At 36.3% G+C, this 144,179-nt stretch overlaps 1 protein-coding gene across 1 annotated transcript; it reads left to right on the top strand.

Moving 5' to 3' along the window:
• Positions 1-44,368: 44,368 nt before the first annotated feature.
• Positions 44,369-92,870, top strand: LURAP1L (leucine rich adaptor protein 1 like). Its single transcript, XM_003804934.6, has 2 exons — positions 44,369-45,429; positions 92,128-92,870. Exons 1-2 carry the CDS (start codon positions 45,118-45,120, stop codon positions 92,500-92,502), a joined length of 687 nt encoding a protein of 228 aa, XP_003804982.2. The 5' UTR covers positions 44,369-45,117; the 3' UTR covers positions 92,503-92,870.
• Positions 92,871-144,179: the final 51,309 nt, after the last annotated feature.

The raw sequence follows: 144,179 nt of genomic DNA, 5'->3' as shown, positions 1-144,179 counted from the left end.
AAGAGACACTGCCTCTTCTAGTGCCCCCAGCAAATGCCCTCTTAATCCTCATATATTCATTTCTGAACCATTTCCTGTGATTGGAGAAAAGCTCTCAATGGGTAAGTGTAGGTCATTGTTTCTCAATAAATGACTGGAGAAAGGGGAATTTCCTAAGGCCAATAAGGCTCAGCTTTAGGACTGGGAGCAGGAAAATGTTAGCCCTGAATCAATATGGGTGACACAAATAAATGAATGTAAATGAAAAATCCTTGGAAAGGAGATAATTGGATAAGCAATCAATGGTTTTCATTACAATAAATAACAATATAACAAACACTATTAGAAAAAGAAAGATGAAGAGACCATGAGGTTGTATACAGTCATTATTACCTTAGGATTTATTCCTAGAAGAAGAATAAATTGCTGGAGTAAAGGAGATATTTTAAAATGTAAAGTTGCGTGTGTTTTGTTTTATTTTGTTTATGCAGTGCCAAATTGTCAACCAGAATTGCTTCACCAATTTATACTTTTTCCAGCAGTCTGAGTTCCAGGAAAGAAAGGTCTATTTGGCTGACACAAAAGTGTAAGTGGTGTAAGTGGTTGATACTTGATAAGACTAGAAACAATCTTGGACTGAACAGTGGATATCCTTAACTGCCATAATGAAGGATTTTGACTTTAGTAAGAATTTAACTATTTAACTATTTTTTTACTTGAAATGCTACCTTTCCTAAAAGGGATTTTAAAGGGCTTAGAGTGAAAGAAATATATATATATAATAAGATTAATTAAATATGAATGTAGGCAAATGAGAAGCCAGATTTGAAAAAATATTTGCAAAAGACATATCTGATAAAGAACTGTTATCCAAAATATTTCAAGAACTCCTAAAACTCAACAATAAAAAATGAACAACCGTATTGAAAAATAGTCAATAGACCTGAACAGACACCTCACCAAAGAGGATGTGCAGAAGGCAAGTAATCGTCATTAGGGAAATGGAAATTAAAACAACAATGAGACGCCACTACACACCTATTAGAATGGCCAGATCCAAAACACTGACAACACCAAATGCTAATGGGATGTGGAACAACAGATACAATCATTCATTGCAAAATGGTACAGCCACTTTGGAAGAGAGTCTGCTGGTTTTTTACGAAGTTAAACATAATCTTACCATACAGTCCTGCGTTTTACTCCTAAGTATTTACCCACTAAAATAAAACTGAGGCTTACACAAAACCTACATGTGGATGTGGATGTTTATAGCAGATTTATTCAAAATTGCCAAAACTTGGAAAAAGTCCTTTAGTAGGTGAATGGATAAACTGCGGTACACCCAAACAAGGGAATATTATTCAGCAATAAAAAGAAATGAGCTATCAAGCCATAAGAAAGATATGGAGGATGCCAGATACAGTGGCACATGCTGCACTAGCTTAGCATCAATAGGGTGACCTCCCTACGGGGAGCACAGGACTATCAAGTTGTCTAAGGAGGGGTGATCTGGACAAGCTCAGAGGCAGAACGGTTCAAACCTCCTATGTTGATCAGTAGTGGGATTGCATCTATGAATGACAGCTTCACTCTAGCCTTGGCAACATAGCAAGACCCCAACTCTGAAAAAAAAATGGTGGAAATTTAAGTGCATATTACTAAGTTAAAGAAGCCAATCTAAAACTACTGTTTTCTGTATTATTCCCACTATATCACATTCAGGAGAACACAAAATTATAAGGACAGTAAAAAGATCAGTGGCTGCAAAGGATATAGGGAACAGAGAGATACACAGACAAAGCACAGAGGATTTTTAGGCAGTGAAACTATTCTGTATGATACTATAATGGTTGATACGTGTCATTACATGTTTGTTGAAACCCATGGAATACACAATGCCAAGAGTTAACCTAATGCAAACTATGAACTTTGGGTGATAATGATGCACCAATGTAGGTTTATTGATTGTAATACATGTACAGTCTGCAGTGGGGAATGTCAGTAGTAGGGAAGTTTGTGCATGTGTGGGGACAGGGAGTATATGGAAGCTCTCTACTTTTCTCTAAATGTTGCTGTAAACCTAAAACTGCTCTAAGAAATAAAGCATATATATATATATGTGTGTGTGTGTGTGTGTGCGCGCGCGCGTGCGTGTGTGTATATATATATACACACATATATATGAGGGTTTTTTTTGAAAAAGGAGTTTACGTGCTTTAGAAAAAGATTAATCCTACATTGTTGTTCAGAAATAACTGAAAGTAAATGAAACTTGCAGAAATGGGTAGAAAGCTACTGTAATTGTCTAGATAAGGATTCACAAAATTTTAAATTAGGATGTCATCAGTAGACTACAATAGAATACCCATGGGAAATAGAAGAAACAATCAGATTTGCCCACTGACTAAATGCTGACCTGTTTGGGGCAAGGTCCCATTGAATGATCATGAAACTTGAGGAAAACCGGATCCAACTCCATAATTCTCGAGTGATGAAGAGTCACTTTAAGCTGATCTTTGTTTACCTTTTCAGTTTCATCTTCTATAACTTCTCAAGCATCTGTTTTTACTCAAGCATCCCTCTAAACAATACCATATTCTTTCATGCCTCTGTACCCTTGCACAATCTTTTCCCCAAGACTGAACAATCTTGCCCTGACAGAGCAGGTTAAAATATCAGCTTGGCCATTTATTGGCTGAATAACCTTGGACAAGTTAATTCCCATTTTGAGTTTCACTTTTTTATTTATAAAATCGAAGCAACAACATAAAAATACACACCTCACAGGTTTCCCAAGGCTATTAATAGAGATAAAATGAAATACCAATCAGAGGGCCAGGAACATAGTCAATGCACAACAATATTATTTTTGCTTTTCCACTCACCTCTAGTAACCTCGTTTACTCTCTATCCAGCTCCCCTTAAATCCTGTTCTCATGAAAAGACCTGATAAAGTGATTTCTACAAATGTGTAAATAACTGGTAACCCACAAAGTGTTTTTTTTTGACTTATTTACCAGGTTGCATAGAATTTAAGTCCCCCAAATTCCATAACTATGGAATTTAAGCGTCAGGTGATGACTGCAGAAGGTACTCTCTCTTGCAGGGATTTCTCGTTCTCCTTGAATTTTCTCTACCCACTGTGTCCTCGTCCTCCAAAACTGACAGAACAAGCAAGCCTCTACTTCCTTACTACCCCCAAGCATCAAGCTCTTGCTATCCTCATGATTGTACTGCACATTGTGTATACCTCCTTTATAGCAGGAATCAAACTATATTTCTGTTGTATGTATCTTCTTCCCCACCAGCCTGTGAGTTACTTGAAGAAAGGACCTAGTTTTCCAAATTTGCAACCTAGGACCTTAAAAGAAACATGGAAAACCATAGATAATAAATAAACATTTATCAAATGAATGATACATAAATTAATGATGGCAAAACAGCAGGTATTTTACTAACTTAATACAAAAGAATTCTGGCCCTTTTTTTTTTGAGGCCATATCTGTGAACATAAATATTTGGGGACTATATTGAGATTGCCACAGATAAGTTCTGAACTATTTCATGGTTACTTGTCAAGAGAAGGCATGGTCCTTTTTCTCTCCCCACCCATATTAGACCTCCACTGTGACCTTGAAATGCAAGGATTAGAGGGTGGTGCAGCTTGCAAAGAACCAAGTGACACCTAACTTTCCCTTTTTTATTATTTTCACTTCTAAAGAAGTACCCTGATAGTGTCAAGTCTCCTTCAGAAAAATGAGCTTTGTTGCACTATGTCACATGAATAGTATAGAAGACTGACAATGGCTCCCAAAGATATATTCCCCCTAATCCCAGGCATCTGTGAATTGTACCTTATTTGGTAAAAGGATTTTCCGAGGTAATTAAGTCAAGGACGTTGAGATGAGAAGAGTATCCTGCATTATCTGGGTAGGCTCTAACTGACATTACAAGTGTCCTTATAAGCAAAAGGCAGCAGGAGACTAGACACATATATACAGAGGAGAAGGCAATGTGAACACAGAGGTAAAGATGTGAGTGACGTGGCCACAAACCAAGGGATGTCTGCAGCCACCACAAGGTGAAAGGCATGGAATGAATTCTGTCCCAGAACCTCCAGAGGGTGCACATCCTGTCAACACCTTGATTTCTGATGCTGGCCTCCTTAATTGTGAGAGAATAAATTTCTCTTGTTTTAAGCTACCAAGTTTGGGATAATTTGTTATAGCAGCCACAGGAAACTAATCCAAATAGGAATTTATCTGAGTCAGGCAAGCCATCAATGATCTGAGTGACTTCAGAAATTACCAGCTTCCCAGTATTTCTCTTTTCCTACCCTTTCTCTGCTCAGTTATCCTTTTTCTCAATATTTTTTTCTCCTCTACTCCCTATAGTTCTCTATCACATCATTTTCACTTACTCTTAGTTGGTGTTACGTCACACTTTTAGCCTGCCATTATTCCTCACGTAATTGATTCCACAGCATGGAATTGCTCTTTTCATTCTTTCTGTGTTGTGCTGCCTCAAGCTGCCAGCTCATTTTATTATTTTCCAGTTCAGAATCCTAAAGAGATGAAAATAATTGGCCCAGCATACAATAAATTACTTTGGATTTGTTTCTCTTGCATCAGATCTACAGCTCCAGTCCAATAAGCTAGAGTTTGAGACTCTTGGTAGCATTATGGCTGCCTATGTCTGGTCCTTTCATAAGAATCCCATGAATGTGTAATTCTCCTTACATATGACCGTAGGTGTGGCCCTGCGTAACAGCCTCTTTCCATGCTTTTTACGTTCAGAAAGTTACAAACAGACTGAGGGGAGAATAAGCCAGCCACTGTCAGCACCATGACTTTACAATACACTGCTGCTAAAGCTAAATGTAAATTTTGTGGACTTATTCTATCATAATGAGGTTTACTTTCCCAGACTTTCGGGCAACAATTTTACATGTGTATCACTGCAGCAATTTTGACTGTAAAATATCATTGCTTTGGCTAATCTGTTCTTAACACATTTGAATGTTCAGGAAAAGAAAACCGACATGTCTAGTCAGTTTACAAATAGACTTAAGTGTGTACACATGAAAGGCTCAAAGTTATTGTGAGAGTGGAATGGTTAAACGTCTGTTGCTAGCTACATTCATCATGGCCTTACATTGTTATGACTGCATGAGGTCATTTTATTAGATGGAACAAGCAGCAAACCAATCTGGGTCAGGACAGGATAAGAGATACTAAGGGTTTTTCCTTTCTCAAGATATTCTAGGTAAAATTGCATTCAGGATGCAGGAAGGTACAAAAATACTTCTAGGGGATTTCCTAAATGCGGTTATTGAGAACCAATTTTAATTTAAAAAGCAGCAGCATTTGGCATACAAGGAGGGGAACAACAGGATATAATGTTGTGCACAAAAGCACATGCACAATGAGTAGTAGCAAACAAGGGCATGAGACAAAGACCATTGTTCCACCTTCCCATCTGCTTGCACTCAGAAGCGTGTATGAAAAGCTTTACATGTGATACCTGTAGGCAAGGAAACAAAGACAATGAAACAAGGATGGAAAATTTAAGATGACTTACAATTTCATTGCCCCAATATCTTGGTCATATTCCCAAATCTTCCCATTTAATCACCAGCTCTTTTGATATTTAGTGACATGTTTTCCTGTGCTGCCTTGTTACTATTTAAATTTTTAATTAAAAAATCATGTTTTAAAAGGACTGCAAGAACTACAGCAAATTATAGTTTTTAATCTTTCAGTGTAAGAATGAATGACAAGAAATTACACCAGATGACCAGGTTATTTTGGTGAACTATTCATGGATTGCTTTCAGAAAAGTACTAACTTTTCCCTTCTATATTTATTCTTTTAAACTAAGATAATACATTATTCAAATTCACTTATTTTGTTTTTCCAGTGTGAGTACGATCTGCATTAGCCTTAGGTAGATGGTCTCATTCCCAGGTTGAATGTTTTACGTGCTGCAGCATAGCTGCATGTCCACGTATAGAGATAAGCTCTGTGCAGCCCTGGAACTTCAGAACTTACAGCAGCTGATCTGATCTCCCAGCCTCCTCGTTAAGGGAATAAAATTATACACCTACCTCCCAAGGAGCTTTCCTCTAGACAAACTGGCACTTTCAAGGTTAAGACTAAGAATTGGAGATTCCTGTAGAACTTCCATTAAAACTCTCCATCTAACATCTGTTTTCCTGTTTTGTTTTGTTTTCTTTTTTTTTTTTTTTAATTTGAGGCAGGGTCTCACTCTGTCACCTAGGCTGGAGTGCAGTGGCACAATCACAACTTACTGAAGTCTTGACATCCCAAGGTCTAGCGATCCTCCTGCCTCAGCCTCCAGAATAGCTGAGTCTATAGGTGCCACCACAGCTGGCTAATTTTTGAATTTTTTTGTAGAGAAAGGGTTTCACCATGTTCTCCAGGCTGGTCTTGAACTCCTGGTCTCAAGTGATTCCCTCACTTTGGCCACCCAAAGTGCTGGAATTTCAGACTTGAACCAGGGCACCCGGCCTCACATCTGTTTTCTTATCTAAAAAAAATCGCTCCTACCTGGTGACTGGTTCAGCAATGCCCTCACTCAGGTGAGTGCTGATACTTTCATATATCAAATTATGATTCAGGTACCTTATAATTACAGCTTAGATTAGTACACTAATGGTTTCACTCATCTGGGTGACAAGGCACCTAGAAGTCATAGATATTTTAGCAAATATCCCCGGAAGATTTATATATGTTTAAATAACAAACACATTGCTTTATTCTAAATGAGTAGTAATCTCCCACTGGATATGTGGTGACAGATAGAAAAACTTTCAAAAAAAACTTACAGAATAAAAATTCAAAGTTAAGGAAAATCTATCCATTTAATATGTTATTTCCCTGAGAATAAGAAAAGGCTATCATCATGGAATTTTATTTCAGGCATGGAACCCATATATTGCATCCAAACACAGTTTGTGAGTGACTACAAGCCAATAAATATAGCATCGCACAAGGAGTAACAAGGGCAGAAAGTGTGGTGTCTGTGAGATTAACTGAGAAATTACAGAAGAGAGAGTTGTCCTTTGTCTGTAAGGATACTGACTTTAGGAATACGTGCTGTCTTATAAGACAGTTGTTTCTCAGCCTCAAAGTTAGACCAACAATCTATTATCCACCAGGGAGCCTAGTTCTGTTTAGTTTTAGCAAAATCAGGCTCGCAGCCATTACACAATGGTATCAATGCAGAAAACGTGTAATTTGAAGTTCACAGAAACTTTTATGTCTAAAGACACAAAGTCCCTTCAGTTGGGCTCATCTTCAGCCTTAGAGCTTGACTGGATTTTGAAGGAAACAAATCAGTTTGATAATTCTGATCATGCATTTCTAGAATTGGCTTCATATTCATGTGATGAAGTGCTTTACTCTCCATTAATGAGCTCGCTTCTTAATGAGTCTAGCCTCCCTTTCCCTCAGAGCTCCTCTAGGAATCTTAGCCATGTGGTTAAGCAGCAACATCTGCTACCCATTTTTAGATCCTCTTAATGGGACTTTTTCAGCCCTTAACAATAGAATAAGATCATTTCATATGCAGCCTCAGTCTTCCAAAGATTGTTTAAGGGTATTTTTGAACTATTTATTTGTTAAAAAAAAAAAAAGTTGTAGTTTTTCCTCAAATTTAGATATGGGATGAATGGGGAATGCTGTGAATCAAATTTGGGATAATTTTATCTTCTTGTCAGGGAATAGCTTCATGTTTTATCTTCTCACAAAATCTATAATGAGAGAGCTGTTTAGTTCAAGTCTGGTATAGGTCATTAATTATTACTATCACAGGAAGGATTTTTTCATCCAAGTCCAACTTGTTGGAAAACTTTTTTTCACAGGTCACTGCCCTGACTCTGGCCTCCCTGGACTCATACACGCCTGGATATGGAGAGCCTGTGCTCCACGTGATGTCTGCTACTGGGCTTGCAATGTTTCCTCCAAGTATGGTGTGCAGACATCTGCATCAGAATCACTTGTGAGTGTCTGTTATAAAGTATTGGATTGCAACCCAATTCTACTGAATTATAGTCTTACAGGTAATGCCCAAGAGTCTGCATTTTACAAATTCTCCAAGTAAATCTTGTAAGCATTTCTTTGGAAACAACTGAGGAAGAAGTAGAATAATGATATTACAACCCAGAGATAATATCAGTTATCTAAATGTGGTATCTACCTGTCCTTAGGAAACCAACTTGCTCTGAACATAAATTAAAAGGGAGAGGGTTTTATATTTCTTTCTGTTGATTTAGAAACCCTCTAACTTAATGAAAACCACTTCTTCATAGTAGATTTAAACCATAGCAGATGTATAGTGGTTCATCTGGGTTTTAGGATTTTTATATTCCCACTTAAAATTGACTTCAATTTGACTTTGCAGCAAAAAATCTATGAAACAATTTAATGTCCAGCTACATCATTAAATCTGTTGTGTAACAGAATAGCCAATAGGAACATCTGGGAACCAAACTTAATTACCAGTCAAGCTTTAAGCTTGTTGCCATTGGCACCAAGGAACCAGTTTTATGCTGCTCCAGGAGACTACAAGAAAAATGTTAAGTAGAAGGGATGCCTTAGTGGTGACATATACATCTGTGCATGTTTTATAGCTCTCAGTACAATTACTTGATTACTTGTGGGGAGTTTCACCACCTTTGCTTAACAATCATTTTTCTTGTGTGGTCATTTTCATGTTAATATGCAGATGGTTAAATATTTCTTTAAGTACCAGTAAAAAATAAATACTTAATGCAGCCAGATTATAGCCTGGATAAATGCAGAGAGAGAGGGTGGGAGGGAGTGAGAAACAGAATGAATGAACTAGACCACTCACTTGACACTAGGCTTAGGAATCTGGTCTCTGATTCCATTTTCAACAGGATAGTAACTGAGGGAAACAAAAAGTGCACTGGACTATAAGTTAATTCTGCTCTCCTACTATTTATGTGATTGTATGAATATTTTACATTTCAAACCTCTTCTTTCCTTTTCTATAATATAAAGGAATTAAACTAAAGGGGCCCCCAAATGTATTTAATTTCTTAATACTAGTTTGAAATATAGAAAATGTTATCCAATTTAATTTTAAAGTAAAATATATCATAAGTTAATTAATTTAAATTTATTTGCTAAAATATGGATAAGTGGTTCAGACTTTTATGGATGAGAACATATTAAATAAAACATGAATCATGAGATAATATTTTAATTTTTACTATCTATTGATTTTTCCAAAAATCAAAATTTATTAGAAATTCAGAAACACACGAATTTTTATTTTATTAATCATAGCAGTATCTACACTATCTTGAAAAATAGCATCTATGAACATAAAATAGAACTAATTCAATGTAAAAGCAATTCTTAGTTTGTATAAAGATTCTTGGATTCTTTGCAATAACTTCAAAAACAACTCCAAAATATTTGGGAACTACCAAAAATAAAGAATGAAGAGATAAACTTGAGCATCCTCTAAGTGGCAGCTAGATTTTATTCATCTACACAAGATATAAAAAAGTGAGAAACAGCTTAAACCTGACAGTCAAGGAAGTCTTCTTGAGGATGTGATATTTTATCCTGAAACCTAAAAGAACAGAAAGAACTTGGTATACAAAGCTGGAGGAAAGAACATTCCAGAGAGACAGTATGTCATGTAAGTCTCTACAGGTAGACTACGCTGTCTTTGTAGCTGCAGGAGTGAGAGGGGATGACTTTAGAGAGATAGGCAAGAGCTGTAAGGCAAAGTCTTACAATTTGTCACCAAGAGTGTGGATTAAAACAAAGCACAAGGAGAAAATTGTGAACGATTTTAAACCAGCCATATAATGCAGCTACATTTTGAGAAAAATCACCTTTGCTGCTGTATAGGTAATGGATTGGGATGGGGAAAGGCAGGGTAAATAAAAAGACCAGTAAAGAGACTCCTGCAGTATTCCAAGTAAAACATGACGATGGTCTGAACTAAAGGTGAAGACAACAGAGATAAAAAAGAAATGGAAGAATGTGATAACTTTTGGATTTAACAAGGCTTGATGATGGTTTGAATTCTTAAACAAATTGGGCAACCAGAAATTACTCTATTTTTCTGGTTTGTTTTCCTGGGTGGCTGATACCTCTTCTGAAATGTGGAAGATTGTGGATGAGGCAACAATTGGGGTGAGGGAAAACCCACTAATTATACTTTATGATTTTCAGGTTTAAGGCATTCTAAAGATCTGTAAGTTCCTATTAATTTGGGCATGTCAGTCATTTAGTGAAAACCTTATTCCCACAGTTTGTCAGCGAAACCTTCAACCTTAACTATTCATACTTGCCTGATTCTTATCCTTCCACTTGCAGCTTATATTTCCAGTGGGGACTTGTGTCAGCCCTGGCCCTTGAGGCAGTGTGCTGGAATGAGGAGTGGCAAGAGCCTGCTTATTAACTAGTCATGACAATATCCACCCACGCTGTGACTTCATTTCTGCTTCCTTGGAAGGGATGGTGAGTGGGTGGGTATGGCTCTAGGGCTGTCTGCCTAAGAAATGTAAAGCTAAACTATTATTCTAGACCTGAAAAATGCAGGAGGTAGTATTTTTCATATTTTATTATGAAAATGTTCAATATACAACAAAGTTGAATCATCTTCTTTACACACCACCTAGATGCTATCACTAATATTTTAGCAAAGTTTTTTTTTCTTTATTTCTTCTAAAAAAACAAAAACAAAAAATCGGAATACATATGCAGAACGTGCAGGTTTGTTACATAGGTATATGTGTGCCATGGCGGTTTGCTGTACCTATTGATGCATCCTCTAATTTCCTGCCCCTCATCCCCCAACCCTCAACAGGTCCTGGTGTGTGTTGCTCTCCTCGTTGTGTCCATGAGTTAGTTCTCAATGTTCAGCTCCCACTTATGAGTGAGAACATGCAATGTTTGGTTTTCTCTTCCTGTGTTAGTTTGCTGAGGATGATGGCTTCCAGCTTCATTGATGTCCCTGCAAAGAGCATGATCTTATTCCTTTTTATGGCTGCATAGTATTCCAGGGTGTATATGTACCACATCTTCTTTACCCAGTCTATCATTGATGGGCATTTGGGTTGGTTCCATGTATATGCTATTTTAAATAGTGTTGCAATAAACATAAATGTGTATATGTCTTTATAGTAGAATGATTTCTATTCCTTTGGGTATATACCCAGTAATGGGATTGCTGGGTCAAATAGTATTTCCAGTTCTAGATCCTTGAGGAATTGCCACACTGTCTACCACAATGGTTGAACTAATTTACATTCTCACCAACACTGTAAAAGCGTTCCCTTTTCTCCACAGCTTCGCCAGCATCTATTGTTTCCTGACTTTTTAATAATCACCATTCTGACTGGTGTGAGATGGTATCTCACTGTGGTTTTGATTTGCATTTCTCTGATGATCAATGATGTTGAGCTTTTTTTCATATGTTTGTTGGCCAGTAAATGGCTTCATTTGAGAAGTGTCTGTTCATATCCTTTGCCCGCTTTTTGATAGGGTTGTTTGTTTTTTTCTTGTAAATATGTTTAAGTTCCTTTTATTAGATATTAGACCTTTGTCAGATGGGTAGACTGCAAAAATTTTCTCCCACTCTGTAGGTTGCCTGTTCACTCTGATAGTAGTTTCTTTTGCTGTGCAGAAGCTCTTTAGTTTAATTAGATGTCATTTATCAATTTTGGCTTTTGTTGCAATTGCTTTTGCCATTTTTGTCATGAAGTCATTGCCCATGCTTATGTCCTGAGTAGTATTGCCTAGGTTTTCTTCTAGGGTTTTTATGGTTTTGGGTTTTACATTTAAGTCTTTAATCCATCTTGAGTTAATTTTTGTATAAGATGTAAGGAAGGGGTCCAGTTTCAGATTTCTGCATATGGCTAGCCAGTTTTCCCAGCACCATTTACTGAATAGGAGATCATTTCCCCATTGCTTGTTTTTGTCAGGTTTGTCAAAGATGAGATGGTTGTAGATGTGTGGTATTATTTATGAGGTCTCTGTTCTGCTCTGTTGGTCTATATGTCTGTTTTGGTACCAGTACCATGCTGTTTTGGTTACTGTAGCCCTGTAGTGTAGTTTCAAGTCAGGTAGCATGATGCCTCCAGCTTTCTTCTTTTTTGCTTAGGATTGTCTTCTTCTTTGATTCCATATGAAATTTAAAATAGTTTTTTTCTAATTCTGTGAAAAATGTCAATGATAGCTTGATGGGAATAGCACTGAATCTATAAATTACTTTGGGAAGTATGGCCATTTTCATGATATTAATTCTTCCTATCCATGAGCATGGAATGTTTTTCCATTTGTTTGTGTCCTCTCTCATTTCCTTGAGCAGTGGTTTATAGTTCTCCTTGAAGACGTCCTTCACATCCCTTGTTAGCTGTATTCCTAGATATTTTATTCTCTTTGTAGCAATTTTGAATGGGAGTTCACTCATGATTTGGCTCTCTGCTTGCCTATTGTCAGTGTAAAGGAATGCTTGTGATTATTGCACATCGATTTTGTATCCCAACACTTTGCTGAAGTTGCTTATCAGTTCGAGAAAATTTTTGGCTGAAATGATGGAATTTTCTAAATATAAAATCATGTCGTCTGCAAAAAGAGACAACTGGGCTTCCTCTCTTCCTATTTGAATACTCTTTATTTCTTTCTCTTGCCTGATTACCCTCGCCAGAACTTCCAATACTATGTTGAATAGAAGTGGTGAGAGAGGAGGACATCCTTGTCTTGTACCGGTTTTCAAAGGGAATGCTTCCAACTTTTTTGCCTATTCAATATGATATTGGCTGTGGATTTGTCAGAAATAGCTTATTATTTTGAGATATGTTCTATCAATATCTAGTTTATTGAGAGTTTTTAACATGAAGAGATGTTGAATTTTATCAAAGGCCTTTTCTGCATCTATTGAGATAATCATGTGGGTTTTGTCTTTGGTTCTGTTTATGCGATTGATTACATTTATTGATTTGCGTATGTTGAAACAGCCTTGCATCCCAGAGATTAATCTGATTTGATCATGGTGGATCAGTTTTTTGATGTGCTGCTGGATTCAGTTTGCCAGTATTTTATTGAGGACTTTCACATCAATGTTCATCAGGGATGTTGGCCTGAAGTTTTCTTTTTTTGTTGTGTCTCTTCCCAGTTTTTTGGTACAGGATGATGCTGGCTTCATAAAATGAGTTAGGGAGGAGTCCCTCCTTTTCAGTTGTTTGGAGTAGTTTCAGAAGGAAAGGTAGAAGCTCCTCTCTGTATTTCTGGTAGAATTTGGCTGTGAATCCATCTGGTAATGGGCTGTTTTGGGTTGTTAGGCTATTAATTACTGCCTCAATTTCAGAGCTTGTTATTGGTCTATTCAGGGATTTGACTGCTCTCTGGTTTAGTCTTGGTAGGGTGTATGCATCCAGGAATTCATCCATTTCTTCTTGATTTTCTAGTTTATTTACTTAGAGGTGTTTATAGTGTTCTCTGATGATAGTTTGTATCTCTGTGGGGTCAGTGGTGGTATCCCTTTTATCATTTTTTATTGTGTCTATTTGATTCTTCTCTTTCTTCTTCTTTAATAGTCTAGCTAACAGTCTATTTTGTTAAGTTTTTCAAACAAACATCTCCTGGTTTGTTGATTTTTTTGGAGGGCTTTTCATGTCTCTATCTCCTTCAATTCTTCTCTGATCTTGTCTGTGGATTGCATAAACAGAACCAAAGACAAAAACCACATGATTATCTCAATAGATGCAGAAAAGGCCTTTGACAAAATTCAACATCTCGTCATGTTAAAAACTCTCAATAAACTGGTATATATAGAACATATCTCAAAATAATAAGCTATTTCTGACAAATCCACAGCCAAGCTATTTCTTGTCTTCTGATAGCTTTTGGATTACTTTGCTCTTGCCCCTCTCTCTCTCTCTTTTTTTTTTCTTTTTATTGAGAAAGAGTCTCTGTTGACCAGGCTGAAGTGCAGTGGCATGATCTTGGCTCACTGAAACCTCTGCCTCCCAACTTCCACACCTGATTACTTTTGTATTTTTAGTACAGATGGGGTTTCACCATGTTGGCTACGGTGGTCTCAAACTCCTGACCTCAGGTGATCCACCTGCCTCAGCTTCCCAAAAGTGCTTGGATTACAGGCATGAGCCACTGCGCCCGGCCTCTCTAGCTCTTTTATTTGTGATGTTAGGGTGTCGATTTGAGATCTTTCTAGCTTTCTAATGTGGGCATTTAGTGTTATAAATTTCCCTCTTAACACTGTTTCAGCTGTGTCCGCAAAATTCTGGTATGTTGTCTATTTGTTATTGGTTTCAAAGAATTTGTTGATTTCTGCTTTAATTTCATTATTTACCCAGGAGTCATTCAGGAGCAAGTTGTTCAATTTCCATGAAATTGTGTGGTTTTGAGTGAGCTTCTTAATCTTGAGTTTTAATTTGATTGCACTGTGGTCTGAGACTGTTTGTTATGATTTCAGTTTTTTTGCATTTGCTGAGGAGTGTTTTACTTCCAATTATGTGATTGATTTTAGAATAAGTGCCATGTCGCACTGAGAAGAATGTATATTCTGTTGATCTGAGGTTGAGAGTTCTGTAGATGTCTACTAGGTCCACTTGATCCAGAACTGAGTTCAATTCCTGAATATCCTTGTTAATTTTCTGTCTTGTTGATCTGTCTAATACTGACTGTGGGATGCTAAAGTCTCCCACTATTATTGTGTGGGAGTCTAAGTCTTGTTTTAGTTCTCTAAGAACTTCTTTGACGAATCTGGATGCATATATATTGAATCTGATGTATTGGGTGCATATATATTCAGAATAGTTAGCTCTTCTTGTTGAATTGTTCCTTTTACCATTCTGTAATGCCCTACTTTCTCTTTTTTGATCTTTGTTGGTTTAAAGTCTGTTTTGTCAAAGACTAGCATTTCAACCCCTGCTTTTTTTTTTTTTTTTTTTTTTTGCTTTCCATTTGCTTGGTAAGTTTTCCTCCATCCCTTTATTTTGAGCCTGTGTGTCTTTGCATGTAAGATGGGTCTCCTGTATACAGCACACAGATGGGTCTTGACTCCTTATCCAATTTGCCAGTCTGTGTCTTTTAATTGAGGCATTTAACCCATTTACATATAAGGAGAGTATTGTTATATGTGAATTTGATTCTGTCATCATGATGCTATTTTATTATTTTGCACACTACTTGATGCAGTTTCTTCATAGTGTCATTGGTCTTTATATTTTGATGTGTTTTTGCAGTGGCTAGTACTGATTTTTCCTTTCCATATTTAGTGCTTCTTTCAGGAGCTCTTGCGGGGCAGGCCTGGTGGTTACAAAATCCCTCAGCATTTGCTTTTCTGGTAAGGATTTTATTTATCCTTCACTTATGAAGCTTAGTTTGGCTGGATATGAAATTCTGGGTTGAAAATCCTTTTCCTTAAGACTATTGAATATTAGCCCCCTATATCTTCTGGCTTGTAGAGTTTCTGCTGAGAGGCTTGCTGTTAATCTGATGGACTTCCCTTTGTATGTGACCTGGCCTTTCTCTATGGCTGCCCTTAACAGTTTTTCCTTCATTTCGACCTTGGAGAATCTGATGATTATGTGTCTTGAGGTTGATTTTCTCATGAAGTATCTCAATGGTATTCTCTGTATTTCCTGAATTTGCATGTTAGCCTCTCTTGCTATGTTGGGGAAGTTCTGCTGGATAATATCCTGAAGTATGTTTTCCAGTTTGTTTCCATTTTCCCCGTCTCCTTCTGGTACACCAATCATTTGTAGGTTCAGTCTTTTTATGAAGTCCCATATTTCTTGGCGGCTTTGTTCATTCCTTTTCATTCTTTCATCTCTATTTTTGTCTGTATGTCTTATTTCAGTAAGGTGGTCTTCAAACTCTGATATGCTTTCTTTGACTTGGTCAATTCAGCATTCATACTTATGTATGCTTCATGAAGTTCCTGTGCTGTGTTTTTCAGTTCCATCGGGTCATTTATGTTCCTCTCTAAACTGTTTATTCTAGTTAGCAATTCTTCTAGCCTTTTATCAAGTTTCTTTGCTTCTTTGCATTTGGGTATACATGCTTCTTTGCATTGGGGTAGACATGCTCCCTTAGCTTAGTGTAGTTTTTATTACCCATCTTCTGAAGCCTACTTCTGTCAATTTGTCCATCTGATTCTCTGACCAGTTCTGCACCCTTGAAGGAGAGACATTGCAATCATTTGGAGGAGACAAGGCACTCTGGGCCTTTTGAGTTTTTGGCATTTTTTTGACGATTCTTTCTCATCTTCATGAGTTTGTCTAGTTTTGGTCTTTGAGGCTGCTGACCCTTCGATGGGATTTTTGTGGGGGCCTTTTTGTTGTTGTGGCTGTTGTTACTTTCTGTTTGTTTTTCTTTCAGTAGTTAAGTCTCTCTTTTGTAGGGCTGCTGCAGTTTGCTGAGGGTTCACTTCAGGCCCTATTCATCTGATTTTTCTCCTGTGCCCAGAGATGTCACTCAAGGCGGTGCCTCCCTTCGCTGGGGGAAGGGGGTTTCCCTTCCCCATGTGGCTCTCAGGTGGGCCTTCTCTTCATGAGTCACGCCAGCCTTCTAGTCAATTTTGACGAGAGAACCTGGATACCGCGGTCGCTGGTGAAGGATTCACATGCTTATTATGTTTTTTTGGTTTTTTTTTTCCAGTGGGAGCCTCCAAACGTCGCTGCTTCTAGTCGGCCCTCTTCGGGAGGTGTTTTATGTGTATATCCATTTATTTATTCCTCCGTCCATCCAGTAATTCATCTTCTTTGATGCATTTTAAAGTAAATTGTGGACTTCAGCATACTTCCTACTAGAGACTTCAGCATGCATAACATTAAATAAAACGAATATCTGTCCATCTTTTTTCTTTTGATGAAAAAATTATTTTCATAATATAAAATTCTTATGTGTACATTCACTGAATGCTGACAAATGTATACATCTGTGTAACTCAAATCTCTGTCAAAATATAGACTATTAACATTACTGCAGAAATATTCCTCATACTCTCTCCCATTCAATCTCTACTTTCACCTTCCCAGAGGCAACCACCATTCAGATTTTTTCCATTCTAGAACTTCATGTAATTGAATTCATACAATTTGTACACTTATGTGACTGATTTCTTTAGCTCTTTATGGTTATTGCTTTTTATGATACAAGTAATCTTTGATTACCACCGAATCAAAAAAATCCCTCCAAGTTTTCCTCTAAAAGCTCTATAATTTTAGCTATAGAATCATATATATATAGTTCATTTTGAATTAATTTTTGTGTATGAAGCAAAAGTCAAGGTTCTTTTCTGTAATATGAATATCCAGTTATGCAGTATCATTTGTTGAAAAGATTTCTCCTTTTCAAGCGAGCAACTAACCTTTCCACTATGTATTGCTTACCTTGAATTGTACTACTTAAAAATACCTTTTATTCATTTGCATATTTTATATCCTTATTTATTTTTAAGAGAATTGTAAAATGAGCAGCTTTTTAGTTAGTCAGTTCTATAAAACCTGCCTTATCCTCTCCAGCAGAAGCCAGTCATAATTGACCAGTTGAATCTGGCCTATGTTGTCATTTCCCTATAATGGACAAAGGATGTTTATTACACAGAATACAACAGCATTATACACTCTGATGAGTCAGAGATCCAGGAAAATTATGATTTAGTGTTAATTCACATGATACTTTCTTTAGTGCTGCTTACTAGCTGTAGTTTATGGCTCAATTCTTACCACTCCCTGAAAGTTACTTTGCCCTCAACAATTCTGAAGAACTTATTCCCAGAAAAGCAGATTTCTCTCACCTCCAGATATTTGTACATGCTCTTATCTTTGCCCGTAATGCCTCTATCCTGATTTCAGAGCAATTCCTTTTACACCAAAGGAAACCTTTCTCAATCCCCCATCAGTGTTAAATAGTCCCCCCTAGCTTCCCCTATGGCTTCTTGGCATTAGATATATTTATCCATATTCCTCGAATTATTCTTCCTACGTTTCTCTCTCCTCCCCACACATAGCCTCCTTAACATAAGCCTGAAAAGCATAAATCTATTCTATCTTTCTTTGCACCCCTGTAAATTATGACAACCACAACAAGAGTAGATTTGCTGGATGAAAGAATTTGAATTTTCTGAGGTAGTTTAAATTTCAAGTCTCTTCTACCTTATCAATTAGTATATTTATATTTACAAGATCGCACAGATTGATCACTTAGTCTGGGAATTTTAGGCATCTTTTTATACCATAAACTGGGGAAAAACATCTCCCTTAAAAGAATTTTAAAAAGACATTTGTAAATGTACCTAGTGCATATTCTCATGTTTCCTTATACATGGATATCGAACTAATGATTGTAGAAACACATTTCAAGTACATATTCTCAAAGAACTGTGTTAAATGTAGCCTATTCTTTTCCAAATGTTGTTTTCTCCTGGTATACTATTTGAGATTCTGAAGATAAAACATACAAATAAGTAGATGGAGTCCCAATTTTGCTATTTATCAGCTGTGTGAAAGTATCAGTGAGGACAGTTGGGGTGATGTTGCAATAACAGAGAAGCTGAAAAATCACAGTGGTCTCGCTCCCACAACAAGACTAATCATAAGTCAGCTGCAACCCTATTTCTTGTTGCCATCACTCTGGGAATCAGGCTAGTGAAGAAGCCTGTATTTAAAATATTGCCGGTCATCAAGACAAAGGGAAAAGAGACATGGAGAACCACACTGTTAACTCTTGAAGCTTCTTCCTGGGAATGCTGCATGTCACTTCTATTCACATTTCTAATAGCCACCTCTGAGTTCATCAGGGCAGGATACATAATCCTCATGCAGAGAAGGAAGTTGAAATAGTGTGTTTCACAAAAGCAATTTAGTCTACCAAATAAATAATCTTGGGGAAAACATGTATTCTGTTAGTTTCCTCATCGATAAAATGACAATAATGCAATGATGATAGTAACTACTTCATAAGGTTATGTGGATTAGCAGAGATAATGAATTCAAAACACTTAGTATAGTACCTGACATGTAATTATTACTCAGTAAGTGTTAGTTTAAAAAATAAAAGGGGAGGAATCTCAGTTTCTGTATCTGTCAAATAAGTAATAGACTAATTGATACCCATAATATCTGGGACTTCAGCCAGATGGTTAGAACAACTAGAGATTACTAGAATGGCTCAATTGTGGACATAGGTCTTGAATCTCTATTTTTCTCCATGTGGAGTCTTTTGGGGTTGAAAATATCCAAAACGACTCCCTCACTCACAAGTTCATTCCCTGAGCTGGGATAGCTGTAACTTCTGGGGGCTGGCCAACATGGCTCTCTAGCCAGCTACACATGGTGGGCCCAAGGTAGCCATACTTCTTTTATAGCAGCTGGCTACACTCAGAACAGACATTTCAAGAGAGAGTATTCTAAAAGGCCTAGAAAGATGTTATAAGGCTTCTTAAGACATAGCCTGAGTTCCAGAACCTCAGTCTCACTGCATACCATTAGTCAAGCATATCACTAAGGCCGTTAGGGTTCTTATCTCTTTACTAAAGTTGAGTGAAGAACTTGAGTGGGTGTTGTTAGGAGAATACATATTGTAGTAACTGTGTGGTGGTTTGTTTATTTTTTGTTTATTTATTTTGTATTCCTTGTGCTTACTTTTCATCTATATATCTTCTTTAGTGAAGTGTCCGTTCAGATTTCTGGCCCATTGTTGAACTGAGCTGTTTGTTTTCTTATTTTGAGTTTTGAGACGTTTTAAAATGTATAGTTTAAATAGAAGTCCTTTGTCAAGTATATGATTTACAATTATTTTTTCCAGTGTGTAGTTATCTTTTCACTCTCTTTGCAGCACTTTTGTAGAGCAAAAGTTTTTACTATTGATAAAGTCCAGTTTGCCAAGATATGTTTTCTTTTTCTAGATCATGGTTTGGCATTATATCTAAGAAAATTACTTAACTCGAGGTCACAAAGATTTTCTGCTATGTTTTCTTCTAAACGTTTTGAAGATACATTTTAAAGTTAGCTCTCTAAACCATTTTGAGTTAATTTTTGCATAAAGTGTGAGACAGAGGTTATGCTTCCTTTTTTTTTTTTTTTTTCTGTATAGGATGTCCAATTGTTCCATACTATTTGTTGACAAGACTATCCATTTTTCCATTGAATTGCCTTCATGCCTTTGTCAAAAATCAATTGCCCATATTGGGTATATTTTTGGACTCTAATCTATTCATTGATTTATATGTCTATCTCTTTCCTAATGTCACACTATTTTTATTACTGTAGCTTTATAGTAAGTTTTAAAATAAGATAGTTTGGATTCTCTAACTTTGTTTTTCTTTTACAAAATGGTTTTGGCCATTCTAATTCTTTTTGCCTTTCCTTATAAATTTTAGAATCAGTTATTTAAATATGCAAATATTATGTTGGTATTTTGATTTGAATTGCAACTAATCTATAAATCTACCTGGGAAGAATTGGTAGCTTAACTGTGTTGAGTATTCCAATCCATGAGCCCTGTATATCTCTCCATCTATTCAGGTGTTTTTTGTTTCTTTTTTTAAGTCAGAATTTTGTACTTTTTTGTGTACAGATCCTGTACATTCTATTAGATTTATACTTAAGTATTTCACTTTTTGGTGCTACCATAAAAGATATTTTATTGCAGCTGTTCATTGTTTATTGCAAGTAAAAAGAAATATGATTGATTTTTATATACTGACCTTGTATAACAGGAACTTTTTAGACTCACTTATTAGTTCTAAAAGTTTTTGTGTAGATTCCTTTGGATTTTCTAGGGAGACCATCATGTCATCTGGAAATAGGAATAATTTCATTTTTCCCTTTCTTATGTGTAAATTTCTGATTTTTTCTTGCCATATTGTACTGTCCAAGACTTCTGGTTGAATAAACATGAAGAGAGTGGATATCCTTCCTTGTTCACAGTCTTAGGAGTAAAGAGTTTGGCCTTTCATCATTAAGTATAATGTTGATTAAAGGTAGATGCTATTTATCAGTTTAAGAAAGTCCTCTTCATTTTCCTGGTTTCTTCAGAGATTTTACCATAAATACATAATAAATTTTATCAAGTACTATTTCTGCATGAATAGTTATAATCATCTGGTTTACCTTTTTAATCCATTATGATGACAACTTTTATGAATAGTTTTTTAAGGCTTATTAGTTTAAGTAGAGACAAGGTCTCGCTATGTTCCCCAGGCTGGTGTCGAACTCCTGGGCTCAAGGGAGGCTCCAGCCTCAGCCTCCCAAAGTGCTGGGATTGCAGGCATGAGCCACCATGCCCAGCCTGTTTTTTAAATGCTGAACTATCTTGCATCTCAAGATAAATTTCACTTGGTTGTTATGTATTGTTCTTTTTATATAAGTCTAGATTTGATTTGCTAATATTTTGTTGAGGATTTTTGTGTCTATGTCCATGAGGGAAACTGGTCTCTAGATTTCTTTCCCTGTACTGCCTTTTTACATAAAGGTAATTCTGCCCTCATAAAATAAATTTGGAAGTACTGTTTCTTTAATTTCCTGGAAGATATTATATAGAATTGGTGTGATTTCTTCTTTTAAAATATTCAATACAATTCACCAGTGAAATCATTTGAGATTAGAGATATCTGTTTTGGAAGATGTTAAACTATTAATTCAACTTCTATAATAGACATAGATCTATAAAGTGAGAGTGAGTTTGGTATCTTGTGGCTTTCAAGAAAATGATCAAATTTATGTTGTTGATTTTATATACTTAGAGTTCTTCTTGGTTTTCCTTTATTAGCCTTTTAATGTCTGTAGTGATACATCATCTTTCACTGTTGATAGTAATAATTTTGTCTTTTCTCTTTTTTTACCTGGTCATTCCAGCTGTATGTTTATCAACTTTATTAGTCTCTTCTAGAAAAAAAAGCTTTTGATTTCATTGATTCTTTTCTCTATTTTGTTATTTTTTCTATTTAATTGATTTTGGACCTTATGTTTTTTTCTGATTTTTTTGGGTTAGTGTTGCTTTTCATCTGCTAGTTTCTTAAGCAGATACTTACATTGTTGATTTAAAACTTTTCTTCTTTTCTAATGTAATCATTTAATGCTATAAATGTCCCTCTGAATGTTGCTTTAGCTCCATTCCATTCAGTTTTATATGTTATATTTACATTTTAGTTCAGGTCAAAATATTTCCTAATTTTCTTTGAGGCTGTCTCTTGGATCTCATGGATTACTTAGAAGAATATTTTAACTTACACTTATTTGAGAATTTTGCAGATAGCTTTTTGTTATTGATTTCCAGTTTAATTATATTAGTGTCAAGAGACTATATTTCATATGAATTCAATTTTTAAACATTTGTTAGGTTTTATTTTTTGACCCAGATCTGGCCTATCTTGGTTAGTGTTTCACGGTCACCCAACAGGAAATTAAAATGTACAGTTGTTTGGCAGAGCGTCCTATTAATGTCATTACATCCAACTGGCTGCTGGTTTTATTCAGTTCTTTATACTGGCTTTCCTTCTGTCAGCATGTTTCATCAATTACTAAGAGAAAAGTATTGAAGTCTTCATAGCCATAATTGTAGATTTGCTTATTTCTTGTTTCAGTTCTCAGTTTTAGCTTCATGTGCTTTGAAGTTTTGTTGTTAAGAACATACACATTCAAAATCATTAGGTGTTTTTTGTGAATTAACTTTTATTGTTATGTAATGCCCTTTTTTATTCTTGAAAATTTTCCTTGCCCTGAAGCCTACCTTTTCTTATATGAATATACTCTTCCAGCTTTCTTTTGATTAGAGTTTGAGTTGCATATCTCTCTTCAACCATTTATTTTATTTGTTTTTTTGAGACAGCTTCTTACTCTGTTACCCAGGCTGGAGTGCAGTGACATGATCTCGGCTCATTCTAGCTTTGCTCTCTCATGTTCAGGTGATCCTGCGACCTCAGCCTCCCAAGTAGTTGGAACTACAGGCGCACACCACCATGCCTGACTAATTTTTGTATTTTCTGTGGAGATGGGGTCTCGCCATGTTGCCCAGACTGGTTTCTAATTCCTAGGCTCAAGCGATCCACCCACCTTGGTCTCCCAGAGTGCTGGGATTGCAGGCATGAGCTAAGGCGCTCAGCATCCTTTTATATTTTAAGCCTAGGTAAAGCCTGTTTAAATCTAACAGAGATAATTGATTTGTTGTTGTTGTTTTAGCAGGCTGATTAGATTCTCCACATATTTTTGATTCACATTCTGTGGACTATGATTCCAATGTTAGTTCACTATCCAAAGTGTTTGCAATACAATTTACATCTTTCTTGTGTGCCTGCCTCCCAGTGACCAGTCTGGGACCTAGACTGTAGTCTACCCCAAAGTTCAGTTGTCAAAGCTTTTGATGCGCTGTTTAGCATCAGACCCACCCTGGCTCTTGGATGAGCCCAGGAATTCACACACATTTCATGAGATTGTTTCCTCAAGCTGCTTCTCTTCTGGATCTCTCCAGCACTCCCCAGCACTCAGGGGCCCTCTTTTCTGGCCTTCTGGCTAGACAGCCTAGGCTTTCATTGTTCTGCTGTACTGAACACTTCCCATGACTCAATTGGCCTGCAGGGCCAAATGGCAAGAGGATAAAGAGGGGAAAAAAGTAACAGTTTCTCCGCGTTCTTTTTGGATCATAGGTCCTCTGGTCAGAGAGAAGAATCCCCCTCCCTTAGAGCTTTATGCATTTGCTCACAGCTGACACCATCATTGCCCCATACAACCCCAAATGGTTCAAAAATCAGAGCTCAGCAACTGGTGCTTGTTTGGAGGCAGGGGTGGGATAAAAAGAAAAGAACAAAATGAAATGAAACCAAAAACACAATGTTTTATTCCCCAGTCTCTCTGTCCTTAGGAGCTCCTTTTTTCATTTCTTAGACAATAAAAAGAGGTTTCTTTGGAACATTTAGGGCTTTTACCTAGTACACAGTTCCCGATTTGGGCTTCGTTTAAAGTTCAAACAAGAAATATTGAAAAACAAAATTAAGCAAACAAGACAAAATAAGGAACTAACCATGAGATCATTTATACGGTGTATTATTTTCTTTCCTAATCTGCCTATTACCACCTGGGTCTGAGTTCTCAGAAGCATTCTGTTTAGGTTTTCAGTTGTATGTAGTGGGAAAGATGAAGTTAAATATGCTTGCTCTATCTTATCTTGACCTGCAGAATATCAAATCAAAAACAATTTGAAAGTGTAAAGTTTTGTTGCTCCTTGCAGGTTTGCATATATTTTGTTTTGACATGACATTAATTCCAAATATGAAACTGCTCGAGTTGCATAAATACAAAATAAATATATATTTCTTATTATTTTGATAAAATGTATCTCAACATTTATTTAACAAATAGGATTCCTAACTCTACTTATTTGAATCTATGTTTAACTATTTGGATTTAACATACATATTTATATTGGAAGGAGGGGAGAAGACTGAGCTCATTATCAAGATTATGATTACTTTATATATTTTAGAGACTAGATTTATGTTTCTGAAAATCATATTCACCTAAATTTTAACAGCATTTAAAGTCAACTCATGTGCCTAATTTGGATTAGAATACACATATTTACTCAGCTGGATGAGTATAATATCAGCACTGGCAGTTTAGGATTAGGGATAACAGATTAACTTTAGTCTGTTTATCACAAAGCACAAGGGTTGTGTATCTAGACAGTATTCCCTCTTTGTAACAGCTACTTATACACAAGCAAAGACATAACTAATGAATTATGTAGATCATATGAAGCTCAATTCATGACGCCTGAAGTAAAACATTATATACAATTCAGAGTTTATAAAAGAATCTCAAATTGGTTCCAAAAACAGGAGAAAATATTCAACAAACTCCATAGCAGAATTTTGGGAGAAGTGTTAAACCTCTCTCCCTATAGGCTCAAATGAGTTTTTCAGATTTTGTGGAAACATTTTATTGAATGTTTTTATAAGAAAGTTAAACGTATTACATACAGTCTTTATTGTGTGTCTGAAAGAATACTAGCTAAGCACTCTTCAACAATTAGAAATGAAATCAACAAATTACATTTTCCATGGCATTTATCTATTCTGAACCTCTTTTTTTTAGCCTGGGTCCTTAAAAAACTAGAGTAGTCACTGATAAGCTTTGGCAGTTATACATCTATGGAAATTTTAGGCCCAATTTTGTACAATTTTAAAAAGTTTGATAACGGGTTGATAGGTGCAGCAAATCACCATGGCACACATATATCTAGGTAACAAACCTGCATGTTCTGCACATGTATTCTGGAACTTAAAATAAAATTAATTTTTAAAAAACTGTTCATGTTGTACCATTTTTAATTTTTTTGTTAATGAGGGTTCCCTAGAATTATCAAGTTCATATAACAGACATCCAAAGAATATTAAGAACTTCCTATCCAGAGACAACATAGAATGGAAGCATGAACACAAACAAGGAGTCTTCATTTATTTTCCTGCTTCCATCTATTCATGTAGCTTTGGACAAGTTACTTTCGTAGGTTTTCATTTTTTTTTTGGAATCCCTGAAAATTTCATAATATGGGTTCTGTAACTTTAACTATATTCAGTGTCCTCTTTCCAAACTGGGACCTATAGCCTACCCTTTCAACCTAACTTTCAGCAATACTTTCAATTTCTTTGTTTATTTTTCTTTTGAATCCTACCAAAGTAACAAAACATCAACCTAACCATCCTTGCTCTTCATTTCAACTTCAGTTCTACTGAGGCTGTTAGGAAGTCACCAAAGTTTTATATCTGTGCTTCATGATTTCCCACTAAATTCCACTATGGTGATTAATACCGAGTGTCAACTTGATTGGATTGAAGGATGCAAAGTACTGATCCTGGGTGTGTCTGCGAAGGTGTTGCCAAAGGAGATTAACATTTGAGTCAGTGGGCTGAGAAAGGAAGACCCCCCCTCAATCTGGATGGGCACCATCTAATCAGCTGCAGGCGTAGCCAGTATATAAAGCAGGCAGAAAAATGTGAAAAGCCTAGACCGGCATAGCCTCCCAGCTTACATCTCTCTCCCGAGCTGGATGCTTCCTGCCCTTGAACATTGGACCCCAAGTTCTTCACCTTTGGACTCAGACTGGCTTCCTTGGTCCTCAGCTTGCAGACGGCCTATTGTGGGGCCTTGTGATCACGTGAGTTAATACTACTTAGTAAACTCCTATATATATATATATATATATATATATATATATACCCGCTAATACATCTACCCTCAAGGCCTCTTAGGGATGTATTGAGTGCTTCCCTAGTCAGCTCCCTTTTCCTTTCCTCATGATGAAACTCTTTCCCTTTCCTCATGATGAAACTCTTTCCCTTTCCTCATGATGAAACTCTCCAACATCTCCAATAGAACAGACTGGAGACTTCTAGTGACTTTTGCCTGACAATGCCTTATTCTCTCTTTCCGAAATCCAGTTCATGAGAGGAAATGTAAGTGGACATCCCATTGGCTAATCTCTCACCTTTTTCATAGCCATGAACTATGTTATTTTTCATGCACACTATACCTAAAAACCCATCAACTGAATATCAGAACGGGTCCTAAATTGGATGCTTCAGTGGGAGATTTGTCTTCAGTTGCCTGCTATACTCACATTCCACTTGCAGCACCTTTTTCTGTCCTCTCGGCACTTTGCTCAAACTATTTAACTAGCCAGAATCCCTAGGCTTCCCAGTTCTCTTCTATAAGACAAGAAATTAATTTAGGACAAATGAAAGCATACTCAACTGCTAAAGTCACCCTCTTCAGGGAGCATTTGCATTTTGAAATAAGCTTGACAAAACAGGTTTCTTCTGTGTTAGAGAATGAGTCCTCTACTTGGATTTTCTAGTATACTGACTTACAAAAAGAGGGATAAGTATGAGGTAGAGGCACCCCTAAAATAAAAAAGCACCTCTTCTTCTAATGTAAAGGATCAAAAGTGAGAATATGTTGTTTCGTTTGATTTTGTGGGGGTTAGATTTTGTGTGATTGTATGAGAAGGATAATTTGTATATTTTGTTGTCCACCATATTCTAAGATTTAAAATACTTATAAAATCAGATGGAGAAATGAGTAACAGGAAATTATATTATCTAAATGCATCTCTGATTTACTTACTAAACCGCATAAAAACTCATCACATGCAGTGCACAGTAATAATACAGTATAATAATGATCTGTAGTGATTCACCAAACACTTTCTATTCCTCAGTCATGAATAGTCTTAAAAGTACAGAGAAAAATCCATTTCATCCCCAATAGCTATTATAACTAACTACATATTAGTGTTATGTGTTTTTACTTAAACTGTAGAAAATTATTATACAACATATTTTATATAGAACAATAACCTCACAAAAATTTCTAAGAAAAAGGGATTTCGTGGCTATATAAGTTTAGGAAGAGCTGTAAACTATATACCCTCTTGGAGATTTAAAATGCACTTGACCCTATAAAAGGCTCTGAGTTGCTCTACAGTAAAGAAATCTAACTTTTTTGGTAAAACTTTCCCCAAATTGATTAGACCGCTGAACTCTCCATTTCACATAATGCCCCTTAACATTCTGAGCCAGTATACTTCATAACATATTTTGGGAAACATTCTGGTAGACTCTTGTCCATTGGGAGGGATATATTCTGGAGCTCTCATAAATCCCCAAATTCATGAATATCACTGTAGCATATAATTTCTGTCATAAAATACAAAAATGTTGATCCTTATTGCAACAGTCACTGAAACACTTTGCTGAATTGTTTTCCCTGTCTCTGTGAGCAGTACATGGTAGATTCATTCATGTCATAAAGTCCAAATACCTTCACTGAATTAGGCACTAAACTCTTCATTTACCCCAAACTTCATTGGTTAAAACCTGCTATTTCCTTGACTTCTTTATTTTTCCTTTACTTGTACTACAAGGATTAGCAAAGGAGAGTTCTGAGGACAATTTCTCTCTCTTTCTCTCTCTCTCATAAACACAGGCATGCACACACCACACGCACACATGCAAACACACACACACACAGAGTTTTGTTTTGTTGTTTTTGTTTTGCATGTATTCTTTGGGGCAAGAGGGTAAATTGTGATGCAAGCTCTCAAGGCACTACACGTATATAAGTGGAAATAATATATAAACATGTATATATTATGTACATATATGCACACACATATATAACATATATACATACATATGAAATCAAACTTTCTGTTTAACCCATAATGATATACCAATAAAACAGGAATTTTGGGAAATGCTGGTGTCATATTGGAAAAGATTTTAGAGTCAAAAGAACTGGGTGTACTCTAGGCACCTTAAGCAAGTTACTTTATCTCTTTAGGATATATTGTCCTCAGCTGCTAAACAGGATTACAATAGTTTGACAACTAGCCGAGATAAGGTATGTAAAGTGTCTGGCACCTAGGAAAATATCAAAAGGTAGTAATAATTATATAAGGAACAGCATCATATCTGAAATGAAGTCTATAAAGATTTCATGCATGCCCACCTGTATAGACATCAAGGCTAATAGCATGTTTGATTTTATCAACACCGTTTGCGAGCTAGTTCAGATTTAAGTAGTATGAAAAATTCAATAAACATCTCTTCCAGCCCTAAATAAAGAGGATGATACTCCGTAACCCAAATTCTGAAAGTAAATAGAGAATAACATCTTAGAACCAGTGCTCTTCTCAGTGTAGAGGCCAACAGCACACTAATTTTACATGCTTCTCCGTATCGTGCGTCATCTTCTGGAATTAGCAATCTTTTTCTTTGAAAACATAGCTGGATGCCAACTTTCTACTTATTCCTATTTAGGTCAGTGCTCGGTAAGTATTTTTTTAGTAAAGAAATTAACATTAGATGAAATTATTGATAGTCCAAAGAGCAGAGATTTATAGCACTGACAACAGACAAAAGAAATGATAGTCATCTGCTTATTTTTCCACATAGAAGTTATTCTTTTTTTCTTCTCATATCCTCTATTTGACTGCTCAAATACTCTCCATCTTGCTTGAAACAAAAAAAGATGTGAATATAACATAATAGTAGAAAACTTTCATGTTCGATCCCCCTTTGTTCTACTTCCCTGTGTTGTGGCAGTGAAATTGGACAGAATCTCTATGAGGCAATGTGTCACAAATGGCAGGAATACAATACTTAATACACCATCATCTCTCTCTGACTTATAGACACAAACACACACACACACACACACACACACACAAAGAAACCCATAGTATAGTAGATAGTGTTTCATGTGACTGATATCAAACAAAACACAAACAATGACTGGATTATTGCGACAACAGAGTCCATGCCATGGTTTCTGGGAAACTTTGGCAGCTATCTGCAATTTTAAGTGCTTGTTTTGCTAACTTTATGTTAGCAGGACTGTGAGCTTCAAGATGTGTGCCTTGTCCATTTAAAGAAGTTCCACTCATTCTGTGTGCTTCTCACCACATGAAAATAAAGCCAGAGCAAACAAATAATGCTCAGGGCTGAGTCACTTCACAAACCTCACTCGAAAAGAGTCTAGAAGGTCTTCTCACTTTCCCTGTATGGTATGGTAAAACCATAATATTAAGCTTGTGCAGGTCACCCTTTTTAAGATTAATTATTGTAGAAATCCTAATTTTGGAGGGGTATAGGGTAGGTTTTATTTGCTGTCATCTTGTCTGTTATAGATAAAACATTGATATGAAAGAAGAAGTCATCTTTCTTAAACAAGGTTAGGTAAAATTAATTCGTCCCTCCTAACAATCCTGTGATATAGATAGTATTAGCTTTCTAACATAGAAAATGAAAATTTGATCCAGCAGTTAAGCAACATGTGCCAAACCCTCAGGAGAACCTAGATTGTAGAGCAGGTACTCTAAAACCCAACTTAAATCTTCCTAATTTACACCTTTGTATGCCTTTTACTGCATTCATGAGCATGGTTCAGAAAATGTTTAGGAAACACCTTTGCCTAAGAAATATTTAATGAGGGCAAACAGTACAACTAAGAATAGTGTTATTGCTGGCAGCTTCCACTAAATCTATGCGTACAGTATAAGAAGGTAAAAAAATCAGTGAACATTTTTGAAGGATGATAGTTGTATTTAAAAAGCAAATCATAATCTTCTCTCACAAACACCTCCAAAGGTGCTTAATGAAAAATGAGAAGGTGTGAATGTTATGATCTCGGCTCACACTGAGGATTCTTGTAACTATAATGAAAAATCCTTGATAGATTATTTAATCTATTTAAGTATTGGTTTTCTAATACAAAATCAGAATTGTACAAATTGGGTGACTGGTAAAAAGAATGAGTAACTCGGTGGTGATACACTTAAGTTCACAATATTATTGCCTGTAAATTTCCTGTGAATACACAATCAACTGACAATCCTTTATTGCCCATATCAGTTCTAGATGTGGTAAGAGATCAAAACAAACATATGACACACGTCATCCTGGAGGAGCCTACAGGAATTTGGTGAGACAGAATTTACAGACATAAAGAATTAAAATGCACTAGAAGATAATAAATAATCAAATTTTATGAAAACATCTTGCTCTATCTAACCACTATTGTTATCCACATTTTTCCCCAAAAAAACAACTAAAGTTTACCCTGTGAAGCCTTTTTTTGAATTTTCTAGCTTATAGATTCCTCTCTTAGGCACTTTCTATTTAAATCACATCTTTATCAATTAGCATATATCTTTGCCTTTTTAATTAAAAAAAATATACAACCTACTTCTCCAATTAGATTATAAGTCTCCTGCTCAAGGTCCATATATTATTCCTTCTCTTATCTTCAAAGCCAGATGCTTTGTTTTGCACAATGAAGGCACTACTCATTTTTTCCAGATTATCATAAAAATGACAATTGTTAATGAAGTATGAATTCACAGAACAAAGCAGAACAAAGCAACCACAAACAGCTGGTACCACTGAATTCGCTTTACTGTGAGATCCAGCAGCGTGATAATTATGTCATTTTCATGTTTTATCTCTTGTTTTTGTCCTAACATGATGCCTGACACATATTAGATATGTCAATTTTTGACAAAGGAAGAAGAGTAGAAAGGGAGAGAGAATTGAAGGAAGGGAGAAATGAATCTGGGTATTAACAAATGGACTGGAATATAAGACAAGGTGCGAATTTTGGGCAAGAGGAACATTATCAACAAAGTACAGGTGGTTGATATTGACAGTGTGTGAGTATGTATGTGTTTGTGATGTTATGTGGAGGCCATTCCAACTGGAGGAAAAAATTTATTTTATTATGGACATTATGTTGAACAGGTGAGACATGCTTTATGCTGTGGAAGCCATACTGTGAAAATTAGAATAAATAATTCAAAATTGGAGCTAGAGGCAACAAAGCCATTACAGATTCTTAAGATGATGAAAAGTATTTGTTTTAAATTACTTAGAAAGAGCATCTTGCAAGTTAGGTGAGAAAACTACATTCAGATCAAAATGTGATCATGGAGTGATAAACTAGAACTACAGCAGGATTGCCAAAATAGAAAAAAAACTACTGAAGGAAAATCAGTGGGGTTTGATGATTAACTGAATGTAATAGTAAAAGAGATAGAGACATCCTAAATATTAGCAAACCTCTAGATGGTGGGAGAGGTGGAACTCACAAATTGTGGGGCCCATACATTAAAATAAGGAAGTATGAAAAATAGTTGGTTTGAGGAAAGTTATAAATTTAATTTTGGATGTGGTGATTTTATAGAGTGGTGCATAATTCAAAGGGATATACTGTGGATTTTAAAAATAAAGGGATAGACAGAATGAAAAGCCAGGGAATTGGGAGTCACATGAGGTAGTAGAAAGGACCCCATATTAGAGACAAAATTACAAAGCCACAAGTTCTGTTCAGAGCAATGGAGAAGGTGTTTAGGGCTTGAATTATTATTTTCTTTAAGTCACTTAACATCTCTGAGTATTTATGTTTCTTTTTTTTTTTAAATTTTTTTTTTTTTTTTTTTTGAGACAGAATCTTGCTCTGTTGCCCAGGCTGGAGTACGGTGGTGCGATCTCCACTCACTGCCACCTCTGCCTCCTGGGTTCACGCCATTCTTCTGCCTCAGCCTCTTGAGTAGCTGGGACCACAGGCACATGCCACCACACCCGGCTAGTTTTTTTGTATTTTTAGTAGAGACAGGGTTTCACCGTGTTAGCCAGGATGGTCTTGATCTCCTGACCTCATGATCCGCCTGCCTTGGCCTCCCAAAGTGCTGGGATTACAGGCGTGAGCCACCGCACCTGGCCTGAGTATTTATGTTTCTTAAAATATTAAAAGATCACATTAGTTTCTGCTATAATTATCACATTATGAGGATAAAATAAAATGGTGATTATTAGAATTCTTGGAAATTGTCAAATCTTATGTGAGTCAAATTTAGAGATCAGAGGCAGAGGTATGATCTATATAGAGGTGGATTATTTGCTTTTCCTAGTATCTTACAGAGGAATATTACTCTCCCACATCTGGTATGAAAGCAATAGAAGATAGCAAAACTATGGAAAACAAAGAAATTATTTTCCAAAAAAACAAATCCTAGGACTGGTTGAGTTTTCTTCTGTCAAGCAAACACTTTTATTTTCTTAATTATAAAATAAAAACAATACACCCCTCCTCACTTATTGAATTTGTTTTACAGGCTTCAGCAAAGGGACCTGAACAGGTACAAAAACAGAGACCCTGAGTAGGTAGAAGAGAGAGGCAGTGGTGCTGGTGACAAGGCTATATGGCCCTCTGAAAGCACCGGTCTATAAAGAACTAAACCACATAGAGACTTGATCACTGGGGATTTTGACTAAGAAAGGGGAGAAAGCATTTAATAATTATTAAGCACATGAACTGTGGATTCAGGCAGAGGGGTGTTTATCCTCAGATAAACCACAACTTCTAGCTGTGTAGCAATGGGATATTTACTGGTGAGCTAAGGCACTAATTATAATATGGAGACATAAGACAACCTACCTCCTGGTGGTGTTGTGAAGATATGAGATACAGAGTAAGTACTCAATATGCACTAGTTGACATTATTATAAGGAAATAGAATTAAATCTGCATTGACCAGCATGATGAGGACATCACTCTTTTCTACTTGAAGTTGTTAAATATAAGAATAAAGAAAGGGATAAGAGAGAAAAGGGCAAGAAAGGAAGAAAGGAAGAGAGAGAATGCAGCAAGGATGGGTAAATAAAGAAGGGGAAATGGGATAAAAATGAGAAAGAACGAAGAGGCAAATAATGGAAAAGTTTGAAAAGAGCGATGGTAAAAGAAAACAGGGAAATAATGATTTAAATTAATACTTATAGTTTTAGATTTCTATATATTTTTCCTTGGCCATTATAATAGAAGCAGGACAAAATAAAATATAACTGGGAATGAAATTGGATACAAATTTTACTGGAAAATTCATGGGAAGCAGAAGGAAAAGGGAGAAAAGAGCCTTGGTGTTGGACCTAAGAGAATTGATTGCAAGTGTAAAATATGACTTCATCTAGTTCTTTTCAGGGCCTTCTTTTTTCATATCTCTATCACTATTTAAAAATATTTCTTAAATAATGTACAATGCAAGCCTTCTTAGTCAAATATGCCTCGGCCTTTATACACTACTTTAAACAAAGTACACTTACATAATTAGGAACGGTGCTATAATACAAAGCAAAGGTATTATATTACACCAGGAAACTTCAGTTCTATAAAACAGAGGTTATATTTTAGCAAACTGGCAAATCTTTTTTTAATCCCTATTCATACACAATTCAGAATGATGTAATGCCAGGTTATACATCAACTAAACTATTCTTTTAAGGCATCTCTGACCCAAATGCCTGTGGAATCTGTCTGGAGTTGATAGCATGCTGAAGAAATGAATAAACTCTGTGCTTGATCTTCTATAGATTACCACAGTTCTCATACAAGAACCAAAAATAACTCAATATAAGATACTCACATTATGCTTAGAAAATGAATATTAGTAAATGATGCAAGCTCATTGAGTTAGGACTTAATGCAGTTTTCTTGTGAATTGAGGTATCCTTCATATAGTCGGAGATTTACAGATTTGGTAACCAAGAGACTTTTTTTTTTTTTTTTTTTTTAGAGACAAGAGCATTTTTTTCAGAGACAAGGGCTTGCTATGTTGCCTATGCTGAAGTGTCCTGCTATTCACAGGAGGCGTGATCCCACTACTTATCAGCACAGGAGGTTCGACCTCTTCCATTCCCCACCTGGTCCAGTGTACCGCCCTTTGGGCAACCTGGTGGTTTTCTGCTCCCAGAAGGTCACATTATTGATGCCAAACTTAGTGCAGACACCAGATCAGCATAGCACACTACAGCTCAGAACTCCTGGACTCAAACAATCCTCCTACCTCAGCCTCCCCAGTAGTTTGGACTATAGGCAGACACCTGCCTTTGCAAACTTTCAATGTGTAAGATGTGTACATTTAAGGTTGGCCACAGACAAAATTGTATAGTACCTGCAGTTGTATTCCATGGCTCATTACATCTCAAGCTCCTCTCCTGCTCACACACCCAGACATACATACACTAGAACTCTATCTCCTTCTACTCAGGACTCCCAATCAAGTCCCTACTCTATAGTTTTGGTTTTGGCCCTTCCCATGATACTATCTTCTATCTCATTCTCCCTCCAGCCAGTGATTTGCTAACTAAGATGGCATGACACAAACCAGGCAAAGAGTTCCTGAATATTCATGAATTGAATTTCTTTCTAGTTACCATATTTGCAATTGAAGGGGAAAGTTAACAAAAACAAAGTGCAATGGTAATACTGTGGGGGAGATAATATTGCTAGATTATTTATTAAAAATACAGAGTTTTCATTATTTAATAAAAGTAACATGTACTCTACTTTTGATTATTTTAGTCCACATAGTTATACTATGCATTTGGCAATCATCTTGCACAATTCCTAGAGTTACCCTTTGTTCTCTATTTAAGTTATTCCGAAATCAAATAATGTGCCAGAACAGGTAGCTCAATTAACTATGGGAGAGATATAAAGCAGATTTGTCTTGAAGTACCCAGAGAACGACCATATTATGGGTACTTTATAGAGTTAGGTATTTTATATTTAGTATACAATTAATATTAACAAAGGGTATATAGAAAACTCTTTATAATTATGATACAGAGTTGTTGGGTAATGATATTTTTACTTGTTAAACACTCAGGATTCCCCTTCAAAAATACACTAGTTAATTTCTTTCTTCAAGGTTAGAAAAAAAAACCCACACCTGTTAAAAAGTCACATATAAGCATTAAACAATAAAGACTTTCCTTTATCGCAAAGGAGTTATAACAATCTATTTACAAATAATACACATTTGTCTTTTCAGCATTCTATTATTCTCCTAAATCATCTCTAGCACAAAACCAAAACTTAGAGAGAGACAGATGTGTGTTTCTGCTCCAATTTATACACAGCTGTCAAATGAGATGGGTTACCATTGTAACAGAGTGATCATTTCTGTATGCATAAAACTGACAGATGTTTACCTCTATCAGAAAGTCTCTCTCTCTCTCTCTCTCTCTGTCTGCCCCCCACCGTCTCTTCCCCACTCCCTCCCCTTTTATTCCCTCCCTCTCTCTGAGACCATATCTTTTGCTACAGCACCTTAGATACTTATTGCCATATCTTCTGAAATGACCCTTTAAGATCCAGTCTTGACTCATAAACTCAAAACAAATATGAAGTGCTTTCTACTAGAGCATAATGAAATTTAAATAGAACTTAGCATGTTCTTAAAACAAGCTTTGAAGTATTTGAACAACCAAAGCCAAAGTTTATTATAGAATTGAGGGTCAGCCACTGCAAAATCAGCTACAGCACATGGTTGAGTATAGGAAAATCACCAAAGACAGAAGGAGTTGAGCAATTGCACTTTCAGCTGCCTTTTGTCTTCCAGAATGGCAGGGTGTCTAGGACTCCAGCCCTCCCCTGTGAATTTGCCATGTCCTTGGCATTTGCCACATGAGACTGACAAGGAGCAGTCTCTGTGATCAAAAGGTCATAAACCCCTCTTTCCAGCTGCTTTTTGCACAAACTTTCATACAGCACCCTTTCATGCATGTGTTGCCTTCCCATCTTCACCTTTATTTTGGAGCCATGACCTTGTGAACCAAAGAATGAATTCCCACATCTTTTCAGTCTGGGCTCCACCAAATGGCAGAATCAGTCTCAAATATAGGTCCTGTTTTAGAGGAAGGTGTGATAGTTCATACAAAATCAAAGACGGAGAATGGGAATAGCCTTCTAGAACATACTAATGTCCTCTAATGAGTAATTGTAAATGAATTTTCCAAGAAAACATGTATCTCCTTTTTTCTTTTTTTCCTTTTTTTCATCTATCTTTGACCTCTACCACACTTGGAATATGAATTATCCCAAATCATCATCAGTAGTAACACGATTTTGGCCTCTCAACAATGCAGTCATGTGCTGCATAACATTTCATTCAAGAACAAACCATATATAGTATGTTGGGCCCATAAAATTACAATGGAAGGGCCAGGCACGGTGGCTCATGCCTGTAATCCCAGCACTTTGGGAGGCCGAGGCAGGCAGATCACCCAAGGAGTTTCAGACCAGCCTGATCCACATGGAGAAGCCCTATCTCTATTAAAAATACAAAATTAGCCAGGCTTGGTGGTGCATGCCTGTAATCCCAGCTACTGGGGAGGCTGAGGCAGGAGAATCGCTTGAGCCCAGAAGGCACAGGTTGTGGTGAGCCGAGATCGCACCATTGCACTCCAGCGTGGGCAACAAGAGCGAAACTCCGTCTGAAAAAATATATATATATATAATGGAAGGTGAAAAATTCCTATCACCTAGTGACATTGTAGCTATCCTAATGAAGTGGCACAATGCATTACTTTTTCTATATTTAGATATGTTTAGATACAAACATATCTTTATGTTGTACGTATCTGTATGTTTTATGTTGTAATTGTATGCAGTGATGTAAAGTAGCCTGTCATTTTTAATACGTTTTTTGTGATTAAGTAAGTTTGTATTTATTCTTTGCAGTGACTTTAAGTGTTCTTGGCTGTTCTTGGCTGTAAATATACAAACATATATTTAGATATGTTTAGATACATTGTTTTACAGTTGCCGACAGTATTCAGTATAGGAACATGATGTACAGTTTTGTAGCCTAGGAGCAATAGGCCATCTCACATACCCTAAGTGTGCAGTAGGCTATCCAATCTATGTATGCGTAAGTACACTCTATGATGTTTGCACAGCAACTAAATCACCTGATGATGCATTTGTCAGAATATATTCCTGCCGTTAAGCGAAATGTGACTATCTATGTTCAGAAGTAGAACTCTTAATAGTTTTGAAAGAGGACTAATGCCGATTTGTGGGTAATAGAAAAAACGTGGGTTTGCAAATAAAATATATTTATTTTATTTTATTTTGTAGAGATGAGGGTTCTCACTATGTTGCCTAGGCTGGTCTCAAACTCGTGGGCTCAAATGATTCTTCGGCCTCAGCCTCCCAAAATGCTGGGATTACAGGTGTGAGCCAGCATGCCCAGCAGAGAATAAAATATAATTTAGAACAAATCTCAGCTTTCTCACTTGACACCAGTGGAACATTGTATGAGTGATTTCACCTCTTGGAACTTCAGAGGCAACTTATTAGAGAGTTTCATCACATTCATTTTCCTGGGTTGTTATGAGAATTAAGCAGTACAAAATAGTGCTCAATACAACCTTTCATAAAATTGTGCTCAGTACATAGCAGCTTCCCTTGTAGCCAGTACTTTTTCAGTTTCTCCCACATTATTTTATCATAGTGATTTATGCTACTCTGATGTGAAAGTGTTTTCTGATTATAAAAAGGCCCCTGTTGATTTATCAAGTGAATATGACCAGTAACTATCTTCCTTAATATTTTCAGGACCTAATTACAGTATTTATCTTTTATATAAGATGCATATACTCAATATGTCTCATGATCACAAAGTATTCTCATTGAATCATGCATACTTCTGAAAGAAAATCACATACATACACAAACGCAGAGAACGAGGCTAGTTAATAGCTTAAGAAGGCTAATTTTCAAATGTAGAGTAATGCTCTTAAGCTGTAAGACTAGGATCTACAGTTCTAATATGGAGGGTTCTTGAGTTTTAACTACCAAATAATGTCAGCTAATTCATGTATGTCTTTGCATAGAATTTTTGTGTTCTTTTTAAAATGGAAAAATGCATAAAAATTTTTATTCCTCGTTCTCCTTCTTCCAGGCCTTCTGAAAAGAAGTTCTACTCATCCTTCCAAGCCTATGGAACCAAGGATAAGGAGAAGCTAGGAGCCTAAAATATAGAAAAGAAATGATATATTCACAAGACGCTGTCAGAAAAGCATACTGATCACAAAATCATGACATTCGAGAGGGAATTTTATAGCATGTGTCGAATCCTGAGGTCAAAACCATAGTGGAATAACATAGCTCCCTCTAAACCTCTTAGACACCATCCTCTGTGTGAGTAGTCCTCACTGCTTTTTTTCTACATTCAATAGGGTTACAGTTTCAATTGCATAGCCTCTGTGTTACATTTACGATAACAATACTTCAAAAAAATCTGTTACATCCTTTTAAAATCAAAGTTCAGAGGATTGCTTCTAAGCTAGGACATAGAAATGGAGTATTTCTTTAGGACTTTTTATCTTTACTTTACTGATTATACTATAATTGTGGGTGCCATCTCAAATACAATTTTAAACATCATCAATGTATTTGGTGAAAGATATCAAAGGTGGGTTGTAAGAATTATGTCTATGATTATGCCACTGGATGGCAAAATACGGATGTATCTGTCATTAGTTTTCTAGCCCATAAAATCATACTTTTTAAAAAAGGCTAACAGCGGTTAGTACCTAATTTATAAGTAATCGTATGGAGTGATGTAAAGTAGCCTGTCGTTTTTAATACTTTTTTTGTGATTAAGTAAGTTTGCATCTATTCTTTGCAGTGACTTTAAGTGTTCTTGGCTGGTTTTTTGTTGTTGTTGTTGTTGTTGTTGTTTTTAATGGAGTCTTGCTCTGTCACCAGGCTGGAGTGCAGTGGCACGATCTTGCCTCACTGCAAGCTCCGCCTCCCGGGTTCAAGCAATTCTCCTGCCTCAGCCTCCCGAGTAGCCGGGACTACAGGTGTGTGCCACCACGCCCAGCTGATTTTTGTATTTTTAGTAGAGACGGGGTTTCACCATGTTGGTCAGGATGGTCTCGATCTCTTGACTTTGTGATCAGCCTGCCTCAGCCTCTTAAAGTGCTGGGATTACAGGCCTGAGTCACCGCACCTGGTCTTTGGCCAACTTTATACCTCTGCCAAATAAAAAGAAAAGTATGAAACAAAAAGAAGATTCCAGTTATCTCATATTATTCACAGCCTCATGTCTAAACTACACCTCCAAGACCCCACATCACTCTACAGTGTTATGATTTGAAGTCTGTCTCCCACAAAAGATATCCTGAAATCCTGACCCTATGGTACCTCAGAATGTAACCTTATATGGGGAATGGGGTTGTTGCAGTTATAATTTGCTAAATTACTTCAATATGGTGGGTGTGCGTGTAAGAAGACAGAAATTTAGACACAGACACAGAGGTAAAATAGCCATGTAAAGACAGAGGCAGCGATTGGAGATATGCGAGCACAAGCCAAGGAATGCTGGTCCTCCCAGAAGCTGGAAGAGGCAAGGAGGAATCCTTCCCTAGAGGCTTTGGAGGGAGCATGGACCTGCCCACATCTTGATTTTGGACTTCTAACCTACAGAACTATAAGACACTAAATTGCTGTTGCATGGTACTTTGTTATGGCAACCCTAGGAAACTAACATACACGTTTCACAAGTTCACTAGTCTTCCTGCTTTCTGACCTCGGGACTCATATTCCTAATTATGGCTTTGCCTAACCCTTAGACTTAAAACTGCACTACGTTTTCTGGCTTTGTGTTTTTATTTTCTTTCTTAACTATAATTAATGATCGCCCTCCAATGATTTTATGAAACACAGGTGTCCTGGTGCCAACCAATCCCAGTTTGCAGGAGACAATTGTTAAATTTTTGAGAATTTTGCAAGCTGGTTGCTAAACACAGCCATTTTTAAAAAAATTACATTGTATAAGTTTTAATATAGGAAAACAAAAACAAAGGTAATAAATGATTAAAACTCATCACTTCCTAATTACTTAAATACATTTTACTACTCTCTGTGCTTACTACTCTTGATGCTTTTGAGGTTATTTACATGTGTTTTACCTGTATAGTGGAAACATTATGTAATGATGAACTAATTCCCATCCTTTCCCAACTCACATCTCACATTGGTAGCTTGATATCAGCCATAATGAGAGTATTTACACCATGAATGTTGCTAAAAGCTACAAATCACTTATTTTTATATTTTCAGAGAGTTGGTTATAAACATAAACCAGCACAGCATTGAAATGCTATAAAGTCCATTCTATAGGCCAAATTGGGATGGCTGTAGAAGAACAGAAAAAAGTTAGCTGGAGAGATCTCTTTTCTTGGCCCTGCATTGTACCTTTCAGCAGGAAGTTAGAGCTCAGGATAGCAAGAAAAAGCAAATAAAGGATGCTATTACAAATAATGAAGGCAGAGAGATTTGACCGGGATTGTGAAGAGGGGATAAGGAAGACTTAGATCCTGGTGACCTACTTTTAGTATTGTCTGCTAAATCCTCAGGGAAGTGTTTAGCTCTGATTATAAATATTAATTAGATTTCAATCAGAGATTATTTAAAGGGTCTGTACACCTTAGAGAGAGACATTTCAGATAGATTGATTGTTAGAAATATATAGAGATATAGTAATATATATAGCATTTTCATGTACAAGTGGTTCAAGTTGGTAATAAGTAGATGATTTCACATAGTAAAACAGACCCAAGCCAGCTACAAAATTATAGGTAAATTAAATGACTCTATAAATAAGCATGATAAAACCTTAGTAACTTTAGCAGATATATAATTCCACTGTATATGGATAGGGTCAACATTCTTTAGCTTTGCTATAACATCTTCCTTGTTATGCATATAAACTGAACAAAAATATTTGTAGAAGCAGCAGCTCTACACATTTAAAAACAAACAATGAAAGAACCTGATACTTATTAAATAGTGACTTCCTAAAATTCTTAGGCATAATTTGAGGCTGTTGGCTGCTTGATATTATTCTGCACTGTGGGGAGTGGAGTCTCAGGTAAGAGACCCTGTTCTAGGCCTTGAGCTCTGTGACAGCAAGAGTTGGGAATGCTGCAAACTTGCAATCAGTGCCAGAAAGAAGGTGGAAGGTGTTTCTTCTTTTAACCACAATGCCAGCAACAGATTAAGGAGTGGTGTTACCCACACTACATGAAGCGTTGTTGAGTCTACTCTTGCTGTGAGTATCGTGTCTCAAATCAGGAAATGTTCTAAGTGTGGAATGGGTGAAGCGTGCATCACATCAGTCTGTTGTGACTGAGGCATTCTTTCAAAACCTGTCATCTGAGTCCAACAACGTTCCTATTTAATTAGCCACTAGTTTTTCTTTCTTTTTAATGATAAATAAGAGGCTCCCTTTCCTTTTCCGTGTATGCAACATAACTAGGGAAGAAACTCAGTCTCTTAAAGTCCTGCATAGTTTAACATTCATTCTTAGATTCTTTATGCATTTTGAATAGAAAAAAAAGGCAAATCCAGCTCATACATATGGTGGTCTTAAAAGGAAGCATATAATGAAGTATAAAAAATTACATCACAAATAAAAACAATACAATAACCATTTTTACAATTTTACTCTGCAATGTATTATTAGACTTGGAGAAACACTGTGAGTTTAGGTGGTTGTTGGCATGGCAAATGCTACTAATGAAAGAAACAGAGGTAGTTGGAGATGGACCAGAAAAGTAGGAGCAGTGAGGGAGTGCTACTAAGAGTGATATGACTCAAGAATTTTTCCCTCTATCTTTCTTAGTTCTCCCTATGTTCCCTCTCCCAGTTGTTGCTGAATTCACTGCTACCCCCAGCCCCCATCCTGGACTCATTACTGAAAAGTCTTCTCAACTGATTCCCCAACTCAAGATGTAATTAACTTCTCAGGCTAAGAGCAATTGGTAAAACATCTCACACATTTTTGTCCTTGTTGTTTGTGGGCATTTTTGTATGTTTATTGTTTTTATTTTTGTTTTTGTTTTTTGAGGCAGTTTCTCACTCTGTCTCAAAGACTAAAGGGCAGTGGCTTGATAATAGCTTACTGCAACCCCGAACCCCTGGACTCAAGCAATCTTCTGGCCTCACTCCCTCACCCCTAACCCCTTAGCTAAGACTACAAGTGCATGCCACCATGCTTGGCTAATTTTTAAATTTTTTGAAGAGGTGGGGTCTCGCTATATTGCCCAGGCTGACTCAGTTTCTTGAGAATCTTGAAAACAAACAAACAAAAAACATGCTCAAGAACCAAAGTAAAAAAAAAAAAGTTTTCAAATAGTTTGAGTAAGAAATGTCCTCAGATTAAACCACATAAAGCAGTTATGGTAGCATTAACAACAATCTATTATAGATCCATAAACATTCAATGATTTTAATATATTCTGAAAACTAGCTAAAGCATCATTCAAAATGTCTTCATTTTAAACTAAAATGTCAATAGGCATTTAACCGAAAAAAAATTTAAAGCTTCATATACTAAGCTTTCCTTCAAAAGTTTACATTTTTTTATATTTCACTGGAACAAAGTTACTTTGCATATATACATCACACTTTTACTCTCAGAGGACTTTCTCCTGCAGACTTCTTTAAAAAACTATATACATATATACATACATATACATATATATTAAATTATCCTCAGCCTCAAATACTGATTTTGCAGTCTGTGATTCATAGCAGAAGAGGTGTCCCATTTTTCTATATTGACACACGATAATTTGACATTTGTTTTTTACTGACCAATTTCTAGCTAGATATTTCATCTATAAACTGCACTTAGCCAGCCTTATGCTGAACTTTGTAAGGGTTTTGTAATAATAAACTGTTCTTGACTGAAACACAAGCCTTTCATAATTACATGCCACAGTGCAATTCTTATGCAACGAGCTTGTGTTTTTCCAAATTTAGGACCAAGCATGTAGTTTTATCAGTTAGCTGAGATTTGGTCTTGTTTTCCCTTGATTCTGTAAGTGGTAGTTCTAACTTTGAAATGGGTCATCTAACTTATAACTATTTTCTTCATTTCTTTTTAAAAGGGAGAAATAGCATGCAAATTTCTGGCATGTTGATAGAAAGTTCAGCATGTTTTCCCTGACATGAAATATTTCATTTAGAATGCGTATATTTCCTCTATGTATAAGGTTTCCTAGAGTCAGATATGATAAAAACAAACTCTGAGATGTATATACCTATGTTCCTACAAGTGTAAAACCTGAATGATGTCTCTGGAAATGGAGCCTCGGAGTGACCAGGAACACAAATACTTATATGTCACAGAAATAGAGGGGCACATACTTTGAAATATTTCAATGGAAATCAAAAATTGTAGTTTACTGGATTGAAATTAGTATCCTCTACTTAAACATTTTTGACACAAACTCAATGCTGATTCAGATCTGTAATCCATGTAGCTCATAATAACTTACTTGGTAGAAGTATTTCAGATTAATGAATTGTACAATTGTACAAATTAATGAATTGTACAATTGTTCAACTATACAATTAATTGTACAATTTGTATAGTTGAAAAAAATCTATAAATTAATTTATAGATAAATTATCAAAGAAGACAACATTTTAAATAGTTATTCCCAATATTTTTTCTTCCGTAATTAAAATAAAAGTAAGTATCTCAGCAATTGCTTGTTCTTAAAATTTCACTGCTATCTCAGCAGTCATGTAAGTTATTCTGGCTATTTAATTTTTCACTTTTGTTTGCATACTGTAACAGTTGGTAGGATAATTAATTTTGATTGTACATTTCCATTGAACTTTTGATGAAATTGTTTCACTCTTTTTATTAGAATAAAATTATTAGGAAAGTCTTCTAAAGAGAGGTTTTCTGTTTGTTTTTCCTTTGAGGAAGGTAGAGAGATGGGAAACGAAGACACGAAATATAAAGTCATTCCTCTATCTCTCATTTTAAAACCTGTTTTAAAGGTTGTAGCTAGTCAGGAAAACTGAAAAATCAACTGGTATTCCTAACTAAAGCAGGGCTTTGAAACTCTGCTACTAGCGACAGGGTTGGGAAAATTCCGGTTGCTCTTCTTGTCTGTGATATACGGTAGAAGGGTTGGTCCTGGTTTGGTCCACCTGCCAGCGGAGTTTAAAGTTTCCGAGGCTCAGAGGAACACAATGACTTGGATCAAACAGCCTAAATGGGAAGAAGGACATTTTTGCTGCATCAAGGAAGCCGTTAAACTCCTGCTAAGCTAACTAGCTCTTTTTTATGGGTCCATGCACACGACCGAACTCCTCTTTCACTGACCAGAGATTATTTCTGACAATCCAGGATATCCCGAAAGCTTGGAGGCATATGGCTGAAAAATGAAACGACCCAGGACATCGTTTCTGGCTGCATCATTATTTTGTGTCGCGTAGTCCCAGATGGGCAGTCAGTGAGCGGCGCAGGGATGTGAACGGACGGTTTTATAATGTGAAAATTTTCCCTTGGTCAAGCTAAAACAGATTTAATTTCCCTCTCTTTTCTTTCACTACTTCCCCCTCTTTATTCCCCCTCTGTCTGCAATATCAGTGAACTCAACTTTGCAGTGAGGTGGCCAAAAAGAGAGAGAATGAGGAGATCTTGATCATCTTAGTGTCGGAGGAGTCGCAGCGGACTGGGAACTGCAGCTGCGACCCCCCGCGTCCTGTGCGGATTTCAGGGCTGATACCGCGTAGGCGGTTATGGAAAGGACGGTACACCGGAGCGGCGGAGGATAGAGACCCTGGCCGCCGGAGAGGTCTGCTGATTTCGCAGCAGCCTTCGAAGCCGTGGCTGCCTCTCATCTGCTGCGTTTTATTACTATTATCGCCGTTCCGGAAAAGTCATGGAAGACAGCCCGCTGCCAGACCTCAGAGACATCGAGCTGAAGCTGGGGCGCAAAGTACCCGAGAGTCTAGTGCGCTCTCTCCGTGGGGAGGAGCCGGTTCCCAGGGAAAGGGACAGGGACCCCTGCGGGGGGAGCGGTGGTGGTGGCGGCGGCGGCGGCGGCTGCAGTAGCAGCAGCAGCTACTGCAGCTTCCCTCCCTCCTTGTCGTCCTCCTCTGCGTCCTCCCCAACCTCTGGCTCCCCACGAGGTAGCCACTCTAGCGCCCTGGAGAGGCTAGAAACCAAGCTTCACCTCCTCAGGCAAGAGATGGTGAGTGTGGTGCGCCAGCCGCGGGGGCTGGGACCTGGGCTGGGCCAAAAGATGGGGCGATCTGAGAATGGGGCTGGGAGAGAGGACGGCAGCGGCTGCAGAGCGGAGCGCTGGGCGCGTGGGAAATGCTGGGTGGAGGAATGAGCAGGGGGCGCTCATCCGGAGGCAGCTGCTGCGAGGCTTGTTTACCTCGGACTTTGCTCGGTCACGGTTTGCAAAGACAGCACAGTCGGCTGGCTCCACTCTTGTGTACTTTCGGACAACGCCGACTCACCGCGCCGGGCTCTATTTAGCTGCCAGCCCGTAGCCTCTTAGGCACCAGCCCGTTGAGAGTTTGCAGTTATTGCACCCATCTAAGGCCTGCTGTGCGCTGTTAACACTTCGGGTAGGTTCAAAAGGTGGCTCAGTCCAATGCACTTACTGCAAAAATACTTCCTGTTTTGCCGGGAGGTGGCGTGGCAGGGTCCTTGCAGCCTTTCCTCCTAGCTCACCCTTCCACCAGTACCGCTCCGCCCTCCTGCCCTCCCTTCTTGGTGCAGCAGCCGCAGCTGTTCCAAGGCCACTGTCGAGCAGATTCTCCACAGCTGGTTCTGAAAACAATGGCCCACTCGTCCTTGATGTACTTATGAATAGCTTGTTTCACTATTTTGATCCCAGGGAGCAGGTGATCCCCAGGCCCAGGGATCTGCTAAGGACCATCTCCCACCCTTCTCCCTCAAGTCTCAATCTGCAGTTGTTTTCCCTGCTGTTTGCAAACGTTTGCCTGAGCATAGGACAATGAGATAAGTACAAGGTCTAGGAATACTCATTCTGCATGTATTTAGACTAAGACACTATATACTTGCCATGAGCTCTTGGGCACGTCACTTCACTTCTGTAGACCTCTGTGAATTTGATGAGCTGGTTAGAGAAAATGATCCCTCCCTAAGTCCTTTGAAAAAAACGACCACAAAGCAACAGCATTTTCTACTAGCTTGGAGATAAGGAAAGTTGCAACAGTGGGCCTCAAAAAGAGAAAATAATTTCATTAAATTAACTTCCAAGTTGCTTTTGATTTGCTTCAAAGTAGGCTAGGAGATTTCTATCACTCCGACAGGAATGCTGGAAATCATTTCTATCATTCTATCGTTTAGTTATTATAGAGTTCTATCATTTAGTGATTGTTATTTTTTAGGTTGGACAAAAATTTAAGGACAACCCTTAGGTACATAATGGAGAAGCTGGAAAGTGGAAGTCATCTTGATGAGTTTGCAAAATAGATGAAAAGATAAAATGGAAAAGATGACAAACCAACAGGTCAGGGGATGCCTGATACCGTATCACAAAGATCAGACATACGTGTGGAGACTAACAGGTAAAACTATTTTCCACAAGAAAATTTCTTGTACAAGGAATTAAGAATGTTGCTAACTCTGCAAATTAAGGACTTAATATGAGGGACGAAGACATCAAGGAGATGAGGAAATTTTATTCCTAACCATGTCTTCTGTAATTTTGCCCATGGAATGTTAATATATTCACTTAATCTAATAAATAAATCTTGTTGAAACACATTTTCTTTCTCAGTAGCTCACTGATAGCACATCAGAGATAATACTGTCATTTTGCTGGACACTCAGACACAATTTAGAGTATTTATATATAACTTGAAAACAGTAACATTTCCAAAACCCGATGAACCCCACCCTGTCCCAAGGAATGATTGGTATGTATGTGAAGATCATTTTCTGACAAAAATAATTACTTTCCACTTAGGATGCACAACCATGCTGTCCTGCAGAGAAGTCACAAGTTTTGTGAGAATTTTTAAACTGATGATGTTTATTCCCATGGTAACATGAGTATATATTTTACCTTCTATTGTAGTGATGAATCACAATTAGTCTTTTTTTATAGGTTGGTGGAAAAGTAATTGCTGTTTTGCCATTGCTTTTAATGGCAACCACAACTACTTTTGCACCAACCTAATATTTATTAAGACTTTACTTTTTTGAGACACAATTTCTGAAACTGGGATTCATGTTGAGAGTCTCTAAGGTCCCTGATAATTTGTCGCATTTGTTGTTGTTTTTTGGAGAATATTTCATCACTACTCAAATGATGGTCCTCTGGTCTGGTGGAAGCGTCGTAAGCTTTGAAGCCAGATAAACCAGGGTTTCAGACAAGTCTAGAGCAAGTCAGGATATCAATAAGACCCAATAGGATGTAGGGCTGCCTGTCTAGGGAGACATTTAGCTTATCTTCCCCGGCAAAAATGCTTGTCCCGCTCTCTGTGGCCCTCATTCTAGTCATGGCTTTTTCACTCACTAGTGTGTGGCACTGAACAAATTATAGAACCACTTTGAGACTCAGCTTTCTTGTTAACATAGGAATAAGAGCATCTCCATTAAGGCATTTTAAGAATTCAGTGAAATAATATAAGAAAAACAACTATTACATAGATATTCAAAAACAGTAAGGATGCTGGCAGTAATGAGCATTACATCAATGACATGGGTTCCGTTGATCTTACAAAAGCAGCCCTACATGGATAATGTGGATTTGGGACTGATGAAGGCCTAGATATCTTCTCCACCAGACTGACTCTATCATGGCGTCTCCCATGTCATCGGATACCCTCTGTAGAGACGATGTTTCCAAACAAACTAACACACAAAATATGTGTAGGTTTCCCTAGCTTCAGTTCAACTGGAAATCTTGATTTTTATTTTAAATTTAACTTTTATTAAACACATGCTATGTGCTAAGCATGCTGCTTATTGAAGTAGCATGTATGAAAGAATTGTAGAGCCTAATGTCAGGTAGTCCAGGAAATCTGAGGAACTTAAACCAATACAGTAGCCCACCTTATCCATGGGAGATATGTTCCAAGACCTCCAATGGATGCTTGAAACTGTGGATAGTACCAAAGCCTATATAGACTGTTTAGTCCTATGCGTACGTACCTATTATAAAGTTTAATTTATAAATCAGTCACAGTAAGAGATTAACAATAATAACTAACAATAAAATAAAACAGTGTATTGCTATGTGAATGTCTCTCTCTCTCTTTCTCTCTCATTCTCTCTCTCTCAAAATACTATAATATTTTCAGACTGCAGTTGACTGTAGGTATCTAAAAGCAAAGCCATAGATAAGGGTGTACTACTATATTTGGTTACTTTGGTGAGACTTTACTATGTGTAAGACACTGTGCTAGTTAAACATTTTATATGTATTATCCCGTTGAAATCTTATAATCCTTTTTTTTTTTTTTTTTTTTTTTTTGAGAAGGAGTCTCGCCCTGTCGCCCAGACTGGAATGCAGTGGAGAGATCTCGGCTCACTGCAAGCTCCGCCTCCCAGGTTCAGGCCATTCTCCTGCCTCAGCCTCCCAAGTAGCTGGGACTACAGGCACCTGCAACCACGCCCGGCTAATTTTTTGTATTTTTAGTAGAGAAGGGGTTTCACCGTGTTAGCCAGGATGGTCTCTATCTCCTGACCTCGTGATCCACCATGGCCTCCCAAAGTGCTGGGATTACAGGCGTGAGCCACCGTGTCCGGCCGAAACTTTATAATCTTTTAACTAAATGTAATTGTCACCATAATCTTATAGACAAAGCATTGAGGTTTATTGAGCTAATGCTGAAGGTAGTAAGTGGAGGAGACAGGATGAGGTCAGAATCTGAGATTTTAACCATGCCTATGCTGTCACTTCTTACACTTTAGAATACCTCCATGCTCATGTGGACACCTAGGAACAAATGAATATTTCTATTCTTCTCCCAGAATTTCAAAACATTAAACATGATAAACTGTATTTTTGTTTACCATAAGCCTTCCCAGGAGGAACAAGCACTAAACACAGTCTCTGGCTTAGGATTTGGATGAACATATTCAAAAGCCATCTGCTTCCCAGCAATCATAATCATACCCTTTCCTTTTGGCCACTATCACCAAGATCCCCAGTAGTAGTTCCTCTCAGTCCACAAGAACTGCCATGAGCAGTTAAAGGTTCTCCTGACACGACCAGTTCAAGTTTTAGAGCTCAATAATATTCATGATGTAGGAGTATCAAGAGCTTTTCATTGGTAGCATTTTAGTTCCCCAAGAGATTCTGTTCAGGATAAAACTTAGACCTTAGGTAACTCCCTAGAAAGAACTAGAAACTTGGAATCCTGACACCATCTTGTGTTCATTTAAGCAGTACTTTCAAATTGCTGTTCTTCCAACAGGAACTCAGTTATCCTCTTCTTCTCAAATGATATCAGTTGCACAGCACTGTGTGGTGACTTGCCAGGTGTGTGGTTGAAAACACATCCATCTGAATTGTGCTCATGTAAACTGCACTCATAGAATTCACAAGGAAAAAAACGAGGTTATATTTTCAGGTGTACATTTCAAAAGTCTCGATCTTAGACCTCTAAATTAAACCTGAATTATTCATTTTCTTAAAAAGGGGCTAAACACTGTGGTGGATGTTGAGATATAACTAGGACAGTATTATTTCATTTTACAGATAAGGAAACTATGGCTTACAGAGATTAATTAACTATGATTCCCAGCCTGTTATTCAAACAAGAACCACTGTGAGCCTGGCTATCTGCTTGATCCAAAGTAATCCCAAACTATACTATATCGATGCACTACGAAATGTGCCCATTTACAGTGAACGAACATTTTTATAGTAATTTCATCACATATCTACCAATGGATCTTTTGGCATTCCTTTAAAAATATTGTTTCTTTTTTTAAAAAAAATAAATGTTTCTCATTGTAAAACTTCCAATAATACAGTAATAAATTGTATAAATAAGAAGAAAAGTTCACTTAATCTTACTCCTCCCCATTTTACTCTATACTCCAGAGGAAATACTTCTGACATTTTGTTTGTTTGTTTAATCCATGAGCTCAGCCATTTATCATATCTTTGTGTTACAAACATTCCAAATATACTCTTTTAGTTATTATTATTATTATTAGTTTTATTATTTGAGATGGAGTTTCGCTCTTGTTGCCCAAGCTGGAGTGCAATGGCTCAATCCCAGCTCACCGCAACCTCTGCCTCCTAGGTTCAAGCGATTCTCCTGCCTCAGCCTCCCGAGTAGCTGGGATTACAGGCATGTGCCACTACGCCCGGCTAATTTTGTATTTTTAGTAGAAATGGGGTTTCTCCATGTTGGTCAGGCTGGTCTGGAACTCCTAACCTCAGGTGATCTGCCTGCCTCGGCCTCCTAAAGTGCTGGGATTACAGGTGTGAGCCACTGTGCCCGGCCCCTTTTAGTTATTTTTAAATGTACAATAAATTATTGTTGACTGTAGTCACCCTGTTGTACTATCAAACGTTAGCTCTTATTAATTCTTTCTAACTATATTGATGTATCCATTAACCATTCCACTTCCCCCCAGCTCGCTACCCCTTCACAGCCTCTGGTAACCATCATTCTACTTCCTAGCTCCATGAGTTCAACTGTTTTCATTTTTAGCTCCCACAAATAAGTGAGACCACGCCAAGTTTGTCTTTCTGTGCCTGACTTATTTCACTTCTCACGAAATCCTCCACTTCCATCCATGTTGTTGCAAATGACAGATTCTAATTCTTTTCTTCTGGCTGATTAGTACTCTATTGTGCGTACGTACAACATTTTCTTTATCCGTTTGTCTCTTGATGGACACAGGTTGCTTGTAAATCTTAGCTATTGTGAATAGTGCTGCAATAGACACAGGAGTAAAGATATCTATTTGATATATTGATTTCTTTCTCCTGAGTATATACCTAGTAGTGGGATTGCTGGATTATATATTAGTTCTAATTTTATTTTTTTAAGGAATCTCGAAACTGTTCTCCATAGTGGCTATGCTAATGTACATTCCCACCAACAGTGTACAAGGGTTCCCTTTTGTTCATATCCTCACCGGCATTAAGTATTGTTTGTTGTTTGGATAAAAGCCATTATAACTGGGGTGAGATAATATTTCATTGTAGTTTTGATTTGCATTTCTCTGGTGATCAATTATGTTGAGCACTTTTGAATATACCTGATTGTCATTTGGATGTCTTTTGAGAAATGTCTATTCAGACCTTTTGTCTATTTTTTAATCAGATTATTAGATATTTTTCCTACTGAGTTGTTTGAGCTACTTATGTATTCTGCCAATTAATTCCTTGTCAGATGGGTAGTTTGCAAATATTTTCTCCCATTTCATGGGTTGTCTCTCCACTTTGTTGGTTGTTTCCTTTGCTGTGCAGAAGTTTTTAACTTGATGTGATCCCATTTTTCCATTTTTGCTTCGGTTGCCTATGCTTATGGGATATTCCTCAAGAAGTCCTTGTCCAGAGCAATGTTATAGAGAGTTTCCCCAATGTCTTCTTTTGGTACTTTTATGTTTTAGATGTAAGTCTTTGATTAGATTTTGTATATGGCAAGAGATAGGGGTCTAGTTTCATTCTTCTGCATATGGATATGTAGTTTTGCCACTACCATTTATTGAAGACACTATCTTTTCTCCAGTGTATGTTCTTGGCATCTTTGTGAAAAATGAGTTCACTGTAGGTATGTGAATTTGTTTGTCAGTTCTCCATTTTGTTCCATTGCTCAGTGTGTCTGTTTTTATGCCAGTATCATGCTGTTTTGGTTACTATAACTCTGTAGTATAATTTGAAGTCAGTTTTGTTCTTTTTGCTCTGGATGACTTTGGCTATTCAGGTTCTTTTCTGATCCCATATAAATTTTAGGATTTTTTTTCTATTTCTGTGAGGAATGTTACTGGTATTTTGATAAGGATTACATTGAATCTGTAGATTGCTTTGAGTAGTATGAACATTTAAAAAATGTTGACCTTCCAATCCATGAACATGGAATATCTTTTCATCTTTTTGTGTCTTATTCAATTTCTTGCATCAGTATTTTATAGTATTCATTGTAGAGATCTTTTACTTCTTTAGTTAAATCCTAGGTATTTAATTTTATTTGCAGTTATTTTAAATGGGATTACTTCTTGATTGCTTTTTCAGATTGTTTGCCTTTGGCATATAGAAATGCTACTGATTTTTATGTTAATTTTGTATCCTACAACTTTACTCAACTTATCAGTTCTAATGATTTCTTGGTGGAGTCTTCAGGTTTTTCCATATGTAAGATTATATCATTTGCAAATAAGAATAATTTGACTTTTTTTCTTCCCAATTTGGATGCCCTTTATTTCTTTTTCTTGTCTGATTGCTCTATCTAGGACTTCCAGTACTATGCTGATAAACAGTGATGAAGTGGGCATCCTCATTATTTCCAGACCTTAGAAGAAAGCCTTTCAGTTTTTCCTCTTTCAGTATGATACCAGCTGTAGGTCTGTTTATACAGCTTTTATTGTGCAGTGGTAGATTCTTTCTATACCCAGTTTTTTGAGTTTTTATCATAAAGAGATGCCAAATTTTATCAAATGCTTTTCCAGTATCAACTGAAATTATCATATGGTTTATTCCTTCATTCTATTGATATGATGTATCACATTGGTGGATTTGCATATGTTGAACAGTCCTTGCATCCCTGGGATAAATTCCACTTGGTCATGATGAATGATTATCTTAATGTGTTGTTGAATTAGGTTCACTATTATTTTGTTTTGGATTTTTGCATCAATGTTTATCAGTGATATTGGCCTATACTTTCTCTTTTTTTGATACGTCTTTGTTTGATTTTGATATCAGGGTAATACTGGCCTAATAGAATGAGTTTACAAGTATTCCCTCCTCTGCTTTTTGGAATAGTTTGGGTAGGATTGTTCTTCTTTAAATGTTTGGTAAAATTCAGCAATGAAGCTATGAGGTCCTGGGCTTTTTTTTTTTTTTTAATAATTTTGCATGCTTCATTCTTTTCTATTCTTTTATTTTGTCTCCCTCACTGTATATTTTCAATTAGCATGTCTTCAAGCTAATTCTTTCTTCTCCTTGATCAGTTCTGTTGAGAGACTCGAATGCATTCTTCAGTATGTCAATTCAATTGTTTAGCTCCAGAATTTCAGCTTGATTTTTAAAAATTATTTCAATCTAATTTACATTTCATTTTACATTTTCATTATGGATAGGATTCTGAATTCTTTCTCTCTGTTATCTTGATTTGTTTAGCTTCCCAAACCAGCTATTTTGAGTTATCTGTCTGAAAGGTCACATATCTCTGTCACTCTGGGATTGGTTACTGGTGCCCTTATTTAGTTCATTTGGTGAGGTCATGTTTTCCTAAATGATCTTGATGCTTTTGAGTGTTCATCAATGTCTGGGTGTTGACAAGTGAGGTATTTATTGTAGTCTTCATAGTCTGGGCTTGCTTGTACCTGCCCTTCTTGGGAAGGCTTTAAAGAAGTATTTAAAGAAAATTGAGTGTTCAGGTCTAAGTATTTGCCTATTGCAGCCATATCTGCCCAAGCCCAATAATAGTATGACTCTTGCAGACTAACAGAGGTAGCACTTTGGTGGTGTGGGGTACTATATGACAGAATTCCCTGGATTACCAAATAGAGACTCTTGTTCTCTTACTTTACCCCAAACAAACAAGTTTCTCTCTGTGCTGAGCTTCCTAGAATTGGAGGAGGGGTGACACGAGCACCTCTATGGCCACCACTACTGCAACTGTGCTGAGTCAGACCTAAAGCCAACACAGTACTTGATGTCACCCAAGGCCTGTGGCAACTATTGCCTGGTCACCACTGATGTTTATTTAAGGCCCAAGGGCTCTTTAGTCAGCAGGTGGTGAATCATTCTAAATTGTATTTTTCCCTTCAAGGTGGTGAGTTCCCTTCTGGCCCAGGGTGGGTGTAGAAATGCGGTCTGGGAGGGAGGGTCTGGAGTCAGGAACTTTAGGAATCTAGAATCTATTTGGTGCTTTATTTTACTGTAGCTGAGCTGATACCCAAATTCTGAGTCAAAGTCTTTTTTACTCTCCTCTCTTATTTCCTCAAGCAGAAGGAGTTTCTCCTCATGGCCACCACTGCCCTAGGCCCATGGCAAGTACTGCCTGGCTACCACTGATGTTTACTCAAGGCCCAAAGGCTCTTTTTCACCTTATGGTGAATCTTGCCAGGCCTGGTTATCTCCGTTCAGGGCAGCGGGTTCCCTTCTGGCCCAGGGTGTGTCTAGAAACGTCTGTTGTCCGGGAGCTAGGGCCTGGCATGGGGGCTTCAGGACTCTGCTTGGTGTTTTAGTTTACTGTGGTTGAGCTAGTATTTAAGTTACAAGACAAAGTCCTCTTTACTCTCCCCTCTTTTCAAACAGAAGGTGTCTCTGCCAAAACTGCTAGCTGCACTGTCTGGGGCTGGGGGAGGGGGTGACACAAGCACTCCCTCGGCTGGCCCAGCTGATGTCTCACTAGGTCCTGTACACCCTAAGTCTACTGGCTCTGAGCCCAGCACAGTACCAGAACTTGCCTGGGAACTTTCCTCCTTGAAAGGCCTAGGCTACCTTTCAAGTTTATTTATGACCCCAGAGCACTTTAGCCTGCAGTGTTGATGCTAGTCAGAACTCAAATTCTGACTTCTGGCGTAGAAAATTCCCCTCTAGCTAGGTCCAATCTGAATGCTTCCAGTGTGGGAGCTAGCTGAATTCTGCCCTGTATTGCTTTGCACTGTGACAGTTAGCACTGAGTTCCAATGCAAAGTCCCATAATCACTGTATTCTCCCTCCCTCAAGCACACAGATATTCTCTCTCTGCAGTGCTGCACTGCTAGGAGATGGAGGAGGGGCTGTGTAAGCAATACAAGAGTCTTTTCTGCCCTCTTCAGTGCCTTCTTCCTTGATATGATGTTAAAACCGGGTACTATGATTGTTCACCTGATACTTGGTTCTTATGAAGGTACTTTCTTGTTTAGATAGTTGTTCAACTTGATGTTTCTGTGGGGGTGACAATTGCTGGAGGGTTCTATTCAGCCGTCTTGCTCCACTTCTCTCAGATCTTTTTTCATGTCTTTGCCTGCATATATTTGCATTTTATATACAGACATAATGTTGATATGTTTGGATATCATTTTTCTTATTTTACATAATATTTTTATATTACCTGGCATTTATTAGATGATTACAATATGACACACAGTATTTCAAACACTTTTCAAGTATTATGTCATTTCATTCTCATGCCTCACCCACTTATGAGGTAGACACTATGGAGTGTTAGATAATATAAGCAAATTACTGACAGAGCTTAAGAAATTCTTATCTAGTCAAATTTTATCTTATTCTGTCACTTCTCCTATACAAACCCCAACTAGTTGCTAATTATATAGAAAAGGTAATTACTTCATTTTTTATAAGTGATTATTCAAACACTTAATAGTTCTTTTCTAAAGCAGATTCTGTTTACAGAGATCTGACTTAATCAGAACATTGCATTCTTCAATATAAAAAAATTAAAAGCCTTCAAACTGGACTGAACTTCAATTACACATCATTTTTAATGTAATTCAGTGATTGTTTTTCTGAGAATAATATTAATGAACCCTCTAAAATTAGATTAAATGGCTAACATGTGTGTGTGTATATATATATATATATATATATATATATATATATATATAAACCCTTGTGCCTTAAGTCTGTATAGCTCAAAATCATCTTAGATTTACTTATGATAAAAATCTTCTTAGATTTGCTCATCTGGGATGCTCATGATAACAAAACAGATTCTGTTCTTAGAGATCAGACATCATCAGAATATTTGATTCCTCAACTGAAGACATAACATCTCTCAAATAGGCTCTTATGAAAGAGTGATGTGTAAAACTAGAACTATAATATATAACTAATGTGACCTCTCTTTGCTGGCCCACAACATGGAAAGTTAAATGATTGGAAAAGCATAGAATCAGGGCAAGAGTGAGATAAGAATTTACTTGTCTCCTGATACAATTGGACCCATCATTTCATTTGGCAGTTTCAGATTTTTCTCTATTTTTGGTGAGCAGAATAAAGTTGTTATGTTTATACCCACCTTAGTAAATTCACAAAAAGATTTTGACACAAGCATCTGTAACAGTGAACTGTTACATCTCATTATTAAAATGATACATATTATTACTAAAACATGCAAAGAGTACAAAAGTATTTAAAGTAGAGGATAAAAGTTCTTCACATTCCTCTTTCCAATTCCTATTCCCTAGAGATGATTCTATGATGTCTTGTGTACCTTCCTGGAAATGTTCTAAATGCATACAACCATACCTAGTTTTATCTATACCTTAGCTGTAATGATAGACATATAATTGTGTAGGTTTAAATTTTAAAATTGAAATTCTGAGAAGTTCATGACACAGCCATTTGTATAGGTATATATGTATATGTATATATATGCACTTGGCTTCAAAGCACAACTTAAAATGCTGTGACTTTGAATAGATTGTTGGCAAAGGACACCATTCAGAGAGAGTTAGTCTATTAGTATAAAAAAATTGCAGCTGATGAGGCAAAAAGACAGAGTCAGTAATCTCCAGAAACAGGCAAGAGCATCATAGGACCATAGCATAGAAAGAAACTTGAGAGGTTATCCAGACAAATTCTCTACTCTCATCCTAGCCAGTTGATCATCAACCTTTGGTTGAACTTCTTCATCAATGAGCACTTCTCTGGCTCCCAAGGCACACCATTTCATTTTCAGATGCATCTATTCAGTATATTTGTTAATTGGCATTCCAGTTGTTCCTCAAAAGACAATTCCATAATCATTCACCATGGGACAAAAAATACTTCACTGTGTGTGCCTGAAAGTCATACGTTCATAATTTATGATGGAAGCTTTGTCGAGTATTAAAAACATAGAAAGCTCAGCCAGACGCAGTGGTTCACGCCTGTAATCCCAGCACTTTGGGGGTTGAGGCAGGTAGATTCACTAGAAGTCAGGAATTCAAGACCAACCTGGCCAACATGGTGAAACCCCGTCTCTGCTAAAAATACAAAAATTAGCCAGGTGTGGTGGTAGGTGCCTGTAATCTCAGCTGCTCAGGAGGCTGAAGCAGGAGAATTGCATGAACCCAGGAGGCAGAGGTTGCAATGAACCAACGTGGCACCAATGCTTTCCAGCCTTGGTGACAGAGCAAAACAAAAAAGAAAGAAGGAAGGAAGGAAGGAAAGAAAGAAAAAGAAGAAGAAAGAAAGAAAGAAAGAAAGAAAAGAAAAGAAAAGAAAAGCTCAATGTGTTTCTCATAGGTTTGTATGTATATGACTAAAATAAAAGACTTTCAAGTGTTTGTTGCAAAATGAAAAAAGAATGATGATGCCTTGCCTTGGCAAGGATGGAGATAAATGGGCACTCTTCTGCACTACTGCTAGAAGTATACATTCAAAAACACCTTTAAAGTTAAACTGACACTATATTTTTAAAAAAAGAAAAATAGAAAATATACTCCTTAATTTGGCAATTCTGGTGCCAGTAACAATGTAGAAATTTATCCTATAGAACTAATAATAAATCGGTACAAAAATGTAGTTAGTGTATACATTCGGTATAATGTATAATTAAGAAAACTGCAATGACCTAAATGGCCAATAATGGCAAATATGTTGTTTATGTGAATATGATAGAAATTTATGTAGCTATTAAAATTATGTTGTAAATTTATTTATGGAACAGAGAGAATGGTTATTATGGATGTATAAAGCATAGAACAAAAAGCTCGAATGAAATACCCTATAATGTTAACAGTGATATCATTGAACGATAAGGTTAGGGTTATAGGTTACTTTCTTTTTCTTAAGCTCCTTTATTTTGTCCAGTTTCTCTATACTAATTACATATTACAGTTTGGTAAGAAAAACTATTTTGAGGTCAGGAGTTCAAGACCAGCCTGGGCAACAAAGTGAGACCCTATATCTATCTATCTATATATATTTTTTTAATAAGCTGAGTGCAGTGGCATTTGCCTTAGTCCCAGCTTCTCAGGAGGCAGGGTCAGGAGGATCTCTGGAGCCCAGTAGTCCAAGATGACAGTGAGCCATGATCGCACCACTGCATTCCAGGTTAGATGCCGACAGAGTGAGAGTGAGATCCTGCCTCCCCCAGCAACCCCCCCCAAAAAAAGAAAAGAAAAGAAAAAATATTGATAGATAAATAGATACAATAAAAATTAAAATGTTGGGCTTTGGAATAAGGTAGAGTATAATTCAAGGAACCACAACTCTGTGTTTTTCTCGAGATGTGCTTTTAAGCACTTAATTTAAATAATGAGATGATATGCGTAAAGTAGCTGAGATTCTGTCTGCTAAATAGTAACTTATTAAGCATTAGTGTTTTTGCTCTTCACGTTTGATTAGTGGTTTATCTCTTTGGCTCAGGAAAAGATGAGACCAGAATTTTTTCTACCCTTTCTCTTTCTTCCTTTTATCCTATTTCATAGAAGGGTGAATGACAATATACAAATAACTTGTTTTCCTGAACATGCTACATCGGAGTCCCTAAATTTGGTATTGAGCGCCCCTGCACAGACGCAGCACCTGGAGTGATTAGTGCCCAAGTAAGATTTAGCCATTTAAGGTTCAGAATGTCCTCTCTTTATAGAATCAGGTGAATTAATAACCAATTGACTCTATGATTTTAGTCATATTGGCTAATGCTATATGGACAGGTCTATCATAGGAAGGCAAGGGAGTTGACAACTACTTTAAGAAATATTTACAAACCATTCTACAGTTTCTTCATAGGGCATATGGGAGCCTGATGCTTCTTACCAGAAATAGGTGAATAAAATAGGACTCAGATAGATGTTCATATAGGTTTTTAGAAAAGAAATAGTCTTTGCCCAGAGAGCAGAAAAGATTACAAATAAATTAAGACTACAGATAAAGCCGTTCTTAGGATTATGCAGGAACCACGGACAAGAATCTGAGACCATACTTTAGTCTTATACAATTTGTTAATGTGACGCAAAATTGTATTTCAAATAAATAATAATACACAACACAGACCTGAGAAAAACAAGCAATGGGGAAAGGATTCCCTATTTAATAAATGGTGCTGGGAAAACTGGCTAGCCATATGGAGAAAGCTGAAACTGGATCCCTTCCTTACCCCTTATACAAAAATCAATTCAAGATGGATTAAAGATTTAAAAGTTAGACCTAAAACCATGAAAACCCTAGAAGAAAACCTAGGCATTACCATTCAGGACATAGGCATGGGCAAGGACTTCATGTCTAAAACACCAAAAGCAATGGCACCAAAAGACAAAATTGACAAATGGGATCTAATTAAACTAAAGAGCTTCTGCACAGCAAAAGAAACTACCATCAGAGTGAACAGGCAACCTACAAAATGGGAGAAAATTTTCACAACCTACTCATCTGACAAAGGGCTAATATCCAGAATCTACAATGAACTCCAACAAATTTACAAGAAAAAAACAAACAACCCCATCAAAAAGTGGGCGAAGGACATGAACAGACACTTCTCAAAAGAAGACATTTATGCAGCCAAAAAACACATGAAAAAATGCTCATCATCACTGGCCATCAGAGAAATGCAAATCAAAACCACAATGAGATACCATCTCACACCAGTCAGAATGGCAATCATTAAAAAGTCAGGAAACAACAGGTGCTGGAGAGGATGTGGAGAAATAGGAACACTTTTACACTGTTGGTGGGACTGTAAACTAGTTCAACCATTGTGGAAGTCAGTGTGGCGATTCCTCAGGGATCTAGAACTAGAAATACCATTTGACCCAGCCATCCCATTACTGGGTATATACCCAAATGACTATAAATCATGCTGCTATAAAGACACATGCACACGTATGTTTATTGCGGCATTATTCACAATAGCAAAGACTTGGAACCAACCCAAATGTCCAACAATGATAGTCTGGATTAAGAAAATGTGGCACATATACACCATGGAATACTATGCAGCCATAAAAAATGATGAGTTCGTGTCCTTTGTAGGGACATGGATGAAATTGGAAATCATCATTCTCAGTAAACTATCGCAAGAACAAAAAACCAAACACTGCATATTCTCACTCATAGGTGGGAAGTGAACAATGAGATCACATGGACACAGGAAGGGGAATATCACACTCTGGGGACTGTGGTGGGGTGGGGGGAGGGGGGAGGGATAGCACTGGGAGATATACCTAATGCTAGATGACGAGTTAGTGGGTGCAGCGCACCAGCATGGCACATGTATACATATGTAGCTAACCTGCACAATGTGCACATGTACCCTAAAACTTAAAGTATAAAAAAAAAAAAAGAAATATAGCTAGAATCAAAAGAAAAAAAAAATACACAAGAAGCCACCAAGTATAACTTAATTTTATCACTTAGATTGGTGATTTTAGTCACACTGTAAAACTTAATGACTTATGGTAAAGTAAATTTTATGCATTGACAAAAATCTTTCTGCAGTTAAGTCATGTTATTTTAAAAAAATATTTTTAAGTCTCTGGGGCTAAAGATTTCCAAAGAGTGAAAGTCTGTGGACAAAATTCTCTATACATGACTTCATCTGTCACTTTCCTATTGTGCCAAATTTTAGGCTCCCTCTCTTATCTTGGTTAATAATATTGCTCACTATCTTTTTCTCCTGCACCATAATCACCTTAGGACAGAGCTGTGACTAATCAATGCTTATATGTCCTTAATGCCTGGCCAATTATTGAGGGACTAAGCATTTATTTAATTACTGAATTAAAGTATTCCTTAATCCTGCTTCTATTTTTTTGTGTTTGGACTACACTAGCAACATTTGCTTTTTTGTAGTGGATCATACAAACCCAATGCCTCCTCTGCATCTCACCAGCCAAACTCAGTCATCTGGAACTTAGGTTCCTGGTTAAAGAAAGACTAAAATATATTTCCCCTGTCTATTACTGTAGCGATTCACTAAAAAGAAAAAAATAAAGAAAATAAAAGAAAAGGAGATTTACTACCTGCTTTGAAATGCTGCAGGAGAATTTCTCGTTGGTTGCAGGACCTGCTCTTTCCTCAGATATTGTCACTCTCAGGAACCATTGTTCTCGGCGTTGTCGGAAGAGTAGAGAAATGAAAGGCAGTAGTTTTTTTTTTTTTCATCCCTAAGTGCACAAAGAATATGTACATGTTAGTTTTTGGCATCTTCTTTTACTATTCTAAATGAGGTTTTGAAGTTTTAGGATTAGAAGAAAGAACTTACAAGAAAAAAAAAACATTATTTGTAGCATTGTATATTACACATATTGACAAATGGTAAAGTCTGTGTGGTTTTAACTGAAAATAAATAGACGTTTAATTTGGTAGCCTAATTTATTACCTAAGTAGCACTAATCACTAGGGCATTAATTCCCTGACTATCCTTGGTACAGCCCTCAGTATAGACTTGGCAACTTCTGATTGAAATGTGACTTGGGCACATTGTACCTGAGGTGTCTGAAGCAGTTGTTAGCAAGCTTATAGTGAACATCATATCAGCAGTGTTCACATAAGTAAGATGGATGAATGGAATGAGGAAGAGTAGGTTTCTTGAGTGTTCATTATAGGATTCCAGAATTATAATGAATTTTAAGGAATCGACCTGTTTTTCTCTTTGTGATTTGAAAACAGATCCAAAATATGAAAAATGGCTACCACATATTCTAGTTTTGCAACAGAACCAGCAGCTGTGTGGGTTTCCCCCTAAAATTTTTTGTCTCTACGTGAACCTTTTAAATACCCATTTTCCCAAAGGCATCCATTTTACCACCTTGCAAGAAGCTACAGTACATACAATATTGTTGGTTTAATCTCAGTATTTTTTATTTATATCATCCAGAGGAGGATTTCCTACTAAGTGGCAGGCATTTTAAAATTTTTGTTTTGAAATAATTCCAGACTTTACGTAAAAATTGCAAAAGAGTACCAAAAGTCGCTATATATCCCTTATCCAGATTCCCCCAAATGTAAACATTTTCTATTGACCTTTCTCATTCTCCCCCTCCCTCCTCTCTCTCTCCTTCTCTCTCTCTCCTGCCCTCCTCCCTTCTTTTTACACACACAGACACACACATACACACACACACACACACACACACTTTTTCTTAAACATTTTTCAACTGTCTTAAGAAATTTGCACATGATATCACTGTTCCTCAAAATAATTCAGTGGTCATTCCCCTCCTCCAAAAGAATAGTTGTGGGGCATAAATGTTGTCCTTCGTCCATCGTGTGTACACTGTTGTCACACAATGCCACAATTAATGACTTATGTCACTTTATTTCTGCTGACTTCAGACCTGTCCTAGGAATATTTTTCAACAGAGCTCTGCAAGTGGTCACCTCCCTTAAATCAGAAACATACCTGAGGCCAGTATTCAGGTAGATAATACAAGTGGGTCTGCCTAAAGCATAGGAGGGTTGATTAGAAGAACATGCCTTTAATTTCTCACCTTTCTATTGGATTAATGCCAGAAATTCAGTTCTCACAAATCATCTTTTCAGCCAGAGCTTCTGACCCATATGAAAATATAAAATAGTAGCTGAGAGGTTTGTGACTATACATGGTATTTAGTAAATATATTTTGAATGTTAGATGAAGTAACAAAACAATTGCCTTGCAATAGCTGTATGGAAGCAAGAATTCTGAGAACCAGTTTTATTAGAAGAGGAAAGTGAGAATGAAAGACACAGGAAAAATAAATAACTTCTTAGCACTTTTGTCTAAAAAAAAAGATTTCTCCTGTGAGACATTATTTTGCATTGTACATATTTTGCATAGTGTACAAAGCACTTTGATGTGTGCCACATCTTCTCTCCTCAGTCCTGAAGTTATGAGGGTACAATGATTAAATAATGAATGTAACATTTGCAACATACATTTAAATATAATATTTGCAGCATATATTTGCTAGGATAGAGTATTTGTCAAGTAAATGTGTCTATTAATAATGGCCTTCTCCCTGATGTTATAGTTGCTTTGTCAAGGAAGTGAAGAATCAAACTATGCTATCACTATTACCATAAACTACATTAGATTTACTTTTTTAAAATTCATACAAACTCTTTTTGGGGATTATATTTAGTAGTGAAATCCACATATTAAATTGACTCTTGAAAAATATCCACTTGCTTTTTCTTGAATCTGGATATGATTCATGTTTTTCAGGAATCCTGACCCTGACAACTCTGAGAAATGAAACAGAATTTTACCATTTATATTTGTGCTTCTTTTTAAATTTGATTTTGTGTTTGCTTTGTAATGTAGTACTAGTTCCAATTATTCCTTATTTGGAAGTTTCTAAAAATTAGTTTGAAGATGCCGGAATAATTATGTGAGAAGAAACTTAGAATAACTAAGAGATTTATGGTCTTCTCTATATATGTGTTTTTGTCAGTCTGGAAAAACGAACTAGAATATAAGAAGGACGATTTTGGTAGTCACTGGGCCCATGCTGATTAACCCAGATTGCATGTCACCTTAGTAGGGGTCAAACTTATAATGATTTAGAAGTAGATCTTGAAATTTCCCCTACTCTGTCTCGTCCCCCTCCCTCCAATTATCATCCTTCAGTAGCCTGAGAAATTATAAAATAAAGTTACCACCCCATCTACCAATGTGCATTCTGCTTCAGGGCAATCTTATACCACAGAGAAATGAAATCTAGATTTTCTATACCAATATGTTTAATATAAAACAACTATTTTCTTAGATGTCTGTTTTGATATGATTTAGGTTATCACTTAATGAAGGTGATACTTATCAGTGTACTTATATTTGTTGTCCATGACTTAACCTTATAGAATTAGACCGATGCATGCCCTGTCTTTCCTGCTAGGCATTTTTTGGACTTGTTTGGTTACTCAACAGCCGTGTTTCTTTTATTGCCCTCCTTTCCAACAATGTTACCATTTACATATACAAGTGGGATTATAAGAGACTAATTTTGTAAAAGGTGGAACACATATTCAGTGAAGCAATTGACTATTTCCACTCGAAGTTGAAATCTTATGGGGATTCATACATGATATGATCAAAAATTTTGAGAAGATCTTAATGACCATTGTGCATTATGATAAAGACAGTGAAAAGCTGCTTCAAATGGTATCCCATCTAGTCATAGTACAAAGAAATCTCTTTATTGAACGGTAGCTTTACTTAGTACCAAAGACGGAAAACCACCATGCTTTAAAGAGTGGTGCCTGCACAAAATGGAACTGCTCAAACATTTTGATTTAATTAATAAATAAAATGAGCTCAAAATATGGCCATTAGTAGTCAATAAATACATAACAAGGCTTAATTCAAAAAATGGATGCCGCTTTCTGTGTTAGAGGCTTTTAAATAATTATAGCACAAACTTGTTATTGGCATTAATAAACAAGTCTGTTGAAATGATTATTGTTAGAGTCAAAACCATTAACCATTAATTAAGCCTCCTAGGAGTAATATCAGATGTCCACATTGTTGAGTTTAAAATGGAGATACAGAGACTGAGTGACTCACAGTGGACAAAAACAAAGCCAGCTTTCCCCCTTCCTAAACTGGTTGTTCCGAGTGCCATGCAGCAGCCAATATAAACAGAGAAAATGTATTTCCATGTATACTTTAATTCCAAAAGTCCAAACATCATTACTGAGATGCTCAGTAATTTCATAACATTAAATGTTGGGTCATTTTTGTTTGCTTTCAGTCTTAAGACAAATGGATTCTATTTGGATTGCACCCAATTCTGTTACTTTTTTTTAATATCATTAAGTTGATTTTGTGTCAACAAGATCAAATAACTTGAAAAACTTACCCTCTACATGAAAAATCCCCAATGTCCTTTTGTAAACAAAACTTGGAGTTACTCAAGTGCATTAACTCTTCTGAGAACAAATAAAATGAGTTAAGTATATGCTGAGAATGTCAGATTGGTTCATACACTTGGAAATGAATTTAACAAGAATCATTTGCCATCTCTATGACCATACACACGAAATTAATTTTGCCGCAGCCAAAAATCTTGTTTGCTACAATTAAACACTGATGATGCAAATCTATAGTAAACATACATATTTCCAAATCCTCACTCTTTGTTGAGCAACTGAGACAGATGGAAACTCTCAGCTGCACACCATTAAACAACATAAGTGTCCACACTTTGGACATTACTCCCCATCTCTGCTTGTAGAAGTGTTTGTGTGAGAGGCATCAAGTGACTAAAGATATATTTTTAGGCATCAACTATATTCAATTCTTGTGATAAGCCCCCGAAGTAATACAGATGATGTGGAAGATATGTATTTCACGTTACTTACTAATCATCAGGTAAATAAAGTATGAGGTTGCTACTAAAAGAATTTAACCTCCATGGTATAGAAAACTCTTGTTTAATCTCAGAGGTCCCATGGTCTGTAATAAAATATAATTTTGATATGAAAGAAATTATATCATAGTCATTTAATGCTATGCTGGGGAAGCTAGTCAATTGCTTATCAATTTACAACCCAAGCCCCATGTCAGTTTCTCAGACTTGCCCTGTGCATTCTTGCCCCTTAACATTTGTAGATGATGTTGCTTTTGCCTGGATCTTTCTTCCTGTCCCACCCCTATTTCCTACACTTTTTGTAGTTAACTCTAACTTGTTATCCTTCAGGTCACACCACTGATTATTGTATATATCTTAGTAGACTATCAGTTCTTTCGTGGCTAGAACCAGGTCCAGTTCATTCCATCTTTAATGTTTAGCCAAGTGTAAGAGGTCAGTATTGGAGGAATAAATTAATAATGTATTAATAATAAATTAATTATCTAGAAGTTTCCTTCTTCAAGAAATTCCTTCTAGAAAAATCTTCCTTCGAGAAAGTGATTAGAGAAATAGGATAGCTGTAGGTAGTGGTAATAAGGTAGTGATAAGCATGGATTGCCTAGGAAACCACAGCGAGATTGATTGAGACAGTTGTGATGGTTATGTTGGAGTTAATGAAAACAAGACTGAAAAGGTAAAATCAGCCTAATTCATAAAGAATACTGAATGCCAAGCTAAGAAGTTTGAACACGATTTGAAAGGCAACATGACCACTTGTAGTTGTTATGTTAGGGAAGTGATACAATGAAAGTCGTCTTGTATTTTGGCACACTTACTCTATTTTTTTCTTACAATTGTCTTCTTGGGTACCAAACGGTCTCCATGTGTTTTTTATATCATGGGATCATTAAGGGATGTTGTACTTTTGGAATAGTCATAAACAAGAAAGCACACTGTTGATTACTGAGGAATGAACATACACAATAAAATTAAAAATGACAAAAATATTTTTGGAACAAGAATAGGAAGAAAGTGAGAAGATTCTACTAGTATAAGATAAATAAATATTTTTAAAAGTTTGTTTTCTTCCTATCAGGTATAATTCTACAATTACACAGATTTTTATGGTTTCATAGTATCCTCTCAATAAATTAATCATGAATGCTTGTGACCTTTATTACTGTATTGATGTTTCCTAAACAAAGATTTAAATGTTTTAATCATCCAAATAACATTTATCTATGATTTCCCATTTATATAATTCTGTATGTTCATAATGGTTTCATTTTATAATTAAAGATCTTTTCTGTTGAAACGTAATGTACACTCCTGATAAATATTTTAAAGTACATAAAATATAAAGAAGAGTGACCAAAAAAACACCATTGCATTATCCAGAGGCCATTTTTGTTACCATTTTTTAAAAATTTTATTCAAGCATTTATCTTCTGTAATTTTTTGCATTGTTGAAATTATAATTTATAACTTGTATCTTTTTTGTAGTGCCTCCTTCTTTGCTTAACATTGTGTTATAAACCCTTTCCTGTGTTATTTTTCTAAACTTCATTTGTATTTCCTGGAAAATATTCTATTTTATGTGCATTTCTCTAATATTGGATATTTAACTTGTTTCTTATACTTTTGTTGTGATATGCTTTTCCACATTTCAGGTTATTTCTGTGATAATTTATAAGCTGGAGGAATATACCTCATTCCTTTTATGATAAAATTTTGCAATTCTTGATTTATTTTTCTTTTGTCAACTGAATATTCTAATAGTTTTTTTTAAAAGAGTGCATAAATGCTGTATTTACTGAGCTCTCACATAGAGGCAAAGAAGCAGGTTAAGCATGTGAACTTCAGAGCCAAGTAAATCTAGGCCTGAATCCCAGCCCCTTCACTTTCTAGTTGTATGACTTGAGTAAGTTACTTGAGTAACTTGCTTGGGTAAGTTATTTTCAAATTGCAGTTTGAAGATAATCATTTCTACCATTTAAGGTTTGAGTAAGATTAGGTGGGGGTGGGGGGAAGTATTTAAAGTACCTGTCATTGTACCTGGCACTTGTGCTTTATTAAAGGCTAGAAGTTATTGTTTATGCTATTATTATCATTGGGGTTCTTTCTTGTCACTATGAAAGTCAACATGGGTTAAAAATTTCTGCATGGGATTACCAAACAAAAGCAATAAGAAAAACAACATACACATTGTCAACAACCAAAACCCCCACTACCTCTGAAATTCATTGTTACCAGGACTCTTCCTATTTCTGTGATCCACCAAGAGCTTTACTTACGGAAACTATACTTATTTCCTAGAATGCAATACATTACCACCCACTGCTCCTTACCCTACTTCCTGAGCAGGGAACTCTCATAACTACAAAACCAGTCTAGAAAGATACTACTGCTATGGTTGAAGAGTGACAATAGGAATCACACTGCGATTACTTTATAAAAGCAGCACATACAAAATGTTAGGAGGTACCAATGCCAAGTTTTAGCTGTCTAAAAACTTATATTTCTGAGTCAGATGATAGACACTGGAGAAGAAAAAAACAGACCTTTTTACAACTTTGGGTGTGGGATAGGTATTATACAATATGGATTGTATTTTTAAACCTATATCTACCAGGATTTTCATTATTAGCAGAAAATTATCTCAAATTCTAGTAATAGTTTGAGCAAAAGTTTGAGCTTTTATTATTGTAACTTTGTTTTTTTATCTGTATTATAACTTAGGAAAAGCTTTTGGATTTTATTTTAACTTCAGAAAGTTCTCTAAGGATTTTATTTAAGAATTACATATTTGCTTTAATAGAGAAATATCAAATAAACCCAACAGAGCTTTTTTAACAAATTCATACCCAAGGGAAAACGTATAATTTGACATTATCTTTGCTAATTATAGGGCAAACAGTTATATCCAATAAAATCCAGCTATTATTTAGTTTCACGTGTATTTGAACATAAATTCTTTTTGTTTGTTTTCTTTTTTGTCTTCTGAGTTTATGAATTATATTTATGGAACCAACTTCAAATAGATAATGAAATATTCCCTAAAAATGAACGGTAATTTAGATGCTAGTTCATGGGGCAAGCATTTGATCTTAAGATATCTCTGCAGTGTTTTATGGGTATTGAATCAAAGTTTTAACATAAGCATCATTTTTATTTCTAGTTTACAATAGAAGCATGCATAATTTAGTATAAAATTGTAAATGCTTCATAGGTAAAATTTTAAGTGTAATATTAGGATAGGGCAGCATCTGAGCAAGAATAATAAAACTTGGTATTATAAAGCTGGGCGTCTGGACATGTCCTGATGAGCTCATCATGTGCCATCTGCTTCAATAATTCTGGCCACCAGCAAACATATTTTGCCAGTGAATATTGTACAATCCTACCTATAGTTGGTTGACTCCTTTTTTATGAATATTTCTACCTGGCTATGGACAACACTGTGACATGAAACATACTAGCAAACTACAAATTGTATATTTTAATAGGACATTTTAAAACTGAAGGACAATTAGGAGTCAATTAAGTCTGCATTGCCTAGATTGTTTCCTTCTTCATTCTTTTCACCTTTTGTAGTAAGAACTGAGAAAAGTAAACCAAGCTATTCCCAGTAGCTTTCCTTAAATGTGGTGACCCATCTGTTGCCATATGCTAGGCATCTGCTTTTATCACCCTCATTTGTGGTCCTTCAAAGCTAGAAGTGATGAATTAACATCAAATTTATGCTAATTTGTGGTAGGGGAGAACAGCTATTTGCAAACTATTTAATCTGGCCATAGTCATTATCAGATAAAAGGAATACAGGACAATAGGAATAGAAATCAGAAATTTTTTTTTGAATTAGTGCATGACTTTTAGGTAACTGTAGCACCTCTGTGGTTGTATTTCTGTATCAGCAAAATGTGCAAGTGACCCTTGCTTGCAAATATTTGTTGATTTTACACCCAAGTGACTACAATATCAAATATAAGAGGGTAGAATCATTCATGGATGCTCATGCAGGTCAGTGCCTGTTTAACTTCAGTTGTAGAATTGCTTCTTTCTTGAAAGATTATTCTTTTTTTAATCCAGTCCTAAACTGTCATCAGAAAATGTTCATAGAATATGAAAGGCCAATACTACACTGACCAGACCATAATAAAAATATTTTTCTATTATTTAGTATTGTGGAAAAAAGGGAATTAGAATCAGAAGATCAAGATATTTGTCCCATTTCTAGCACTAAGTGGTGATACAATTTTGGCCAAGTCATCAAGCTTGTGTCCACATATGTATCATAGAACGCAGTACTCTGACTCCAAAATTAACTATGGTTTCTTTTAGCACTAGAAATCTCTGATTCCCCTGTCTGTCTTTAGGGTATATTTTCACTGTGGCTTGGAAATCATAACTTATGCATTTATCCACCCAGTTTTCAATGCACATATGTAATTTTTCAGAGTAATACATATAATATCAGTGATATTTAGATTGAAATAACTTTAAATAAAAATTAGGTAATGTGTATTGGGCAGGTTTTGTATGCTAAAACCATATATAAATAATCATTTTGAACAAGAGAACAACCAGATCATTACTGAAAACAAATTGTCAGTTTAATTAACCTACTTAATTACATTATATTTCAACATCCTTGAATGTGGAAGACATTTTAAAAAATTAGGCCGGGTGTGGTGGCTCACGCCTGTAATCCCAGCACTTTGGCAGGCCGAGGTGGATGGATCATGAGGTCAGGAGATCGAGACCACTGTGGCTAACGTGGTGAAACCTCATCTCTACTAAAAATACAAAAATTAGCCAGGTGTCAGGCGTCTGTAGCCCCAGCTACTTGGGAGGCTGAGGCAGGAGAATGGCGTGAACCTGGGAGGCGGAGCTTGCAGTGAGCTGAGATCGTGCCACTGCACTCCAGCCTGGGCGACAGAGCGAGACTCCGTCTCAAAAAAAAAAAAAAATGCCATTTTATGATATATATTCTATGTATTTATTTACACAGCATAATGTTTTGATATACATAGGGAAATGGTTACTGGTTACTACAGTCAGATGAATTAACATATATATTATCTCACATAGTTAACTTTTACATTCTCTTTTTGGGGTAGTAGCACCTAAAACCTACTCTCAGTAAATTTTCAGAATGCAATACAATATTATTAACTATGGTCCTCATGCTGTGCATTAGATTCCTAGAACTATTTATCCAACAGAGCTGCAACTTTGTACCCTTTGACCTATTTATGTCAATTTAAAAGTAGAGGAGATAACTAAATTTTATTAAGCACTGTCTAGTGAAGCTTTATGCTACATGCATATGTTATCTTATTCAGTTTTCCCAACTGCATCGCCTTGTCATGTACATAATATATACCACTTTTTGGATTAGAAAATTGGTATAGAGAAAATGTTAAGTAACATATCCAACTGACAAAAATCCAAGAGTTAATTAGGAGAAGAATAACATATCAACCCCAGTCATCTGAGGTCCAAAATCCAAATCATGTCTTTTTATAGGGTGTCCAACTGACTGGGATACCATTTACTACACTGTCTTCATTATATCAGGAAGTTCATAGGGGTTTAGCAAAACAACAAAACAAAACAAAACAAAAAACATATTGAATCAAAAAGAAAAAATCTCTTACTCATTTGTTGAATTTAAATTTCTGAGCAAGAATCATTCAAGAATATCTGAATATTTGAAAATCTAGTAATTTCCACAATAGAAAAGAAATAATGTCTGTATGATAGTATCTCTTAATAAGCTCAAATCATCACCTTCTGCCGTGATTCTAAGTTTCCTGAGGCCTCCTCAGAAGCTGAGCAGATGCCAGCATCATGCTTCCTTATAGCCTTCAGAACCATGAGCTGAACAAAACTCTTTTAAATAAATTACCCCGTCTCAGGTATTTCTTTATAGTAATGTGAGAACAGACTAATACACTTAGTAACCGGCAGCACAGCAGTGAGTTAAAGCTCCTGTCAAGTGCTTCTGTTTAGGATAATGTGGCGAGTTTTTTATGGAATGAACTGTCACAGCATTTCTCAGGGTTATACTTGCTCAACTGAAAGATCTATTTAATTTTGACTAGGCATAATGTTAATTATGATACCTAGGTATAAAAGCAATTGAAAATATTTAGGGCTTTTACATAAGGATAAAGATAAAAATTATTACCTTTGGTGCAAAAATAATTTCCCAGTGAGTTGTATAAGCAGAGAATGTGGCCTCTTAATTGTAGCAATTATATTGCAATTTCACATGGCACCATTCATCCAAGAACATCCAACCACTCCACAAGCTATAACTAATGGAGCCTAGCCGCATATCTCCAAAGAAGCCTAGCATTAGGATATTATGTTAAATGTGGTTAAGTATATTAAAGATGGCTAAAGCTGTTAAGAAACTCGCTCATGGTGAAGTTGTGAATGAGGAATTAGAGAAGTACATCTTAGGAATCCATACCCCAGTTCCTTATTATGGAGCTCCAGGCTATGTATATATGTAGTATGTACATATATGCACGTATGTGTGTATTTTCTAAAGGGAAACATGATTCTCAAACCATCTATTACTTTAATAAGTTTTTATTAGATCAATTTCATTAAACTGCTGTAAGACTACAATTTAAAAAGAAAATATTGCTTTAAAAGCATTTTTAAATGGACAAATGGATAAATTTAAAACAGTATGTTTAGGAATTAAACTTGGGAATGAGTTTTATTGCATCCGAAAGTCATGTGACAAACTTCTTTCATATTCATTCTTTTTAAAGGGCATAAACACAGACTTCAGGGAAATTTAAGAATGTTCCAAAAAGGGAGAATAACTCAAAACACAGGAGGAAGAACATATTTGTCATGGGAATTTTAACAACTGTAATACTGGGTTTATAGGGAGGAAATAGGAGATCAAGCCCTCTGAGTTTTTCTAGGTCATATATTTGAAAAGCACTTCATTTCCTCTGATTGAAAAATGGAAAGCATCCATGATTCACATATACAAATTAACTCTTTCTGAATTCCCAGTCCATTTCCTTCTGAGAGTGAATCTGTCACTCTGGATTCAGGAGAATGAAATGGTTGTTTGAGTACTAGAAGAGTTAGCCTCCATTCCAGAAGGAGACATACATAATAAAGTTGGCCTGGCGTCAGTCTAAGCTGTAGTTTTATCTAATTTCCCTACACAGCCCAAATTAATTTTTCTGTAACTTCCTTTGTCGTTATTAGTACATTTTACCCACACTAAAGAATAGGCCTGAGATGCTAATAAAGCCTCTAAGCTATTTTGAGGGCAGCTCAAAGTCAGTGATATGGTTTGGATCTGTGTCCCCACCCAAGTCTCATGTTCTGTATTCATCCCCAGTGATGGAGGTTGGGCCTGGTGGGAGGGGATAGAATCATGGTGGTGATTCCTCATGGTTTCACATCACTCTCCTTGATGCTGTCATTGGATTAGTGAGTTCTCCTGAGATCTGGTCTTTAAAAGTATGTGACACATCCCCCACCCTCTTCCTTCTGCTCTGGCCACGTGAAATGCTAGCTCTCCTTTTGCCTTCCTCCATGACAGAAAGTTTCTTGAGGCCTCTCCAGAAGCTGAGCAGATACCAGCTTCAGCTTCCTGTGCAGCCTTCGGAACCATGATCCAATTAAACCACTTTTCTTTACAAATTACCCAGTCCCCGGAATTTCTTTATAGCAACATGAGAGCAGACTAATGCACTCAGTAACCTGCAGCACAGAAGTGGGTTAAAACTCCTGTCAAGTGCCTCTGTTTAGGATAATGTGTTGAGCTTGTCTATGGAATGAACTGTCATAGCATCTCTCGGGGTTATCTTTGCTCAAAATTCCAGATCCTCCATGAATGCCTCCAAATTACCTTTCCGCTTTTCCTCTACCACCACCTGCTCCCCTGGTTGTCTTGTCACTTTATTAGCACAAAATGAACATTTTCATCTCTGAGCCTTTGCTTATTTCTCTCATTCCAGATTCAAAGTGAAATGTCCTTCTTGGCATGGATCACCCACACCCATCTGATTGACAGATGTCTTCTTTTCCTAAGAAAAATTAATCCATACTTACTCTCTGCTGCATTACCACATACTGTCTGTACCTGTTCTTCCTCTCTCATCGATTTCTTCATTCAGCATATGTTTATTGCTTTTCCATGTGCCACTTTAGAAACTAGGATTATTGGGTAGGATAGAACCACTGCACTGGAAGTGTTCATGCTCACCACCTCTTTGTCACTTGTCTTTATATTTCATTGTCACTAATGTGTTTGTTTTTCCTATATCTTGAACAATTTCCTATCACTTCTAACATGCTGTATCAGAGAACCAAGACATTTTCAGGCTGAAAGGAATTTTGAAGATGATCCTCAATATTCTTATCTAACAGACAGGAGAATGGGGACATGGGAAGATTAGATACTTGTTATAGTACAGGTTAAGTTACTGCTGGAACCAAGACTAAAACCAAAGTTTTAGCTTTCTTCGCTATTCCCACTAAATGATACTGCCAATGGGTAGTTAAGTCACAGGACATCATAGGTGTAAATAAATACAAAACACCTGTTATCTCTGTTTTAAATGTCTTTGTAAGTTATTTCTGCTGGAAAAGGATCAGTGTACATATAAACATGATAAATTACACCACATTCAAAGGAGAGCAAACTCTCACATGTCCAGGTAAAATTGTCTACATTAATCAGAGTAAAATTCTAGGAGAATACTAAATTAGAAAAGGAAATTGATATTTTAGGCAAGTGTGTTTTAATAAATGTAACATCATTTAAACTAGATCAAACAATTTAATTGTTCAAAACAGTAGCATGCCAAAGGACAACTTAAACACTTTAATTTCTACAGACTAGAGATAAAACATAAAAATTTAGTCACTGATATCCTGTGGTGCCAGAGATATCATTAAGGTATTTGTGGAAAATAAAATGTAAACAGCTACATGAAATTATTAGCCCTGCATCATCACAATATTCTATACTTGGTATATGCTGAATTGCATACCATCTGAGACAGAAACCTATTAAAAATAAAGAGCAAATCTATTATTTCCTCATAGAATTCATTGTGATTCACACTGAAAAGACAAAGCTTATTTAATCATATTTGCATTAAATTATGTATTTAATAAATTCAGTGTATGATTTTTTTCCTGTGCAATAGGGTGGCTTTTATTCTAATTAATCAGTGACAAGAAGTGGATAAATAATGACTAAAAAGGAGTTGAAGGCTTAGGGACACATATTTGATGGAAACTTTTGTCACAGCAGAATCATAGTTTTAAGTTCTTTTGTATCATCTGCATAGTCTATACCGTATTGGCCCCATCTACATTTGCATCAGTTCTAATAAGATTTTTGTATGTGGCTCTGTTATTCTGTTATCTGATTTTTTTTTTTTTTTTTTTTTTTGAGACAAAGTCTCGCTGTGTCACCCAGGCTGGAGTGCAGTGGCATGGTCTCGGCTCACTGCAACCTCTGCCTCCCAGGTTCGTGATTCTCTTACCTAAGCCTTCCCAGTAGGTGGGATTACAGGTATGCACCACCACTCCTGGCTAATTTCTGTATTTTTAGTCGAAACAGAGTTTCACTATGTTGGCCAGGCTGGTCTCGAATTCCTGACCTGAGGTGATCCGCTTGCCTCGGCCTCCAAAAGTATTGGGATTACAGGTGTGAGCCACCATGCCTGGTCCTCTGTTATTTGATTCTATCAAAATTGTTTTTTTTTTAAATAGTAAAAATATAGAAATATAAAACAAGCATATGCTTAACGTTTATTTGGCTCAATGAAGGAAATCATCAGGATGAAAAGATGGTTAAAGGAAGAAACAGAAGTCAAATAATTCATTAGGAAAGGTAGTCCGAGTTAAATTAACCAGGAAGTACCTTTTTTTCTTTTTTAATACTTGTCAGGTTGGGACTCTGGCGACTCACTACCTAAATCCAGCCCACCTGTTTTTGTAAATACTTTTATTGGAACACAAACATGCTCATTCATTTACCGTGACCACCCATATAAGCCATAAGCTGTAACCAAATTTAAGATTAACTAATGTCTTCATTAGAAAAGAAATATAAATTATAAAAATTAAGTTAAATGATGTTTATTTTTCATAATGACAAAACAAGGAAAATTTTGTAAACTAAAATTACCAAACCAATATATATCTAAAGATTCATCTTGATTCTTACATACTAACGATGCTTCTGAGGCAGCATTTTTATCTGGAAATTTATTTTTCCTTAAAAGACTAGAACATTCATTATATTAGAGTTCAGTTTTATTTTATGAGAATTCTGGGACTATTAAATTTGTACAAGTATTTAATAGACTCTAATATTAGAAAAAGCTGTTTTTACTGAAGACACATTGTAATTTAACTTATTGGTATATCCTAGAAGAAAAGACTTCATATTCTTATTATGATAAATAGTTATATGCATATATGAATACTAAATATGGTAAATAGTGGTGAAAGGTTTTTTTCTCAGTTAAATACACAACCACCTACAGGACTTGAAATTCAGTTCCACAACCTCAAGCAAAAGACACACAGTCTCAATGGTTATTCTCCTTTTCAGTGAAAAATGAATGTTTTCTTTATGGATTTAAGCAGACAAATAGACACACGAAAAATATAGAACAACTAACCATATTATCTGTCTTCTACCACTCAACAAAGAATATATTCTCATCATCCTAATATAGGTTACCAAGTGATCTTGTCATAAAACCAGATTGCTAATTATTGTCATCCCAAAGGGGGAAGATTTTATAGATTATGTGACCTCTACTCGCCTAGTTATTCAGTACCTACTAGTCTCTGGAATTGGCTGTTTTATACACCTGTTTTATACATGAGGGTTCTCTTGATTACATAATTAAGCCCAACCTTGTGGTCCAGTAGCAGTTGTGAAAATGGACATAATCCTAGACAATAAGTTAAACAAATGTGGAAATTCCTGGCCAAGATCAGGAGTGACAATGAAACAAACCAGAAAAAAACAAAAGAAAAGAAAAACAGAATCAGAAGACAAATCTGACAGTCCGAAAGGGAAAATTCTATTGCTGTTTGTGATTCACCCCAGGAGTTTCTTGGGCAACTCTGCTTAACTAGCTCTAGCAGGTGAACACACTATGCACCTTTAGGGCAACCTTCAAATCTGTCAAAATATAATTTTTTTTAAAAGTTGAAAACATGACTCTTACACAAATATAGAGGGAACATTTGTCAAAGATTGATTTCGCTTATTTAATGAGAGAACCAGCAAGATGGTACAGCTGGTTCAAGAGAATTAGATGAGTAGGTTGTATAGGTTGTATATTTTCTCAGGAAAATCATATGAATTCGTTTTCTAGTATACATATTAAATTATGAAACATCCAGTAGGAAAATAAAACTATAACCTTTGAGATTATCTTTTTTTTTTTTTTCTTTTCTGGATAGAAGCAATTTGCATTTCTTCAAGACACAAATCTACCAGTCAATTTACAGCTTCATAATGCTGGGTCAATTCAGTAGTAAACAGTAGGTCACACAAAACTATAACCGCATAGATAATTAAATAATGCTTTGATGGCTTCTTGGGCTATGCTCCATTTTATCATGGAAGAGACATTCAAACTTTGCTTTATTTTCAAATGTTGGATAATTGTCTAAAACAATTTTATGTTTTACTTTTAGAAGTCTATAAATATTCTCAAGGAATTTTGAAAATTTTGAAAATTTTTGGTAAAAGTGGATTATACTAATTTACTTTTTTATTTTTTCTAGTAGGCCTAGAAAAAAATAAGGTGTTGAGATTTCCACTTCTAGATTGTAATGTTCTTCATTTGAGGTCACAGTGTTGTCTCTATGCTCTACCAGGGTCTAGGAGAATGTCATGTACATACAATCTCTCAATAACTGTTAATAGCCTCTTTTTGCCCCTCAATTAGTTCTTCTGCCACTATTCAACTATATCACTCTACTCTTCTGAACAACTAAAGTCTTTTAAAAATGAGTCTAAACCATCGCGCCACTGCACTCCAGCCTGGGCGACAGAGCCAGACTCCGTCTCAAAAAAAAAAAAAAAAAAGAGACTAAACCATCTTGGCTAACACGGCGAAGCCCTGTCTCTACTAAAATATATATATATATATATATATATATATATATATATATATATATATATATATATATATATATATATATATATTAGCCAGGTGTGGTGGCAGGCGCCTGTAGTCCCAGCTACTCGGGAGCTGAAGCAGGAGAATGGCATGAACCCGGGAGGCGCAACTTGCAGTGAGCTGAGATCGTGCCACTGCACTCCAGCCTGGGCGACAGAGCGAGACTCCATCTCAAAAACTAACTAACTGACTAACTAACTAACTAACTAAATAAATAAATAAAATGAGACTGAAAAAGAGAATTGGCCAGGGTAATCTGATGTATTACGAGTAAGCTTTGGAAGAGATCATCTGTTTCTCACAGCATGAAATATAAAGACCCTTTCCAGGCAACACAGTTTGAAGGAGAGACTAGAGACTATGTAGTTAACTAAACTTCAGTCTGATTCTGGCTCTGCCACTTAAAATCTGCAAGAATATGATGCCTTAGTCCTCTGAGTCTCATTTTCCTTCACCTGCAAAATGAAATTAATCTGTGACTTTATATTTAAGGTGGGTTTCTAGTAGACAAGTTATAATTGGGTCTTGTTTGTTTATCCACTTTGACAGTCTTTGTCTTTTAATTGATGTATTTAGACTATTCACATTTAAAGTGATTGATATAGTTGGATTAATAGCGATCATATTTGTACATATTTTCTATTTCTTTCCTTTGTTTGCTCATTCATTCTTACTTTTTTCTTTCTCTCTTTTCTTTGCTTTTTTGTCTTCCACTTCTCTGGTTTTAATTAGGCAATTTATATGATTATACTTTTTCTTCTCTTGGCATATTAATTATACTTCTTTTTTAAGTACGATTTTTAGTGGTTGCCCTAGAGTTTTTAGAATATGTTTACAACCAATCTAAGTGCACTTTTAAGTAATATTATACCACATCATGGTAGTACAAGTACTATATAAAACAGTATTCCCAATTCTTCTCTCTTGTCTCTTATAAAATGACTATCATTCATTTCATTCACAAATAAGCTATAATCGCTGAATGCATCGTCATTGTTATTTTGAACAAACTGTTCTGTTAGATCAATAAATAATAAGAAAAATTTAATATTTTACCTTCTTTTTTTTCTTTCCTAATGCTCTTCCATTTTTTAAAATACAGATCTGAGTTTCTGCCGATATATTTTTCTTCTCTCTGAAGAACTTTTTAAAATATTACTTGCAAGGCAAGTCTACTGGTGACAAATTTTCTCCATTTTTGTTGGTCTCAGAAAGTCTTTAGTATTTACTACTTCACTTTAAAAAATTGTGGCAAAATATATATAACATAAAAGATACTATTTTAACCACTTTTAAGTGTATAGTTCAGTGGCATTAAGTACATCCACATTGTTGTACCACTATCACCACCATCCACCCCCAGAACTTTTTAATTTTTCCCAAACTTCTTCATTTTTGAAGGATAATTCTGTTGGATACAGAATTTTAGGTTAGTAGTCTTTTTTTTTTAAGACGGGATAAATATTTTACTCCACGCTCTTCTTGCTTATATGGTTTCTGAGTATAAGTTTGGTGTAAATCTTATACTTGTGCAACTGTAGGTAAGGTGTTCTTTTTCCTCTAGCTTTTAAAAAAGATTTTCTATAATTCGAATATAATATGCCTAGATATAGGTTTTTTGGTATTATTCCTCCTAGATGTTCTCTGAGTTTTGCAGATCTATAGCTTTGTGTCTGTCATTCATTTTGGGACATTCTCAGTAATTGTTGCTTTAAATGTTGCTTCTGTTCCTTTTTCTCTCCTCCTTCCAGTATTCCCATTATACATGTGTTATTCTGTGTCAGTCCATTTGCATTGCTATAAAGGAACACCTGAGACTGGTTAATGTATAAAGAAAACAGATTCATTTTGGCCCATGGTTCTGCAGGCTGTACAGGAAGCATGGTGCCACCATCTACTTCTGGTTAGGTCCTCAGGAAGCTTACAATCATGGCAGAAGGAAAGGGCAGCTAGCATATCACATGCTGAGAGAGGGAAAGTGACGAGATGCCACATTCTTTTAAACAACCAGGACTCACATGAACGTAGAATGATAACTCATTCATTATCATGAGGAGGGCACTAAGCCATCCCTGATGCATCTTCCCCCATGACCCAAACACCTCCTACCAGGCCCCACCTCTAGCACTGGGGATCACATTTCAACATGAAATTTGGAGGGGGCAGAACATCTAAACTGTATCATATACCTTTTCTAATAGCCCACAGTTCTTAGATACTCTGTTCTGACTTTTTATTTCTTTTTTCTTTTTGCATTTCAGTTTGGGGAGTTTCTGTGGACTCATCTTTAAGCTCACTGATTCCTTCCTCAGCTATGTCCAATCTACTTATGAGCCCATCAAAGGCATTATTTATGTTACAGTGTTTTTGATTTCTTGCATTTTCATTTGTTTCCTTCTTTGCACTTTCATCTCTCTGCTTTTATTACTCACTTGTTCTTGCACTGTCCACTTTTTCCATTAGAACCATTGGCATATTAATCATAGTTGTTTTAAATTCCTTGTCTGATAGTTCTCAAATCTGTGCCACACTTGAGTGTGGTTCTGATGCTTGCTTTGTCTCTTCAGACTTTGTTTTTGCCTTTTAGAGTGGCTTGTAATTCTTTGTTGAAGGCTGGATATGATATAAAAGGAACTGTGATAGATAGGTCTTTAGTGCAAGGTTTTATATTTATGTGACTAGGAGTTAGATTCTGCTTACTATTTGCTGTAGCGATAGTGTCAGAGACTAAAATTTCCTCTAGTATCCTTGCTTTTGTCTACTCTATTGTCTTTGGGTTTCCTTTGGCACTCTTTAAATACGGTCAGAGGCCTGCAGTTCTTTTTGCTGTAATCCCCTGTTATTATACAATAGCCTTATTGATGTGGTCGCAAGGTGTGGGAGAAGAGGAAGTGTTCTCCTGTCCATAATTAAGTCTCAGTCTTTTAGCGAGCCTGAGTTGGATATTTTGTTGATCAGGCTTTGGTAAAACTCCAGCCTGTTAGGTTCTGGTAAAATAGATTCCCTTAGGGACAAGCTTTTTTAAGGAGATCAGAGAGGTCTGGATGTATTTCAGAGCTTTCCTCTTCCTGCCAGAAGCACAGGGGATATTGAGAACCTGGTAGGTTTCCTGGAGGTAAAACTCATGAAAGTGCGGGGTGCCCCTGAGACTGGGTCCCTTTGGATTTTTTAACTCACAAGCTAGTCCACACTAACCTTCCAGCAATTCACCAATGACAGTTAGTGTTCCTACAGAAAGCTAAGGCCTTCTGCTTCCAGTTTTCTGTTCCTGTTAAGCTATGATTCTCTGTATCCATGTGTCTGTCTTCCAGGGCTGCAATTTAGCCAATGACCTCAGTTTTCTGATGAACCTAAGCATAGTTGTTGATTTCCAGTTTGTTCAGCTTTTTTTCTTGTTATGAAGATGGGAGTGATGACTTCTTAGCCCTTCACATATCAGACTGGAACCATAATGAGAATAATAATCAGCTTATTCACCGATTTGTTTTAAGAATGGCACTATATTTATTAGATAAATTAATATTTAAGGCATCTAGCTAAGTACAGGGTACATAGGAAGCATTTGATAAATGGCAGATACTATTATTAATATTCCTAAAGCCATTTTAAACAGCTGAGAATGAATAAATCACTAGATTGGAAAGTTAATGTATTATCAGTGAATGTTGGAATACGTCAGGTGTCTCTTATTGGATGCTCTTCAGATCACCACTTACAGCTAGTGAAACTCTCCCATCTGGAGAGTCCCACCCAAAAGTTTCCAAATGAAAATATTTAGTCAGTGTTTAGACACCACATAAAAAACAAAACAAAACAAAACTGATCTTAAGCATCATAAAGTATTTCAAATATTACCAAATTATCATTAGCAGGTGAAAATAAATATTTGCAGCAAAATATCTGAGTCTTCATTATATTTCCTATGCAAAAGGCCATTGTACAGGTCTTTTATAAAAAAAATGTTAACCTGTGAAAAAGAATTAACTCCTAGAAGGAAACTCAATAAACCTAACTAACTTTTATTACCATCCTAATCACCTCCTCTTTTTCTCCTACTGAGGCCAACTCAAAGCACATTTTGAAATTAAATGAGGAATTCTGAAAAGCAAGATTGCAACTTAATAAAGTTGTCAATATTGAAAATTTAGTAGTTTCAGTTTAGTTAATCTCGCTGCATTTTAAACTCTTTAAATTATATCTGAATGTTATTATCTAAGTTTAGTCTATTATCTTATCAATGTATACCCTACTTTCATGACCCTCAGATTATAGGGGATATAATTTATAAGTGAAATATATTGAAAGCATCATTTTTGTCATTAATTATCAAACATAAATCATCTGTCATTTCTCCTTCAGCGTAAGAAATCAATTTCTCTTAGGGGAAAGAAAAGCTGTCCTCCTGTAGATGCGAATGGCTCTTTCAATAATGACCTTCAGTTTCCTTGAACATTTTTTGTTTTTGTTAACAAGTATTTAACTACTTACTCTATTTGTTCCTTTTATTCAAACTACAAAGCAACGTACTGGTAAAGTATCATTCCACAGACAGTGATTCAGCATCTATCAACAAAATTATCCACAAGTGGAAAGATCTCTAGGACCTTGCTAAAGTGTGGTCTATATACCAACAGCATTGGTGTATTAGTTATTCAAGCTGCATAACAAATATCCCAAATCTTAACAACTTAAAACAGCAAACATGTATTATCTCACAGTTCTATATTAGGGAGTCTGGGCACAGATTAAGTGAAGGCCCCTGGATCGGGGTCTCTCACAAATCTGCCATCAAGGTGCCTTGATGAGGCTGCAGTCATCTCAAGGCTCGATCCAGGGAGGATCCACTTCCCAGCTCAATCACATGGCCAGTAGCAGTCGACAGGTCTATGTCCTTGCTAGCTGTTGTCCAGAGATCTCAGTTCCTTACTTTATGCATCTCACAAGGGGCAGTTCACAGCATGGTAGATGGCTTCATTCAGAGCAAGCATTTCAGAGAGTGTGCCCAAGGCAGAAGCCACAATCTTTTTGTAACCTTTTCTCAGAAATGACACCTCATCATTTTTGCCATAGTCTATTATTTAGAAATAAGTCAATAGGCCCATCCGATACCAGGATAGGGAACTACGTAAGGATGTAGATACCAGAAGAGGGTGGTTATTGGGAGATATCTTTAAGACTGCCTGCGACAATTGGTAACAACTGGGAACTTGTTAGAAGTATAGAATCATAAAACTGGTGAGCAAAATTTAAATTTTAACAAGATTTGATCCATAGGTACATTCAAGGTTGAAGATCTCTGCTCTAGGAGCAGGGCCCATCCATTTTATTCTGTTGCAGAGATTGCTTCCTCACTTATTTTTATTCACTCTCTGTTGCCTTTGTAAGAAATACAGAGATCACTTTTCTTTTCAAGTCAGTTCTCCCCTACAAAAAATTTTACAAAGTAAGTTTACTAAAGCACTATTGGGCTGCACATAGCGTGTAGGAAATAGAATTGGGAGAATGAAGAAGAAATATGGGGCATAAGATCCACGGCAAACAGATTTAATTATAGTATCAAGAAATTACTAAAAGAGAAGATAAAGCATTTGAGTAGAAAAGATGTCAGGAATCATGTAAAAATAGAGATTACAGTCCTATCTCCTCAACAATCTTCAAATGCATTGCTGAACAACTCTGCATTATAAAGCCTACTGTTTATAACAGTGGCCTCTTATTTTAGAAATATAGCCATCAAAAATTATTATAATACAAAAGCATAAATGTTCAACTGAGTTTAGATACCTGGCTTATTCCCTTTTTCAGTATATTTCATGTCTCAACAATGCTGAGTCATTTATATTCAGTTTTTGAAATCTTTCCAGAAAAGACACTAAAAACTTTGGTATAAATATTTTACATCTATCTCAAATTTTATTCAATGGAAAAGATAAGATTACCTTCAGATTTTAATTATGTCTAGAAAAATAAAAGCCCTAAGGGGTAAAATGCAAGTCTCTAATCAGCTTATTACAAAATGCAATCAATTAAGTAAAGCCTTCATTCCGTACCTTCTCAATGGTACACTGAAGCTAATATCTACTGAGATGTGTGAGCTTTTTGTTGAATTTTCAGGAGTTTTGTGAACTAGTTGCCAATCACAGACATTATTAAAATTTAAAGTATTTATATAAACCTACTAGCTAAGTATTTATATAAACCTATAGTTTAAAACAAAGGTAATAAATACTCAAAATTCATGGCATCCTAATTATTTTACTACATTTTACTTTCATGATTTTTTGAGGTTATTTAAAACATCTATTTTATTCACAGGGTGAAAATACCGTATATGCTGTAGTACCGAGTATCTCTTATCAATCCCATGTTTATGTTTAAGGACATTCTATAGACAGATTCAAATTGGCCATGTAGGAGTATTTATGCTACAGAAATTTAAAAACACTATAAAGCAGAACTTGATTTTTATTTTATTGATTGTCTAGACTTAAGTGATAGAGAAAATTTTAATACTGCAGATTGAAATTGAAATTTGTGGTATGTCCCTAGTTATTACATTTCCAATAGTGCCAAAAAAAGGAAATATTCTCCATGTATTTGAAAACTGTTATTCAATTCAGTGAAGAAATTGCTGACATCATTGATGAACCAGTAAAATTCCAACATAACCCATGCTGAGGCTGAAACAAATTTCAGTTTAATTAATATATTTTTCACTAAGTGAAAAATAATTTAACAGTGGATCACATATCAGGTGTAACAATAACAATTATTGAGGAATGAATTATCAATTGAGATTAACTGTATTTGTGACATTTTGTTTGAACTGTGTCCATAGTTTGCTATACATACAACAGTTCAGCAAGAATAAATAAAACATTCTCTGAAATCAGTTGGTTATATGGAATTGACAATAAAAAGTGCTGTATATTTTATTATTATCTGTCAAGTGTGTGTTATACATCTTCCATATCAGCACAATTTGTATTATATTTTGTAGTATATACACATGCATGTGTGTGTGTGCATGTTTATTTTTCCCAGGAAGCTGCTTGTTAAACATTTGCTGGCACACTACCCTGTGTCCTTCCCTTACAATATAACTGTGGCCACTACAGATCACGGAGGAGCACATTAACATGCCCTGGTCTACCATGTGAAAAGAACATTTTAAGTTCTAAATTGAAAAGACACACATGCACAATACTTACTATAAATTAGTGGAAACACTTCTCTGGTCTGTGTTCAATGTGAAAAACTTCTCTGCTGTGAATATGGGGAGTCCATGTTTTCATTAGATCATTCTAAATGAATCTCGGCTCAGGTGATTTATAGCCGATTGCATCAGCCTAAATTACACTTTGCACATTCATGTTGAAAATATTCAGGGAAACAGTTTTCACTGTATTAGATTATGGAAAAGGAATTGACATCACAGGCATCTAAGTATCAATTGGACCTAGAATCTGATGAAATCATACTGAAAAGCTGCATGTATTACTTTGGCAATCAGATGACTCACCAGCAGAAACTGTACAGATCTCACGAGCAGGTCTGGTGGCCGGAATTTATGCTTATGATTCACGGGAGTCACATGTGCTCCTTTCAAATACACCAGATACAGCTTTCTACTTTATCAAAACAACATCAATCAGTCCACTGTGCTGATGACAGTATTTTTATGTATGTAATTTAGTCCTTGGGGAAATTACTTTTCTATAAGGTTCTGGGAAAAGAGTGAACTGTTTCAGTTATTGTTCAGTTCCACATATAAACAACAAAAATGGAGGAAGACAAAGCTGACTGATGTGAAAGGGAATCCTCTGTTGCCCAGTTAGAAACAAATTTTGTTGTAAATTTTGAACTGACTGAGAAAGTGAAAGAAAGCTTTGATGGAAGGAACAGCACTGACTTTTGCATAATTGCAGGCTTTTCACCTGAAGCATTCCAAACCAAAAACAGTGAGTGGAAATGTTGTACAGTGTCTTCTCAGACTGCAAAAAGATGATAATATTTTTATGGATCTTCTGAGAAAACAGAGGAGCGATTTATAAGTATAGATATTGAAAACACTGCTGGAAATTTTAAGGATGGGTAGGCAGAAAATCTTCTGTGATCATCAAATTGAGGATGTCCTGAATTTGGAGAGAGGGCAAATTTGAACACAAGGAGCTTATGCAAAAGGAAGAAGCAAACAAACTGGAATAAATTGCTAGAAAAACAATACTCCAAGTGCTTTTAAACAGCTCTTCAGTTTATATAGACTTTTAAAAATATATTCTAAAATAAATGTGGATAGAAAAGAGGCCCTGACAGAACTAAACTCTCTTCCACCAACTACAAATCAGAGAGAATGATGATTAGTTTCTCCTAATGAGAAACTAGGGTTAGAACATCACATTAAAAAGCAAGTCTAACCTTTCTTCCTTCAATGTATGTGACTATGGACTTGCAAAGAAGTCCTTCTTCCTTCTAATTCATATTACAGCTTGCAGGATGGTTGGGATTTACATCTTAAATATTGTGGATTTTACCATACAAATGCATAACTAGGAGGTGGCCTGCTTTTATCTGACTAGTTGACATTCATAAATAAAAGGGTAACAATAATGGAGGAGGGCTTTATGAGAAACCTGAGTATATGATGCTATCCAAGGCTCTAGAAAGGCAAAAAATGTCCCTATTTGGAAGATACATTCAGCAGCTCATGTGCACACTTCAGTTAATATATAGACGTATTAAAGATGATATGCACGTTTGTCTTGGAGTGGAATACAAAAATGATTTTTATTCAAACCCAAATGGTGAGAGCAACAATTATTATGACAAACTTTCTGATAAAGTACCTAAAATTAACATCAAACCCAAACTTCGAGCCTTAGCCATGAGTTTTTACCAGCTACATCTTTTGCTGGAGTTATTGAGCAGCAGAATTGATTCTTCTGTCTCCTCTAGCGCCTGCATAATTTTCTCATAACATAAACAATTTCATAATCAAATGGCCACAGGAATGGCAAAATATCAGAGAATATGTCAAAATGGAAGGAAATCCTGAGATTATCTGATCTGTAGACTCTTCCTATTAAATTAAACATTAAATGCCTGAAATGTTATAAGACATTATTAAATATCTGAAATGAAATCTCAGTAAGAAAAGCAGATATGTTAGGTGGATGCCTCAGTTGAATTCAGTCTTCTTATTGGGTAAGATTAGTCTTTGTTCACAGAACTACTTTACCACCTTCACTGAGTCCCATGGTTCACTGCAGCTCGGAATGAAATCTCCTGATTTTTCTTCATGTATAAGGAAACTGAGGTCCTGTATGCCAAGCCACTTTCCCCAAAGGTCAAATGGGAAGATAGTGGCAGTGGCAGATTGGAGTCAGTACCATGTTCCTCATACAACACCACAAAGAAGTCAACTTGGTTAGCAACCAAAAATCCGACTGCATTTTTTTCTTAGATTCCATTGTGCCAATGCATAACCTTTGTATTCTTTCAATTTTTAAATGGCACTCTAGAAGAAAAAAAGATATCTGGGAAAGTTTGCTGTTAAGAATATTTTCTCCTTCAAGATTCCTCATTTCAAGTTCTACCATAGACTCAGTTCATCACCTGTCAAAAAAATGACATGAAATCTCAACATTCTCCCTAAAATACAGAGACCTGTGACATCATAATCCTGAAGCCTGAGAGACTAAGTAGGAAGCTGAACCATATGACATAAACTGTAAGGACCAGAGTAGAGGAGGGGAAGTGAAGAGGAAAAGAGGAAAGGACATCCACATCTCTTTGGACCTTTGGACCGATCAGTCTAAACCTTATTTTTGTTGTTGTTGTTTTTTGGTACATGTCCTGGTTGTTTGTTCCCTTTGTTCAGTTCATTTTGCCAAGTGTTTACAGAACACCCATGCTGTGCTAGTACCGGTTATCACCTCTGAACAAACAGAATAATGTTTGGAGTGTGACTCACACCTTGAAGTCCACTTCCTTTTAGAGATACTATCTCATATTCTGTAAATTTAAGCTAGGAATAACCTCACACCAGTTACTCGGTGTTTGAATCTGGAGAAGGAATAGAAGGGATTATCTGCTGAGAATGCTTCAATATTGAAATGTTCTTTCCCGAAGCTACTTTTTTTTCCCTCTCAAGTCACATATTACTGACCCACAGCAAAACCCGAGATTCCAACAGACAATCCAATCTGAAGCAAAGTTTCTTATTCAGATGTTGGACAGGTACTAATTCAGCACCTACTTGTGTGAGATACTCTTCCAGGTTTTGGCATAGAGTGGTGACCAGGAAAGATCAAGACCCAAGCACTCTGTGGTGCTTCCATGCTCATGGGGGGAAGAGAAAATAATAAGTAAATCCATTAGAAAGATTATGATTTCAACTAGTCATAAATATGAAGAAGGAAATATACATGGAAATGTAATATTAATCTAGGCATGGGTATTGCATTTTATGATTGATCAGGAATCAGGTTCTCCTAGGAGGTGACATTTAAACTCAGACCTTTAGGAGATCTCAACTCTCAGTATCCTCAGAGTCAAGTTGAGGGACCTTATAAGACTCCAACAGAAGGAACCACAGTTTCATGCTGCAAGGGCAAGGCTACTCTGTTTTTAATTGATGGCTAGACTTCATTAAGACTGAAATGAATAACAGTGAGGAAAGGCGGGGCAGGTACTAGAGACAGAAGAGTCATTGTGATTTAGTTGTTTGGTGAATTGCTCATACTTGCAAGGGTCATCGGTAGCATAACTGCACCTTGGTGCTTGGAGAAAGCAGAGTGCAGCAGCTGGGCCAGCCCAGGACTCTCTGTGCCTGGAGCTCCTGGTAATGGACCTGCCAGCGTGTGAACTGACGTGCCCAGCGCTCCCACGGTGGGAAGCTGTTTACTCTCTCCCGGGAGGACACAGGGTTAGACATAGTTGAATCTATAATCATTATCAACCAGATCAACACGTTCTAACTAACTTGCTTGTGTCGTTTTTTTCCCCAACAGTAGTTCAATGGCCTGTGAATGTTTTGCTTCCAGTAAAAAAAAAAAAAAAGATTTTCTTATTTAAATAAGTCATTTCATGGTCAAAGGAAGCTTTTGTTACTTCATAGTCCACTCCTCTTTTCTTCTTATTGCTTAATAAAACTGAAAAACTTGTACTTGATGCAGCCACTGTGTAAGTCAGACAAAAATTGCTGACAAAAAATTTATTCTAAGTATGTTTTAACCCCTGGTGGCATAGTTGTTAGGAACGTGTATTACTACTGTCTTAAGAGCTAAACTTTCACAATTCCTAAAATTATGGCTATTTCCCAAAATCAACCAATTATGACTATTTCCAAAAATCAAGCAATGCTTAGGACAGACCTTAACATATGGAAGAAATGTGAGACATGGCTTCTTTCTTTAAGGAGCTCACAGCCTAGTTGAAATTGCTAAAAGACAATCATTGGCAGTATATGACAGTACAAAGTTAAGCTATGTTAGGAGATAAGCTAACAGGACGGTAGTGGTGAAGCAGGCCAGCAGAGGAGGCTGGAGCCCTCAAGTAGTGCTTGATGAGAGAAGTATGACTTGAAGAATGGGGAGTATTTGGAGAGGAAGAGAGTGAAGTTTTTCAAGAATGGGGAATGACAGAGGAGCATGCCCAGAGCTGGGAATGGGCTGGAACATTTTCATGGGAGAGGGTGGAGATGTGAATAAATGCAGCCGTGATTTATCTGGGTGGCTATTGGGAAATGGTCAGATTGATATTCTGCCATGGCTTATAAGGGGCCAGCATGTTTTATCAGCTACAGATGCCTGCTGAATGATTTTGCAAAAGTTTGACTGATATTGATTTTTCTGGGCTGCTCAGTGGACCTAGGCAAATTGTTGGTGATTTATAAATATTTGTTATATTACTTGTAACTTGACCATTGTCTTCCTGGCTCATAGGGTGTGCGGAGGAATTTAAACATAAAGACTGTCAGAAACCTCCTTCCTCAACATAAAGTCATTGCAAGGTTATTGAGACACCCCAACAAACAGAGGGGCATCTCAAGGCTAAGTTCACATCCTTCTGTTCATGAACGTCTCAGTGAAAAGTAATTTTCTTTGTTACTTCCTGTGCAATTTATTTTTAGTGCTTTGTTCAGAGAAGATGAAGTGACTCAAGTCACTTCAATATTCCAGCAAAATTAAGGGATTTTAAATTGTACTTTATGTTTTTTGTATTCATAGATATATTTTTATTCTTTCGAAACCTGTACAATCTTGCATCTCTTGCAGTTATTAATGGAAATTCCATCTCTCCTAATGTTTGTTCATCATGTTCCCTCAATCCAAAGTTCCTCTTCAGTTATGGATTAACTCCTCATACAGAAATATTTTTACAATACAAATGAATACTTTTGAGGACAATTCGCTCTTTTCTTCCTTACAGTTTGAGTCATCCAAGAATGAATGTCTGATAATTCCAGAAACGGACATAAATCTGAATTAGCTCTGGATCCTAAAGAAAGAATTAGCATGACCCAGACTTTTGGGTTAGTAACCCAACTGGAGGGACAGAAATCGGTTTTTAAACCATAGAGAAGGCCGGACGTGGTGGCTCATGCTTGTAATCTCAGCACTTTGGGAGGCTGAGGAGGGCAGATCACGAGGTCAGGAGTTCAAGACCAGCCTGGCCAGCATGGTGAAACCCCGTCTCCACTAAAAATACTAAAAATTAGCTGGACATGGTGTTGCGTGCCTGTAATCCCAGCTACTCAGGAGGCTGAGGCAGGAGAATAATTTGAACCCAGGAGGCGGAGGTTGCAGTGAGCCAAGATTGAGCCACTGCACTTCAGCCTGGGCAATAGAGTGAGACTGTCTCAAAAAACAAGCAAACAAACCACAGAGAATGTGACTAGGACCTCTAGTGGCCAAACATGGTCCTGCCAGGCTCTGTACTCGAGCCATATCTCTTCTGTTCCAACAGAACAATCATGGGAGTTCTTACAGCACCACCTCCCCAGACACCACCTCTTGATATTAGCAAATGTTTACAGTAAACTGTGGGACCTGCAAAGAGACCCTGCTTTGTGGCTGTGGAGATAGATATCCCTGAAGTAACTTAGAGCTATCAGAAGGACCACACACCTGCCGGGAGCAGTGGCTCACGCCTGTAATCCCAGCACTTTGGGAGGCGGAGGCGGGCGGAACACGCGGTCAAGAGTTTGAGACCATCCTGGCCAACATGGTGAAACCCCATCTCTACTAAAAATACAAAAATTAGCCGGGCGTGGTGGCGGGCGCCTGTAGTCCCAGCTACTCGGGAGGCTGAGGCAGGAGAATGGCGTGAACTCAGGAGGCGGAGCTTGCAGTGAGCCGAGATTCCGCCACTGCACTCCAGCCTGGGCGACAGAGCGAGACTCCGTCCCCCCACCCCACCCCCCCAAAAAAAGGACCACACACCTAGAAGGCACATAAGGGAATTCTCAGACCTTCCCAACATCTGGTATCCCACTTTTGATTGGGGTGCCCCTGATATATCTGAAACAAATAGTCAGATATACAGAAATATTTGTACACTTCGTCTCATAAATTGGATCAGCCCAGTGTATCACCCATCCTTTGCATTCAGGGAATATTAGAGCAATTTTGTTCTTAAAAGCAAAAACATTATTCAGCACTGTCTATGTTGATATAGTCACAAAGAATACAGGTCTTTTTTGTACTCTTAACTCTTTTCTATAGATTTATTTTTCTTCATGTGTAAAATGAAGACAAAAATAATAATACCTGTCATACAGTGTTATTAGATTTTGCTAATGAATGCTGAACTTTTATGATGGTGCTTGGCACATTATCACTCTATAATCAGAGGCTTTTAGAGGCTTCTACGATGCTGAGGATGACTCCTTAATTTGTTCACCTTCCTTTTCTCCCCACCCCTCAGGACCCACGTATATAAGCCAACGTAAACATTAATAAACTTAATCTGGCCAAAGAGAAAATAAATTTTGTAGTAGAGAACCTGCCATTCAGTATGATATGTTCAGGCCACTTGGTTAGGGTCAGGGATGCAGCAGGGATTTTATTGTGCCTTTTGGAGCCTGATGCATCTGGCACGAAGTGAGTTTTTTTTTATTATAACTCCTACCTTCAGTCAGCAATTATCAAAAAGTTCCTGAGAACCAGTCCACTTATATTTTATTCTGTGAATTTAAAATTCTGAACTGCAGCAGACAGTCCCCAAATGAATTTGAGGCCTTTCGAGAGTGTAAAATGACTGGAATATCTTTCTTCTCTCTTTGTCCATAGGTTAACCTCAGAGCCACAGACGTCAGGCTCATGCGCCAGTTGCTTGTAATCAATGAGAGCATTGAGTCCATCAAGTGGATGATCGAAGAAAAAGCCACCATTACCAGCAGAGGCAGCAGCCTCAGTGGCAGCCTGTGCAGTTTGTTGGAGAGTCAGAGCACCTCCTTACGTGGCAGCTACAACAGCCTACACGATGGCAGTGATGGGCTGGATGGCATTTCCGTGGGAAGTTATCTGGACACGTTGGCGGATGATGTCCCAGGCCATCAGACCCCTTCAGACTTGGACCAATTCAGTGACAGCTCCCTAATAGAGGACTCACAGGCACTACACAAGCGTCCTAAATTGGATTCTGAATACTACTGCTTTGGCTAGTGACACAGTTTTTTGCATGGGACTGGTGTGCAATTAACTTGTATTTATCCTTCTTCTCCGCTGCTATATTTTTGGTGTGATTTTTATTTTAATAAGATGACCTTTTTAAAAGAAGCTGATTTTGAAACTGCTTAATGGTATTTCTGTTGCTCCTAATACTTCTCATCTGAGCTGATTTATTTTTCTCTGTTACATCTCTATTTTTTATTTATTACAATGATTTTCTCCCTTCTTTTACAGTAGCACAAACAAAGTAGGGGGAAAAGAATAAGCAATAATTATGTTTTTGCTTTTGTTTTCAGAGCAATGGGTCAGGGATTACAAGAAAAACTTTGCTAAATTTTACAATAAACCAAAGTCTGATAACAGTTAATGTTGCTGCTTGTGTCCTTAAATGACTTAAGGTTTCATCTTCCAGAAGATATTGAGATATATTACTGTTTGCATATCAGGTTGAACAAAATGCTTGGAACAAAATTAGGCATTATTTCTAGGCCACAACATTCTAGTGTATAATCAACCATACTGTTAGTCACACACGCCCACATGACAATCATCTGAAAGTCCCCAACTATACACATTCTGTTCAACCAACTCACCCTTGTGTCGGTACTTTAGATTAACGTTTTGTCATCAGTGATTCTAACTCAAATCGTATGTTTGTTTGTGTAATAAAATGTATTATTCTCCCAAATTTCAAAGAATAATTGAGATTAAGTATGGAGGCCATTCAAGGCAAAAATGTCCTAAATTTAATTGCATTTTGAGATTTTGTTGGCATTTACTTGTATGTATTTTGTGATTCTGATAGGATGTATAAATACTTAGATGCATACAAGCCGATGGATAGAAAGACAGATAAATATCCTGATAGCCTACTATCAGCAGCCTACTACTGCTTCCCTAAAGCAGAATTGTTATTCATTTAAGAAGTCTAATATGATACACATTCATCCTAGTATAAATAAATAATCTCTAAGTTTTCTGAAATGGAATATTTAACGCACATAGACAGTGGATATTTACTTTAAATATAATGTTATTAATCCTCTGCATTTCTTTTATCTTGATAACTCCTAGTGAGGGAATCTAATTAAGATTTCATGCTGTTCTTTGTAATGATAAATGTTTCCGGACTAAACACTCTATAATACAAATCAAGAAATCTTCCTTCTTATAACTGAGAAATGTTTCACCCAAATTTCCTTTGTTATTATATATTTACTACACATGTTGAATTTATTATTGTTTATTTCCAAGGCATGTATTATTCAATTTCTAATTAAAATATATCAGGGCTTATATTTTGCACTGATCTTTTCCCATAAGTCGCTTGATATAATCCTCATCACAACAATCTCATAATGTGAGGACTGTCATCATCCTATGTTTGAGGAAATTGAGGCACATAGAAGGCAGGCCACTGAGACAAGTCTCCCAGTAAGTGTCAAAGCTAGGATTTAAACTTGCATCTGTCTTATTCCTAACAATAACACTCAATAACCTCTTTGGTAATTATTGATGTTACATAATAAAATGGGAATGAGAAAGCAAATGTAAGCTCATAACAAAAATTAAAAATGTAACCAACCAATTTCAAACAGAAGATAATGAAATATGTAACCATATGTCCACAACCTTGCAAGGAGAATATCCTCAACTACAAAGAAGTGGCAGGCTGCAAGAGTGTGAGGCATCAAAGGCAAATTCTAACTTCTTTAAAACCTACCCTTTGCCTTGAACAAGCCATGCACATGAAAGGCCATTTCTGTTCTCAGATCAGTTTCAGATCGTGAATACAATCTGGTAAATTTCTGTTACATTCTTCTCGTGCAACCCGCTTCCCCTGCTATATGGCCACCCCATGCCCTCTATAAATTTTCCCTCTGGAGAAAGGAAAGCAAAAAGCACAAGAGTATAACGTGGGAGAAGTGTCTGGAATAGTTTTCATTTATATACTGTATTTTAAGGAAACTATAATGAACATTGGCAGAACACTTGAGAATGTTTTTGGCTTTATGAGTTTCAATATTTTATATGCTTTACATTAATTCCAATATTTTTTGCAAGATAGCAAATAAAGATTCCACCATTTAGATAATATGGAATCACATCTAAGCCAACAATTTTTTAATAATTGATTTTACTAAAAGGAAGGCAATAAACATTTAAGCAACACTAACTGTTAACATATTCATTGGTCTCAAGAGAGTGAGTGCATAGGAGTGCCTCATTTTTAACTGAAGAATCCCCATAACTAATCTCTGACCTGGACCATTTGATATTTGATCTCTGTCAGCACCAGAAGGAAAAGGGGTAAAAAGTTATAGTATTTTTTAAACTATTCTGCCTACACTGAGTTGTGTTTTCCCAGAGAAGATGGAATTTTCCTGAGTTACATTAATCTCTCAATTTTTATGGACTTGTTAGTCTTTTAATGGATGGAAAATAATTAGATGTAAGGAATTTAGACAAGTTAAAACTAGTACATTTTTGGAGTTTTGCAAATAAAGGAACTCTGGAAGACCAACCTAGGAGTCTTAACTAAACTTCAAGGAAACAATGTTTATACTACCAGCCAGCCCCAAAGTACATAGTGTAAAGTTTTAAGTATTCATCAATGTTTGGAAATGCAAAAAACATTATTTACTGTGGGTGGACTATAAAGGTACTTGGAGCCCACAAATAATTGCATCCAGGCATTTGTTTCCACAACTTCATAAAAACACATACACTTTGGGAGGCCGAGGTGGGCGGATCACAAGGTCAGGAGATCAAGACCATCCTGGCTAACACAGTGAAACCCCGTCTCTACAAAAAATACAAAAAAAATTAGCCAGGCGTGGTGGCAGGCTCCTGTAGTCCCAGCTACTTGGGAGGCTGAGGCAGGAGAATGGTGTGAACCCGGGAGGTGGAGCTTGCAGTGAGCCGAGATCAGGCCACTGCACTCCAGCCTGGGCAACAGAGTGAGACTCCCTCTCAAAAAAAAAAAAAAAACACAAAAAAAAAAGAAACACAATCACCTCCATGATGACAAAATAAATATTTTTTTATTTTGTTTTGTTTTGTTGAGACAAGGTATCGCTGTGTCACCAGGAAGAATACAGTGGCACCATCATGGCTCACTACAGCCTCCAACTCCAGGGTTCAAGCAATCCTTCGGCCTCAGCCTCTAGAGTAGCTGGGACCACAAGCATGCACCAACATACCTGGTTAATTTTTTATTTTTTGTAAAGATGGGGTTTCACTACGTTGTGAGGCTGGTCTCAAACTCCTGGACTCAAGTAATCCTTCCACCTCTGCCTCCCAAACTGCTGGGATTACAGGCATGAGCCATCCTGACAACCAACAAATGATTATTAAGCCTAGCATAGTGGCACATGCCTGTTTTCTCAGCTACTCAGGAAGCTGAGATGGAAGGATTACTTGGGCCCAGGAGTCTGAGACCACCCTGAGCAACAAAGCAAGACCCTGTCTCTAATAAAAATAAATACACATTAAATAAAGGAAAACAAAATAAATGATTATTTCAAGCTCCTCATCTTACTGATCTCACAGCAGTTGACATATTTGATCACTCCTTTTAGAAAGAATGTCTTCATTTTTCTTCCAAGACAAGACTTTCCCTTCATTCCCCAATGCCTGCATGTTTGCAGACTCCACTGCTGGTTTCTCTTCATTTTTTCTGACCTCCAAAGGCAAGAGTGTACTTGGGCTCAATTCTCTTCCAAAATTTCTCCCCTGGGGAATCTATTCGGTTTCACAGTTTTGAATGCCATCTATGTGCTGAGATTTCTAAATGTATGTGTCTAGCCCCAATCTGTCCCCTGCACTCCAGCCTCCCATGTCCATCTGCCCCTGCAGCATCTCTATTTGATGTCTGACAAGCATCTCAATCCTAACATATCCAAAATGGAAATTTTGCTCATTTTGAAATCCTTGCCAGTGTAGTAAATGGTGCCTCCACTCATCAATTTTTCAGTTCAAAACCTTGAAGTCATTCTTAACTATTCTCTTTCCATTACACAACATCCGTATCATATGAGTTACATGTTAGAAATATATTCAGAATGCGACTGTTGTGGGGTGGGGGGAGGCGGGAGGGATAGCATCGGGAGATATACCTAATGCTAGATGACGAGTTAGTGGGTGCAGCGCAGCAGCATGGCACATGTATACATATGTAACTAACCTGCACAATATGCACATGTACCCTAAAACTTAAAGTATAATAAAAAAAAAGAAATATATCCAGAATGCTACAGATTCTCACCATCAACACCAATGCTATCACTCCAATTCAAGCACCATCGCTTCTCCCTGAAACTACTGCAATAGCCTTGTCTTGTTTCCTTCCTCCCATCCCTACCTTCCTACCGTCCGTGTTCAACACAGCAGAGTAATCTTCTAAGACACAAGTCAGATTTTACCAGCCCCTATTCAGCCCCGTAATGAATTTCCATCCTCTTCAGGGTTTAGTCCAAATGTTGACTGTGCAATACCAAACCCTGTGCAATCTGTCATCCTTCTGCCTGACCTCATCTAGTACAACTCCCCTCCTTTCTCACTGTGAAGCCTCATTTGCCTGCTTGTTAGTTCTTACAAATCTCAAAATCCAAGCATGTTCCTACCTCAGAATCTTTGCATTTCTCATTTCCTCTTTCTGAAATATTCTCCTAAATACGTGTAAGTCTTGATACCCTAGCTCTTTGTGTTCTCCAATCAAGTGGCCGCTTGTCTGAGAGGACTTCTCCCAGAGTCTCCTGGCACTGTTTATCTTCCTTAGTCTGGCTTATTTTTCTTCCTAACCCTTATCAGCACCTAACATTTTGGGGTGCACTCTCTGCCTCCCCACACTAGAATGAAAGGTCTGTGAGAGAAATAACTTTATTTTGTTCACCGCCATATCCCTCAGAACCCAGAAGAGTATCTGTCACATAGTAGATACCAAGTAAATCTTTTTTGACTAAAACAATTATTACACATATTAAAGCAATTATTACACATTTGCTGAGTGCCTTTTAGGTGCCAGGCAATAACTGTGCTAGGTCCTGGTGTTAGGAAGATGAGGAACGTATGAAACCTGTCCTCTGAGAGCTCATCTGTTTAGTATGTTTCTCTGATTGGAAGAATAATGGTCTCCACTCTCACCCCAAATATGTCCATTTCCTAATCTCTTGAACCTGTTAAATGGCAAAAGGGACATTGCAGATGTGATTGAGTTAAGGATCTTGAGATGGAAAGATGACCCTGGATTATCTGGGTGGGCCTTATGAGAGAGAAGTAGGAGAGTCAGAGTAAAAAAGTGAGAGAGAATGGAAGAGAAGTGAAGAAGTGCAAAATGATATATTGCTGGCTATGAGGGTAGAAGAAGAGGCCAGAGCCAAGGAATGCAAGCAGGGAAGTTTCTATTTCTCAGCATGAACTGCTATATCAATCTTATGCTGTTTCTGTGTAATCACTGCTATCATTGTTCAAATATTTAGCAGAGAATTCCTATTAAACACTAAAACTCAAATATTCTCACCTATCATTGAGGATTATTTTTATGTAACCCAAGGCCTGGTTGGGTCAAATCAGAGCTCTGGGACTGTTTCACATCTACCTGTATTTGTTTGCTAGTTACATTCCAAATATTGTCCAAGTTTGCATTCTTTCAAGTCATTAACACTGTCTGCAGGGTCTGTTTTCCAATATGGGAGGAAAAACTGTCAGAGGCTGCATTATTTCATTCTTTATTAATGAAGGATCCTGTACCAATAGGGAAATGTATGCTTTCCTGAAGTTTTAGATTATTCTCAGAGTAATTTACTACAATTGTTTTGACATCAGCCAAATCCACCTATAAATCAAATATACTTCTAGCTAGCAACTCCGCATTTTTTCACTCTCATGCAAAGGAAGATTCCTTACTCTTTTATTGCTGATGTATTCCAGCTTCTTGTCACTTGGCCTTCTGCTAAAAGCAAATTTTTTGTGATTTTTATGCAAAAGTATTAGTGAAGACTCCCTCAATCAATCTCCGAAAATTTTGCTCATTACAAAATAATGGACTGGGATGATTATATATGTATATTCTGCTAAACCCTCAAAATTCTAGTTTTTTGTTTTAAATTCAAAGATTACATGCTGTTAGGTGTGGAAGGGCTGCTAGAGGACACGTGGAATAGTACAAATAAGGGAAATGAGGCATTCTTGGGCAACTTGTACCTTTGATAGACAATATGGCCACATTGTGTGTCTAAATTAAGCTTCAGTAAATTAAGCTTCTGAAAGTCATCAGATCCACACTTGCATTATAGAATGAGTGGCTCAAGATGTTTTCATGCAAAACAAAAATAATTTATTTTAGTTTAAATACAAGTGATGCAATATAAAAGGGAAAAGAACAACATTTAAGAAGTAAAATGGCATAATCATTAACTTGCAATTAAGGAATAATATAAACCATCAAGGCTTAGGGTTCAGGGTATCTCTGTTTTACCACTCATGACTGTGTTTGAGTTAAGTAACTTTGGAATAAGTAACTTTGCTTCTTTGTGCCTCAGTTTTCTCATTTGTAAAATGGACACAATGAAATCTGCCTCATAAAATTGATGGAGAATTAATTAATATTTAGAAAGTGCTTAAAATATAACCTAGCACACAGAAACACTTAATACATTATGTTATTATCATTATAATAAATAATCAAGTAATCTGTTTTATAGCTAAGAAGGAAGAAATTAAGACTAGCTCATCATAGTGCATATAATTTAAGTATATATACTATGGTGTGACCAATCCAATAACTTGTCAATCTCTCTGGAAAATATCTTCCATAAAGTCTGCAGAAATAAAATAGTTACATTCGTAGCCCCCTAGTTGCTAGCCATGGCCATAGGACAAAGTTTTGGCCAATAAACTATAAGCAGAAATCTGAGAGAGGTTTCTGGAAAACCTTTGCTGACTTTGAGCTGTCTATATAAACCATTCTTAAACAATATTTTGAGATTTTCACATCCGTATTTCCTATGGCAGTTGTAAACTCTTGCAGGAAGAAAATGTTTAAAGTGCAACTTGCATTTTAATACTGTTAACACACAGTGCTAGCAGTGAATTAAACAAACGAAATACAGTTGTTTCTATTCCATCCTCAGTGTTACCTTAATACAGCTAATTGATATGGAGACGTTTTTTAAAAAGCAAAACAAGTTTTCACCTTTACAGTACATGCTTTAGAATAACAGGTCTTCAGAATGATGACACGATGCTAAATTCAGGTTCTTTTCTTTAATTTACTTTCTGGAAACCTACGAAGGTGCATAGAGAATTCTTTAGACATGGAGACTTTGTAAAGCATTGTTAATTTGCCCTCTCAAATTTCACTTGGAGCTATGTTTTAAAAAGAGGAAATAAATATTTATGTAATGTGTCACTTTCTTCTTTTAGATCACTTACAAATATAACAGCAGTTAAATGATAATGTCTTATTTGATAGATTTATTATGAATACAAAAACAAAGCCAATATTATTAGGAATAGAGTTTAAAATGGAGCTGTACCTGACCTACTTTTTCCTACTAGGTTTGTCAAATCAATCAGTGAGAAAATAATAGGTGACAAAATGATGGCTGGAGATACTATTTATAGCATATGTATCATTTATCATAGAGATTATTTTGATTGAATAGATGTTCAAAATAATTTATCAAAAATCTGTCATGATTCTATCTTATTCCAAATTTGTACTACTGATAGAACTTTAAAATACTAAAATCCTTGCAGATTTCATTGGCATGGTTCTAGGCAAAAATATCTGCCAGCATTCAGAGTGAAAGTCCTCATCAAATTGAGGGCTAAGTCTCCCACTTGAGTTCATGGCAGGCACAATGTGAATACTCCCAAATCTCAAGACCAGTAGATCTATGAAAATGGCTGAAATCTCATGTAGTGTGTTCCAAGATGGCTGACTAATTAGAAAAAGTGAAAAGCTTGAGCCTTTCAGAGAATTTGCAAAGTTAGACAAGTTGGGTCCATTAAACACTATTTTGAAAAAATGAAAATATTACAGTAAAAATGTTATTCTTTTTCTATTTGAGTTTTCTATTTTGTTGAGGAACATATATGAACTCACAGGTCTTGAAGGTCTTAAGAATTCAAGTTTGAGGTTTTGCTCTGGAACGGGGACCAGAAAAACGAACGACATGCAGTTTTCACCACAAGTTTTTTATAATTTTTACCATTACATCTGATATGTGACCCACTGTTATCTTAGGAGTGCTATGAAGAAATCCAAATTGCCAATTGCTGGTGTTGCCATTATTTGGTAGCTTGGAATTATTTGGTTTCATTTAAAGTTGAACAATTCAATTTTATATTAACACTGTGATCCATTCTTTCTTTTAGTGATGCAAATATTTCCACATTCTTCCATTCCAGCTTTGTGTTTCTAATTTTGAAAGTCTACTCTACTTCATATTTCACATATTAGGTTAGTGCAAAAGTAATTGTGTTCTCCGGATGTGAATTTGAAATCATTATCATAACTAGGCTCAAACACATATTTATTAATCAAAATAGGAACCATTACAATCAACAGATTTTTGCCAATGAGAAATAAGTTTGTTTATTTCTGTAGCATAAAAATCCATGCTTTGAGATTCGACGAACTCTTGGAAAGCATTTTCTGCATCCTGCTGGTTGTGGAAGCATTTTCCCTGCAAAAAGTTATCGAGATGTTTGAGAAGTGGTAGTCGGTTGGTGAGAGGTCTGGTATGTATGGTGGATGAGGCAAAATTCATAGCTCAATTCGTTCCACTTTTGAAGGGTTGGTTGTGTGACTTGTGATCGGGTGTTGTCATTAAGAAGAATCAGGGCCCTTTTTCTTGACCCATGCCAGCTGCAGGTGTTGCAGTTTTTGGTGAATCTCATTGATTTGCTGAGCATACATCTCAGATGTAATGGTTTCACCAGGATTCAGAAAGCTGTAGTGGATCAGACTGGCAGCAGACCACCAAACAGTTACCATGACCTTTTTTGGGTGCAAATTTGGCTTTGGGAAGTGCTTTGGAGCTTCTTTTCAGTCCAACCACTGAGCTGGTCATTGCTGGTTGTTGTATAAAATCTATTAAAATCATTGCATGTCACAATCAGATCAAGAAATAATTCGTCCTTGTTGCATAGAATAAGAGAAGGCATTTCAAAACAATGATTTTTTGGATTTTCACTCAGCTCATGAAGCACCCACTTATCGAGTTTTTTCACCTTTCCAATTCACTTCAAATGCCACGTGACCATAGAATGGTCGACGTTGAGTTCTTTGGCAACTTCTCATGTAGTTGTAAGAGGATCAGCTTCGATGAATGCTTTCAATGAGTCATTGTCAATTTCCGATGGCCGGTCACTGTGCTCCTCATCTTCAAGGCCCTCGTCTCCTTTGTGAAACTTCTTGAACCACCACTGCACTGTATGTTCGTTAGCAGTTTCTGGGCCAAATGCGTTGTTGATGTTGCAAGTTGTCTCTGCTGCTTTATGACCCATTTTGAACTCAAATAAGAAAATTGCTCTAATTTGCTTTTTGTCTAACATAATTTCCATAGTTTAAAATAAACAGCAAGTAATAAGTAATTAGCAAAACAAACATAAACTGAGAAATGCCCGTTAAAATTATGTATAACATAATCACATTTATTTAAGAATGTATTCCAATATCAAACAGCAAATTCCAACAATGTAAAAACAGCAATTACCTTTGCACTCACCTAATAGATTCATTTGGAAGCAAGGACTACAAAATATTTTTAATGTAAAATGTTTATTTAGTCACACTTATTCTGTAGTTCTATACTCTAACGTAATCCCTTTAAGGACTTTCTATTGCAGAATCATCTTCTTACCTTAGAGGTCAAGCCTAAAACTTTATCTGCCCAGTATCAGCTTTTTGCAATGTAAGATCACTCTTACTTCTCAGTGAGAGGGGCAAAAAGACTAGAAATGTCATAAAGATTTAAGAAATGAACCAGATAACCAAATCTTTACTAAAGATTCTATTAGTAACAAACATTAATAATAAAGGCAATGGTACAAAAAGTTATGCAAAACCACAAATCATGCTCAACAGCCAGTAACCAGAGGCCAGAAAGATCATCAGAAAAAGGTCACATTGGTGAGGACATGAGGATACAAAGATAAAAGTGTGTAACCTTGATAAAGGAACACAGGGAAAGAAGTCTAAGTTCAAATGGAGAAAAAGAGTAAACTCTTATCTACTAACGTCAGGCAGTTCTAAAGACCAGCAGAGGTATGGCTCATGAGCAGGTCAAGCTAGATTAATGAGCCAGGGAAAGGCAAATAGCCACTGTTGCCACCATGAACGTTAATCTCCCTATTTTCTGAGTATGCTCTGAGAATACTATATTAATATCATCACTTTTTCTTCTCCATGCTCAAGAATGTCTTTCTCTCAGTTCTCTATCATCCAAATCCATTTATCTTTGAAGATGTATCTTCTCCAGATAGCAGTCAGCTTTTCTCTAAACCTATAATATTCATTGATTGTACTATATGCTTTGGTACTTAAGAATTTACTCTTAGATGATGTGAGGATGTGTGTGTGAGTTTACTCTCAAATTGCTTATAAATAAGTTTTAGTTTCTCATTGCCTGTAATATGATATATCTCATAATATTCACTGTCAGTATATGCCCAACAGATATTTCTAGAATTAAATTAATTGAATTTATTTTTTAAGACCTACCAAAAAATAAAAGTAACTTCCCTGCCATCAAAAACAATAAAGTATTCATACCATATGATTATTGTTATTTATTTATTACTATTTTTAAATTGTATTATAATATATAACCATTATTTAAAATGTTTAAGTTAGCATAAAAACTATTATTTAAATTGCTTTTGCTATATGTAAAAAATATGAGAGCAAAAATAAAAGGTAGCAAACAAAAACATTAGTAAGTTATATATTATTTTGACTAGAAAAGCCAACTACCAAATTAAAATGTTTAATAAAAGCATTAATAAAATGAATAAATAGATGAATATTTTTAAAAATCTGTAGTTTCATTATATGCCATCATCATTTGAGAGACGTGACAGGATCCCATTCACAATAAGATACAAATACAGAAAATATTTAAGAGTAATTGCAACAATAAATGATTTTTACCTACCTGAAAAAAACAATAGACCTTTCAGAAATATATAATATAAAATTTGGAAAAAATCAAATATATTGTAAGAAGTTAAATTTTTCTCATTAATTTATATTTAAGGAAAGTAAATAAGAAAGTAAAATAGATTGTTGTAGAAGAAAAAAGGAATAAATAAATCAATTTTGAATTTCATCTGGCTAGAAGACCAAGCAAAAATATGACAGTATCTATTCAGCAAAGGAAGAATAAAGAAAAATTTCCTATCTGATAATAAATGCTTTTAGAGCTATAATAATTAAAACAATGTGTTGCTGGAACAAAAATAGATCTCTTAGAATAGAATAGATTATATTTTTTATATATTATATATAAAGGTTATATATAATATATAAATATTTAATGTTTAAGAAGTATCTGAAAACAATAAGGAAAATAGTTTTTTCAACAGTATTGAGATAATGTGTTAGAAATTTAAAGACGAAATCTATTTTTGTTGTTGTTGTTGTTTGTTTGTTTGTTTTTTGATGGAGTCTTGCTCTGTCACCAGGCTGGAGTGCAGTGGTGCAATCTCAGCTCACTGCCACCTCCGCCTCCCAGGTTCAAGCAATTCTCCTGCCTCAGCCTCCTGAGTAGCTGGGACTACAGGCACACGCCACCACGCCCAGATAATTTTTGTATTTTTAGTAGAGACGGGGTTTCACCATGTTGGCCAGGATGGACTCAATCTCTTGACCTTGTGATTTGCCCACCTTGGCCTCCCTAAGTGTTGGGATTACAGGCGTGAGCCACCAAGCCCAGCCAAAAATCTGTTTTAGACTCACAATTTACGTGATAAACCAAAATAAATCCCATGTGTATTAAATTGTTAGTTTTTTAAATAACTAAAGAAAACTAGAGAAGACATTTAGTTTTAAATATACTGAGATAAAAATCAGTTATTAACACAATGAAAATGTTTATATGTAAAAAAGTTAAAACTATGAAATTTAGTAAAAAAGACAAGTATGTTGAGGAAAATAATTGCAGCAAATAGAATAATATAATGAATGTAATTGGTAAAAAATAATCGTAAGTGCTGGGATTACAGGGATGAGCCACTGTGCCTGGCTAACGAAGTCTGTTTTACAATCAAGTATTGAATATCTCATGTAACTTATTAAATACTGTACTGAAAGTGAAAGACAGAATGGGTACTAGATACATGCTTTCAACTGAATGTGCATCACTTTCACATCATCACAAACTCAAAACTAATGTCAAACTATTGTAAGTTGGGTATTGTCTGTACGTTATTTAATTGTATTTTTATGGATTGGATTTGATGGATTAAGTTTTAGATTGTTTATTATTGGAAATATCAGATTTCCCTTATTATAAGTGTGAAGTTCATATGCTGTATTGAGAATTTCTTTAGACTCATAGTCTACTGTACTGGGTTTAAATCTGAAGATTCCAATTATGAGCTATATGATTATCTGCCAACATGTTTTCTCATGCATCGAGCTGAAAATTTATCTTTCAAGGCTGTGTGAGCGGTACATCAGACAACATTACTATAAAACGTTCCACAAATATTAGGGAACATATCTCCTGCCTTACTTATGAAATGGTTCTGCAGTCCTCCCCAGAAGGCAGCTTTACAGGGAAGCGCTTATCAATTACGTATTATTGTTTCATGATGGTGATTTTTTTCAGGATTCATCCGAAAGACTTGCAAATGAAATATTCCATAAAGCAAGACAACCTTGAAAATGCCATAGTTCCAGAAAAGCTGGATAAGATAATTAGCTGTTACTGAAACTAAGCTTGATGTGATTTGGTATCATGCTCTGAGCTTGTCACTAAGAATATCTGATCTCTACCCATAAACAAACTGTTTAAAAACTAGTTAAAAGCTATCAGCACTAACAACGATTGAATTTATTTAACTTAGTGCTGAATATACTGTAGATACTAAACAAGTACGTACTATACAACCAATACCGGAAAAATATTCCACTAACTAGTCATTTTCTAGAAAACCTTTCAATGTTGTTTGACTAGTTTTAAATCAAATTCATAATTTGATTTTGTATAACTTGATTTTGGAATAATGCTTTTTGCTTCTCAGACTTGCCCAATTACTTTTTGATTTGCGCATTATCCATGTGTAGCTCCGCTTGTTTTTATAAATAAACTCTGAGTAAAATGGCTCTCACTGAAATTGCACTCATTTGAGAATGCGTATGTCTATGTGTTTATGGATACTGGCTTTCTTCTCTTAGCTTGACTTACCAAATTAACTGCCACTTGTTATTTATGTTAGAATTTAATCTCAATTAAATTCTCACAAAAGAAATAAAAACCTCATTTTAACATGAAGAGTTTGGTAGAATCCCTTGAATAAGGAAGAGAAAAATATGTTTATATACAGATAAATGAGGCTGTAGGTGGTTTTATGAAATGGTGTGGTTTTATGAATTAAAATGGTACCCTATTTTAAGATTTCTGACAAAACATGGGATCTATAATTATTCACTCAACAAACATATTTATGATGAGCTCTAACAGAGGTGGGTGCTTTGTTGGAGTTAAAGTTTTAAAAAGAAAAATGGCAGAATCTGATTTAAAATTTTTCATAGTTGCACAAACAAGCAAAGTAAGTGCAATAGTGACTGTGGCAGAAATCACAATAATTTTTTTTAAAACCAGATATTTGACATTCCCCCAATCTTCTAAGAAGTATCATTTGTAAGCAAAGTCTGATTAAGCGGTTACTGTTTTTCTAAGAAGGGTCATGACAGGCTGTTCATAATCAGTAAACCCAAAGAGGCATTGACTAGCTTTAAGGTTGAGATACAAGTACCTTATCTTACCTCTGAAATACGTAAGAATTGGCAAGAAGGTTGGAGGACTTAGGGCAATGATGGAAGGGAAGAGTTAGAAAAGAAAAACCAAATTACAATGCAACAGAGAAATGTGGAGAAAGATTGAGAGATGAAGAAGCTGTTATGAACAGTGCATCATTAGTTGGTAAAGCAAAGAGAAAATTTAAGTCAGACTACTCGGAAATACAGTAGGGTTATATATATATATATATATATGGTGCAGTACCTCCACTGGGATATTAAGAATCTTTCAGTAAAGATGAAGGTTGCTCTTCAATGCTTCTTTAGAATGATTTGTGTGTTTTTCCAGATGCATACGCATTTGAGATTGAACTTAAGTTTAGCTGAGTGGATCAAGATGGCCCACATTTTTTTAGAAGTTATGTTTGAAGTGTTACGAGAAAAGAGAGGAAAGAGTTGCTTATTCAGTAAATGGATAAGTGGAATGAAGAAAAGACTTCAAATGCAGTCTTTTGGCTGGGTGTGGTGGCTCACACCCATAATCCTGGCACTTAGGTAGGTCAAGTCAGGCAGATCACTTGAGGCCAGGAATTTGAGATCAGCCTGGCCAACATGATGAAAATTTGCCTCTACTAAAAATACAAAAATTAGCCAGGCATGGTGGTACATGCCTGTAGTCCCAGCTACTTAGGAGGCTGAGGCACGAGAATCGCTTGAACCAAGGAGGTGGATGTCACAGTGAGCCAAGATTGTGCTACTGCACTTCAGGCTGGGCTACAGAGCAAGACCCTGCGTGTGTGTGGGTGTGTGTGTGTATACAGAGAGTCTTTCAACAAAACTTAAAGATATCAAAAAAAAAGGGATGAATATGTGTAAAGGCAAGAGTTTCCTGTTTAAAGCTACTAAATAAAATTGGGGACATTAGACATTATGAGTCTAACGATGAGATGCAATAGGAAGTGAATGATATCACCTAAATTTTGGTACCTACAGAAGCAGGAACCATTGTATTCTCATCAAACATCTGAGCTAACTACTGTGTTTTTATAAATATATGAGGGATAAAAGGGCAAGTGAGGATACAAGAAAATGCGAATGCTCAAAACCAAGATAAATACATTCCACAGGACAAATGTGCAGGTTCTCCAAATAAGGGAAGAAGAGAGAACTGTCAAATGAAAAAAAAAAAGTTAAGACACCATAGCTAAATACAATATGTAGACCTTGTTGGAGCTAAATTGAAGCAAATCAACAGGAAAATAGCTTTCTTTGAGAAAATGTAAAAATCTGAATATACAAATATACTCTGGGTATCAGATATTATTAAAGTATTAATGTTAATTCAGTTAGGTGTAAACATAGAGAGAATTTTGAAATTTTTTATCAGAAATACATACTGTAGTACTAATGCATGAAATAACACGACTACAGTTTACTTTAAAATACCATAGTTAAAAATGTAGGAGGTGGAAAATAAAAAAAAAATTAGTCAATGTTGATCTTTTTTGAAACTGGGTAATGAATAGGTTTATGGGTGCTTACTGTACAATTTTCCCTTTTGTATAGTTCTTAAATTTTTGATAATAAAAAGTGAAAACTAAAGAAAATGGAGAAAAAGTTTCCCTGCTCCTTTTTACTTCTCTGGAATCACAGTTCCAGAACTTCCATTTGGTTTTTCTTCATGTGTTCCATTTCTCTGCTAATATTTTCTATCTTTTCATTTACAGTGAAGTTATTGTCTTTTACATTTTTGAACACCAAATGAGTAGCTGCTTTAAAATTCTTTGACAATTCCAACATGTGGGTTATCTCAGAGTTGGTTTCCGTTATTTGGGTTTTTTTCTAGAAAATAGTTTACATTTTCTAATTCTTTATATGCCAAGTAATTTTGAAGTTAATGCTGGATTTTGTCAATGTTATGTTGTAAAGATTCTAGATTCTGTTATGTTCCTCTGAAGAATGCTGATTTCTTAGTTTTACCAGACAATTAATATAGTTGGAGTCCAAAAGTAAACTTTGCCTTTGGGCTGCTCAAATGTCATTTTATTTAGTCTTTTATTCTTAGCTGGATTTTGTCCTGTGTCTGGTACAGACAAAGTCATGGGCAAAATTTTAGGCAGTATTTGGAAGTCCTCCTCTCTGATTCTCCCTCCTTCTTAGAATCCCACCTCATTTTCAGTAACTATGGTTGCCTTAAACTCTGTTCTCTGGCTCTTCAGTCCTGCAAGTCTGCAAGTAGAGTTACAGCTAACTCAAGGAATCAACTTCAGTGGGCTTTTAGACTAAATGTTATAAAAACAGCAAAATCACCATATGCCATTTCCTTCTCCCTATTGTCAACTTACCTCTAAAATCTACCTGTTTTTATTTACTCTCCAGTTCTTCACATCATTTTAAATGTTTTTGTCCAAGATCTACTGTTGTGATTCTTGGGAAGGCTGGGTTTGGTCAGAACATTACTAGGCATACTACACACAAAAATCAAATGGTAGAAGCATAAGGATATTTAAAAATATGAGTATAAACAAACCCTAGAAGAATAAGAAAACAAAATAAATTGAAAGATCATGGTAATGGCAAAAAAAATGAATGTGAAAAGAAAGGTAAATGTACAAATTACAAATAACAAATATCCCATTTGTTATAGATATGACATTAGTGCTAAAAATAATACAGTCAGTATTTTAGGGGTGCTAATAAATACATGAATTAGTGGATGGGAATGTTGTAGAGTAGTTGACGATAAATTTGATAAAATGGGTTAGTATCGAATTTTGATGAGCTTCATGTGATATGCTGGTATCTGAATTTTTTCCTTATAGAAAGATAAGGAGCCCAATAGGCAATGGAAAAAAAAGCTATTCATGTAATTAGAGTTCCTTGGGAGAAGATTTGCAGAGGCCTCAAAAATTATGTAATTTTAAATTATGAAATGTAAATAGAAACAGAAAGTGAAATTTATATCCAAAAGCAAGTTAATAAAATTTTGCAGACAATTCAAAAGTTATTGCTTCATGTTCCATGTTTATTTTTTTAAGCAAACAAAGAAAAAAAATGCATCCCTAACACATTGGTCCTTTCTATCAAGAGTAAGCCTGAGAATAAATTGCCATTTTTGTAAGAAACCTTGCTCATTTTAAAAATAAAACTAAATGTTACTTAGATATTACAAGTATGACTTTCTTAAGATATTAATAGTTTTGGAATTGCTATAGCAACAGTGGGCTGCAAACATCCTCCCACAGAACAAGTAGGCATTCCACAAATGGCTAGGAAAGAAAAAAGTGACCAATTTTATATTGGTCATTTTACTTAGAGGATTATTAATTTAATTTATTCTTTCAACAAACCAACATTTGGTTTCATTGATTTTCTCTATTATTTATACATTTGCTATTCCACTGATTTCTTCCTTCCATTTATTATTCATTTTTTCTACTTAGTTTCAATTTAATTTGCTCTTTTTAAAATAGTGTTCTAACAAGAAAGTTTAGATCATTAATATTATATCTTTCTTCTTTAGCTTTAGCTGCATCACACACATTTTGATATATTATACTTTTATTGTAATTCAGTTACTTATATTTTCTCACTTATCTTATGATTTCTTTTTGACCCATTAGTTATCTAGAAGTACGCTATTAAATTTCCAAATATTTAGGCTTTTTCTAGTTTTTTAGTACTGTTAATTTCTAATTTAATTCAGCCATGGTCAGAGAACTATGAAGACTTCTTTTATGGCCCAGAGGTGGTTTCTTTTGGTGACTTTTTCATATGTCCTTTAAAATAATGAGAATCTTATAGTGGTTGGGTACAGTGTTCTCTACATAGAAATGGGGTTACAGTTTGATAGTGTTATTCAGATCTTCTCTATCTTTTCAAATTTTTATCTAGGCTTTGTATTGATTATAGATAGAGTTAAAAAAAATTCCCAGCTAAAGTTGTGGAGTTGTCTATGTCTTCCTTAAGCTCTATTAGCTTTTGCTTCATGTAATTTGAAGCACTCTTATTAGGTGTCTGTGTTTGTAACCATCTTATGTTCCTGAAGTATTAACCCTTTTACCACTACAAAATGTCATTCTTTGTCACTATCACTGCTCCTTTTTCTCAATTTCTATGTTTTCTGATATGAATAGAACCCTTTGGCTTTATTATGTCCAGTACTTGTAAGGAACATCTTTGCCCATCCTTTCAGTTTCAAGTGATTTGGGTATATGTGTTTAAAGTGCCTCTTGTAGGTAGCATACAATTGCTTCTTGCTATATTTTATAAAGTTTTAAAATTTCTGCCTTATACTTGAAGTGTTTAGTTGATTTATATCTGATGTAGTTATTGATATGATTGTTTCAGATATGATATTTTGTTATTGTATTATATTTATCAGTTTTCTCTGCAGCTTCTTTCCTGTCTTCTCTGTGTGAATCAACTTTTTAAAAAATCCATCATTTCAGTTCCCTTATTGGCTTTCTAGCTACATCTCTGTTGAGGGAATTACAATACGTATCTGCTGTGGTCTAAATGTTTGTGTCCCCTCAAAATTCACATGATGAAATTCTAACCCCCAAAGAGATGGTATTAAGTGGTGGGGCAACTGGAAAATTATTCGATCATGAGAGCAGAGTCCTGATAAATGGTAATAGCACCTATGCAAAAGAGGTATGAGGCAGCTTGTTTGCTCCCATCATGTGACGATACTGCAAGAAGGCACAATCTATGAGAAAACAGGCTCTCTTTATATAAGACACCAAATATGCCTACACTTTGATCTTGGAGTTCTCAGTCTACAGAATTGTGAGAAGTAAATTTTTGTTGTTATAAGCCACCCAGTCTATGAAATTTTGTTACAGTGGCCTGAATGGACTGAGAAAGTATCTTTAATATCACAATCTTATAGCTAATATTTAATAATATACAAAACTCCTAAGATATATATTACATATGTGTATGTATATATATGTACATATATGTTTTTCTATCACTTAAAATACATTATTTCAATGTCCCATGTCTTCTATCATTTTCAATAAGAAATCAAACAATAGTTGTAATGTGTTGCCTTTTTTCCCTTACCTGTTTCCAAAATTTTCTCATCTTGCTTTCAGCAATTTGACTTTGATGTGTGTACGAGTTGTTATACTGATTGATGTTTGCTGGTATTATTTAATCTGTAGGTTAACATTTTCAGTCATATATGAGAGGTTTTCAGCTATTATTCAAATAATTTTTACCACTTTGTTTTCCCTGTCCTAAAGACACTGCAATTACATGCATGTTGAACTGTTTGATATCGTCACACAAGTCTCCAGGGCTCTGTTCATTTCCCATCAATCCTTTATCTCTCTGTGCTTTGAATTGAGTAATTGCTATTGAAATATTTTCATGTTCACTGATTCTTATAACTTGTATATCTAATTCACTTTTTGATCCTATCTAGTAAATTTTTCATTTCAGATATTACACATTTTTGCTCTAGGATCTCCATTTTTAATAGTTTTCATTTTTTCCATTGGAATTTTCTAACATTGTGTTCATTAAGATTATTTTTTAAATTCTCTCAACATAGTCTTATTTAAAATTAAACATAATTTCTTTAAAATTCTCTCAACATAGTCCAAATTTTTTGGATGTGTTGAAAGTAGCTGCTTTGAAACTTTCTTCTGTTAAATACAATATTTGTTACCACTCTGAGTTTATTCCTATTCACTGCTATTTAATTCTCCTGAGTTTGGATCACAATTTTCTGTTTCTTTCTGTATTCAGTGATATTTAGATAATGCTTTGTAGCAACTCTGGAATCTTTTGCCTTTTTTGAGCTTTTTTTTTTTTTTTTCTTAGTAAGCAATTAACTTGTCTAGACTCAAATGGTATCTCTTCTGTTGTGTATTGTAGCTCTGTAGCTGACATATCTGCTTCGATTTCTGTTCACTTTTCAACTTAGTTCTCTGGCAGTTTCTCCGGGGTCTGCAATATTTAGCACTCGGTCCAGTATTTGGGCAAATTTTATACTAGATTTGGGGGCTCACCTTCTCTGTGGATTTTTTTCTGGGAAATCTTTCTTACATTTTTAGCTTCTCAGCCAGCCTTGGCCTATGTGCTTTGACATCTCAAATTAGCATGGCTTCAGCTAACTACCACTTGACCTACACATAGACTGAGAAATGCACTTAATGAAGTAGAAAACAAAAAAACTGTCATTTGGTCCAGCAATCTCTTTAAGAGTTAAGTTCCCCTTTCGTCCCTGCCTTTTTATTCCCAGTAACTTTGATTATCACCTAGATTGTAAAGGTGAGCAGTCAGATAGAGATTTCTGCGGAAATTATACTCTGACCAACAGGGTCTCGCCTCTTGTTTCTCTTGTTTCCAAGATTCCCCAATTTCCTAGCTTATCTTTCAATATTGATCTCTGTTCTTTACTTCCCTGAGCCAAGACAGTAAGGCGGAAGTGTTCTTCCGTTGTAACAATGTTCTATAGAGTAAATATTTGTGTCCTCCCAAAATTCATATGCTGTGGCCAGTTGTAGTGGTTCATGCCTGTAATCCCAGCACTTTGGGAGGCCAAGGCAGGTGGATACTTGAGCCAAGGAGTTTGAGACCAGCCTGGGCAACCTAGCAAAACCCCATTTCTATAGGAAAAAAAAAAAAAGAAAAATCCAATATTCATATGTTGAAACCTAATCCCCAATGTGATGGTATTCCCAGGCGAGGCCTTTGGAGGTGATTAGGTTACAAAGGCAGAGACCTCATGAACAGAATTATTGCCATTACAAAAGAAGCTCGAGAGAGCGCCTTTGCCTCCTTTAACTATATGAGGTTACAGTGAAAAGACAACCACCTACCAACCAGGAAGCATTCCCTCACCAGACACCTAATTTGTAGGCTCATTGATCTTGAACTTCTCAGCCTCCAGAATTGGGAGAAATACATTTCCATTGTTTATAAGCCACTCAGCTACAATAGTTCGTTACAGCAGCCCAAATGGAGTAAGGCACCAACGGGAGTAAAGAAGTGCTCTTAGGCAAGAAAGTCACACACAATCTTTACTTCTTTGAATTTTAGGTTTTTAAAGGTATGTTCTCTTCCAGTTTCTGAATGATTTTTAATTCTTTCCCATACCTTTAAGGAGTTGTATTTAATATTTTCTCCATACTCTCGTTTCTCTTCAGATTGCATAAACATTTCACCTTGAAATATTTTGACCATATTTTGTAATTGTTATATATGGAAGAGTTTGCATAATCAAATCTCTTCACCACCATTACCAACAGTTGTCCAAGCCAGAGTGTCTTAATACAAGACACCAAGAGAGTCCATGTGTTGGCTTACAGAGGGGTAGACTAGTGAATACTGTAATTGATAAAAGAAATTGTGCATGGATATGAATATATGCATTATTGTGAGGAGAGCGATCATTACTTTTCTCAGATTCTCAATGAAGTATGTGACACACAGAAAGATTAAGAACCACTTCTTTACCAAGAATTAGACTCTAACTATGCTTTTACATTTTATTATAATCGTGTAACTAAAGTAACTTTCATCTTAGTTATTCCTCTGTAGATAATTCAAGTTGATTTAAAACTATTTTTAAATGACCAATTTTACTAAAAGTTTAAATCAAAGAAAAAAGTACGTAACTGCTCCCAAGGTAGCAATCTCTCCTTATTGCTGATGACCTGAGTGCCAGAACACATACGCTTTTATTCTTCTGTTCCAAGTATGGGTATGAAAAAAGCCACAGAAGTTTGGATTCTGCATCGCAGTCTCCTACTCTGTTCCAGGAAATGGACAAGGTTTTCTATAAAAAGTTGTGTGAACCTCCTTTACATGCATCATGACATAGTGGTAATGAAATCTAAACAGTGCTAGCTGACTCCTGGCCTTGAATGCATCTGGCTTAATTTAATTCACCAGAGTGGAATGGAGTAGACTCAAAGTTTCCCTCAAAGATTATACACAAACATTCATTTTAATCTCCTTAAATAAGACTGTTCCATTCCATTTTAAGATGATAGAATAAGCCCGGTTTAGAACTAGCTATACAGACAACTCAAATTGAATCCATATTATTTATTTAACTGGACTTTAAAGGGTTTACTTAATTAAAAACAGGCAAATGAGTGTGTTGGTTCTTTATTTTCAACTGTCTGGAACTGTAACATAAATTGTGAATTAGAGCTGTATTTTCTGCTATATTGTAGAATTTCTGATTATTTTTGTTAGTTTTTATTTTATAATTGTGAACACGTACTTTCCAATACTACTCTTCAACCTAGTGCAGTATTTGCGAAATAGAAAAAAAGAACAGATGACCACACTGTGATAATTATATAATATGTGCTGTATTAGCAAAGACAAGGAATTATGGCATCACATTAAAGAGATAGTTAAGCATATTAGGGATACTCTCTAGTGAAGAGATGACTCGCTGAGATTATTCTTACATGACTAGAAATGGATGGTAAAGCATTTATTCTCGCATTATTAGGAATAGGTGATAGGTCTTGTTAGAATCAATTTGAACACGAAAATATGTCAGTTTGAGTGAAATGAGAGGCATTAAATGTGATTAAATCCTGAGATACACGTGGTGGGAAATGAGGTTGAAGGATTTGTCTATGAGAAGATTATGAAAAGTCTTGCAAACTAATGGGGATCCATGATCATTAAGAATTTTAGATACAGAAACAACAAATAGTAAAAGAAAAATTAGAGTCTCATCTTTCGTACAATTTCATGATTGTCTTCTTTATTGAAGAGAAGAGGATCATGCAATCTATAGCTGAAAATGCCACCGTTAACAAATTTGTGAGCAATGTGAAAGAGAAAACTTGAGCAATCAAATAGTTATTTCATATTTCACGTGCAACTCTTGGGTATGTTTTTTCACATTAACCAAGTGGCTCTAATATATATATATAATATCCTTACTTACATCACCTCAGTTCCTTTAACTCTTATCCTCAAGTGGACTTTATTTCATGGAAGAGTACTGTTATAATAAAAGCCAGAAGAGACTCTAGATGTTGCCTGGAGAAGAAGAGGAGATTAAAGAAACCATGTAAAGTCTTTACTAAGATGAAATCAGTGTCAGGATAATGTGTCCTACTTCAACCAAGCTAAAACCCTAAATTCAGCCTTCTCAGTTCTTTGCCTTTCAGGAATACCAGGGAACTGCTATTGAAATAACAAACTACACCAGTCACAGAAAAGAGTGATGTCAGTTTTCTGGAGAAGTGAAGATGTCTGGATATAAGATTGGATAGACATTTATTAGAAAGAATCCCTCCAAGAAGGCTGAAGCTAAAAATATAAAACTTATGCTAACACTAAGAAGTCTAAGAAAGTGGTATGCATGATGTTCTGGTGAAAGTATATAAGAAGGACATTCCTATTTTTAAGAAGTGAAATCTACACTTGAATTACTGTGTAATTGATTTACTGTGTAATTTACTATGTAAAAAGAAAGTGTTGCTTTTTAGTAATTTTATATATATATTTACTCACACACATACACACACACACACACACACACACACACACACACACACACACCAGGCTTCTCAGGCTGACAGTGACTATATTTCTTTTCTTTTCTCAGTAATTATATTACATAATTACTGAATTATATTAATATATGTATATAATTCTATTCTATAATTATATATGTATATAATTCTAATTCTAATTATATACACATATATAAGGTATAATTATATGTAATTATACTTTTTAATAATTCTATAATTGTATATGCAAATAATTTTAATTATATACACATATATAAAGTGTAAATATATGTAATTATACTTTTTAGTAATTATGTGTATACACATATGTGTGTATAAATGTATAATTATATATCTATATATTATTATATATTAATATCTATATATTATATAGATATATAATATACACTGTATTTTTGTCCTTTTTCTATAATCAACAAAAGACAGAGTAACAGACCAATATAGAAAATAGGGCACATTTTAATTGGAAGGCACAAACATATGATAAATGTACTCTTCCTCTGTGAATTCTAGAGAACACTTAGAGTCAGTACTGTTGAACTCCCCCAGTTTGCCTTATTAGGAGTGAAGTTGGCACTTCATTTTATAATCATTGCCTTATGCTCCTTTCCACAAGTATCACAATTGCACACACTCATGACGCTTGCAATGGTTTAATTTTGGGGAAAAAACAGTGCCATTCATCATCTTTTAGTTTCACATGGTTCCATTGGTTCCAGTCACTGAGAAAAGTAAACGAGAAATATAGTCGCTGTCAGCCTTAGAAGCCTCGTATATAATGCCATAAACAGACAAATGGATTTGGGCAGAATGTAACCAGTTGGTAAAAAGAACAAAATAGACTCTACCTTAACATTAATTTAAAAGCGTTCCTTTTCCCTTTCTTTAATGTATTATTTTTACATGCTGTATGTTTGTCTGTGTATAGGTGTGCCAACTCTTAGCAAAAAAATCTGCTTCAGGGATATTACTGAAGTAAAGTATGTTTAACTGTTTAACAGACAATTGCCATAAATATTTATTGTAATGTATTTCTCACCAAGATGATTACAATATTAGATGGCTACTACTTATAATCAATGTAATGTCCATACCTTCTACCAAAAAGCCAATTGTGATAACATACTGAGGACAACTTTCCAGTTTTGGTCAGAGGTACAGAATTACACAATCACTAGCAATCAACAAGAAGAAAAGGCTATCCCCTTTTTGAATTATATAGGAGATAACACATGAATAAATTGTTACAATGTGAAAATTATTTAATCCTAAAGTCAATACATTGGGTCTTCCTTCCAAAAACATTTTCTACTGAAAACAAACAACGGTCATATAAATGTACATAACAAGCTTGGCAGCCATTTGCCTCTTTAAAATCAAGAATCTTTAAATATTTTTACCCTTTGACCAAAGAATTCCAGTAAGTGAATGTTTCTGTAGAAACAGCTTTATGTGGGGAAAAACATATATTCCCAGAGGTGTTCATTAGAGTGCTATTTATAATAGAAAGAAATCTGGAATAACCAAGAAGCCCTAAAAAAGTTGCAATTATGTACATTTTGCTACAAACTAAAATATATTAAAATTGCAATTATTTTATAATAATATTTTAAGTGGAATACATATTAGCTCATAAATTTAAATTAAAAGTTAAATTTAAATAGTTAAAAAACTCACCCACATATGTACCAGGATACCAACACAAGAATGCTTAAAAGAGTCCCAAACCGAAAAGATCCCAAATGTCCATAAACGGTAGAATGAATAAATAGTGGAATATATAGACAAGGGAACCGTATTAAAAAACATAAGTTAACTATGTACAAATGAACAAAATAGATGAAGCCTATTAATATTACATTGGGCAAAAGAAGTCACAAAATACATATAGTAAGATTCAAGGATATAAAGTTAAACAATAAACAGTGTTGCTTAGAGACTCATGTATAAGCAGTAAAAGTTCAGATTAATAAATAAAAGGAAAGACATGATTATTACAAAGTCAAGATAGTGATTATCTCCAAGGAAGAACAAGGGGGATATGATTAAGAAAGTACAGATCACATACAGGCTTCTAGAATGCTCACAGTGTCCTATTTCTTGACCTTCATGGTGGTTGTAGAGATAATTCTGTTTAAGTTAATCATTACATGAACTGGGACTTGAAGAATAGATAGAACTAACACATGTAATGATGAGATGGAAGGAATTTCCAGAGTTTGAAACAGTGTGACTAAAGGGAAATGTATTAGTCCATTCTCATGCTGCTATAAAGAATCAACCGAGACTGAGTAATTTATAAAGAAAAGAGGATTAATTGACTCACAATTCTGCAGGGCTGGGGAGGCCTCAGGAAACTTACAATCATGGCAGAAGGGGAAACAAACACATCCTTCTTCACATGGCGGAAGGAAGGAGGATTATAAGCCCAGAGAAGGGGGAAGCCCTTTATAAAACCATCAGATCTCATGAGAACTTACTCATTATCACGAGAATAGCATGGAGTAAACCGCCCCCATGATTCCATTACCTCCCACTGGGTCCCTCCCACCACATGTGGGGATTATGGGAACTATTATTCAAGATAAGATTTGGGTGGGGACACAGCAAAACCATATCAGGAAATATGTAGGGAAACACAATAGACAAGTTTGGCTGTGTCAATGAGTATACAAAGAAAAATAAAGGGAAATTAAACTGAAATAGGACGGCATAAAAAGTCCCTGCACATGAAGCAAATCGGTTATGACAGTAGGAGTTATGTAGTGATATTATAAATGATTCATTGACCTGGACTATTCCTTTGCTTCTGATTTTTCTATATTTCCCTGAAACCTCAGTATCACTCTAATACCCTGAACCATTGAGACACAGAACAGGCAAGGTTGTAACAGCCTTGTCAATCCCTTCCTTCCAAGACTGACAGGAGTTTAACATACCCACTTTCCAACACCATGCAGTTTTAAATCCACCAACACTTATTTGTCCTGGTCTCCAAGACTGAAATACTGTTTTGGTTCTTATATGCTGTTATTTTTTGTTTAGTTCCTATTCTAGAGGAAGCGCTAATGTGGTTGAGCCTTTCAAGTCACAACTACATAAATTCAGATTCCCTCCCTCCATGCTTCATCTGCCTCATGGGAACATCATTACCGCACTTGGAATTCAGTGCAGAATACAGTTTGCCTTTGGATGATATATGTGCTTATCTCCCTGATAGCTCCTGCTATCTAGGCCTGCTCTCCTGTTAATGTGTGCCTAGTGCCTCCTCCTCCATAAGCATGCCTGTTAGAAGCGTAGAAAAGTTCCATGATTTATTGAGTCTCCATTTCCAACTTTCAGAATAAAAATGATATGTGTTCAACAAATAACGGGAATGAAAATCAACCGCTACATATGTAAAAAAATTGAAACCATCACACAAGAAGGGGAACATCACACACTGGGGCCTGTCATGGGGAGGGGGGAGGGGGGAGGGATAGCATTAGGAGATATACCTAATGAAAATGACGAGTTAATGGGTGCAGCACACCAACATGGCACATGTATACATATGTAACAAACCTGCATGTTGTACACAGGTACCCTAGAACTTAAAGTATAATAAAAAAAAGAAAAAAAGAATAAAATAAAAAAAATTGAAACCATCACATCAGCTTGCTATTTTACATTAAATATGTTTACATCATTATTTCTAGAAGTAATGGAAAAACAATAAATATAAATTGTAATTATCAAAAGTAATATTTTAAAACCCAGAAGTCTATTTTTCAGGAGAAATGAAACCACACTTGCCTAAATATTTAATACAAATTGTGTTTGAAATGTACTCTTGCAGTATAATTCCTTGATAAGAAATAAGAAAAATTTCTTCCTATACTGTTCTTATATTCACAAGTAGAGATAACTCATGGACATCATTTTCCTTTCCCTTAAGAATAAAGAGCACTTTGTTTTTGCATATTTTTAAAATAATATTTTCCCAGTAAAACAATCATAAAAGAGGGTGGTGCAAAGCAATTAAAATAGCTTTGGTTATAAATTCTTCCTTTAGAGACTATGATTTGTAGTGATACATCTGGTTTCACAAATAGTGCTTATAATAACATTGCACTACTGATTTTTTTCTATGTAAATATTTGTTCCAATCCAATTTATCCTGAGTTACTCCCACTGAAGCAGCTCTCTTAGTATGCCTGAGAAACCAGTTTTTTTAATGTCTTCTGTTCTCTAGTTTCTTGACTGTTGCATGAGCCAGGGTGCAAACCAAGGGATTTGTCAACTCTCAATTATTGTCCATCCTGTGCTGCATGTTATTAAGCACAATGTTTTTCCTTAGGCCATTTTCTGGTAAAATTGTAAATCAATTCCAATTTTTGAATGGGCATATAAAAGAATATCTACCTTTATTTACTTATGTGTTACTATTAGGCAAATCCCTTTGACAGCAAATAACTGGCAGTTACTCAGGCTAGATCAAGCAGGAAAAAAAAAAAAAAGAAAGAAATTCAGGAGTCCTCTGAGAAAGACAGAAAAACCATCAGGAACCTTAGTGGAATTCTCTTAACTTTCTTACTTTCTGTAAACCTCTTTGTGAAGATTGCCTTTCTCTGCTTTCAAGTCCACATAGGAGAATATGGTTTCCCATGCTTCTGAGTTATTAAGTTCCAAACACACATGAAATACAATTTACTGTTTCCCAGTCTCTGTTTTCATTTTTTTTTTTTTTTTGAGAAAGGGGTTGCTCCAATCCCATCCTGGTGTTCAAGTCTTGCCTTTACCAGGGGTCAGACCAAACATGGTAGTTGAAGGGGGTGACAGATGTTTCTATGATATATCTGGAGCCCTTAAGTGTGTCCACTGCAATCTATCTCATCCAAAACTAGCATTCTTGCTTCTTGAAATATATGTCTTCACTCTTATTACTATATCCCTCTTCAATTTAATTTGAGGCCTAGAGCCTGAGAAGTCTACACAGATATATTTTGTAATAATTAGTACCTTTAAAAGAAAACACAAAAGACTTCCTGATCTACTTTGATTCAGTTCCCTCAGTTAACTTTGACACGTACAATGTGTAGCTATTCAAGACTGATGCTTCAATTTTCATACACAGACTCACTAAGCAGGTAGACAATTTGAAGTAAATACAGGAATATATGTTATAAGGAGGAAGCTGTGTGGGTATTAGGATAAAACAATGTGCAATTCATTCCTCTTATTAAAGAGCCATTTCCCCTTCAGGCAAATTATTTCACTAACATATGATAATGAAGGACTTCAGTCAGGCCTTTTTGACAAATTGGACATGTTGTTGGACAGGTGCCACTGTCTTGGAAATAACACAAAGCTTTTCTAGCAGAACTTTCTCACAAAGCAACCTGGGGAGAGAACACACAATTCCATCACTCCCAGATTATCTGATGTGAAACTTTGGAGGCATAACTTATGGGATGAAAGAGACAAGAAGGCATTTGGGTAGTAAAGGAAAACTAAGACTTTCAGAGAAGAACAAAAAAGATGAATGTAATTAATGATAAAAGATATTAACAAGACTTACACTACAGAAAACAGAAATATTATCCTCCTAACCTCTTTTATTTTGTTGGTTGTATAAAAATCTATAGCTCAGAAGCAGTAAGTTTGGAAAGATGAAGTGACGTACTCAATATTGCAAAGTACTACTACTGAAAAAGCTCAATTTTATATATATTACTTTAAAAGTTGGCACTTATTTAACAAACAAAACATATTTGATGGGATTAAAATTATTATGTCACACAGGCAACAGAATGAATTTTAGAAAATCATCTTCGTTGCTACAAAGAATTACAAAATTACAATGAAACATCAGTCAGCAAAGTATTCATTTATAACATCGTTTGGAAGATGGGTAATTGATGGCAGTATGACAAACTGGAAGCCAAGTATCTGTGGAATTTTACCAATGAGGAGAAAAATATTATAGAACCATAATACTTTTTAAAAGAGAGAGAAGGGAAAAGAGAGGGAGAAGGAGCTGAGGAAAGCAAGAAAAGAAGGAAAAGAGGGAAGTGGAGAGAAAGGAATGGAGGGAGAGATGGAAGTAAGAAAAAAAAAAAGAAGTAATGGTGAGAATCGTGCATTATTGCTTTGAGAAGTCCCACAACCAATATCAATTTGGCAGATTCTCCCTTTACTCTGTCCCATTTTATAAGACTTTATGGCTTTAATTACGTTAGGGACAGAAGTGCAATAAAAGAGCAGTGTGAGTTTCTAAAAACACAGACTCCAGTCATTCCTGTGAGACCCTTGTCAGGATTTTGGAATAGAGAAAATGACTACTTTATGAAAAGTATTCGCTAAGGAGAGCCCATTTGTTGCTTTGATTATTATAACCAGCATTTACATTGTACCAAACAGTATCAAGGTGCTAAACCATAAAATGAGCAGTGCATAATATGTGTTTTGCCAGTAGTGCAGTCTCAAATAGCATATCTAATTCAGATTAAATTTTACCTGTTCTTTTACCCTAAATTTCTATCCACTCTAATCATTGGGGTATGAGATGCTGATGTTTCAGTCCATAGGATTTTCATCAAAGGTAATGTTAGAATATCTTAATGTCCAGAATAAGGAAGCCAATTCCCTTTCCCTTTAAAGCCTCACTCCAGGACAATTTAGGGAGAACGGACTCAGCTACACTCTGGCACAAAGAACTACTTCTCAGTGAAATGATGGTAAAATGAGAGGTTTGGACAAAAACATTTTATCTTTCTCCTGTGTGATGTTGTTATTGCTGGGAAGCCACATTTGATCCAATCTTCTCTAACTCTGAAAAACACTCTGCCACAAAAACTGCATTATCTTCCTACCTGACCTGAAATTTTTTAGAGCAGCATTCCTGTTCTCAGTATATTACTATTCCAGTTACAAATTAACTGCCCAATTTTCCTCCTATGTAAATTATTTTGCATATGGAAAATGGTTTCTGAAAGACCACTGGTATTTGCGGCAACTGGTTTCTGGATTAGGAGTTCTTTGTGAGTGGGGGCTATGTCTTGTGTTACTGTATCTTCAGCTCCTAGCACAACACTTGGAACAGAGTAAGAGCTCAACAAATAATGGAGGAACAAGTGGACTCCAAATGAAGCATCATATAGAAAGAGGAGACCCTCATTGCTCTCCCATTAGAGAGTGACACCACATAGGAAGATAAAATTCAATTTGCATTGAGTTTTCAGTATCTATTTCAGCCACAGACCAAGATCACAAGAAGACAGCACATGTACAAAGATACCTGATACCAAAAGCTCAAGAGTAAAGCCTGGGTTAAAGATGAAGCAAAGATTGACAAGGCATTCAAAACCAAGCTTGATTGTTGTGACAATATAGTAATAATGAAGGAGGAGCAACTTAACTGCTGACAATTGGGAAATGTTTCAGTGGATCTGAGCACATCAATGAAATAAAATAGTATACATCCATGGGAAATGTTAGCTTCAAAGAGTCTTTAATGGCATGATGTATCAAATACCTCGTGGAGCATTGCTGATGCTATTGACCTATTAACCTTGCCCTTCGGTTGGTCTAGCTGTGCTGCTGACTGAGTCACATAAGTTCAAGCTGACAGAGCCAATACAGAGCTTCTTCCTTCTGCCCAAGCCTTCGCTGTTAACATTGAGATGTGGCTCACCACTGACACACATGCAGAGAAGTTAATAACCTGCACCGCAAACTACAGACCTGTGGGAAAGAGTAGCTGGTGAATAAATTCTTTCCTTTTTCCCCCCATGATTGACAATCCTATGATATAGACTGCAAGCCTTCTTAGAGAATGTTTCCATGAAACTGAGCTCTCAGTTGTGCTTAGCAGCAGTTAAATTGAAAATATTTATATTAGTTTTCCCTCCTTCGCTGTTTCATTCACCCTTTTTCTTATTCCTACTCCCTGAAATTGCACTCCCTAATGAAATAATAGCACGTACGGCTTTGCCTCAAATTCTTCTTTCTGCAGAAACTAGGTAAAACATTTAGACTGATCCTAGAAAGAAGACGTTCAGGCCAGGATTTGGGGACTGAAATATCCAGTTTTTGAACGGCACCAAGCACTTTGGTCACTCACTAGAGTTATATTACTCTCCTGCTACCTACTATATTACTTGTGGAGTCTTAGATAATCTTTAATGGAACATCAAACTGGCACATTAACTTGATGATATCCTACTTATTTGAGTTGGTGAGCAGGAATGACAAATAAATGATATGCTTTAGTAAGATATATGCATGTTAGAGGATTACAAATAGACTCCATGAATCTTCAGGAGTCTGCCACATTTGTAAAGCTTTTCTGGGTCCAGTGGCCCAGGGTCTATTGAGTAAAGAATGTGGTTGCACCTTAAATCTCATACCAAGAAGAAAAAGACAAAGCAGTTATATACTGTTTAAATTTGGGAGGCCACATATATTACTTGTGCTGAAACCCATTTATTTGGAGACTTAAAAGACTACTAATTTTGAATGGTAGTCTGAGTAAAAGAGAAATCTATAGCAAGTCCAGACTGCTGTAGGGAATGTTGGTCTTGCCATTTGAACCATAGACTGGTTAATAAAGTGGATGTCGATGGTGAGTAAGTGTGCTGTGTGGAGTCTCTGTCAAACCCTAATGAAAGATGCACAGTGTAGACCCCTAGGATTTTGAAACAAAACCTTCTTGACAAAATGTACTCTCTGCTTGATAGTTCCTAAGTACCTGGACATTCATAGAGTCTAAATGAGTAATTGTGGTTTACAAAGTGACTATGCAACTGAAACTGCCCATCATAAACTAAGATTTACCAGATCTGGGTCAAAGTACAGGGTATGCTGCACTATGAACAGGTTTTAGGTTCTATGATAAAAATTGTATTTTGGGGATCGGGCCTGAGCAGTTTCAGAGAGCATAAGTAACAGGTGATTGGATTCTCGTATCAATTACCCTTATCACACTGACAACTTGACTTCAACTTACACTGGTGGCCATATGGAAATTTTGTTTTGTTTTGTATTGTATTGTTTCTGTAGATGGAAACTCACTATGTCGCCTGGCTGGACTCAAACTCCTGGGTTCAAAAGATCCAATCACCTCAGCCTCCTAAGTAGCTGGGAACTACAGGTGAATGCTACCACACCTGACTTGGATGGGCAATTTTTATAATTAACAGTATCGGAGAAGAAATGAACCTGAGTCTGGTTCATGGATGAATTGGCACAATATGTTAGTGCTGAAAATTAAATTGCTACCATGTTGAAACCTTGTGCAAGGTGGTGCTAAGAAACCATGCTGAGCTGTGAGCCATCAGGTTTTAGATGAGCCGGTGTGTATGTGAAGGGAGAAGTGGTCGGAGGCCGAACTAGAAGCAAAGACTTCCAGGCAGTGACAAAAGTTTTGGATTGTCAGGAATCCAAAGGGCCAGGAAGAAAAAATATTGGGAAATTGATACAAGAAAATATGAGAATACCAGGAGCTCTGAGTTGTGCAAAATGTTTACTATATTACACCCAAGAGGGACTTCAGGTTTTCTCAGCCACAACTGCCTCTTGTTCCAGCTGCCACTGTGGTGCAGATGTGTGTGTTCCGACGAACCTTAGGAAGGTGCAAGCTGACAGTTTCGTGCCTATACTTGCCCCTTCCACCTCCTATTTGGGACTTTCCTGTTGAAGCCAAGGCTTAAGATACAATCAGACCCCACTGTGCCCCATTTTGTACCTAAGCACACACAATGCAGAAATGTGGGAGAATGTATATCCTGTGGTGAACTGGCGAGCAAAAGTGTAGCCAGTGTATAAATGTTCTTCTTTTTTTCCCAGAGATGAAATGTGCTAATATAGGGGTTATGAAATTTCCTAGAGGATGGGCCCCAAGACCATGTAGTCTTATTGTCAGCCAGCTTAATATCGTGTCTCTGTATTAGCGTTTTCCCTTCCTTGCTTTTATTTCCTTTGCCCCCTAGATTATAATACAAATTGAAGTCCCAGGCTCTTCTTTCTGAAAAACCTATGGTAAGGCACATGGGAAAATCATCATGGTATAAAGTTATGTGAAAAAAACAAGATACGAAATTCTATATTAGAATGATTCCAGTTTTATATAATTGATGTCTAGAAAGAAGTATTAAGAATAATATATTGAACATTAGAGCATTGACAAGTATTACTACAGGGAAGCAGGACTAAAAATATTTACTTATTTATTTATTTTTACATTCTCTGGTTCCCAAATTTCTTACAGTGAACATGCGTGCTTTCAAAACCTGAAAAAAATTTCTATGGGAGAAACTGTCAGTAGATTTCTGCAACAAAAAGGGCATAGTCATGGTAAGGTACACAGCAAACCAAATGTCATGGGAAACAAGTATGGAAATCAAAACCAAGAAAATCCAAGGTCAAAACGTCAGAAGCTAACCAAGGGATAAGGCTAAGGGATAAGAGAAGATAAGGAGTTTGGTCCTGTATAGTTTACAGTGGCTGTCTTATGTGGAGGACTGGGTCCCTTTTGATATATTGCCTGTTGCATGAAACCTACCATCTGGGTGAACACCTAACAGAGGTATGGTGTGATAAATATATGTTCTAATTAAAAATTAGACAGTACCTGTGACTGTAAGTGGAGGACAATCATGCAGGCTATGGAACAGAATATTTAAAATCTGAAAAAGTCTCAGAAAGTATAGACTACAGAAGAAACTAATTTTATTGAGGGAAATTATAGGTATAATTAGATGAAACATAGTATTACAGTAATATCTGTTACAGGACCACAACTTAGGAAGGCAAATGCATTTAAAAAAAAAGTTCAAGATTTGGGGATACAAGGAACTAGGACATAGGTAAAACTGTTCTTGTTGGGCATAAGAACAAGGAACTTGCTTGTTGCTTAGAGAAGGGGGTGGGTTGTGAGGGGTTAGGTGGCAGAGATAAGATAAGAATGAGTGAGGGGGCAGATGGATGAAGGCAGGAAGTATTAAATGATTCTTTCTTTTAATCTACAAGTCTTCGATCAAGTTTTCGGAACCCTGTAATTCTCTGTGGGACTTTTAGAACAATGAAAAAGAGCTGGGTTAAGGAACCAGCTAAGTTTGTTGCAAAGCACTGAAAGATGCAGGAATGCAGAAGGAGAGAGAGTAGAGATTTGCAGAGATGAAAGAGGGCCTGTGGGCTGTCACAGGAGGTAGGGCTGGGGCTAGAGACAAGCATACCAAGATCTCTGGGTCTATTAACTTCATGGGGGATGGGGGCTGGTTGCAGAACTCATGACAGGAAGGTCATGCAAAGCCAATGTAAGTTTGGGATACGCAGGGGTCAGGACGAGGAAAATCAGCCTGCGTTAATAGTCAGGAAACAACATAAAAAAACTAGGTCTCAGAAAAGATGCTGCCTTATGAGAAATAAGGTTCCTTATTTCTCATCTAAGGTTACTTATTTCTCATCATGTTTCCTGTCACCCCCCTGCCAGATTTGTAAAGTAGAGCCAAAAATGTACAGCAGCCATCTCAGAAGAATTTCCTACCACAATTTATTTAAAAAAATAAAGCTAGCCTGGGTACGGTGGCTGATGCCTGTAATCCCAGCACTTTTGGAAGCCAAGACAAGTGGCTCACCTGAGGTCAGGAGTTCAAGACCAGCCTCACCAAAATGGCAAAACCACATCTCAACTAAACATACAAAAAATAGCCGAGTGTAGTGGTGTGTGCCTGTATTCCCAGCTACTTGGGAGGCTGAGGCAGGAGAATCGCTTGAACTTCGGAGGAAGAGGTTGCAGTGAGCCGAAATGTCACCACTGCACTCCAGCCTGGGTGACAGAGTGAGACCCTGTCTCAAAAAAGGGAAGGAAGGAAGGAAGGAATGAAGGAAGGCAGGCACCAGTAAATGAAGTTAAGCAAGTCATTATAACTTGGAAGTTTATTAAAATTTATCAAATTTAAATAATAAACACTAGGTGAAAGAGATGATAATTTTACCCGCAAAATCAGATAAGACCACAGAATCTTTATATTTCTACTTTTTACATTCAGTCAGTGATGTCAATTTGACTAATCCAAAAGATGAAATAATTCTGGAGGAAGAAAAGAGACATGGTGATGTTTGTTAGACACACAGCTAATAGGGATAAGGAGAAAGGGACTGAGAAAAATAAGAAACATGGCCAAGCACGGTGACTCATGCCTGTAATCTCAGCACTTAGGGAGACCAAGGTGGGTGGATCATTTAAGATTAGGAGTTCGAGACCAGCCTGGCCAACATGGTGAAACCTTGTCTCTGCTAAAAATACAAAAATTAGCCGGGCGTGGTAATGCACAGCTATAGTCCCAGCTACTTGGGAGGCTAACGTGGGAGAATTGCTTGAACCTGGGAGGTGGCAGTTTCAGTGAACCGAGATCATGCCACTGCACTCCATTCAGCCTGGGTGACAGAGCAAGACTCCATCTCAAAAAAAAAAAAAAAAAGACACCAGATCAAATTAAAGAGGAGCAGGGCCAGCTTCCCAGATGTGTGACAGGTCCAGTGGTACAGGGCCCCACACTTAGAAAGATTCCAGGTTTGGCTACAGGCCCTACTATCAGGGTCTTGAAACTCTTAGTAATTTGTTAATAAGGGGTCTCCACTTTCATTTTCCACTGGGCCCCACAAGTTATATAGTCAGTCCCAAGGCTGAGTTCAAATGGAAAGGAACAAACTTTTAAAAAATTTCTGTTAAAATTAAAGAAATTGGAAATCAAATGAGCATTACACAGCAGTTGCTTGATGAATATGTGAAATATTCAGTTGAATGGGATGGGTAGAAACTAGGCAGTACAGATTATTAGACCCTGTTTCATTGTCATTAACCTCATGCAAAGTGGGGCCTCTTTGTGGCATCCCCTTGAGTTCTCTAGGCCCTATGGCATGGAGAAAAGCTAAACAAATATGCAAGTTTGATAAGGGGAATAAACGTCAACACTCACACTGGAAAAGTACACAAGAATGTGCAGGCATAGAGAGGTGATGCTTCGCCCCAAATGATGAGGCCTGGGACACCTATAGGACACTGGAATCAGCCACTTGGAGGAGAATAGGAGAGGGAGGAACCACACAATAAATTGAAGTGCCTTTACACCCTGTAATACTAATAAATTAAAATGCCAAAAATCCAACCTGAAATAAATCTACCTCATGCAAATCTTCCTTGAAAATGTGATTATGTGATAGTATTTTATTCTAGGCGCTATGCTAGACTCTGGAAATTTAGTGGTAAAATAGACAGACCATGGTGTCTATTTTTTTGTAATTTTTAATTTTTTTAGAGATAGGGTTTTGTTCTGTTGCCTAGGCTGGAGTGCAGTGGTGTGCTCATAGCTCACTCTACCTTCTAAGTCCTGGGCTCAAGTACTCCTCCCCTTTCAGCTACCCAGGTAGCTAGGACTATAGATGTACATTATCATGCTTAGCTTTTTTTAAAAAATTGTATAGATACTAGATTTCACTGTGTTGTCCAGGCTTGTCTCAAACTCCTGGGCTCAAGTGTTCCTCCCACCTCAGCCTCCCAAAGTGCTGGGATTACAAGTGTGAGCCGCCAGGCCTGGCCATGGTGCCAGTTCTAAGACAGTCTACCGCCTAGCAAGTCAAGGCACACAAGTAACAGTATTGTTAATATTATGCTTTGAAGAAAATACAATGTTATGAAAATGTATACGTTAGAAGCCTAACGTAATATGAAGGAGAGGATTCAGAGCCTTGCTGAAGAAATGGCATTTAATTTAACATTTGCATGAATAGGGGTCAGCCGTGTTCGGAGTAAAGGATCTTAAAGGAACATTTTAGGCATATGAGCACTATAATGTTATGGAAAATTACATGAGGTCTACAGTCCCCAGAGCAGAGAATTTTGCTTTTCTTTTGTTCTCCACTGTGCCCTACCATCTAAGACAGTGCTGGGCACACAGTAGATGCTCAATAAGTATTTACTGGATGAATGAATTAATGAATCATATGTTCTAGGAAAGCACTAAAGTTTGAAAAACTCTAAACCAAAGGGGTCATGATAGAAACAACCCTACAAGGAGTAAACAGACTGTAGGAAATAACAAGTAGAAGTGAAAATAAATTCAGAAAATTGTGTAGAAGGCATCACTACTCAAGGTGTGAATCAGCTTGAATCATTCCTTTTCGGAATCTCAATCCTGAGTCCAGCAGGATGGCAATCCTCTGGCCATACATAAAGGAAGTCTACGGTTTAAAAAGTTGCATAACCTACACATATTTTATGCAACTCTAAGTAATGAAAAATCCTTTATAGAAACCCGCTTAACCTTAGTAATTCCATCTACCTTTGAGTAAACTTTATCAGGCATTGCCTATGAGTAGTTAAGGCTTAGATAGAAATGCTTCTCTTTCTTTTTTTTTTTTCCAGTCTGAGGCTGACCACTGATCAAGATGAGGGTTTTTATTGCCTAATTCTTAAATCAGTTTACTGGATTGTTTGACTTGGCCAGAAATATAAAGCTTAACACAGACTCACTGTGATGTGTGATTCAGGACTTGCCTCCCTTTTCTTTTCTATGATTCCATTGTCTCTACCACAGAGTTGCCACACCCAAAGAGTCAATTTCCTGCAAGAGTGACTTCAGTCCTTGCAGTAGAAGGAAAAAGAAAATTGGAACCTTACTTAAATTATTGTTTGCTCTTTCAGACTTTATAATCACCTAAAAGAGAACTTTCTCTTTTCACTGGCTAATCTTTCTGTCTCTACATGAACACAGTATAACTGAAAATATTTGTTAATTAGTATGCTTTGCCTTTCACATGTAATAAGTCACAAAAACCGGTAGGATCTATTTAAAAATCACAATATCTTTTAATCATTTCCTTGATGAAGCCCATTATATGTATAATGAATAGAGCAAAAGCTCTTAAAGGCAATAATTATGTCTTACACAGTTTTTAACTATTTTAAATTCATTTTAATATGCCTAGTACACATCTATTTGCTATTTACAGCCCATTTTCTCATTAAACTATTATTAAAATATATTTTTATTTATCATTTATTTTGTACCAGACTTGAACAACCACCTTTACATTACCATTATCTCATTGATTAAAGAAGTCAATACATATAAAGTTTTAAAAACAGTGCTGGGCATAGAGTAAGCACTGAGTAAATGTTGGCTATTGTTTTCTCATTTAATCTTGACACCTCTAACAGTATCTGACAAGGTAGGTCTTATTATCCCACACCACACATGAGGATACAGTGCTTGGTGAGATAAAGTATCAGGTGACTTGCCCACAGTGATCCAGGTTCATACCCTCTCATGCAACCACTTCTCATTGTACATGATTTTAGAATATTTTTGGAATACACAAAAACCTGAACCTAGTTCAGAATTATGGCATAATGTAGAGTCCATGTGGGTAGAAGACTATTGATTCTTTTTCTGTGGAGAAGTGAAGGAGACCAGCAGAGTAAGGAGCATGGGATGCAAAGGCTGCTGTAAAGGCAAAGAAGAATCCAGCCTTTTGTGTATGTGGCCTGTCCCACAGCATAAACCACCTGAGAGGGCTTATTCCTCCAGCACATGTACATTGCACTGGCTCTGTACAAGGAGCTGTATTGGCACTGGGCAATCAGGCAACAGCAAGTAAGTCAGAAGCAATAACTATGCTCATGGAGCTAACAGACTAATAGTAAAATATATCCAAGACAAACAGGTAAAATAACTGCAAAGTGTGATAAATACTATGAAGAAAGCAAACAGGATTCTGGGATAGAGACTTGGTTACAACTTTAACTGTTCAGGAAGCAGTCTTTGTAGTTTTCCTATTTTCAAATTAACTATTAAAATATAATCAATGCTACTCACAGCCACTAAACATACATCATACATCCCTTGAGTTCAAAAATATTTTAAAATTATTATTAAAAATTATTATTAAAAATCCATTAATTCTGCCCAGGTGCAGTGGCTCACACATGTACTCCCAGCACTTTGGGAGGCTGAGGTGGGTGGATCACTTGAACTCAGGAGTTACAGACCAGCCTGGCCAACATGGTGAAACCCCGTCTCCACTAAAAATACAAAAATTAGCTGGGTGTGGTGGTGCACACCTGTAATCCCAGCTACTCAGGAGGCTGGGTCAGGAGAATCTGAATGATTAAAAACCAAAAACCATATAGTCTTAATGGAGTCAGAAAAAAATCCATAAAATGTGACATCTCTACATGACAAAAACTCAGCAATATTTTAACAAGTTCTCTTAACCAAAGGATATTCACAGAAATATCTAGAATAGCAGTCCTCCCACTTTAATTTGCATGAGAATCACCTGGAGGGTTTATTGAAACACTGATTGCTGGGACCCTCCTCTTTTCCCCAGAGATTCTAATTCAGTAGGTCTGGGGTGATGCTCAAGAATTTCCATTACTAACAAATTCCCAGGTGATACTGATACTGCTGGTCCAGAGCAATTCTTTGCGAACTATTGACTCAAACTCTTAATTGTAAAGTATTAATATGCAAGAATTTACGTTGAGGTCAGGATCAAAATAAGAATTTCCACTTCTATTTTATCACCCCTAGACCCCTAGACCCTATATCAATAAAGATAAATGTAAGAATGTTCAATATAGTAATGACAGCAATAGCAAACAAATTGAAATAATTTGTTTCCATCAAAGAGGTATGGATAAGTTGTGGAAAAATTATATCATGAACAATCTACAACTATCCACGAAATATCTGTACTAACATAGACATATGTTGTTAAGTGGAAAATATCAAACTGCAAAATGAGGACATTTGTGAAGGTTTTGAAAACCTATAAATTAAGGCAACATAGTTAATACAACACATTTAAGGTAACAAAGCTATGGCGAACGGGGCTAGAAGGCTACCCATTAACTTTGGAATAGTGGTACCATTCAGGAGATGAGAGGGGAAACAGCTCCCTTCTGAAATCCCAGTACAGCTCCTTACAAAGTTTGCATATTCAACCAGTTCACCATGAATGCATGTCAGTGAAGGCTCCTGAAAATAAATAAATAATGTTTTCTCCTTTATGATGATGGTGATTTGACAAACTTTTTGAAAGATCTCAACTGTTTTCTCTGAAAAGTTTCTTTGGGAAAATGTGATGAAGCAGAACCATGCCATAACCACTAATGTTGGCAAGTTGCCTTGATTAAAATTGTTACCATGTTGTGATAAACTTCTGGTAGTTGTGTTCATCCAATTGCAAGAAAATGTTATTCCCTTAAAGGAAATATTTGGTTTCACCAGCCTATAAACCTGTATTAGTTATTCTAAGTCACTGGTTCAAACTGAAACCTAGTACCTGGTTCATAATAATCAACTGCAGATAAATCAGTTTGAGTCACCATCATTTGGCTGTCCTCTGTAAGAGACACCATTAATATTAAAATACTCAGTAGCACCTGCTTAACATGTTTTCCTTCAAAAGAGATTTCCAGTTTCTTTGTAAGTTTGCCAAGTGTTTTCAAATGAGCCCCCTGGGAAAACGACCTATCAGTAATTTTTTTTCTGCATTTTCTCAGGCTGATAGGAGAGCAGCTCTTTGATCATGTTGAGGGTTGCGCTTCTTAGCTTTCTAAGAACAGAGAAACCTTATGCTTGTGCAGCTAGGCAGAGCTTTGTGCCAGCCCTGGATATTTTTATGTCTTACATAAACCTAAAAGCTAAACCCATGGACTGCAGTTTGGAGGAATAGAGAGTGTCTCAATATTTTAACTAAAATTATGCTAAGCTCTTCTTTTCAATTTTATCTTTTGAAATGCCAGTAATTTGCTCTTTTTCGTTATTTTTTCCTCAACTAAATCCTCTTCCTTTCCTACCCAATTCCTCCTCTCACACCCTGTCTCAAACTAAAAATGATTATAGTTCTTTCACAGAGAAATATTTTGTTTCCATGATCTGTAATAATATCTGATAATATATGAGTAATTATTTTCAATAAACTAAAATAAAAGTAATCTTCCTTTTCCTTTCTATCTTGAAGTAGTGGGAGGAAAAATACTATTTGGAAGTGTCATGCCCTAAAATAGTGGAAAGCTTTAGAGGGATGGGTTTCACATCAGGAAGTCTAGGGAGGAAAAATCTCTTCCTCTGGGATGGTGTTAGGTTTCTTTTTCCAGAGAGGGCAAAAGTTCCACTAATTAAGATAAAAGCAAAACCCGGATGCCTGTAACAGCAGTAAAGTTCATTTCGTTTTCTCTTAGGCCAGAAAAGAAATCTGCCAAATTAACTCTAAATTTTATTTGGTCAGATTTAATTTTCTGATTGAATTTCCCTCTCTTTTCAGTATCTTTGCATTTAGAAATAAAGCATGTTCAATTTCTAAAAAAATGTTTGTTTAATTGTTTGACTCTGGTTCTTCATAATTTCATTGTGAATTGGTTTCCCTACCTGCAAAGTGTGGCTGTTTTTACCATAGAGACTACTTATAAAGCTCATCTCCTGGGAGGACAAGAGCTGGTTTAGGAGTTTTAGGAGGTAACTGAAATGTGATCATCAGGATGAAAGGACAGTGAGCTCTGTGGGATTTGGGATAAGCAAGTATACTCACAAAAGCATTTTTATTTCTTAAAAAAAAAATTATTAACAATGTGCCAGACAAACAACACATCTTTGACAGCACCTGAATAATAGTTTGCAGCCCCCTTAGTAATAAAAGAATGAGCTCTGGTTTGAGACCACCTGAAAGCTGGAAATTAATTCAAAGTGCAGGTTTGACCTAGTACTCAAGTAATTTAGGGAAGTTAGTTACATTCTTTAAGTCTCTATTTCCCCAGTTGATAACACTGTAGCATAATGTTTCCACATTGAAGCACAATTATAATAATAGCAAATCCCCCCTATGGTACTTGTAAAATGAACAATATCATGCACACAAATATGCTTTACACAGAGTTTGGCATATCCTATTTCCTCGATAAATGTTATTTGTTATCATCATCTCATGAGAACTTTTTTGTACACAACAATGTCCTATACAGAGTTAAAGGGTGTTTGGTTTGTTTTACTATATTTAGCTGCATAATATTTAAATAATAAATTACAAATAGCAAATCAAATAAAAAGTTTAGATAAGTCAATCACTTCCAGAGTGGAGTTGGAGAGACGATATTTTAACTGATAATAATTTTACATGCAGATAAATGTTGATTGCAATTTTTTTTACTTTTTAAAAAGTTATTATACTTCAAGTTCTGGGATACATGTGCAGAATGTGCAGGTTTGTTATATAGGTACATATGTGCCATGGTGGTTTTCTGCACTCATCAACCCGTCATCCACATTAGGTATTTCTCCTAATGCTATCCCTCCCCAGCCTCCCACCCCCTGACAGGCCCCAGTGTGTGATGTTCCCCTCCCTGTGTCCATGTGTTCTCATTGTTCAACTCCCACTTTTGAGTGAGAACATGCAGTGTTTGGTTTTCTGTTCCTGTGTTAGGTTGCTGAGAACGATGGTTTCCAGCTTCATCCATATCCCTGCAAAGGAAATGAACTCATCCTTTTTTATGGCTGCATAGTATTTCATGGTGTGTATGTGCCACATTTTCTTTATCCAGTCTATCATTGATGGGCATTTGGGTTGGTTCCAAGACTTTTCTATTGTGAATAGTGCTGCAATAAACATACGTGTGCATGTGTCTTTATAGTAGAATGACTTATAATCCTTTGGGTATATGCCCAGTAATGGGATTGCTGGGTCAAATGGTATTTCTGGTTCTAGATCCTTGAGGAATCACCATACTGTCTTCCACAATCATTTAACTAATTTACATTCCCACCAACAGTGTAAAAGCATTCCTATTTCTCCACATCCTCTCCAGCATCTGTTGTTTCCTGACTTTTTAATGATCGCCATTCTAACTGGCGTAAGATGGTATCTCTTTGTGGTTTTGATTTCCATTTCTCTAATGACCAGTGATGACAAGCTTTTTTTCATGTTTGTTGGCCACATAAATGTCTTATTTTGAGAAATGTCTGTTCATATCCTTCGCTCACTTTTTGATGAGGTGATTTGTTTTTTTTTTCCTTGTAAATTTGTTTAACTTCCTTGTAGATTGTGGATATTAGCCCTTTGTCAGATGGATAGATTGCAAAAATTGTCTCTCATTCTGTAGGTTGCCTGTTCACTCTGATGATATTTTCTTTTGCTGTGCAGAAGCTCTTTAGTTTAATTAGATCCCATTTGTCAATTTTGGCCTTTGTTGCCATTGCTTTTGGTGTTTACATCATGAAAACTTGCCCATGCCTATGTCCTGAATGGTATTGCCTAGGTTTTCTTCTGGGGTTTTTATGGTTTTAGGTCTTAACGTTTAAGTCTTTAATCCATCTTGAGTTAATTTTTGTGTAAGGTGTAAGGAAGGGGTCCAGTTTCAGTTTTCTGCATATGGGTAGCCAGTTTTCCCAACACCATTTATTAAAAAGGGAATCCTTTCTCCATTGCTTGTTTTTGTCAGGTTTGCCAAAGACCAGATGGTTGTAGATATGTGGTAATATTTCTGAGGACTCTGCTCTGTTCAATTGGTCTATATGTCTATTTGGGTACCAGTACCATGCCGTATGGTTACTGCAGCCTTGTTGGTATAGTTTGAAGTCAGGTAACGTGATGCCTCCAGCTTTGTTCTTTTTGCATAGGATTATCTTAGCTATATGAGCTCTTTTTTAGTTCCGTAAGAAATTTAAAGTAGTTTTTTTCTAATTCTGTGAAGAAACTCAATGGTAGCTTGATGGGGATAGCATTGAATCTATAAATTACTTTGGGCAAAATGGCCATTTTCACAATATTGATTCTTCCTTTCCATGTGCATGGAATGTTTTTCCATTTGTTTGTGTCCTCTCTTACTTCCTTGAGCAGTGGTTTATAGTCCTCCTTGAAGAGGTCTTTCACATCCCTTGTAAGTTGTATTCCTAGGTGTTTTATTCCCTTTGAAGCAATTGGGAATGGGAGTTCACTCATGATTTCACTCTCTGTTTGTCTATTATTGGTGTATAGCAATGTTTGTGATTTCTGCACATTGGTTTTTTACCCTGAGACTTTGCTGAATTTGCTTATCAGCTTAAGGAGATTTGGGGCTGAGACAATGGGGTTTTCCAAATATACAATCATGTCATCTGCAAACAGAGACAATTTAACTTCCTCTCTTATGATTAGAATACCCTTTATTTCTTTCTATTGCCTAATTTCCCTGGCCAGAACTTCCAACACTATGTTGAATAGGAGTGGTGAGAGAGAGCGTCCTTGTCTTGTGCTGGTTTTCAAAGGGAATGCTTCCAGCTTTTGCCCATTCAGTGTGATATTGGCTGTGGGTTTGTCATAAATAGCTCTTATTATTTTGAGATACATTCCATTGATATCTAGTTTATTGAGAGTTTTTAGCATGAAGTGGTGTTGAATTTTATCAAAGGCCTTTTCTGCATCTATTGAGATAATCATGTAGTTTTTGTCATTGGTTCTGTTTATGTGATGGATTACGTTTATTGATTTGCATATGTTGAAACAGCCTTGCATCCCAGGGATGAAGCCGACCTGATCATGGTGGATAAGCTTTCTGATGTGCTGCTGGGTTTGGTTTGCCAGTATTCTATTAATGATTTTCGTATTGATGTTCATCAGGGTTATTGGCCTGAAATTTTCTTTTTTTGTTGTATCTTTGACAGGTTTTGGTATCAGGATGATGCTGGTCTCATAAAATGAGTTAGAGAGGAGTCTCTCTTTTTCTATTGTTTGGAATAGTTTCAGAAGGAATCCTAGCAGCTCCTCTTTGTACCTCGGGTAGAATTCTGCTGTGAGTCTGTCTGGTCCTGGGCCTTTTTTGGTTGGTAGGCTATTAATTACTGTCTTAATTTCAGAACTTGTTATTGGTCTATTCAGGGATTCGACTTCTTCCCGGTTTAGTCTATGGAGGGTGTATGTGTCTAGAAATTCATCCATTTCTTCTAGATTTCCTAGTTTATTTGCATAGAGGTGTTTATAGTATTCTCTGATGGTAATGTGTATTTTTGTGGGATCAGTGATAATATCCCCTTTATCATTTTTTATTGTGTCTATTTGATTCTTCTCTCTTTTCTTCTTTAATAGTCTAGCTAGCAGTCTATCTATTTTGCTAATCTTTTCAAAAAAGCAGCTCCTGGACTCATTGATTTTTTTTGAAGGGTTTTTTGTGTTTCTATCTCATTCATTTCTGCTCTGATCTTAGTTATTTCTTGTCTTCTGCTAGCTTATGAATTTGTTTGCTCTTGTTTCTCTAGTTCTTTTAATTGTGATGTTACGGTGTCAATTTTAGATCTTTCCCACTTTCTCCTGTGGACATTTAGTGCTATAAATTTCCCTCTAAACACTGCTTTAGCTGTGACCCAGAGATTCTGGTAAATTGCGTCTTTATTCTCATTGGTTTCAAATAACTTGTTTATTTCTGCCTTAATTTCGTTATATACCCAGTAGTCATTCAGGAGCGGTTTGTTCAGTTTCCATGTCGTTGTGCAGTTTTGAGTGAGTTTCTTAATCCTGAGTTCTGATTTGATTGCACTGTGGTCTGAGAGACTGTTTGTTATGATTTCTATTCTTTTGCATTTGCTGAGGAGTCTTTTATTTCCAATTATGTGGTCAATTTTAGAATAAGTGCAATGTGGTGCTGAGAAGAATGCACATTCTGTTAATTTGGGGTGGAGAGTTCTCTAGAGGTCTATTAGGTCCACTTGGTCCAGAGCTGAGTTCAAATCCTGAACATCCTTTTTAATTTTCTGTCTTGTTGATCTGTCTAATATTGACAGTGGAGTGTTAAAGTGTCCCATTATTATTGTGTGGGTGTCTAAGTCTCTTTGTAGTTCCCTAAGAACTTGCTTTATGAATCTGAGTGCTCCTGTAATGGGTGCATATATATTTAGGATAGTTAGCTCTTCTTGTTGCATTGATCCCTTTACCATTATGCAATGCCCTTCTTTGTCTTTTTTATCTTTGTTGGTTTAAAGTCTGTTTTATCAGAGACTACAAGTGCAACCCCTGCTTTATTTTGCTTAGTACGTATTCCTCCATCTCTTTATTTTGAGCCTATGTGTGTCTTTGCACATGAGATGGATCTCCTGAATACAACGCACCGATAGGTCTTGACTCTTTATCTAATTTGCCAGTCTGTGTCTTTTAATTGGGGCATTTAGCCCATTTACATTTAAGGTTAATATCATTATGTGTGAATTTGATCCCGTCATTATGATGCTAGCTGGTTATTTTGATGCAGTTAGTTGATGCAGTTTCTTCAGAGTGTCGATGGTCTTTACAATTTGGTATGTGTTTGCAGTGACTGGTACTGTTTTTTCCTTTCCATATTTAGTGTTTCCTTCAGGAGCTCTTGTAAAGCAGGCCTGGTGGTGACAAAATATCTCAGCATTTGCTTCTCTGTAAAGGATTTTATTTCTCCTTTGGTTATGAAGCTTAGTTTGTCTGGATATGAAATTCTGAGTTGAAAATTCTTTTCTTTAAGAATGTTGAATATTGGCCCCTACTCTCCTCTGGCTTGTAGGGTTTCTGCACAGAGAGCCGCTGTTAGTCTGATGGGCTTCCCTTTGTGGGTAACCTGACCTTTCTCTCTGGCTGCCCTTAACATTTTTTCCTTCATTTCAACCTTGGTGAATCTGACGATTATATGTCTTGGGGTTGCTCTTCTCGAGGGGTATCTTTGTGTTGTTCTCTTTAATTTCTGAATTTGTATGTTGGCCTGTCTTGCTAGGTTGGGGAAGTTCTCCTGGATAATATCTTGAAGAGTGTTTTCCAACATGGTTCCATTCTCCCCATCACTTTCAGGTAAACCAATGGAACATAGGTTTGGTCTTTTCACATAGACCCATATTTCTTGGGGGCTTTGTTCCTTTTCACTCTTTTTTCTCTAGTCTTGTCTTTTCACTTTATTTCATTATGTTGATCTTCAATCTCTGATATCCTTTCTTCTACTTGATCAATTCAGCCTTGATACTTGTGTATGTTTCACGAAGTTCTTGTGCTGTGTTTTTTAGCTACATCAGGTCATTTATGTTCTTCTCTAAACTGGTTATTCTAGTTAGTAATTCCTCTAACCTTTTTTCAAGGTTCTTAGCTTCCTTGCATTGGGTTAGAACACGCTCATTTAGCTCGGAGGAGTTTGTTATTACCCACCTTCTGATTGCATTATTGAATGAAATATATCCTTGTTCTTGTGAATTTTATCAATGGAAAAGTATTCCATTGTAGCACAAATAATCTCAAAGTTGTAATAGAAATATTCTTGTGGATTCACATGGATTAACTTGTATAAAATATAAATAACTCAGTTTGAATATTGGCCATCTCTGCATTTTCATGTTGTATGTTTTATGGTTTTTAAATTTTCCTTTTTTTTTTTTTCTATTTTTGGATCAAGGTTTCATTCTGTTGCCCAGGCTGCAATACAGTGGCACCATCATGGCTCACTGCAGCCTTACATCCCTGAGACTACAAGTCTCCTGAGTAGCTGGGACTACAAGCGCATGCCACCACGTTTGTATTTTTTGTAGAGACGGAGTTTCACCATGTTGTCCAGGCTACTCTCGAACTCCTCTGCTCAAGTGATCCACCCGCCTCAGCCTCCCAAAGTGCTAGGATTACAGGAGTAAGCCACTGCACCTGGCCAGTTTTTAAATTTCCAATGGCAATAAAAGTAGATCTAAATAGCAGAATCTTTTTGTACACTTCAGATAGTAAAGAAGAAAATATTGGGCAAAATCCATCAAAAAGCCATGAGAACTACAAAGCCATTATGTTTTCTTTTGAAATATATCTTACACACAGAAGTGTACAAAAGAATATATAATAACATGGAGAATAAGACTACGGTTGACCCTTGACAAAGTGGGGGTTAGGGACACAAACCTCTACACAGCCAAATGTCTGCATATAACTTTTGACTTCCAAAAACTTAACTACTAATAGCCTACTGTTGACCAGAACAGTAATTGACTGTAACATAATCAATTAACACTTATTTTGTATGTTATATATTAGTATTGTATTCCTATAATAAAGTAAGCTAGAGAAAGAAAAGTTAAGAAAATCATTTATATTTTTATATAGTTTTTATATAATATGATTTTTATAAATTAATATTAATTTAAATTATAATTTATATTATATGTTATAATTACAAATTAAAATTTTATATTTTTTTAAATAAAGAAGAAAAAATATGTATATTATTCATTAGGTGGAAGTGGATCATCATAAACGTCTTCATCCTCATCATCTTCACATTTATTAGGTGGAAGAAGAGGAGGTAAAGGAGAAATTGGTTTTGCTGTCTCAGGGGTGGCAGAGGCAGAAGAGGTAGAAGAGGTGGAAAGAGAGGCAGGAGAAGCAGGCACACTTGATGTAACTTTTATTGAAAAATATTTGGGCCTGCTGTGGTGGCTCACACGTGTAATTACAACAATTTGGGAGGCCGAAGTAGGCAGATCACATGAGGATGGAGTCTGAGACCAACCCAGGCAACATGCCAAAACCCCGTCTGTACTGAAAATACAGAAGTAGCTTGGCATGGTAATGCACACATGTAGTCCCAGCTACACGGCAGGCTGAGGTGGGAGGATCACTTGAACCCACCCACAGAGATTGTAGTGACCCAAGATCGTGTCACTGGACTCCAGCCTTGGTGATAGAGAAAAACTCTGTCTCAAAAAAAATTAAAAATTAAAAAAAAAAGAAAAAAGAAAAGAAAAGGAAAAAATTGGGGTATAAGTGGACCCATGCAGTTTAACCCTGTGTTGTTCAAGTGTTAGCTGCAAAGCAAGCACCTCTGTAGCCACCATCAAAACATCTATATTATAGGAATTACCTATAAAAAGTAAATAGGAAATTATACATGAGAGCGCTTTGTCATAATCAGTTATTCACAGCTAAGACATTTTTCAAAACAACTTTCCTCATTTTTTATTAATGGATAATACTATAAACATTTTGCATGGCTAAAATCTATATGTAAAGTACCTAAAACAATAGAAGCCATATTGGTAAGCCCTTAATAAATGTAATATATTACTATCATTTAATACATTAATGGTATTTTGATAACAATTACACTTTTCAAAGATATTTAACTCTGATTCTATATTCTATGTAAAAAAAAAGATAGTACAAGTTCACAATTCCAATATTCAAGGGAAGTGAGGTAGAAATAAAAGAAATATAATTCCATAAAATAACGTTATTAGGATTAAAAGTTACTCTAGACAACTATCTTACACATACTCCAAATATTTCATTTCTCAGTTGGGTGAAATAGACAAAAATGTTATTGTGGGATGTTCTTAGAACCTCAAGGCATTCCTTGTTCTCCTGACAGGATAAAATCAGGCTAATCAGAACCCCATACACAGCTTTTGAAGAGAAAATAGGATTCAAAAGAAGTAAATATAGTAATGTTTTTACATGAATCCCAGATGTGATTAGCACAAGCTTTCTTTACTTTTTCCTTTAAGCCACAGCCCCACTGGCAGTGACTTTAGGTAAGGGAGTCTGTACCAGATTACACAATTTAAGAACTAGATGTATGAGCAGAGAGAATTCTGGCCTGGCCTCTAAGATTTGTTCAACCAGATTGGTTTGGGGAGAGCGATAGTTACTGACATGGTAGTTATGAACATGGCAGACAGTCAGGGAGGCAGTATGGATGCTAGCAAAGAAAATCAGGTTTGGAATCTTGTAAAAATTAACAAACTACATTATAATCCTACTACTTTTCATGTGAGCCATAGTGAATAATATTTATTCACTTCTAAAATGGAGTCATTAGTAGGCCTGAGTACCTTACTGGTTCACAGCAAAGAACAATGGTATAAAAGATAGCTTTGTAAAATAGAAAGGGCCTGACACATTAGGAGACAAAGAAGGATTATGTGATAGCTAAAACCACCTGGACAAAGATGCTGCCTGGCAGCAAACTGGCTTTGCAGAACACCTACTTTAGGAGGGTTTTATAAATACAAAACTACGTGTAAAATGTAGAAGATAGTTTCAGGGAAAGAAAGATAAATAGAACTGGTTATTTTACTCTAAGTTCTGGGGCAAAAATCAATGTCCTTTTCAAAGTGACCTATTCCAAATGTCTCCTGATCTGATTATCCAATGAAATGCTGATATTGATGTGCCTTGGTAATTTACTTACTGCTAAAAATAAAAATGCCCATTGTCCTCATCGATGATGAAAATAAGGCCTTTAGTACAAAACAAAGAGCCACAAGCCCTTTACTGTTAAGATGAGTTTACCTCTTGATTGTGAACTGATTGTCTTTCAGCGGTATTGAAATGGAGTTGAACAGACTTTCATTTATTTTAGAAATGTACGCAAAGTAATTGTGGGGAATCAGTAGACTGGTTAAATGAGGCCAGAAAGAAAGTTTCTAATTGAAAAGAATACAAAATTATATTCATGTGTAAAGGTAAATATTAATATATAGATGATATAGGATACTCTAATACTATAATTGTGATGCATAAACCATGTTTAATTCTGGTATAGAAGTCCAACACAAAAGTTAAAAAATAACTATAACTATAAGCATATGTTAATGGTACACAATGCAAAAAGGTGCAATTTGTGACGGCAAACACATAAAGTGTGGGAGGAGGACAGAAGTAAAAGTGTAGAGATTTTATATGTAATTAAAGTTACATTATCAGCTTAAAATACATTGTTATAACTGTAAGGTGCTTTATGTAAGCCCCATGGTAACTACAAAGAAAATACCTCTAGAAGATGTAAAAAAGAAAATGAGAAAGGAATCATAGCATGCCACTACAAAAGAAAATAGGCTGGATGCAGTGGTTCACACTTGTTATCCTGCCATTTTGGAAGGTTGAGGTGGGAGGATCACCTGAGCCCAGGAGTTTGAGACCTGCCTGGACAACGTGGTAAGCGCTGGTCTCTACAAAAAATAAAATAACGATCAATTAAGCACAAAGGAAGACAGCAAGAAAATAAAAGAGGGTCAAAAGAACTACAGGCTGACAGGAAAAAATTAACGAAATGGCAATAATAAGTCCTTCCCTATCAATAACTACTGTATTTTTGTTTGTTTTGGGGGTTTTCTTGAGGGGGTTGTTTGTTTTTTGAGGCAGAGTCTCGCTCTGTCACCCAGGCTGGA

Source organism: Pan paniscus, chromosome 11 (assembly GCF_029289425.2).
Source record: "Pan paniscus chromosome 11, NHGRI_mPanPan1-v2.0_pri, whole genome shotgun sequence".
NCBI classification, from domain to species: domain Eukaryota; kingdom Metazoa; phylum Chordata; class Mammalia; order Primates; family Hominidae; genus Pan; species Pan paniscus.
The sequence above is the reverse complement of the archived record's forward strand: the minus strand, read 5'-3'. Positions and strand labels throughout refer to the sequence as shown.

Excerpts from the sequence above, each read along its gene's own strand:
- LURAP1L (XM_003804934.6), top strand. The coding sequence starts at position 45,118 with ATGGAAGACAGCCCGCTGCCAGACCTCAGAGACATCGAGCTGAAGCTG. Across the intron at positions 45,430-92,127 it reads ACCTCCTCAGGCAAGAGATG|GTTAACCTCAGAGCCACAGA; the intron begins GTGAGTGTGGTG and ends CTTTGTCCATAG.